The sequence below is a fragment of the Eupeodes corollae genome, chromosome 1 (assembly GCF_945859685.1).
Source record: "Eupeodes corollae chromosome 1, idEupCoro1.1, whole genome shotgun sequence".
NCBI classification, from domain to species: Eukaryota; Metazoa; Arthropoda; class Insecta; order Diptera; family Syrphidae; genus Eupeodes; species Eupeodes corollae.
In genome coordinates, this window is record NC_079147.1 from 174545636 (window position 1) to 174689814 (window position 144179).

Here is a 144179-nt window from a genome sequence, read left to right on the forward strand (position 1 = left end):
GATCAAATTTTGAAAAAATTCGAATTGACAGTGTTTTTACAAAAAATAAAACTCTAAAAAAACAATTATAATATTTGGTAAAAATTTACTTTCAATTTAAATAGCTTTTCAAAAATTAAAAATATTGGCTTCAAACATATTTTATTTCACAGAAAATATTGTTTTCGATATTCAAATTTTTATATAAAAATCCAACAGTCCGTTTTTTCATTAACAAAAATCTACAAAAAATAGTACGCAAATTTGGTAAAAATTGATACGAGTACATATAGACAAACTTTTAAGCAAGACAAATCGACAGACGGGATGGGAAGTTATCAGTGTGGGTCGCATCCCAGCCTCTTTTTTTTATATATAATAAAATACATTTGTATATATATACAAAGAAAATACTAATTTTGTTTACAAAGGGAAAAGAAAGGGAACAACATTTTTTTACGAAATTTAAATGTAAAATGTTCATATATTTATAAGCTTTTTATTTAGTGCTTATACCAAAAATATTTTTAAGACAAAATTTCAAATGATTTTTGAAAAAAATAGGTTAATCTAGATTTTTGACAAACAACATGGCATTTAAATTTTTGAGAAAAACTTATTTTGGAGGTACATTTTTAAATTTTAAAATATAGGCAATATTTTTAAACAGAATTTTTGGAAGAAATTATCAAGTTCTTGCGACCCAGTAGTGCATTTCATTTCTTTCAAAATTGGTTTTCTGTTGAATACAAAAGATCTTAAAAAATTAAATAAATCTACTTTTGAAGTGAATTTGCTTTGGATGAACTGAGATTCAAACACGAATTTCAATAATACAAATGTCCCAAAAAAGAAAGCGACACTTTTGTTAAACTAATGGCTAAGTGAAAAACATAATAAACGTTTTATATCTATTGATATAAAATCTTTGAAACGTGTAATTTGTGAGTACTACTAAACTCTTTTTCCCAACTTATTTGTTTACTTACCTTACCTTACTTTGTTTTAATTTAATTTTTTTAGAGAAATTATGTGCTTAAATGCAACTATTTCCTTAAATTCAATAACCAAACCTTTATGTCTCTACAATTTTTAAGTTTTGTTGACGACTTTATAAGATCCAAATACGAGTAAGCAGCTTGGTAACGATAGTAATAAGAGACTCCCGGAGTTCGATTAACCTACGTCAAAAAAAGCCCGACATTTTTACATATCAGATCCTCTCTCATTTTCTGGATTTTTAAAGTTTTGCAGCGTTCTTCGCATAAATAGAAATGAAAACAAGAAAAGTGTGTTTTGTTTTTGGAAAAACGTGCGCGAAATGCACCAAAAACCCTCTAAGCTGTTGTATTTTAGCTCTTAAATATGGCATATTTAGACAGCTGTTCGAATCTTGGAATGCTTTCATATGAGTCATCCAAATTAAATAGTTAGACCATAACTTGCTGGACAACAGTGTTCTAAATAATTTGATAACTAAAGTTGTCATTTTAGCAATTATTAAATTTTGTTATCATCCCTTACAAAACATTAAAGAACATTTTTAAGCGGTGACTAAAAACTCATCTAAGTGTGTGAAAAACCCCCCCCCCCCCCCCCTGATGAAAAGTCTTTATCCGCCCTTGGCTGATACTTCCTCAACCTGAGCAATGTGTTGGCTGTTTGTGGAGTTACATGATGCATTTTTATTTTCTAATAATCCTATTATACACTTATTACTATTTAAATCTAATAAATCGGTTTGTTTACAAAAAGTAATATCTTCGATTTGTTTACAATTATTAACTTCCCACAGGAAGTTATTGTAATGGGTCCGATTTGTCAAATTGAAAATTTTGACATTACTCGACGTTTCAAGGACCCTAGAGTCGAAATAAAAGATTTTTAGAAAGATGTCTGTGGGTGCGTGTGTACGTACGTTCGTACGTCCGTAATTTTTTTCGTCGTCCATAGCTCAAGAACCAGAAGAGACATCGACTTCAAATAAATTTTGTTATTTAGATAATAAGGCATAAAGATGCAGAAAGGGCTCTCAAGAAAATTGCGTGGATGGTTTTTTTACCATAGCAGTTTAAAAAAAAGGTGAAAATTTTGGTTAACCCTAAATATCTTACGAACCAAAAACGCTAGAGACTTGAATTAAATTTAATATAATAAACTGTAACGTGATCTCAAAGAAGTATATTTTTTGAAAAAAATCTATCTAACGTTTTTTTTATAAATCAAAAAAACTGATAAAAAAATTTGTCACCTCCTAAATTTAACGACTAACATATGATTTCATCTCCAAAACAATTTTGAGCAACGGAGAATAATGTTTTTGAAATCTGATAAAATTTTGAGAAAAATCGAATTGACAGTTTTTTTACAAAAAATAAAAACCTAAAAAAAAATTAATAAAAGTTGGTAAAAATTGATTTTCGACTCAAATATCTTTTCAAAACTTTGAGATATTGACTTTAATTTACTTTTATCTTTCAAAAAATATTATTATATTATTTAACATTCAGTAAAATTTTTAACACAATCGAGTCGACAATTTTTTTTATAAAAAAATAAAAACCGAACAAAAATTAACAAAAGTTGGTAAAAATTGAATATGGATTCAAATATCTTTTCAAAAACTTGAAAGTTAGACTTCAAACTTATTTTATCTTATAAGAAATATTGTTTTAAGCATTCTGAAAGATGTTGAGAAAAATCGAATTAACAGTTTTCTTACAAAAAATAAAAACCTTAAAAAAAAATTTATGAAAGTTGGTAAAAATTGATTTTCGACTTAAATATCTTTTCAAAAATTGTAGATATTGGCTCTTAACTACTTTTATCTTTCAAAAAATATTGTTGTTAACATTTAGTACAATTTTGAAAAAATCGAATTGATAGTTTTTGTACAAAAAATTAAATATTAAAAAAAAAATTTAACAAAAGTTGGTAAAAATTGATTTTCGACTCAAATATCTTTTCAAAACTATAAAATATTGGCTTCAAACTAATTTTATCTTATAGAAAATATTGTTTTCAACATTCGATAGAATTTTGAAGAAAATCGAATTGACGGTTTTTTACAAAAAATAAAACTCTAAAAAAAACAATACTAAAACTTGGTAAAAATTTACTTTGACTCAAATGGCTTTTCAAAAATTAAAAATATTGGCTTCAAACTTATTTTATTTCACAGAAAATATTGTTTTTGATATTCAGTAATTTTTATATAAAAATCCAACAGTCCGTTTTTTCATAAAAAATAAAATCTATAAAATAAAATAGTACGCAAATTTGGTAAAATTGATACTAGTACATATAGACAAAATTTTAAACAAGACAAATCGACAGACGGGATGGGAAGTTATCAGTGTGGGTCGCAACCCAGCCACTTTTTTATTATACCATACACCTTATTATGATTTCTTAACATATTTCTATGAGATATTTTATTTATTAGACCGTTTTCTTTTTCATTGGAATTACAACTAATTTTTCATTTATTTCTTTTTTTGTTTTTGGGATACTTATGATATAGAGTAAATTTTCTGAATTGGATGCAATTTTGACATCGGCAAATTTAATTGCTTGTTCTATATTTATAAATGGTATTGTTTATTTATCCATTTTATCTAATATAACATTTAATTCATTTCTTGACATAATGTTAGAATTCACAATATTTTGCTTAGCAAGTTCGATTGTATAAATAATGTTCGTTAATTCTTCTTTAATGAGTTTTATCTTAAATAGTAATATTACATTATTTTGATATTAAATGGCACTGCCTTTCTTTATAGTGTTAATAATTTCACTCGTTACATTAGTAAGTAAATTTATTCTTTTCTTGTACTCTTCATTTATTATTATCTGTTCGTTGTTGTTATGTATTACATTATTAACTTCCCATAGGAAGTTATTGTAATGGGTCCGATTTGTCAAATTGAAAATTTTGACATTTCTCGACGTTTCAAGGTCCCTAGAGTCGAAATAAAAGATTTTAAGAAAGATGTCTGTGCGTGCGTGTGTACGTACGTTTGTACATCCGTACGTCCGTACGTTCGCGACGTTTTTTTCGTCGTCCATAGCTCAAGAACCAGAAGAGATATCGACTTCAAATAAATTTTGTTATACAGATAATAAGGCAGAAAGATGCAGAAAGGGCTCTCAGGAAAATTGCGTGGGTGGTTTTTTTACCATAGCAGTTTGAAAAAAAGGTAAAAATTTTGGTTAACCCTAAATATCTTACGAACCAAAAACGCTAGAGACTTGAATTAAATTGTATATAATATATTGTAACATGATACCAAACAGGTATATTTTTTGAAAAAAAAAATCAATATAACGATTTTTTTTAAAAATCAATAAAACTAAAAAAAAAATTTGTCACCTCCAAAATTTTACGACTGAAATATGATTTCATCTCTAAAATAATTTTGTGCAACGAAGAATAATGTTTTTAACATCTGATAAAATTTTGAGAAAAATCTAATTGACAGTTTTTTTTATAAAAAATAAAAATCTAAAAAAAACATTACTCAAAGTTCGTAAAAATTGAATATCAATTCAAATATCTTTTCAAAAAATTGAAATTTAGGCTTCAAGCTTATTTTATCTTATAAGAAATATTGTTTTCAACATTTTAAAAAATGTTGAGAAAAATCGAATGGACAGATTTTTTACAAAAAATAAAAACCTAAAAAAAAAATTATAAAAGTTGGTAAAAATTGATTTTCGACTCGAATATCTTTTCAAAACTTTAAGATATTGGCTTTAATTTACCTTTATCTTTTAAAAAATCTTGTTGTCAACATTCAGATAAAGTTTGAAAAAAATCGAATTGACAGTATTTTTACAAAAAATAAAAACCTAAAAAAAATTTATAAAAGTTGGTAAAAATTGATTTTCGACTCAAATATCTTTTCAAAAATTTTAAATATTGGCTTCAAAGTAATTTTATCTCATAAGAAATACTGTTTTCAACATTTGGTAAAATTTTTAAAAAATCGAATTGACAGTTTTTTTTACAAAAAATTAAAAACCGAAAAAAAATTAACAAAAGTTGGTAAAAAATGATTTTCAACTCAAATATCTTTTAAAGACTTTGAGATAATAGCTTCTGACTAATTTTTTCTTATAAAAAAATATTGTTTTCAACATTAGGACAAATTTTGAGAAAAATTGAATTGACAGTTTTTTTACAAAAAATAAAACTCTAAAAAAAGAATACTACAACTTGCTAAAAATTTACTTTCGGCTCAAATAGCTTTTCAGAAATTAAAAATATTGGCTTCAAACTTATTTTATTTCACAAAAAATATTGTTTTTAATATTCAGTAATTTTTATATAAAAATCCAACAGTCTGTTTTTTCATAAAAAATAAAATCTACAACAAAATAGTACGCAAATTTGGCAAAAATTGATACGAATACATATAGACAAACTTTTAAGCAAGACAAATCGACATACGGGATGGGAAGTTATCAGTGTGGGTCGCATCCCAGCCTCTTTTTTATTTTATTTTTAAGAATGGTAAAATCATTGGGGTCGGGCTATCCCGCAATCCATTTCCATCCCTTTCCGATGAAGTCTAATTATCGTTTTGTTCTACTTACTTTAAGATTTTGGATGATATTTTGAATTTGTCCTATTTCGTAGTGGATAATTTGAAAATAAGGGTTAGTTTTTGGAATTTGTTTGAGAAAAACATTTTGTGCTTTCGAAACGAAGTTTTCGTATGGTGTCAGTTCGACTGTGTGGATAAACTTAAAGTTTCCTTCAGAGATTTTGGCCTTTCCGTTATTTAGGATAATGATGGGTGAGTTGGAATAGTCTAGGATGTTACGGTTCCTTGGATTGGTTTTATTAGGTATCTGTAGGATAAAGGAAAATTAATAGGGTTTGGATTCTGGCGAAAAGTTTGATTCTCAAGTTTCATACAAAGATGAAGGGCTTGAGGTAGATCAGAGGGCTCTCGAATGCCCAGGAGTCTAGGTAGGTCTACTTTAAGGCCTCGAATAAAGGTATCGAGTGCCTTTTCTCTGTTTGAATGCATTAAAAGCTTAAGTGCTTCTCCACTGACTTCCATAGCAGATATTTTATTTAAAATCAGTGAAAGGTGTTCATATACACTGAATGATAGAATTCTTGTACAGATTTATTGTCTTGTACCAATGATGTCATTCGGTACTCAAGCGTTCCTAGATTTCTCTTGTCTGCATAGTGCAGGGTCAAGCATCTTGAGATATTGTTCCAATTCAATGGAGTATTGTATGATTCTAGTATATGGTCGTCATGACCAACGATTTTGTTTCGAATGACATTAATAATGCCGAAGTATTTGGGAGATCCTCTAAGGGGTTCGTAAATTTTGAGGACCCTTTCTACGCTTTTTCGATATGAACTGAATTCTCCAGGTTGCCCTGAGAACCAGCGTAGACTTTGTACTATATCGGGAAGCTTGTTCATTTCACCAATGTTTGCTATCTGATCTTGGTTTATACCTTGATCGATGTCTGCAAACTGATCTGCATTGGGATTCATAATCGAGTAGATTAATTGTCTACCTTGGCTTGGCTTGAGTTATCATTGCTGATGTTAAGTTTTGTAAAGCAGGTGTAGCAACACCTGGTTGTTGTGGTTGATCATTCGGAGGAGCCATGATTAGGATTATTTAAAAATGTTCACTTCATATTAGTTTCACCAGAACAGCTTAGGATTAATTCAAATTTTTAATTTTTTTTTATGTTAACTGCTTCTTAATTAATTTGTTTTTTGGATTCACTTAATTTCTTATAATAATTTGCTTTTGGATTCACTTAATTTTTTTACAATAATTTGCTTTTGGATTTGCTTAATTTTTTATAAGAATAGTAGTATAAAAATTAAAATAGTTTCTTAAATACTAAGTCTTACTCTTATAGAACCAGGAACGTTATAACTTCCGCTGGTGCGAAAAACATTCGTCCTGTTTCGAGCCGCAGTGTTTCTATATGATCCTGATATGATCTGGTTCTTGTTGGCTATAGATGGCTAAGTTCTTGTTGGCTATAGATGGCTAAGTTCTTGACGTCAACTTATGTATTGACTTAACACACGCAGCGAGGTACTTAACGTCGTCTTACGCGAGCACTTAATGTCATCTTATGCGAGCCCCACGTTGGGCGAAAATTATATTTTCCTTAATTATTTTCTTTAAAAAAAATATGTTTATTCTTTAAGATTCAAACTTAAACTAAACTACAATTAAATTCTTAATTCTAAAATCGCCTATTGCCTCGATTGAGTATGCGGTGCATATCCGCTGTTGGCGACGCTAGGTCAGCAGAATTCATGACGCTCGTGTAAAACGTTGATCTAGTTGGTTTCCCACGCGAAGCTCTGCTTTCCAACTTATTTAGCGTTAACTTGCATACTCGTCAGTCGCCATGGCAGTCAGATTCTAAATTTTTTAAATATCTTATAATGTACTCAAAAAAGTTACTGGAACAATATACAAATAGAAGTTCGATTTAATAACTATCGTAAAAAAATATCGTCAAAAGTTACCCAACTTTTTTATAATCACCCATACATACCTATAATTTATAAAAAGGAACTTTTATTCAGTCAAATCTTATTCAATAGATCTTACATACCTATAAACTTATTTAATTAAAAAAAATAACAAAAGTTATAAAGTAGTTACCTGGTAATAAGTAGGTAGGTGTAACGAGTAAAAAAAAAAAACAAACTTAAACGTTACAAAAAAACATACAAATTCAAAAAATGTATGATTTACATACTAATTAATAAAGCGACAAATACATAAGTATTTAAAATGTTCTTAAATATAGTTTAAAAAAAAAAAACAAACATAAACGTTTAAAAAAAAACATAACAATTAGAAAATTTATTATTAACATACTAATTAAAAAGCAGACAAATACATAGGTATTTAAAATGTTCTTAAATATAGTTTTAAAAAATTTAAGTCTTTAATTAAGGTACCAATTATTTGAAAAATGGACATTAAAATTGAAGGTATCAATTATATTGCAATTTTAATTTGCACAACTATCACATACAAATTGTTCACTTTCAACTTCTTCAAAAATCTTCCCGGAAAATTGTGTGCATTTAAGATGAAACCATCTAATGCATGAATCACAGCCTAAGTTTTTTTCATCGTTGTCTTCCGTGTCAGAAATCAGTTCTATTTCACATTTGGAACATAGTATTTTACTGTTTTTTTATTTCTTTTTTCCATTTTGCTTTTTTAACCTGAAAAGGCTTTTGACGGATTGAATTAGTCGATTTTTCAATTTTTTCGGGGTAGTTAAAATGTCGACTAAATGCAGGACTTACTGACGTGGAAATTGACGGTTGGCACAGAGCTATAAGACAATTTCGAAGATTCAAACATTATCATTTTAATCAATGAATCATTTTTACAAGAATTATTTACCAGGTTGTTTTTCTTCGGCAACATTTGCCAAAAGCTAATTCAATAAAATTGATGATGCCGAGGAATGCCTTGATGAATGATCTAAAAAAAAAGATGTAAAATATAAAAATTTTAGATAATGCCTCTTAATATAATACCAATGGTTGCAGCTAAGACTTCTTCCTCGCTTTCATAGTTATTTGGCTTATTCTTTGATGGAGATTGTACGGAGTCTATCACTTTGGAACTTTTCTTTTGGAGTTCATTTGTTTCGGCAATGTTTGGAGCTAAAAATTCTTCTGCCTGCTGCAAAAGCTCCTCTACAGTCTTCTCTACAGTCTCCTCACTTTCTTCGATGTTCGGTGGTGGACAATCAGTTTCTTCAGAAACCAGCTTTTGCAATTCACCTGACGTATGTGCCAACTAGTGTTTCATTTGGCCCAGCTTGACTCAGGTGAGTTTGCTCCAGCTGTTCGATAATTTGAAGAAGGGCATCGAAATCAATATTTTTTTTTGCGATTTTTCGCCAAGGATAACACCTTTCTGGTTTCCGAAAAACTTAAATTGGTTAAGTTCACAATTTCTCTTTCAGTGGAGAGCATACCAATTTGGTTTTGAACACATTTCGAATAGTCGACTGCGTCCGGGTTGAAAGGATACAACCCACATTTCCGGAACGAATTTTGGATTATTTCAGTCCTATCTGACTTACTCAAAACCATTTCGAGAACTCAGCAAAAGTTCACTTTGGTTATAGCTTTATTCCTATTTTCAGGAATATTTTGCCACTCATGAACCGTCCGTTTATATTCGGTTTTTAAACCTTTAAACGCTCCAACATCAGCGGGCTGAATTATGTCGTTATTGCGACAGAATTCACTCAGTTGCATCGAAAGGTGTGACATGCACACAATTTTCCGGGAAGATTTTTGAAGAAGTTGAAAGTGAACAATTTGTATGTGATAGTTGTGCAAATTAAAATTGCAATATAATTGATACCTTCAATTTTAATGTCCATTTTTCAAATAATTGGTACCTTAATTAAAGACTTAAATTTTTTAAAACTATATTTAAGAACATTTTAAATACCTATGTATTTGTCTGCTTTTTAATTAGTATGTTAATAATAAATTTTCTAATTGTTATGTTTTTTTTTAAACGTTTATGTTTGTTTTTTTTTTTAAACTATATTTAAGAACATTTTAAATACTTATGTATTTGTCGCTTTATTAATTAGTATGTAAATCATACATTTTTTGAATTTGTATGTTTTTTTGTAACGTTTAAGTTTGTTTTTTTTTTTTACTCGTTACACCTACCTACTTATTACCAGGTAACTACTTTATAACTTTTGTTATTTTTTTTAATTAAATAAGTTTATAGGTATGTAAGATCTATTGAATAAGATTTGACTGAATAAAAGTTCCTTTTTAAAAATTATAGGTATGTATGGGTGATTATAAAAAAGTTGGGTAACTTTTGACGATATTTTTTTACGATAGTTATTAAATCGAACTTCTATTTGTATATTGTTCCAGTAACTTTTTTGAGTACATTATAAGATATTTAAAAAATTTAGAATCTGACTGCCATGGCGACTGACGAGTATGCAAGTTAACGCTAAATAAGTTGGAAAGCAGAGCTTCGCGTGGGAAACCAACTAGATCAACGTTTTACACGAGCGTCATGAATTCTGCTGACCTAGCGTCGCCAACAGCGGATATGCACCGCATACTCAATCGAGGCAATAGGCGATTTTAGAATTAAGAATTTAATTGTAGTTTAGTTTAAGTTTGAATCTTAAAGAATAAACATATTTTTTTTAAAGAAAATAATTAAGGAAAATATAATTTTCGCCCAACGTGGGGCTCGCATAAGATGACATTAAGTGCTCGCGTAAGACGACGTTAAGTACCCTCGCTGCGTGTGTTAAGTCAATACATAAGTTGACGTCAAGAACTTAGCCATCTATAGCCAACAAGAACTTAGCCATCTATAGCCAACAAGAACCAGATCATATCAGGATCATATAGAAACACTGCGGCTCGAAACAGGACGAATGTTTTTCGCACCAGCGGAAGTTATAACGTTCCTGGTTCTATAAGAGTAAGACTTAGTATTTAAGAAACTATTTTAATTTTTATACTACTATTCTTATAAAAAATTAAGCAAATCCAAAAGCAAATTATTGTAAAAAAATTAAGTGAATCCAAAAGCAAATTATTATAAGAAATTAAGTGAATCCAAAAAACAAATTAATTAAGAAGCAGTTAACATAAAAAAAAATTAAAAATTTGAATTAATCCTAAGCTGTTCTGGTGAAACTAATATGAAGTGAACATTTTTAAATAATCCTAATCATGGCTCCTCCGAATGATCAACCACAACAACCAGGTGTTGCTACACCTGCTTTACAAAACTTAACATCAGCAATGATAACTCAAGCCAAGCCAAGGTAGACAATTAATCTACTCGATTATGAATCCCAATGCAGATCAGTTTGCAGACATCGATCAAGGTATAAACCAAGATCAGATAGCAAACATTGGTGAAATGAACAAGCTTCCCGATATAGTACAAAGTCTACGCTGGTTCTCAGGGCAACCTGGAGAATTCAGTTCATATCGAAAAAGCGTAGAAAGGGTCCTCAAAATTTACGAACCCCTTAGAGGATCTCCCAAATACTTCGGCATTATTAATGTCATTCGAAACAAAATCGTTGGTCATGACGACCATATACTAGAATCATACAATACTCCATTGAATTGGAACAATATCTCAAGATGCTTGACCCTGCACTATGCAGACAAGAGAAATCTAGGAACGCTTGAGTACCGAATGACATCATTGGTACAAGACAATAAATCTGTACAAGAATTCTATCATTCAGTGTATATGAACACCTTTCACTGATTTTAAATAAAATATCTGCTATGGAAGTCAGTGGAGAAGCACTTAAGCTTTTAATGCATTCAAACAGAGAAAAGGCACTCGATACCTTTATTCGAGGCCTTAAAGTAGACCTACCTAGACTCCTGGGCATTCGAGAGCCCTCTGATCTACCTCAAGCCCTTCATCTTTGTATGAAACTTGAGAATCAAACTTTTCGCCAGAATCCAAACCCTATTAATTTTCCTTTATCCTACAGATACCTAATAAAACCAATCCAAGGAACCGTAACATCCTAGACTATTCCAACTCACCCATCAATTGGTTAAGTTCACAATTTCTCTTTCAGTGGAGAGCATACCAATTTGGTTTTGAACACATTTCGAATAGTCGACTGCGTCCGGGTTGAAAGGATACAACCCACATTTCCGGAACGAATTTTGGATTATTTCAGTCCTATCTGACTTACTCAAAACCATTTCGAGAACTCAGCAAAAGTTCACTTTGGTTATAGCTTTATTCCTATTTTCAGGAATATTTTGCCACTCATGAACCGTCCGTTTATATTCGCTTTTTAAACCTTTAAACGCTCCAACATCAGCGGGCTGAATTATGTCGTTATTGCGACAGAATTCACTCAGTTCCATCGAAAGGTGTGACTTGTATCCATCGACTAATAGCAAAACTGGGTGTTTAATAATGTTCTCAGTAAGCCACTCGTTAAAGCTATTGGCCACATATTCAAAAAAAGTTTCGGATCGCATCCACCCACTTTCCGATCTGCCTAAGACCCATTTATCGGGCATACTTCTCACAACCGCTTGAGGAGGGCGCACATATTTAAATACAACCAACGGTGGTAGCATTTGTCAGAAAAAGTACTGTTATTGTTTCTTTTTCATTTCCTGCTTTCACGGTGTAGAGATTTTTCCAACCTTTTGGTGCCAAAACATTTCCTGTCTTTGGAGATAAGCTAAAAGATGTTTCATCCCCATTAAAAATTCTGGAAGGATCTTCTAAAATATCGGCCCGTCTTTTTGAGAGTCCCTCTGGTGTTCTGAGGGACAGTTCAGGATGACGCTTTAGGAAGGCGTAGTACCACGTTTTACCGGGTAGGCAATCTTTAAATGGAGTCTTTCTTTTATCCTCACGGAGAATCTTTTGGACCATATTCAAGAGGTCCGAGGGCTTTTGTGGAAAGCCACACTTAGCAAGGTCTACGAGCCACTTTACTAATTCATTCTCTTCGGCTAAACTAAGGACAGTGTCCGGTCCCATTTTTCTTGGCTTTTCTACAACTCGGCCATGGATGCGGTCTTGTAAAGTTCCTCTAGGAACCCCGTATTCCCTACTTGCTTTTCTAATTGGCCCATTGTGCTCTCTAATTTTTATTAAGGCGTTACTAAGCGCATCTTCGGTGTAATTATGAAATTGGCGTTTCGTTATTTTGTCTGAGCTGTCCATTTTCGATGCTGGAAGTCTACATACAAAAACCTATAACAAACAAATAGGTACATATTATAATATTTTGAAACCTCTGAATTAAAACTGGATGAGAATTCTAATACATATTTCCCACTCTCCGAACTTATAAAACACAATAGTAATATGTTTTAAACTTACTGATCTTAAAGGGCTGACATAAGAGTACATGTCTTCTATAGTCAGCCGCCCCATATACCTAAACGTTTATAGGCGGTTGACTACTGAAAGCACATTTAATTTTTTGATTTTTATTGCGCCAATCGAAAGAGAACAAAATTTCCATTCATACTGCATACTCAGTGAATAAAAAAAAAAAAGTTGGTTTCAGTAGTCAGCCGGGGGGGGGCTGACCTTAGGAGAATTGACAAAACTTTGTCTTCTAAGGTCAGCCCCCCTTGTAATTATTTAACAGCTATTTTTTTTTACAAATTTTAATTGAAAACGACTAAAATGAACAATAAAAAACATACAAAATTTCATATATGTAATCTACTTACCTTCAATATATTAAAAGTTACAACTTGTTACGCAGCACTCGTTTACTATTTTTTTTTAACTTAAAACCGCACATCCACCACTCACAAAATCTTAAAGCAAACTGGAATTTTTACAAGGAAAACCTGCACGTGCACGTGCACAGATTTTTGCACACAGACAGAAGAACAACTAAGCTTTTAGAAAAAAAAAATATTTGGAGGGTAAACCGAAACCGTTACTATTACGGTCAATTTTATAACGAAGTGGCTGACTACTAGAGAGGGCTGACTTCACACGACATCACGGGTGATGGCACTAGTAGTCAGCCCTTGATGGTAAGGTTGGTAATCAAGCTCTTGTTGCTACTACTGAAGGTGCTTATGCTGATGAAACTAATTCAATAAACAACAATTGGCAAATCAACAAAGCGCGCACAACTAAGCGTATTAACCAAATCGTTGGAACAAACGTCCAATCTTCTTGTATGTTAAGCGTCATACGTAAATGGAAATGGCTTCATTTATCGTCTTTTAAACCAGAAACAACTTGCGATGAGATATTGGACTATGTATCTTCAGCATTTAACGTTGATATATCACAATTATGCTGCTATAAGCTGATAAAATTAAATGTTGATATAAAAGAGCTTAAGTACATCAATTTTAAACTTGGAGTACCTGCTAATTTGTTGTTAAATTTTCTCGACTCAAATGTTTGGAAGGCAGGTGTTCGTGTCAGAGTTTTTATTTCCATCCAAAAAACGACCAAACTGCGGAAATAAAAACGACCGATTAGCTAATATATTTCCTGTTCCTGTTGCTCAAACTCATCCTATGCATTATTCGTCCTGTTCTCTCTTCTATCATAATGCGGGGGGTATGAGATCAAAAGTAAGTGATTTTTGTGTTGCTGCTGTTGATTGCCCTTATTCCATTATTGCATTAACTGAAACTTGGCTGAGTGAAAATATAAACTCATCTGAATTGCTAAACACTGACTACGAAGTCTTTAGAAAAGATCGGTGCGAAACTGAAACTGGATTAAGCAGAGGGGGAGGAGTTTTACTAGCTGTTCGCTCTTGTTTAAAAAGCAAACAAATTCAATTAAATTTTTCTTCTGGTTTGATAGAACAATTATGTGTTTGTGTTGAATTTTCTAAAACTGATTGTTTAAATAATAATAATAACAAAATTAATGTATATTTTTTTGTCTCATATATTCCACCAAATTCAGATACTCAAATGTATGAAAATCATGTCAATAATGTACAATTTCTTGCTAATAACTTAGATACAAATTCTTTTATTGTAGTTTTAGGTGACTTTAATTTAACAAATATCAAATGGATGTATTCTGAAGAACATAAATGTATTTTTCCCTTCAATGTTAGTAAGGATTTCGAATATAACGTAACTGATTCTATGTATGCTTTGAATCTTCAGCAAACAAATTGTATTTATAATTCCATTGGAAGAATGTTAGATCTAGTTTTTGTCCATCATGATATTGAATGTTCCGTTGCTGAAGCTGAATTTTCACTCTTGAATAATAGTGTTCATCACAAAGCTTTACATATATCTTTTAATTTTGCCATTTTAAATCAAATTTCTGTTTCAAATTGTAATAAGTACGTATATGACTCTTCTAAAGCCGATTACGTGTCGTTAAATAACTATATTTACTCAGTTCCATGGGAAAATATTCTTTCAGCTCCTAGTCTTGAAATTACCTATAATGTTTTCTGTGAGGTGATAGAAACCGCTTTTTCTAAGTTTGTACCGGCCAAATTAATAAAAAAGCAAAATCGACCTATTTAGTATTTGGTTTAATAAACATCTTTTAAATTTAAAACGTGCAATGACAAACAGAAACAGAAACAAAAAGAGCAGAAAAGATGTCTCACTTCGAAGTAAATTTTGTCAATTAAGAAAAGAATATGAGTATTTGAAGAAATTTCTTCACAATCAATATCTTTGGTCGCTTGAGTCAAAAATCAAGCACAATTCTAAAGCATTCTGGACTATTATTAATACAAAGAGAAAATCACTTGGCATTCCATCTGAAATGGAGCTAAATGGTGTTTTAGATGATAACTTAAATGTTATAAGCAACATGTTTGCTTCTTTTTTCCAGTCAAATTTTGTAAATCTTGATATTGAATGTACAAGTGTACCGTTATGTGATGCTATAACTGATATTGGTCATCTTACTATAACGGAAGAGAATATTTTAAAGGAATTATCTTCTCTGGAATCGAGTTATTCTCTTGTACCTGATAATACTCCACCAATTTTCTTAAAAGTTTGTAAGCTTGGACTTCTCAAGCCACTTCGTATTCTATTTAATAAATCTTTATGTTATGGTGAGTTCCTTGAAACTTGGAAGTGGCTTTTATTACTCCGATTCATAAATCCGGCTCGAAAAAAGTAATTACAAATTATAGCCCCATTGCAAAGCTTCAGATAGTTCCAAAAATCTTTGAAGCTATTGTCAAAAATAAGTTGTATGCTGCGGTTTGTAATAATATATATGATTTTCAGCATGGTTTTGTGAGCGATAAATCCACAACTACGAACTTGGTAATTTTTTCTAATGCCTGCCTGTCTGCCTTAGAGAATAGATATCAAGTTGACTCAATTTTTACTGATTTTTCCAAAGCTTTTGACAGCGTCCAACATAACATTCTGATTAAGAAACTAGAATTTCTGAGTTTTCACTCGAAATTATTATTTTTTTTTTTTTTTTTTTTTTATAATAAGCGCACACTCAAGGGGATATATTACCCTTATTATGTAGACACAGTGTGAGCACTAGGAAAGGGAGAGAGGGGTTGAAAGGAGATGTCGGTGTACATTGGTTTTGAATTCCTGAATATTGCAATAGCTGGGAAAGACAGAGTGTGGCAAGGCATTCCACATTCGCATAGTACGGCTAAAGAACGAATCTCTATACTTGACAGTACGACCGAAGATGGGCTCGAGGGTATATTGATGAGCATTCCTAGAAGCGCGAGTATTACGGTTGAACTGTTTAAGGGGAGGAATGCAGCTGGCTATTTCTCTAGAGCATAAACCATTAAAATAACGGTAAAACAGGGTGAGACAAGAAACATTTCGACGATGTTCAAGTGACGTAAATGATCTTATGATGGTAATATCACCAATCAATCTAAATGCTCTACGTTCAATACTATCCAAGAGGCTTATGTAAGTTGCAGGAGCACCAGCCCAAATATGGGAGTTATACTCAAGCTTTGGACGTATATAAGACTTGTAAATAACAGCCAGATCAGAGGGAGAGAAAAACTTCTTGCATCGCCTTAGAAAACCCAAACATCTTGCGGCATTTTTGGCGACATCGCGTATGTGATCGTTCCACAAAAGGTGGTTGGTGATACACATACCAAGAATATCCAGATGTTCAGTTTCCTCGATGCAAGTGCCATTTATGGATAATGGCAGCGGGGGTATATTTCGCTTTAACGATACAAGACAGCATTGGGTTTTCGAAGCATTAAATTCCACGCGGTTTCTTATTCCCCATTGTACAATGCTGTTTAGGTCGGAATTTAATGAGCTTATCATATTTTGTCGTTGCAGTTCCACATCCGAAGAAGAGGGGTGTGAATCTGAAAACGAATATGAAAAGCTAAGAGTACTATCGTCAGCGAAACAATGTATTGGATTAGATGTTGCAGACAGGAGATCATTAATAAAAATGAGAAAGAGTGTTGGAGATAGAACAGAACCCTGGGGCACACCAGCATTTATTTTTTGGTTTTCAGACTTGAATCCATCCAATACAACTTGTATTGAACGATTCGAAAGGTAATTACTAATCCAATGAAGGAGGGATTCATGCAAACCGAAAGCACGCATTTTCGATAAGAGAGCCTGATGCCAAACCCTATCAAATGCTTTTGAAATATCAAGTGCAATAATCTTACTTTCTCCAAAGCTATGTAAAGATTTGTTCCACTGTTCGGTGAGATGAACCATGAGATCACCAGTGGACCTATTGCTACGAAAGCCATACTGTCGGTCATTAAGAAGCTTCCGTTCTTCAAGATATTTCTTGAGCTGATAATTAATCAGGGTTTCCATGACCTTGGAAAGAAGGGACGTAAGTGCAATCGGTCGATAATTAGACGGTGAGGAAGATTCGCCTTTTTTGGGAATAGGCTGGACAAATGCGGTTTTCCATCCGCTCGGAACGAGACCTGAGGAGTAGGACAGATGAAAAAGCTTACGCAGTGGTTTTGCCAGCGATGAAGAACACCTCTTCAGAACAATAGCGGGGATACCATCCGGACCAGCAGATTTGTGTATGTTAAGATCTTTTAGGACCCTCGCTACGGTACGAGTGCGAAAAAAGATTTGCCCCATAGAATCACTAAGTCGCTCAAGTACAGGCGGAGTCATAACACTCACTGGCAGAGTTGAATTGGCGACGAACTGCCTAGCAAAGAGATTTGCTTTCTCTAAGGAGCTAACAAATGGAGTGTCATTCACAACGAGCGTAGGGACCGAGGAAGAGGAAGAATTCCTCATATTTTTTACAAATGACCAAAAATTTTTACTGCCTTTGGGACATTGCAGTATTTTTTGCCGTAATTTTTGGTCATGTAAAAATTTGGTCCGTCGAATATGGGCGTTGCAGGCCTTCCTGGCTTGCTTGAACTTATTCCGGTTTTCCTCAGTTGGATTGGCTTTAAAACAACGGAAACTTACCTTCTTAACCCTAATAACCTCTTTACAGCTCGCATCGAACCATGCGTTTTCCTTAGGTCTGATGCTTTTAACCCTATTCGGGATAAAAGTTCTCATTCCTAAGAGAATCAAACTTGTGATCATATCAGCGCTGGCGTCAACGTCACTTTCGAGGAAGCATAGTGACCAGTTAAAGATCCTAAAGTAATTATTGAGACCGTCCCAGTTGGCTTTCTCGTATTGCCAAACGGTTCTCTTAGGAGCTCTTTCTTTAACTGGAGAGTTTTTACACGAGAAATTTGCTGATATGACACAATGGTCAGATGTGCCTAGAGGAGATAGGACACTAATAGTGTACTTACCAGGGTCAGAGGTAAGAAACAAGTCAAGAGTGTTTTCTGCTCGACCTACCACGTCCGATATTCGAGTGGGCTCGTTGACCAGCTGAGTTAGGTGGTTTAACTCAGCGAAGATCTCAGCACACACTCCTTCTGGTGTTGACTGGCCCGAATGTTGAAGCCATGAAGAATTGTGTACATTGAAATCGCCCGTAACAACGATTTCAGTGCGAGGATAGGACGAAACAATTCTTTGGATGGAATCAGACAAAGCATCAAATTCACGAGAAGTTGATACTCTGTCTAGATTTGGGCTTCGATAAAGGAAGCAATAGTGAATGATTTGCTTATTCACGGAAAATTTAAACCACATAAAATTGAAAAAAGAATTTGTGCAGGGACCATATTGTGGCAAAAACTGATAAGCAACATCATTCCTAATGTAAATGGCGAGACCATGGTGGGAAAAGAATAATGGCACCAAGTTATACCCTTGAATAAAGAATTCAGTGGGATCGGAATCCTCACCCACTTGGGTTTCACTTAGTGCCAATACAGCTGGCCTGTTTAAAGCAGTATGGGAGTACACAGAAAGAAAATTCGATCTAAGCCCACGAATATTACAATAATCTACCCTGAAATTTCCAGCCATTGCAAATAAAAGAAACACAAAAAAACCAAAACAGACGAAGACTATAAGAAAAATATTACTGAGTTGAACCAAACATTGCTATTCGATATATTGCTATTATGATATTATTGTGGTTGAGAAGCTACTTGATTGGAAGAAAACAATTTGTAAAACTTGGATCTGAAATTTCTTCAGAGATCACAAATTCTTCAGGTGTTCCACAAGGCAGCCATCTTGGTCCACTTTTATTTTTATTGTTCATTAATGATTTTCCAACACATGTTATTCACTCAAATTGCTTATTGTATGCTGATGACCTTAAAATATTCAAAGAAGTTAGGACCGAATCCGATGTTTTTGAACTACAGTATGACTTAAATAATATTTCTGTTTGGTGTGATCGCAATGGATTATTTTTTAATATTAGTAAGTGTTCTGTATCTATTAACTATATTCAAAAATTTTAACCCCATATTATTTGACTATAAAATTGCCAATATAAGCCTAAAGAGAGTATCCAAACAAAAAGATCTAGGCGTGATTTTTGACGAACAATTTAAATTCTCCTGGCATTACGACTATATGATATCAAAGGCAAACGCAATGTTAGGTTTCTTATTTCGTAATGCTAAAGATTTTCAAGATACTTATACTCTCAAGTCAATTTACATTGCATTGATACGTTCATCTCTAGAGTACTGTTCTGTTGTGTGGAATCCGTATTATGCTAATACCCGGCTACGCATTGAGAAAATTCAAAGAAGATTCACTAAATTTGCTATAAGAAAATTAAATTGGTCCTATAGTCCATCATATGATGCCAGATGTGCTTTGATTAATCTTAAGCCACTTAGTATAAGACGTGAATATTTTTCTGTTCTTTTTGCACGAGATGTTTTATGTGGGCATATTCAATGTTCACAATTGCTCTCTAAGTTTAGTTTGTATGTCCCGGATCGACGTATTAGACCTAGAGGAGGTGATTTACTTTTTATACCCTCACATAGGACTAACTACGGTTTTAATGACCCAATAACTATGGCTTCTATTAATTATAATAAATATGACCACGTAATCGATTTTAATATGAGTCGGAATATTTGTAAAAGTATCATATTAAATAACATGTAAAATTATTATTATATACACATTTTTTATTAACTAACTTAATTTACCTTCTTGTCTTAATTTATTGTAAGTATCTTGTATGTATGTATATCTATATCAAGCCCATCATTCTATACTCACATATGCTAAATCTAAGAAAGTTAATGTACTTGATAGATAAACTAAATAAATAAATAAATTTAACTTTGTTTTATGTTTAAATGGTTCTGAAAAATCAGTTATTTATTTGCTGAACATGAAACTCAGTTTTACTGATCAGTTGACATTTGCAGAATAAGAAATAAGAAAGGTATTTGTTTAAATCACTCCCCATTAACAAATTATTAAACATAATTCAGAGTTAAGTCGGATTCTTGTATAGTCGGCCCCCTATATTCCAGTAGTCAGCCACTAGAGTTGCCAGTAGTCAGCCCCCTTTAGTAAATCCATTTTATATAATTCAAAAGCCATTGCAAATTTGTCTACAAACCGTTTTTTTTTACAATAGTTTATAATAAATAAATAAAAAAAAAGAAGACACAATATAGGTATATCACATTATACTTAAATTTTTGTTTACAAAATTAGGGCAGCTTTACTAACTAAAGTGATTACCTCGAAAAAGAAAAAAATATAATATAAAGAAGAGAACCTAGTCACAGAAAATCCCTTGATTGTGAGTGGGAATAATCCACAAATGCTTCCAAAAGGATTTTCTTTGAGCCATTCATATTTGTGACCCACATCTTTTGTTGAATTGACACAAGGAGAGTACAGTCACGACACAAAAACTTTATTATTTTCGATAACGTGGTGCCCAACTAAACCTGACCACTGGGTTTGAGCAGACCCAGCTACAAGCTTAGGCAGCGTGGCGCAGCGCCAGCGCGCGGTCCAAAAAGCTCAAACAAAATAACAAAAAAAAAACCTGTCAATTACTATCGGAGAAAATTCTCCCTAAATAATCATCACATCATCATCAACTAATCATATGTACATCCTATCATCATAGATTTATCATCATCATAATTAAGGTTATTATCGATATAAAAATTCGTCACTCCACGATCATTAAGTAAATGGCAAAAAAATAGAGCACAATTCCTCAGATTTTTTAGCCGAAAGAAACCAAAAGAACTACAAAGATGCTGTGCAAATTATCGCTGGAAGTATGGTAAGTCAATGTTTCGCTTATTATATAGTATCATGTTAATAAAAGAAGTGTGTCTTTTGTGCCCTATTGAAAGCTAATCTATAAGATACCATTTTTATTATTACGATTGTGGTTGAGAGTAGAGTGTATGAAAGCATCCACAACAAGAAGAATTGAAAGAACAAACCACGTACCTATTTGAAATAAATTCTCTTAAATTTTTTTTCTACTTGAAACAAGTGCTTGGCCTTGAAGGCATTCTTTTTGTGTTTTTTTTTTATAACATTTGTTGTAATTGTTCTGGTTGCTTCCGCGCAGCTTGATGCAGTCAAGTGATAAATGATATAATTTAATTTATATTTTGCGAAGTTTTTTTTTCTTACATTCTCATATGTATTAAGAATAAAATAAAACAACTTCTTAGACCGGTAAGGAGATGAAGTTTCCGTTTTGAATTTTTATTTTTATTTTTATTTGTTTTTGAGTATATTTAAATAAAAGCTTATGTATATATTATAATAATACGAGAATATCTAGTAAAAAGTTGTTATGACATGTAAATTGTTTTGGAAGCTTATTGTGGGGATGAAGATAACAGTGATGGTGCAACTTAGTAAGTTTTAGATAATTGTCTTAGGCTAAAATAGGGGCCGTTGTGAAAAGGCAATAAGTGGAGCAATAGTCAAGGTTTGTCCTATGGTTAAGGCAATCGAGGTAATTAAATGTTCTAGAACAAAATAATTTGTATTACTTTAGTTTTTAAGATACAAAAATAATTACAATTAAAATTACTTACTTACATTAGTTAAACCACTTTCACCCTGCAGTCGTCGCGCGGATTACTATTGTAATCCACTCATACAAAATGAAGTGCATATTCCTAAGAAACAAGTGGTGGAGATTTTTCATGTCTTTAAGTACTTACAGTTAAATAGTTAGAACAGTTAGTTAACTTTACTTAATATAACATGTAATTACATTTTAAAGCCAAAATAAGTTTGAAAAAATTAAAGCATTTTGGTTTTATTCTAATTTTAAAATGGATTACATATGTAATCCACGCGACGACTGGTGTAACATTTTGGTGCGCGACGACTGCAGGGTTAAATTAAATTTTCAAAAGAAACTATTATTAGCTTCAAAAGTTCTTAGTTTCTTAGATACCTACCAAACACAATAAAAATAAAATAATATAGCCATGCATGATAATTTTTAACTTCCCATAGGAAGTTATTGTAATGGGTCCGATTTGTCAAATTGAAAATTTTGACATTTCTCGACGTTTCAAGGTCCCTAGATTCGAAATAAAAGATTTTTAAAAAGATGTCTGTGCGTGCGTGTGTACGTACGTTTGTACTTCCGTACGTCCGTACGTTCGCGACGTTTTTTTCGTCGTCCATAGCTCAAGAACCAGAAGAGATATCGACTTCAAATAAATTTTGTTATACAGATAATAAAACAGAAAGATGCAGAAAGGGCTCTTAAGAAAATTGCGTGGGTGTTTTTTTTTACCATAGCAGTTTGAAAAAAGGTGAAAATTGTGGTTAACCTTAAATATCTTACGAACCAAAAATGCTAGAGACTTTAATTAAATTGTATATAATATATTGTAACGTGATACCAAACAGGTATATTTTTTGAAAAAAATCAATATAACGGTTTTTTTTATAAATCAATAAAACTGAAAAAAAAATGTGTCACCTCCAAAATTTTACGACTGAAATATGATTTCATCTCTAAAACAATTTTGTGCAACGAAGAATAATGTTTTTCACACCTGATAAAATTTTGAGAAAAATCTAATTGAAAGTTTTTTTTACAAAAAATAAAAACCTAAAAAAAAATGTATAAAAGTTGGTAAAAATTGATTTTCTACTCAAATATCTTTTCAAAACTTTGAGATATTGGCTTTAATTTACTTTTTTCTTTCAAAACATCTTGTTGTCAACATTCCGTTAAAGTTTGAAAAAAATCGATTAGACAGTTTTTGTACAAAAAATTAAAAACCGAAAAAAAAATAACAAAAGTTCGTAAAAAATGATTTTCGACTCAAATATCTTTTAAAAACTTTGAGATAATAGGTTCTAACTAATTTCTTCTTATAAGAAATATTGTTTTCAACATTAGGACAAATTTTGAGAAAAATCAAATTGACAGTTTTTTTACAAAAAATAAAAACCTAAAAAAAATGTATAAAAGTTGGTAAAAATTGATTTTCGACTCAAATATGTCTCCAAAAATTTTAATTATTGGCCTCAAACTAACTTTATCTTATAAGAAATATTGTTTTCAACATTTGGTGAAATTTTCAAAAAATTCGAATTGACAGTTTTTTAAAAAAAATAAAACTCTAAAAAAAGAATACTAAAACTTGGTAAAAATTTACTTTCGGCTCAAATAGCTTTTCAAAAATTAAAAATATTGGCTTCAAACTTATTTTATTTCAGAGAAAATATTGTTTTCAATATTCAGTAATTTTTATATAAAAATCCAACAGTCCGTTTTTTTCATAAAAAATAAAATCTACAAAAAATAGTGCGAAAATTTTTTAAAAATACATATAGACAAACTTTTAAGCAAGACAAATCGACAAACGGGATGTTAAGTTATCAGTGTGGGTCGCATCCCAGCCTCTTTTTTTATATGGGCATGAGCCACCTGTATATGATTAATATGTGTTATAGGTCTGTAATCATGTTCCTTTTGAAAAATAAATAAATAACTGTTCTTTTAAATTTTCAAGTGTGGAATCCGATTTTTAGATCCCAAATTTTGTCTGGTAGCTTTTTTCGGCCCAAAAGGAATTAAAATTAGGAAGAAAAAGAGCTAGGAATGAATTTGTGTGGTTCTGTTCTGTTCACAAAATGATTAAAGCGTTTCACGAGAATTTAAATATTTCCTCTGACATTACAAGTGCAACAATATAAGCAAATGGGCGGTGTGAAACGTACGAAGAATTTGTATCTTTGTATTTTCGTGTTGTGTTCCTCTTCCATAATCTTTGAAGTTATAATCTTTGTCTATGAAAACAAAGGGTATACCAATCTTCTTGTCCACAAAAAGCTTCATTATAGCGTTTAAAATTAACAAAAAAGCTTTTCCAAGCTGAGATGGTTGTTGACTTCAATAAAGCGATAAGAAACTCACCACAATTAATGTTTAGATTTTGAAAGGTACTCGTATTAGCTTTTTAAATGAAAAATTTTTAAGGGCGACCAAATGCCGAGCCGTTGGCGCTAGTATCGAAAGTGGAGACATTTCGGGGAAGCGAGAGAAAACTATTATTTCCATTCCCATTAGCAGCCAGCAGAATAAGGGAGATAAATATTTTCCACCAAAAAAGTCGACACAATTTCCTTCATTCTATTCGAGTATATCCTCCTATATGTTTTCATATAAGCCTAGTACATACTTCCTCGTGAAGTGAACGTTCGCCAGTGGAGAAAGTGAACTTTTGACATTGCTCACTGGTACACACTTGTGAAAACACGTTGTGAAGCTTCACCAACAGTTCCCGTACATTTTGCACGTGAATTGCCCGTGAACGAAAACTCTCCACTTTGTTCTCCACTCAGCTTCACGAGCAAGTTCACGGGTGAACCAAAAACTGAAATTTGTATGGGTTCACGAGATGGTTCACAAGTATGTACTAGGCTTAAAGGTCGATGAATTTGTTTTTGTTTACTGAGACTCAGTCAAATGTACGCCCGAAGAAGGATGAAGGAATATCCGAAACGCGTCGCGCAATAACAAATATACTATAAGTTCGTCACCAAAAATAACATAGTACGTAAAAGCTTTGTATATGAAAACTATAGTACTCTAATGGTGGAAGTCGAATATTGGGGCATCTACATATTTTTTGTGGAACGTCTAGCGAAGACATTAATGGAGAAATCGGTTGCAGTCGGGAGACTCATAAATGTTATAATTTGCAATAGAGAAAGACTATAGTGAATTAATGAAAGTCTGAGTGCGAGAGGAATACACATTTATTTCTTTGTGTTTGTATTTTGGTTTGGTTATATTTTTACATACGCAAAACGGTAGACTTGCTATACAAAGATGACAAGACAAAAGCAGGTGAATTGCGATTTCGTGTAGAAATTTAATATTCTTGGTTCAGATTTTATATTTTTGATGATTTGAGGATTGTATTAGGGAATTATAATTTGAACTATTATAGGCAAGTAAATATGTAGGTATTGTATTGTTATGAAATAACACATAATAAATATTTTTTTTTTAATTTGATCGCCAAAACTTTTCTTACAGTTTGTTTTCAAATCGAGCATAAAAAAGTTTAAATCTTTAAAGTCTTAGAACGATGTTTTTTTTTAATAAATATTTTTGTTGATTGAAACTTAACGCAATTCAAAAGCTTACTTACTTACTAATTCAAAAGCTGGTTACACAATTATTGGCAACTTATAGTGAAATAAAATATTTTGATGCATGTTAAATTTTGTGCACATTTAAAAAGATAGTAAACATAGCTACCATTATCGCATAATTGAAGGAAATTTTAGCTTGGACGATTTTTAATGTTTGTGAATTTTTTAAATGGGATGAGGAACTTTTAAGATAATTTGTTTTAAAAATTAATACAAATAATTGAGTTTATAAAGTACCTAGGTAGTTATAACTTCCGGTCAAAAAAGCCTTTCAAGGTCAAAGTTGGAGACAGTTTTACTTAAGTTCTAATGATATTATGCTATATGTAGGTATTTATTATAATCTATCTACAATAGTAAGTTATCAAGGATGTAAGGAAATGCTTTCTTTTATTTTAGTAAACCTACCCTTGCCATTTTAAAACTTACATGAACTTTGTTTAGATCTTTATTTTTAGAGAAATATAAGACTTTGTAATTGTACATACCTACATAAATTTGATGACTTAGTCTCAGTCGTAACATATCTAAATTTTAGCAAATGCAATTTTTTTTTGGGGTGATTTGTCTATACATTTGGAATAAACATAAAAAACTACTGTTTTTAAATATAGGTACATACTAATAATAAAATTAAACTCCAAGAGAAATTTACGAAAAAAGCCAAAATTTAATGATGCTTTAGATCACCCGAGATAAGTTATGTTGAAAAACAGTTTTAAGCTTTAGGTGTCAAAGGTTGTAAACAGAATGAGAGAGTAAAATAGCTTGGTCGCCAAGATTTGGTCAAAAGCGTGCGCTTTTGACTATCGAAAGGGGTTTTTATTTCTTTTCGTGCAGTAGGTATAGGCAATTTTAGAAGTAATGATTTAAATTGAAAAAAAACCATACCTAGTCTATTTAAAAATATTTACTATATTTTGGGACTGAATAATAACCTGTTGAAAAATTTTATTTTCAAAAATGTTAATGCGATTTGATTTCTCCTAAAAAGGTTTGTTGGTTTTCGTGTTTTGTTAAAAAAGTTATTACTTGAACAATTCATACAAATTTATTTGAAGCTACTTGTTCTTTAGCTATGGACGAATAAAAAAACTTTGCAAACGTACTGACGTATACACGCACGCACAGACATCTCTCTAAGAACCTTTTATTTCGATTCTGAAGACCTTGAAACGTCGAGAAATGTCAATATTTTTAATTCGAGAAATCGGATTACAATAACTTCCCAAGGAAAATACCTTCTTCTACGCTACATTTACGAAACTATATCTACTTACTAATAGTAAATAAGTTTAAAAAAAAACTTGTTATTAGATTTTTCCTAAATTCACACATTACAAAATAGACGAGCTGACAAAATTGTGTTAACGGTACCTACTTACAACAGTAAACAACATAATATAGGTACTAGGGATGTTGCGAATATTCGCATCCGCATCCAGAGTAATTCCATAATTTTGCTATTTTTCGAATTTGAAAAAAGCGTTAAAAAACATTTGAGAGCGCCAACAATGAAAATATTAAAAAAAAAGAAAGAAGATGCAGGTATGATATTTTTTTATAAACATAAAACAAAGGCTTGCTTCGAAAGCGATATGGAAATGATGTTAGATTCATCAACTGAAGACGAAGATGAAGGAGAATCTGATAACGCTGGTCACGAAGCACTTCTCCGAAGGGAGTTAGCATGTTACTGAAATAAAAAAGACTAGAATTTTATAATAATCCACTTGATTGGTGGAAAGTCCATCAAACACACTTTAAAAGGCTCTCCAAAGTTGCACTGAGGTATTTATCATTCCCACCACACTGTGTTCCCATCGAACAACTATTTAGCGGAGCTGAATTAATATACGATCCACTAAGAAACAGATTACAGTCTGAGAAGGCTGCAATCTTGTTTTTTATAGCTTCTTCAAAAGGTTTGAGTAGTTCAAGGCAGCTTTCAATTATTTTCCAATCTTCTGGCAAAATTGGTTCAATATTGTTGTCATTGGCATAAAGACTTAATGCATATTTTATCTTGAAAAAACGCTTAAAAATGTAGAATATGCTATTTCAAGGTGCCACACAGTCCTGTAGTACTTTGTTGCTTTTTTTTATTCGAATTTGAAAAAAAGCGTTAAAAACATCTGCATCCGCAACAATCGCCGCATCAGTTTATGCGGATACGGATGCGGATGTTGGAATCATTGCGGATACCGATGCGAATATCCGCAATATCCCTAGTACCTATATGTTGTTTACTGTTAGAGGGCAATCAACATCTGTGCATGCTTCAGAGGAGCGACAGAGCCAGAAGGCCGTTTGGCTGGATGGAGACTGTCTGCTTCTTATTTCACTTTACATTGAATTGTACCCTAAACTTGACAAAAAGGAAGCTTTGGAAACAAAGTGCGGAGTAAATGAACGAGCAGGTAACAACTAACTTCAGCTCTTGCCAAGCGGAAGAGTTTGGAGAGAGCCTTTAAAAATAAAGTTGTGCACAACAAAAAAAACTGGGAATAATCGATTGACATGTCCATATGAAAAGTAAGTAAATTAAATAAAAGTTTGTGTGGCAAAAGTTGTAACAAAATATTCAAATATTTCAGAGAACTAGCAGATGTGTTGCTGAACCGCCCATCGATCGCTCGAGCATATTTGTTGGGGTGCACCATCGACATATATAGATAGGAATATACTTCGTCACATAAAGTATTGCGGCGGGTTGCTCCTTGCGCCTGCTCATTTGCATTGTGTTCCTGCTGGTTTTCTTCTACAGGTTCCTGCTCAATTTGAATTGTAAACTCATCGTCATTACGCATGTTGTGAAAAACAATGCAGGCTCTTACAAAATGGCACAGTTTTTTCATCCCTCTCAATTTGCAGTAATAGAGCTGCTGAAATCTTTGTTTCAAAATGCCGAAAGAATGCTCTATTACAATTCGGCCAGAGCTAAGCTTTCGATTGAAAAATGTTTGCCACGGCGTTAAATGGCCATTGTCACGATACCAGAGAGAGAGTTTTTTTCTCTCTGACAATACGGTGTGATCATCATGTACTGCGAACATGCATACGCCGAGTCGCCTAAGAGATAAAAGGTTCCACATCGATTTGGTAGCTGATTGTAGATGGTTGAATATTCATAGACTCTGTTGTCATGGAAGGAACCTGGATGGCCAACAAAAATGACAATGAACTTTTACCTTTCGTCACATATAGCTTGTAGGCAAACACTAGTTATGTTCTTTCTGTCAATGTAATCATTTTTCCCATGCTTAGGAGGGTCAATTCGAATGCGTGTACCATACAACAAACTGTTAGACAGTAGATACAATAGTAAAAAAAAGTTTATTTCATACCAATAACTCCATACATTCCTGTCGTATTTTGCATCCACTGACCAGTTAAGCATTTCCTTTCATCGTTTGGCCTTTTTATAGATGATTCGCAAAGGTTACTAAGAAAGTAAATTACTCTCTGTATGATAGTCGAGACAGTTCCCAAGGCATGATTGGATCTATCCCCAATGTCTCGAAATGAGCAAGCCTCATCCCTACAGAATGGTTTAATGAAATGAGATTTAGTGAGAAGTTAAGAAGGAACAATTTTTTGCTTTGGAGAACAATAAGCATACCTGCAAACCACAGGAATAGAGCTAAGTGTACTTCTGACGAAAACGTTTTCCGCTGAGAAGTTGAACATTTGTCGACCAATATTTTGAAGAGTTCACTTTCTAGCTGGAAGTGAGTGACGAACTCTTTCTCGGAGTAGGTTTTAACAACTTCTTGCAAATAACTTTCAATGCAATTTTGTTTACATTTCTTCAAAGAAAAGGTAATAACATTCGTCACACTTTCATTCCAAGCATCTGAAGAGGAATCCGACGAAAAATCACTATCGGTGTCTGTACCACTAACATTTTGATTTAGTATTATCTTAGCAATCACTTGATTTCCTTTCAATAATTTTTAATAATATTTTTAGCAGTAAAAACACAAAAAATGAAAAACAAATTTACACAATTTCTAATTTGTTTTTTTTTTTTTTTTTTTGACAACTGACGTTTAACTGACTGTTCTAACTTGACCTGACGTTTATCACGAAACTGTGCTGGCCTGTGCTGTTCCGATCTAGACAAAATCTCGGTTGATGTATAAGTATAATGTCCCATCTCTAAGCATACTTGTCTAAACAACAATTATCTCAAAATGAACATTAAAATGAATGACTAAGCATAACATAATCGGCTAGCGCGGTGGCCTCGCTTTTTGATAGTTTTTCTTGGTCTTCTAGTTCACTTTGTAAGATCAAATAAAGAACACTGAAATCTTAAAAAAGTCTTTCAATAATGTAACATGGCGCAGTCGCTTTAAAGAACTTTAAAAAAAAAAAAAGGAAAAACCTTTGAACAAAAAAAAATAATAATAATAATCTAGTAAAAACGGTATAAAACTTACTAGAGCTAAGTGTACTTCTGACGAAAACGTTTTCCGCTGAGAAGTTGAACATTTGTCGACCAATATTTTGAAGAGTTCACTTTCTAGCTGGAAGTGAGTGACGAACTCTTTCTCGGAGTAGGTTTTAACAACTTCTTGCAAATAACTTTCAATGCAATTTTGTTTACATTTCTTCAAAGAAAAGGTAATAACATTCGTCACACTTTCATTCCAAGCATCTGAAGAGGAATCCGACGAAAAATCACTATCGGTGTCTGTACCACTAACATTTTGATTTAGTATTATCTTAGCAATCACTTGATTTCCTTTCAATAATTTTTAATAATATTTTTAGCAGTAAAAACACAAAAAATGAAAAACAAATTTACACAATTTCTAATTTGTTTTTTTTTTTTTTTTTTTGACAACTGACGTTTAACTGACTGTTCTAACTTGACCTGACGTTTATCACGAAACTGTGCTGGCCTGTGCTGTTCTGATCTAGACAAAATCTCGGTTGATGTATAAGTATAATGTCCCATCTCTAAGCATACTTGTCTAAACAACAATTATCTCAAAATGAACATTAAAATGAATGACTAAGCATAACATAATCGGCTAGCGTGGTGGCCTCGCTTTTTGATAGTTTTTCTTGGTCTTCTAGTCCACTTTGTAAGATCAAATAAAGAACACTGAAATCTTAAAAAAGTCTTTCAATAATGTAACATGGCGCAGTCGCTTTAAAGAACTTTAAAAAAAAGAAAGGAAAAACCTTTGAACAAAAAAAAATAATAATAATAATCTAGTAAAAACGGTATAAAACTTACTATACCTACTAAATATTAATTTAAAATACAATGGCAAATTGTGACTTTCAAAAGCCCGGCCCCTTACTTTTGGATGGAAATGTCTAAGAGAATTGGCGCAAATTTAATAACATGTGGAAAATATATACGTTGGCTACAAAAACGAACACAGAAAGTGAGGCTATCCAGACAGCTAGATTTTTATCATGTGCTGGAGAAAAGGCCATTGAAATATTTCAAACACTTCCTTTAGCTGAATCTAATAAAACTAAAATTAATGAAATAATAGAAGCGTTTGAAGCGTATTGCATGCCAAGGAGCAACGTGGTCTACGAGCGATATATATTTTTCTCACAAAACCAAAAAGAAGGAGAGCCATTCGAACAGTTTTTATCTGATATCATTAAATTGGCAAAAAACTGTGATTTTGATTGCCAAAAGGAGGACATGATCAGAGATCGAATCGTCATGGGTATTGCACAGCAAAACATTCGATTGTAACTTTTGAAGACAGACAACCTGAACTTGATTAAAGCCAAGGAGCTTTGTCGCGTGGCTGAGCAAGCAAGTATGCAAGCTCAACAGATGCAAGGAGAACGAGGATCAATTGCAGTAATAGCAAATAAAAATCGTCAACAAAAAAAATACAATAATAGTTCTAATCTTAATTTCAATAGCAATGTTTCTTAATCTCCATCTTATTCTAATTATAGATTTCCAAATAATGTGACGAAGAGGAGAGTCCACCTAACTAGCGAAGAACAAAGAACTTCGAGTTCGGGAAAAAATATTTTGACTTAGCATGTAGATTTAAGAGTGTATATGACATTAACAGTACCGAAATTACTCATGAAGATGATGAGGATGACTCATATATTGATTCGGTTGAGGTGGTCGGTTTTAGTTTAGTTGGTGACATTTATTCGATAAATCAGGTTGACAAAGTTGCAAGAGTTGGTATTAAAATATCGCGGTAGAAAATAGTTTGATTAAATTTAAATTGGACAGTGGGGCTGATGTTAACGTTATACCACTAAAAGAAGTTCAAAATTTGAATTAAGAACATAAAATAAGACCGGTAAGAACTAATTTAGAGGCATATGGTGGTTCTCATATTCCTACAAAGGGTTTAGTTAGTCTTCAAGTTCAGTATAAAAATAAAATTGTTGATGCAGATTTCATGATAGTTGGTTGTGATTCAAAACCATTGTTAGGGCCTAGTTCATGTGTGGACTTAGGGTTGATTCAAAGAGTAAATGAGGTTAGCAACATTGGTGAATTTATTCATAAAAATAATGACGTTTTTTAGGGCGATGGATGATTCCCTGATAAATGCTCATTAGAATTGAAACCAGATAGTTATTCTGTGAGTAAGCCACCGAGGCGAATACCAATAGGCATAAGCCAAAAAGTTAGAGAAGCACTAGAGACCATGGAACGTCGTGGAATAATCGGTAAGCGTGATCAACCTTCAGCATGGTCACACCAGCTAGTAGTTGTTGAGAAGGCTAATGGGTCCTTCAGATTATGTCTTGACCCAAGTCGTTCTTTTATACCTAATTTTTCAAATTTAAATTCACCTCCTAGGGAATTGTTGAGAAAAAATGTTGAATTTCAGTGGTCTTCAAACTCTTGCCAAACATTCAATCCTTCACGTTTTTGATCCAAAGAAACAAATTTTGATTCAGACTGATGCTTCCAAAAATTGGTTAGGATGTTGTCTTTTTCAAGAAGGTAAGCCGGTAGCATACGCTTCTAAAAACTTGACTGACACTAAAACAAGGTACGCAAAAATAGAAAAAAAAATATTGGCTGTTGTCTACGCCTGTGAGAAATTCAAAAATTACATTTATGGTTATTATTTCACCATAAATTCTGATCATTAACCATTGGTTTCTTTGGTTAAAAAAGATGTTGGTGAAATTCATTCGAGTCGTTTACAACGTATGAAATTGAAACTCTCAAATTTTTTTTTGATATTAAGTTTGTTCCGGGAAAGTTCTTATACGTGGCAGATTTGTTATCACGTAATTTTATAAATGATCCTATAGTTGAAATAGAATCATCATTAAAGGACCTCACAGCATCAATATGAGTGATCCTAAAAGAAAAATGTTCGAAGAAAAAACCCGAAAAGATGTTGTGTTACAGACTTTTGTACATCTGTACGAAGATGGTTGGCCAGCAGATAAGCAACGGGTTCCAGAAAATGCTAGGTTCTTTTGGCAGTTTAAAGACAAAATCTTTGTAGAAGACGGCCTAGTTTTGTATGAAAATCGAGTTCTGGTCCCAAACAATTTAATCAAAGGTATGCTATAGATGTACTTCATAAGAACAAAGGGAAGAACAAAGACATTGAATAAAGCTAAGAACATTCTTTTTTGGCCTTACATGAATAGGGACATTGAAAACATGATTTTCAAGTGTAAAAAATGCGAAAAATTTAGATCCGAAAACAAGAAGCATTCGTTAATTCCCCACCCTATTCCGAAAAGGCCTTTCCAAAAACTTGGGATGGATTGTCTTGATTACGGGGGAAGATCATATTTGGTTGGAATGGATTACTATTCCAAGTGGATTGAACTTCACGAAATCGCAGGCAAAACTGCATCAAGCATAATTAAAATTTTAAACAAAATTTTTTTGATTCATGTTATTCCACAGAGCATTGTCTCCGACAATCAACCCTTCAATTCATATGAACTCCGAAAATTTTGCGAACAATTCAAATTTTGATTTTATATACAGTAGTCCAAGATATCCAAGATCTAATGGTCTTGCTGAGAAAGCAGTCCATATCGCAAAATCAATACTTAAAAAAATCAGCCAATCCGAAGGTAGTTTAGAAGAAGCTCTTTTAGAGTATAGGAGTACGCCAATTTCAGGAATTGGGTATTCACAAGCAGAAATGCTCATGAATCGTAAATTAAGAACGTGGATACCAATAAAAGATGAAGACCTTGAACAGAAAATTTCAAATAGCTTGAAGGCGGTATTAGAAAGACGCCAAGAAAGAATTTTAAAACATAATAATCAAATTAAACCGCGTCGTGAAACACATTTTGAGAAAGGAGAAAAGGTATTATATAGAAATAATGGAAAGTAGGAACCAGGTAGAATAGTATCCAAACATGACAGTCCGAGGTCATACTTACTCCAAAATGAAAATAATAGAGTCATTCGTAGAAATACATTACACTTACGTAGGTCAATGCATTCTCCACAAATAAGACTACCCGAGGCGGAAGAGAGGACGCCTGTTGTCTCTGGAAATAATGATAATCCTTCTCCTGAATTGTCAGACACTTATCACACTACTCGTAACTCATCTCCATTACCTGATAGCAACAATGTCGAACAAGATTTCGAGTCAGTGCGGCAACCGGACCGAGTGTATACCACTAGATCGGAAACCAAACTTTTATATACCTCAATAAAATTGAATTTTAATACATGAAATTTTGAATTGTTCTATAATACATCATAAATTATAATATATTGAAATTATTATAACTAATGTATTATTTGTACCCTTACATCTAAATGCTACTATTTGAATTCCATTGTAAATTAAAAGAAGGAAGATGATGTATAATGTCCCATCTCTAAAAATACTTGTCTAAACAACAATTATCTCAAAATGAACATTAAAATGAATGACTAAGCATAACATAATCGGCTAGCGTGGTGGTCTAGCTTTTTGATAGTTTTTCTTGGTCTTCTAGTTCACTTTGTAAGCTCAAATAAAGAACACTGAAATCTTAATAAAAGTCATTCAATAATATAACATCGGTGAACACATATCTTCTCTAGTTCAGCTCTTAGAAATATAATCTATTGGTTGTGGAGTGTATGGTGGAGTTATAGATGGAGTTTGTTTGTCGGAGTTATCTTTATTTTGCGCTTTTCTTTTTTAGTTCAGAGCAGGAACTAAACTGTCAAAAAAATAATTGTGTTCCTTTTTGAGCTCTGATTGTTCAGAGCTTCCATGTTATTTCCATGGGTAATCTGTAGAGGGTGTCGATCAAGGTTTACGATATGCAGATTTCGCAATTATTAACAAATTCTTGAAATTCAATCTGCAGATTTGGATGCTTTCAACTCCAAAAACATTATTTTGGACTAGGTTTCGCATTTTTGTATGCAATATTTTGGTTGAATTTCTTTCTTAGGTCCATTAAAAACGTGGATTTGATTTTTAAATAAGTTAACGGTGATATAAATATGATAAGTTTTGTATTCTGAAGCAACCACTATAGGTTGTTTTAACAGTTGGTATAACTTCATCGTTATTATCCCCAGTCATTGTACGATTCACTTTATAGAAAATACCCAACAAACTTATTACTTCGTGATCGTAAGACTTTGACATATTTTCGGGTTCGTTTTTATCAATCAACTTGGACCATCTGCAACGCTGTTTTATTTCCCTTTTAGGTACTCGACATCAAAATCATATTCGTTAAGTCTGACATCTTTCGCCGTTGGAGTTGCATATTTGGCTCTTTAATACCACAACTTATTTTTTGTTAAATCTGGGCTTTTAAATATAGGTTCAGATGTAAGTAAAGTTTTCAGTGTTTTGAGTGATAAACAGGATCAGAAAGTCGTATCTTAGAAGATTTGTTTAGATATTTAATTATAGCATAAGCCGCATTGGCATAAACATTAATAAATGTGCGGTAATATCCAGTAATACCGAGAGATTGTTTAGTTGGTTCTTTTTTAGTTCAGATGTAAAGAGAGTAAAACTTTTTATATCTTGCATTTTATTGTATACATATTCTGTATTATTTTTTATTTATAATAATTTTTTTGCTTATATCTTTATTAAATTATGTATGTATGTATATTTTATTAGCTCCGCAAATATTTAATGGATAACATCTTTATAATTTGTTTATGATACTGATATGTTTCAAGTTTATTTTTTTCTCCAACACTTCTTAAGTTCTAATTTTATATTTCAATTTCTACAGCTAACTTAAATAACAACTTGCATGCATATTTGTATTATTTTTAACTTTTTTATATTATTTTTGTATGTTAAGTATATAGCTCTATAATATTTTCCTATAAATATATATATATTATTTATTTCATACTTTATTTGATCATTGTTGTTGTTTTGTATATTTTGGTTGTTTTGTATTAATATTTTACAGTCTTTTATTAGATTAGATTCTTTGTCATTATATAAACTTTAAGCCAATCTACTAAAGTAAAAAGCTTTAAAATAAAAAATTAAACTTAAAAAAAATAACCTTATTTCTTTTCTTGATTTGTGTAAAGTCTTGAACTCAAAACTTTGTTATTAATAAAATAATCTGTTATTGTAAACCTATATAAAGAAGGTTAATATTAAAACTTTTTCACTGTAAAGGTGTACAAAAATGCTGCGCTGGATGTACCGACAAAAAGTTTAACTTTGCAATTTAAAATATCAATTAAGTGCTGTCTCAAAATTAAACAGTACTTTTAAGAAAGACATTACAGTTTTTCCCCTCCCGTACAATTTAAGTGTTTATTTTTCTCCCCATAAGCGTGTTTATTTTTATATGTACGTGGATGCTTAATTAAACACTTTCACTACAAAATGACAGTATACCGCAGTGTATTTACAGATTATTTTTTTAATTTTTGTGGCTTATGGTTTTGTGGGTTTTGGTCAGTCAACAATCTATATAAAGTAGGTAAGTATATATGCTATTAAATATATAAATATGTGTATGTATAGATAATCCTGAATTAATTTATTGCCTTTGACGGGGCATATCATTTCATGCGAGATTTGTGTTTTATTTGCTTTTTTTAACGAAAGAGCATGACACGTCTTTCAGCATCCCTTTGCATTGGCTCCAGAAGTATATCCTGATTTGTAGCTTCAGCACAGCACACTCGTTGCCATCAGCTATTAACGTTTGAATTGACATTGATTTACACGAACTCCTTGATGTCTGGATTTTTGTGTTGATTTCGCATTGGTTGACATTTTTATTTTTATTTATATTTTTATTTTATTTTTTAAGTTACCCATGGTTTGCCGAGGACCTTACGAATATGAGAATTTTTATATGAATGACGAAGCAAGTCCTTGCTGTCAAAGTGTGATGAACGATGCCGTTGACATGAGTATCCATATTAGTTGCTTACTAAATTGATAAAATATCCGGGAGTGTATTGACAGTGCTGATGAGGCGTCATGTACAGCGTCATCGTTATCCCCAAGAATAACATCTATAAATATGAAGGTATGTTATAAAAACTTATTCGTGAAAAAATTTACAAAATATTTTGATAAAAAAAACCATTTAAATGTAACTATTTTGAAAACCATAGTATTGAAAAGCAGAGTCTACAGTCTAATCTTACTATTTTAAACATTAAAATCTCTTTTCTTCGTAATACAATTGAATGTGGGCTCAAGAGTAAACTGATGGCCATTCCTAGAAGAGCGAGTTTTACGGTTAAATTGTCTAATGGGAACAATAACCATATAGTATTTCAAAAATGTTGGGGCAAGAACCATTATTACGACGTTCGAGTGACGTACATAAGTGAGTCACTGTCACCACTCATCTTAAAAGCTCTTCTTTGAATACATTTAAGGTAAGATAATGGAGATCCAGTGCAAAGACAAAAATTATTTTCAAACTTAGGACGTAATTTAACAATAAAAATAAATAAAACATAGAGAATTACGATATTTTTTTTTCTTTTCGTTGGTGATAGCAAAATTGCCAATAAATAAAATTATATGCAATAAATATTTTGAAACTACAATTCTAAAACATTCAAACAAGATTATTATTAATTAACGAATCGCGGATTCGTATATGAAAAAAAAGCGAACGCCAACCCCTGAGGGGCTGGCCCAACGGTTCGACTTACGGAATAAATAAACGGTTATTAAATTTGACAATATATTTATTTAACGACTAATCAGGTCCGGGCTCACAATTGAACTGATTAACTTAAAACTAATTCCCTAAAATAACACCTAACGGCGTGCATCGATGATTGCTGCGTCAGCGACCTTGATACTCGTAGTGTCGGTGCATTCACCTCAATGCACCGTTGTCCAGAATATGATACCCACCAATCGTGGGAACTTATGAGAATATGCTGTTATGCTGAATTGGCAAATCATAGTCGCGCGTGTTGGCGCGAGGTGTTAACTCCTCCCCCTTTGAAAATCTACGTCCCGTAGATCAGTATTTTAAGATGAGATGTTAGGGGTAGGTAGCACCGGTGGTGGTAGGATTTGGATCTTTGGTAAGTCAATCTTCCTGTGCAGCTTGCGCCATATCATCCATACAACTATTGCCAATATCAGGAGGATCGTCACATCCGTAGCAGTATAGGTGTTTAGCCGATATGATAGGCCATTCAGGATCTTGATGTTCTTGATGCTCATGTCATGAAGGTATTCGATGTCCACTTTGTTCACTTTCAAGGATGTGTTGGTTAAAACTGGTGGAAGCGCTTGAAGCGATGTTGCCGTCAGGCTAACAAATGTTCTGTTATTTAGTCGAATTGATTCATTGTAGAGCTGGATCAAATATGTACCGGAGAGATCCTTTGATATGTTCTTGCTATATAATTTTCCTTGGAAGTTTGTGACAAATATCGTGTCTTCCTTGATCAGTTCCGTAATACTGGCTGTATTGGTACGAATTGCACAATTAGCGTGCCCTCCTTTAAGCAACCGAACTACGCATCCCTCTTCTTCCAATTTTTCTAAAGAGCTTTCATCACAAGTCGTCATGTTGCCCATACTAAGGCAGTTGGATATTATGCCATAGGTATCTTCATGGTTTGCTAGAATCTTAGAATAAGGTAGGTCGACTTGCTTTCCTCCCAGGATTGACGCTCTGGTCAATAACAAGTTGTACTCAGTCCTGCTGACTTTAGGCATAGATAGTACGTACAGTAGGATGGAATCGTTGGTATAGACTGATGGTTTACCAAATTGCAAAGCCTCCACAACGTTAGCATATGGTAAAGTTTCAACTTCGCTGATAAGCCTGTTGATCTCTTCATGGTCCAAGAGATTTGTATTTACGATTCCGCTTCTCGCCATCTGGCAGGCGCGAACAATTTCGTTTACATCTTCTTTCACCACTAATAATTCGTCCATAACGTTTTGCTCGTGGATAGCCCTATTAGACGATGACGTTTGGATTACGGTGCTGTTAATGACCTGGTTGATCCTTTGGGTGATATCCTTTGTTATCCTAAGGATCCTCTCGTTTATTTTGTATTGATGATTATTATTCTCGATTATGTTGTTCTCGTTTTTGAGCACTTCATCCCAATCTGCTGCGTCAGGGTTACCGGCCAACCATTTCCACGCAGAACCAATCCAATTAATCGACCTTTGCCTTCTATGCATTTTTCCTTTGAGCATATCGATTCGTTCGTGAAGCTGGGTAAGGTGATGGCGTGCCACGATTTTCTTTTCAGGTTGCTTGATTACAGCTTGGACAGCTAAAGTCATCTTGTTGAGCAGATCTTCAAATTCATCTAACCGGATCAAATGCACCAATTTGAAGTGTCCATCGATAATCCACCCTGGTCCTTCCTTTATTGTTACCATTGGGGACTGGTACTCGAAGATAGTGAAGCCTTGCACGGCCGTTAGGAATAATAAGCTATATTGTGTTTTAAATTTGTTACATTGGTTAAATATAAATAAATCAGTTAAATATAAACTTAATAAGGAAAAAAATAGGTCATGAAAAGTTTAAAAATATTAATAATGTAATATCGTTATTAAAATATCTAGAAAAAATGGAAAAATTAAAATTAATATTCTGAAAAAGAAATGGTTATTAATTATGTAATAATATAGATAATATAGTTTGGTTTTTGTTTAGGCATGGTGCCATTGACCTTTTTTTTTTTTTTTTTTTTTTTTTTATACATATATATTATAAAAAATTAAATTTTTATATATAAATAATTTTTTGCAATTTTTATGCAATTTTATGTATGCATGTATTTCATTAGTATGATGATTTTTGCCATACATTTAATAAATATACAATTTTTCTGCATTTTATTCATTTCATTATTCTATGCTTTGGCTTTGACATTAAGGTTTCGTTACCTATGTCATTTTATTAAATGTACTATTTTATACATTTTATGTATTTATTTCATTACATTTTATCATTTTATGTCTTTTTACATTACATTGCAAGGGTACATTTTTTTTTTTTTTTTTTTTTCGATGTGTGCTTTCTTTGTGCGGGTGTGTGTTCTGTAGTTAAATATTCTTTAATTGGGATTTGTGAATTTTTCTACCTGTGTCTGTTATAATGGTTACCTTGTTATCTTTTGCTACCACCTCCTTCCGATACAGCGGCTTATGTTTGCCCTGAATCCTCTTGAAGGATGTGTAGACTACGTCACCTTTTTTGTATTTCTTCGGGATAGATTTCTTTTTATTATGCCATTGGTTTTTGGCCTTTTGATTTTTTTCTATCTTTTCCCTAAGTTCCTGATTTACTTTTATCCGATAATTTGACATCTTTTGATAATTTACTCTGGAACTTCTGTTAAAAAACATGTCAGATGGTTTTCTGCCAGTGACCGAGTGAATTGTATTGTTATATCGATCGACCGATATGTGTATCAGCTCCCTTAGCTTAAGTTCTTTATACTCGGCTCTCAAACATCGAAAAATTTCGAGAACTGTTGAATGAAATCTTTCAACTTGGCCGTTAACCTCGCTACGATTAACGGGTGTTTGGTACATCTTTATGTCGAGCATTTTGATAAAGTTAATTATTATGGGGCTGAGAAAACTTTTTTCATTGTCTGTAACTAATATCCTGGGGACTGTAAAATAGTGAAGTACTTTCATCACTTTGTCCCTTAGATATAGAGAGGACTTGTTCCTAATGTGGAATAATTTAGCAAACTTTGAAAACTTGTCGATACATGATATAAACTTTTCACCCTGGATTTCCATAATATCCATGTGCAATATCTCACAAGGATAAGAGGGAATAGGAGTAGGCTGAAACATAGGGGTCGCCGGATGTCGATCATACTTGTTTGTAAGGCAAATGTCACAGGACTTTACATAGCGTGTTATTAAGCTATTCATTTTCGGGAAGTAATATCTTTCAAGGAGTTGTTCCTTGTTCTCTCGAGCATTTCTATGAGCTCGCTTGTGTTCCTTACTAATGAGTTCCCACACTCGATTCTCGTCTGTGACATCTTCAACAATTCTTTGTGTCAGCCTAATCTTATAGCTGGAAAACGTTTCCAAATATACCTTTTGCAGAAGTTCCATACAAAGTTCAGGAATTTTAATGCCATTAACTATATTGGGCCTAAGTTTGGCTTTAAGGACAGCTGTTAGGGCAACGTTATCTAGATACGGAGTTGAGAAGTAGTGTCTTATGTAACCGGGATGTGGTTCCTCCATCGAATCAAGTTTATTATCTGAAACCCTGATAATAATCTGGTTTCGGAAAACATTCAATGGAGCTTCCACATGAGGAATCAGATCCGTTGAATCCTGCTCTGCACTGTGCATTGTTCCACTGGCCGACACAGTTGAAGCCGATTCGACATCTTGTGATCCTAAGGAGGAAACCTGTTCGAAAGCTGTATCAGTATCGGATCTACCATCAGCGAAATTTTGTTCGGAAGCTGTGTCTGTTGAAGATGTGTTCTGTAACGCATTCACTTCACATTCTGTTTCAGCTTTAGCTGAGACAGTCGAGTGGTCGTTTACAATATTAAGTCTCGATAGTGCATCTGCTACCACATTTGATTTTCCAGGCTTGTAAATTAATTCACAATTATATTCTTCTATCCTAGCTTTCCATCGCTTCAACTTTGCGTTGTAATTGCGATTACCCAAAGCATAGGTAAGAGGTTGGTGGTCAGTGAATATTTTAATTTGTTTTGCACCATATAAATAGGATCTCAGGTTATCCAGTGCCCAAACTATCGCCAACATTTCTTTCTCATTTGTGGCGTAGTTTTCTTCACTTGCGGTTAGTGATCTGGAAATAAAGGCAATTGGTCTTTCCTTACCTCCGTCTCCTTGGGACAAAACTGCTCCAATGGCTATGTTGGATGCGTCAGTAGTAAGAGAAAATGGTTTACTAAAATCTGGGAATGCAAGTACTTCAGCAGATGTGAGGAGCTCTTTTAGGTCATTAAACGCTTGTGTGGCTTTTTCATCAAGTTCTATTGATATTTTCCTTGATTGGTTGGCCTTGACTTGAGCGTTTTCGCCTCTTGTTAAATTGGTAAGGGGTTTAGCGACTTTGGCATAATCTCTAATAAATTTTCTGTAATATGAGGTTAATCCGAGAAACGATTTAAGCTCCTTCAAATTACTTGGAGGTTGTATGTTTCGGATAGCCTCAATTTTCTTTTTATCAGGTAATACACCATTGGCCGTTATAACATAGCCAAGAAACTCTACGGAAGTGTCCATGAAATGGGTTTTTTCAAGGTTCACTTTTAAGTGAGCTTCGTTAAGCCTTCCGAGGACCATGTCAAGGTTTTTTAAATGCTCTTCTTCATTCTTGCTAAAGACTATTATGTCATCGATATAGACATAACATATCTTTCCTATGAATGGTTTAAGGACATCATCAATTGTCCGTTGGAAAATAGCTGGCGCGTTCTTGAGTCCGAATGGCAATCTCAAGAACTCATACTTACCATTCATGGAGGAAAAGGCTGTTTTTTGAATGTCTGAGGGTTTCATTGGAATTTGGTGAAATCCTGACGTTAAGTCTAAAGTCGTGAAGTATTTAGCATTTCCTAGACTGGCGAGAGTGGCGTTTATATCCGGTATGGGATACGCGTCCGAAATAGTCACGCTATTAAGTCTTTTATAGTCGATGACCATTCGATATTGTTTTTCACCATTAGGTTTTGGTTTCTTAGGAACTACCCAGATTGGAGAATTGTAGGGACTTTTAGAGGGTCTTATAATCCCTTCCTCTAATAGGTTTTTAATTTCCTCCTCTACGACTTCCCTTAGGCATGTCGGATAAGGATAGCACTTCGTGTATATTGGTTCGTCCGTTCTTGTCCTAATTTCTGCTTGCACCGAAGTATCTATAACTTCATCAATGCTAATTGGTCCAAAGAGCGATTGGTGTTTGTCAATTAATTTGTGTAGTTCCTGCCTAACGTCGTCAGAAAGATCCTCATTAAAGACAGCGTTGATTTGTCTTGATAACTTTGCCTTGAGTGGAATCTTCAAGTTAGGTTTGATGGTAAGAATGTTGTTTTTCCTATCAATGACAGCTTCCAATTGCTTCAAAGAATCATCCCCAATGATACCATCGAAGGAATCAAGTCCAGGAAGAACAAAGAATTGGAGGACAGTATCATTCCCAATGTTAGAAAAAAATCTTCCCTCGACATATTTCGATACTTTGATACTGCCACCCGCGGATTTAACAGAAAAAGGTTTTTGTAATGATATAGAGGGCTGATCGATTTTGGAACTAATGAAGTTCTTGTTGGCCCCCGTATCAACAAGAAACTTCAACACTACTCCATCCTTTGTCACATACTCTAAGTATGGTACGCTAGATGGCCCTTTGTCATAAAATTTATTTCGTCAGAGGTAGCCTCCTCTGCGGAAGCAGAGTATTCTTCTAGGTCCTCACCATCTTCTACCTCAATATTATAGAGACGTTGCTGCTTGTTGGGGAAGTTGTCAGAGGCTGATCTACGCTTGAATGGGTTGCCTTGGAGCTTTTGGCGGTTGGCATAGTTGACCTGTTTGCTTTGAACGCTCCTATCGACTTCCATCTTTTCTGCAGGCTTTGGTCCGACTTTTGGTGGTTGGACATCTTCGTAATTCGATTGCCAAGCTAACCTGTTATTTCTCCCTATTTGGTTTTGCTGAGGCCTTTTGGGGGGAATATGGGGTCTGAATTCAAGACTCCTGAAATTTTGATTTATTGGAGACGTAATGCTATTCTGAAAGGTAGAGGAATGCACTGAATTGTTTCTATAATTGAGATTCTGTATTTCCAGGCAAGCAGAATATGCCTCTGGAAGAGTTCTCGGTCGTTGAATCATCAACATCCTCGAGATATCGCCGTTAAGGCCACGCACGAAAACATCCAGTGCCCTATTCCTATACGTTTCCACCAAGGCCCGTATAGTTTCTTCGCTATACGATTCAGTTTTTATTTTGTTAACCATCAAAGATAATTGGTGGTTAACAGCAGCATAAAAGTCGTCCAGCTTACTGCCCTTCTGAGCAAGTTGGTTCAACTGATGTTCGAGAGTCCTTAAGTCTCGCTTATCAGCATAATGCAATGATAGGCAGGATTTCATCTCGAGCCAGTCAGCGTCAAAAATATTATAACTTACTAAAGCGGCATCAGCAGGACCTCTGATTTTACCCCGAATGTGTTGTAAAATCGCACGGTAAAGCGGTTTTGATTTAACTATTTCATAGTCTTTAAGGATTCCCTCTACAGTATGTATCCATGATACATATTGAGTAGGATTTCCATTAAAGACCTGAAGTTCTTTAACGCAGTCAGGTAGCTTACTTATTTCCCTGAGATCAGCCTCTGTTTGAGGAGGACTAAGCTCAAAATGGCTAACAGCCGAAGAAGGTGCAGCTGAGGAGGCTGACGAATTTGTTTTTCCTTCGACAGCTTCGATTCTCCTCTCAAAGCTTTTCAATTGGGAAATCAAGCTACTGACTGCCCCAGTCAATTCAACAATTTGTTGGGCGACTTGATCCATAGTTTATGTTTTTATTTTAAAAATCTCTCTCAAAAAATAAAATAAGAATAAAAAAAAATGTAAAATGTAGGCTTACCTTAACAGACACTAGGCACAGATTATGAAAGATTATTTTTCACCTTATTAAACTTCTTTTTTCTTTTATATCAAATAACTGCACACACTCACACTTGCACAATTAATAACAATTAATAAATTAAATATGATTATTCTTTTCAAATTAGGAATAATATATATATATCTTTTCTTTGAATAGCTTAATGCTTCAAGGATCACTTTTTCTATAGAATATAGATAAATTATGGGCTCTTTTTTCCCACTCACACAATTATCATAACTTCCTCGCTTTAGTCTTTAGTCTTTTAAAAGATATATATTTTTTGTTGAAATATTTTTTCCTGAAAAAAAAGGGTTTAGATTTAGTACTCCCCTTAACCGACGGAATAGGGTTTCCAAGGAACCGTGTTGAGTGGGAGGTGTCGTTTGAATCCCGTTTAGCCGCAAGCAGCCTACTAATGGAACGATCACCATCACCGTCGTATCCTTTAGCCTTAACAGATATTCGCATGTTCCCATGTTTATGCGAAAAGTTTAGTTATTATCCAAAATGGTCAACTGTGTTCCCATGTTAACAGTGACGTTCACTCAAATAGAGCGTATTGGTAATGAACTAGGATCTACAGGCGAAAAGGATACAGTTTTGCAACGCGGTCCCTGCTCGGGCGCCAATTAACGAATCGCGGATTCGTATATGAAAAAAAAGCGAACGCCAACCCCTGAGGGGCTGGCCCAACGGTTCGACTTACGGAATAAATAAACGGTTATTAAATTTGACAATATATTTATTTAACGACTAATCAGGTCCGGGCTCACAATTGAACTGATTAACTTAAAACTAATTCCCTAAAATAACACCTAACGGCGTGCATCGATGATTGCTGCGTCAGCGACCTTGATACTCGTAGTGTCGGTGCATTCACCTCAATGCACCGTTGTCCAGAATATGATACCCACCAATCGTGGGAACTTATGAGAATATGCTGTTATGCTGAATTGGCAAATCATAGTCGCGCGTGTTGGCGCGAGGTGTTAACTTTATTAAAAAAGCTCAAAATTCTTAATGTGTACACATTTTGAGATACCGTTTTTAAACTAAGAATAAGCTCAAGAATTATGATAAATTCCTTTGATACGAAATAGATTCATATTCTTGCGCAACGAATGTAAAAGATAAATGAAGCATCTTCAATTGATGTCATAAATACAATTTTTTAATTTTCTATTGTTTTTGTTACTATTATACTACACAGTTAAGATCTTAATTTTCGAATTTATTTTAAGGGTTTTTCTCAAGCGAACCTTTTGATGGAATTCAAAAAATAACGCTTCAAAGATGTTTAACAATTAAAACTATTAATTCGCCTCATTCAATATTGTTTTTCCTTAAAAGTGACTCATCAACTAAGTTGTATCCCAATATTCTATGTCATGAAAATCAAATTAAATTTTTTGTCGAGCAAAAACTGTGCGTCCCCTTTAAATGTTCAATAAACCTTAACGCCTCTTTAATGTCCAATTCAATCATTATTTCTCTACAACATAATACTGTACTGTTTTTGTCCTCCCTTCATTTATTGACAAACCATTAGATAATTTTTAGGTTTATTGGAACTTCTTTACACAAATGCAATGTCAAGTGAATAGGTACAAACAAGCCACAGAAAAAAAGAACTTGTTTATATAATACCCTATTACAGGCGGAGAGCTTTTTTGATGGCCTATAGGTTATTCTACGATTCAATTGTCCTTTATCTTCCTGAAACCATTCTTTGCTTCTTTTCATTCTGCATTTCAACTATGATGAAAAGTATATTTATTCTAGGCTAACTGCTTTACATACCTTTCCTTTTAACCGGATTCTCTGGATCATCACCTGCGTCCACGCTCTTTGCCTGATGATACAATTCCGAGCTTTTTATTCGTTTTTTACCTAAAAATTGTGAAAAGTGTAAAAAGGAGGAATAAGCACAAGAAAACGAATTTGGATTTAAATTATAAAATCTACTGAAAGATGAGTGAGTAATGCAAATCGCATAACTGCCATTCACTTCTATCTGTCAACCGACCATGGTTTCTTGAACTAGAATGACCAAAGCTCAGATACGACACAGTTAAGGATTTGAATAAATTATTATACCTAGTACCTAGTTTTTATTTTCTTCCTTTTTTTTATTTGCGGAAAATGGGAATACAGGATTAAAATTTTGTGGGCAAAAGCAAAACGAAAAAGAATTTATTATTTTTAAATTTACTTGCGGACTCGGCTTTGGATTTTATGTATATAACAATCGGTTTAGTTTCCCATCATAATTTTTAATTCGTATTGCTTTACTCACCTTTATGTCTTCCTTCGAAGTTATCTAAGTAGTTGACTGCATTTGGAGGTATTCCTGAGGGACGAAAATGGAGTTATTGAAAGTCGAGAAAGTAAAAGAAATTAAGGATTTGAATAAAATGTACTTATTATTTCTAGAAATAAATTTGACCTGAGGCCCTTGTAGCTTCGAATGTAGTTAAAATTAATCTCTTAATTTATATTTTCTGTTGTTTTTCAATCTTAAACTCAGAACTCCTGCTAAGAAGAAGCTTTTTTCTTGTCTACAGCTGGTGTGTACAAAGTAAGTGGAATTTTTCAATAAACGAAGTTAATTAAAATTATATCAAATGTATGACAATTAAGTTGATTTCTAACATTTTAACAGTTGTTTCAAAAAATATAATTTTGTATTTTAAATGTTGCATACATGAAACAAAGAGATGAGGTGATTTTCGCAGTTCTCTTGTTTTTTTCGCATATTCAAATTTACCGTAGATTGCTGGGTTGAATTTTAAAATTATCAAACACGTTTTTCTTAAACTCGCCACGAAAATACTAGAAATAATGATTTTAAATGCGTTCCGAATATTTAGACCAAAGTCATAGGGTCATGTTCATAGTTCCGTGATAAGTTTATGTTATTCATAGACAATTTAAACCCATTTTAAAAACGATAATCTGTAAGCTGTTTTTAAATCTATTGAACGTCAAAAATAAACAAACTGATTGAGTAAATTAAGTTACAAGACATTTTATTTGAAAATTTAAAATCAAAAATTAAAATGTCAAAAGATAATTCGCTGGATGTTGAAATGCTACCAACTAACAAAAAACGAAAACTCTACTTAACACGATTGGACCCCCTTTGAAATAGATGAAGACTATTTGTATGAAAGGTATCGATTCGAGGTAAAACAAACATTCAAGTTTATGGTTGACCCTCTAAATATTATAGATCAAAATTCAATGAAATGTTTGCTGATTTTTGCGTGCTTCAAAATCTTAAAACCACCAGACTTTATAAAATTTCTTAACTAACAGCAAACAAAATAGTTTGAAGGGTTTCAAAGATTTTGGCTATCCAGCTTACGCAATTTATTTTGTTACCCTCTACAAGCCATTTTGTGTAGGTTTAAGTGAAATTTTTCGAAATTGTAGTAAAATATGCCTACAACTAAACAGAGCTGGTTGATGTTTTCGTTTTAAAATATTCCTGTGTCACAATTCAAGAAGTGAAAAAAGTTAAGTTAAAAGATTTTTTTTATTAACAGTTGAAACTAACATAAATAAACCGATCCATTTTTCGGTGTTTTGATATTTAAATGTGTCATAAGTGGCCGTGAGATCGTTTCAAAAACGAGTACAACAAGGTCATTTTCTTCTTTAATTTTTTTATTTTTAGCCATAAGAAAAATGACGAAAGAGAGTATCTCTGTGGTAATAATAATACTAAGCTTCATTAAACAAAAAGTTAAAAACCCTTCATCTTCTATCTCAGTGTTATAGAATAAAAATATTAAACTGAATGAAAACAAGACAAATATTTTTTTCTTTACCAAAAAATACAGACATTTATTGTTCTGATTTAGGCTGTTTGTGTTTTATGCACAATTTTTATCACCGTAGCAAATTTATTAAAATTTTTTGTAATTTGAGAATTTGAGTTGGAAACTAATTTACCATTTATGTTTTTTTCTTTTGATCAATAATGGATATTTGATGACTACATATATTCTGGTATTCTGCGTTCGCCCCTGATCCCTGGCAACGTTACTCGCAAACAAGGATTGTTGAGAGTTGTAAGTCACCCAATTTATTGTTTTTTTGTTATTAACTTTCAATTAATGAAATATTGATTTTTTTAAAATCTCCTTCCGGTATTGAATTAAGACACGCATGAACTTAATCAATTAACAAAACGGTTTATTTTTTATCTATACAAACTTGCAGAAGAAAAATTTTATAATAATATTAAAATTAATTTCAAGTGCAACCTAAATTACACAGCACCGATTAGAATGTTTGACCAAAATTCTGCTGTCATCACATAAATCAATTTTGAAAATACTTACGATACAATTTAATTGTTCCATCCGTATCACCCAGCGAATTCTTCGCAACACATCGATATGAACCAAACTCAGATTGTGTCAGTGGATAAATTTGGAGTTTCATTGAAACCTTATAGTCGCCCATTTCTGTCGAATTTGATTGAAATTTCCCACCTGCAATAGAAAGGATGTATTAAATTAAAACAAGACAAAAGTATAATTATGACAAGAGGATACCTGACTTGTACTAGTTTCATAAATAATTATATTTAAATGTCACCACCTTGAAGTGTGATATGGTAATATAATCAGAACCCACCCAAAAGCAAAATTGTATAAATGCAAATATGAATACAAAAAGAGAAGAACAAAAAGTTTTAATTTTGTTCCTCAGTGAATTCAAGCGTCCCACATTTTCTTTTATTTTTTTTTAGAAGTTATATAAAGGAGCATTATATGCACATATATATTTTTTATATGTACATATATGAATGATACATGTAAGAAAACTCCATATGGTGAGTCTATTACTATCAACACAAATGAAGCTGTATGCTAATTGGCCAACAACTAATTCGCTTTGGCAGTGAGACAGTGCGAATGGACAGCACACACAACCCAACTCGTATGCCTGGCTTTTATTTTATAACAAAGGAGTTTATATACGGAAATTTAAAAAAATATGAAAAACTATTAACTTTACCGGGACGAAAATGGTATAACATTTTAAAGTTTACCCTTTTATACATTTTTGAGCAAAATTTTGTATCTCACGAGGATAACCCTAAATGAATGTGCAGTGATACCTACTTCGTAATGCTCTGTCCCCACCGCCATCGTCACCGGGTTTGAAATTGGAAAAGTGTTATATACATATTTACATATGTAGAAAAAGTAAGTTTTAATTAGGAATTACTAATCACATAAGCAAGACAAAGTTAATAATTCAAAAGGTTTCATAGAAGGATTTTTTTCTTTAAAAACTTTGATTGCATAAAATAATGCTTAAAAATTAAATTTTAATTGTACTTTTTTGATATGGATTTTTTGTTACTCAAAAAGTAGAAGGTTAAGACAGATTACCAAAAAAAAGTGATGTTATGTCAACTCGAATCATTCTGTTATACGATTAATGTAGATACACATGTCTGCATGTATGATCAATAATAATGCGGAACTACAAATACATATAAGAGCCATATTGTTTGGGTTAATAAGCCACGAAAAAGGTCTAAAAACATTTCTTGTTAAAATTATACCTGGGTCATAACTATAATAGGTTTGAAAAAAATACAATTATAAAAAAACTTTGAAGCTCGGGCAATCTGGTAGGTGAAGCTAGATTCAAAATAAAGACATTTGGACCTGTAAGAATGATGTAGAAAGTGGTATTATGAATAGTTTTGAGTTTATTTGCCAATATTTTTTAAACCCTTAGGTTTTTTGGAAAAACTCAAATGTGGAATAAATTAGGTATATTTTAAGTTTATATTGTTGCAAGCAAACATTTTTGGAAAATTTCATACAAAAACCTCCTTAAAATTGTAAAAATTTAAAAAATCTTGACCCGTGTCAACTCTTTCGCCCCATCTCCCTCCTCATACGAATCCAATCGAAATCGTTGGCTTATGAAAAAGAGAGGAGATAATAGAAAGAAACTGAATAAAACAACAACAATTACTTGTGTGTGCTTAGAAAAATGCTAATCGGTTCAGTATAGTACGATAGAACGAAAAAACCTGTAATTGGCTTACAACTTTCATGTGGGTGCGGTGGCGTAGTGCGTAGTGCACTAGCTCCTCACACGCTAGATCGCTTGTTCAAGCCCAGCTCGGGCAAAAGTTCTTCAAAAATTAAATTGAACAAAAAGCGATTAAGCACCACTAAAGGAGTCTGATGATCGGGTTGGCCCCCGTGAAATAGCTATAACTCCAGCCTATGAACTTGGTGGTAGCACACACAAGTTGTTGTTGTTTCATTCTTATATTCAATAATTATAAATTCGGCAAGCAGCTGCCTTAAAACTGTGAGTATAAAATTTCATACAAAAACCTCCTTAATTTTTGGATTAAGTTAGTCAAGGTTTTCCAAAGAAGGTCATAAAAAGAACCAGTTTTTTTTGATGCCACATGGATAGGATATTTGGAACATTTTTGAATCTGGTGTTGGCCAGATGTTTTTCGTGACCTGACACGTGGTTGATATCGCGTTTTCTTTAAGCGAGAACAAGAGTTCTTTTATCGCCAATAGTTCATTATGGAACACGCTACAATAATTGGGAAGGCGGAATGAGAGACTTAAACTTCAGAGTAAACACACCTCCACCAAGATCTTCTTTTGTTTTCGAACTATCTGTATAAAAATGGATTGATTCGTCTTCTAGGAATGCCCTATCCTCCCAGAAAGATAGAAATCCGGAAGTTTCTGTAGAATTGCAGTTGGGGGATGGTGTAGTCTGTGTGTTTTGGAATTGATTCGTAATACCTAAGAACTATGGAGCGGCCAATGTTGTTGTTAGTCCACTGCGACGAAGCTTTGAGTCGAATAGCAGAGCTTGCAGCTATTTGTTTGCTTAATATGTCAAGAGGTGTTCGTGTTAGGTAGAGTAAGGTATCCAGTGCTGCAGATGGGGCCGTGCGAAGCGATCCGCTTATACATAGGCAATCCACCATACTGCCACACCGTACAGAAGAGAATTTTAGTTGGATTCTTTTAATATAGGGAGGGCTGACAAACAGAATTTTATATCTCCTCGAAAATAAGACTAAATCGGTTTTGTGTGGGTTGGCACTCAGTCCACACTGATCAGCCCAAAGTCTGATCTAAGGCATTTTGTATGTCTTCTGGGGTTTAATACAATTGATTCGGCTATAATAGTTTTCGCCATCCTTTTAATTATTTCTTTACCATTATACTACCCTAATGGTTAATTTTCAAGACAAGAATTACTCTTTGAGGATTTGTAAATTCCCCGCAAAAAGGCAATACCCGTGACAAATAAAACTTTAGGTGACATAGTCAGCGATTGAACCCAAGACTTCTGACATGACAGTCCAACGCACTAACCATTACACCACGGGTACTACGGTGGTGCAACGTATGCAGGCCAATATGAACACCCTTGTTAACTAAGTCGCAGTAAAAAATTTAATGGAAGTGCATCGACTAGTTGTAGTAAGTTCGTATTCGGAGTAGTTTTACGGTATAGAGTTATGTTTTTTAATCTTTACTCATGAAAGTTGGGAAAATAACCATTAATTAATCTGGTTAGATATGGTTCACATTAAGTTTTTGTCACACAACTTATGTAAGATAAACCGTACATGAACAAAAGTTTTGTATTAACAAGGTTTTCTCATTCGTTATCGGATGAGTCCGAGTGAGAATACCAGGATACTGATCTATTATATCTGGGTGGTCTCCATTTGATACAATTCAGGACAAGTTGGCCTCATATCTCAAAATAATTTTGACTTATTTCACTTTTTTAAAATGCTGAAACTTAGCTTAATTTTTTTCTTTCATAAATAAAGGTTACATTAATTGTAATATAAGAGAGGAAATTACATTGACTTAGAATCACTCTTTTGGAAAACATATTATTTAAGCAAGCTCATCGGTGTAAGCTAGAAATAAATGACTTATTGCAAATGTGTTATAATGTATTATATAAGTGGGGGAGATATAGAACATTGTAAACAGTAACAAAATATTAACATAACAAATCACCAAACAAATGTTTTTAAGTTATTAAAATTAATTCTTTAAAATTATAAACATATCACTAATTATGACAATACCACAATAATCCCAGCTTTCCCCAATATAAACAAACTGGATTGTTTGATTACTCGAGAGCACGCCACGTGCGTCGTATCGTTGACCCTATGAAAAATATGAAGTGCTCAAATCTTAGCCTAAGACAGAAATTGTATGGCCTTGAGGCTTATTGATAGTCATTGCAAATGCCAATCTTATTGGAAATTAAAGGATTTTGAATTGAATTGGTACACCTGTGGGTATAACATTGATTCGCGGTAATAATATATGTTCACCTCAGAATTTTCCATTTAGAATTATGGCTTCCATTACATTTGTCATTAACTTTTTAATTGGTAATCGCGTGCAGTTGCACAAAGGAAAATAACTGGAGATCCAACATTCATTTGTAAAATATGCTGTGGCATGCCTGGTAAATGCAATAAGTTCAAAACCTCAGTTGCATAATTTACAGCTTTGGTAGCATCACAAACTGTATCAATAGATTTGTATGGCACCAATTCTCCTGGTTACAAATGTTGTAGCTTGAGATTTAATTCGTTGACTTCTACATTTTTAACTTCCCATAGGAAGTTATTGTAATGGGTCCGATTTGTCAAATTGAAAATTTTGACATTTCTCGACGTTTCAAGGTCCCTAGAGTCGAAATAAAAGATTTTTAGAAAGATGTCTGTGCGTGCGTGTGTACGTACGTTTGTACGTCCGTACGTCCGTACGTCCGTACGTTCGCGACGTTTTTTTCGTTGTCCATAGCTCAAGAACCAGAAGAGATATCGACTTCAAATAAATTTTGTTATACAGATAATAAGGCAGAAAGATGCAGAAAGGGCTCTCAAGAAAATTGCGTGGGTGGTTTTTTTACTATATCAGTTTGAAAAAATGGTGAATATTTTGGTTAACCCTAAATATCTTACGAACCAAAAACGCTAGAGACTTGAATTAAATTTTATATAATAGATTGTAACGTGATACCAAACAAGTATATTTTTTGAAAAAAATCAATATAACGGTGTTTTTTTTAAATCAATAAAACTGAAAAAAAAAATTTGTCACCTCCAAAATTTTACGACTGAAATATGATTTTATCTCTAAAACAATTTTTTGCAACGAAGAATAATGTTTTTGACATCTGATAAAATTTTGAGAAAAATCTAATTGACAGTTTTTTTATAAAAAATAAAAATCTAAAAAAAAACATTACTCAAAGTTCGTAAAAATTGAATATCGATTCAAATATCTTTTCAAAGACTTAAAATTAAGGCTTCAATTTTATTTTATCTTATAAGAAATATTGTTTTCAACATTCTGAAAAATTTTGAGAAAAATCGAATTGACAGTTTTTTTACAAAAAATAAAAACCTAAAAAAAAAATGTATAAAAGTTGGTAAAAATTGATTTTCGACTCGAATATCTTTTCAAAACTTTGAGATATTGGCTTTAATTTACTTTTATCTTTCAAAAAATTTTGTTGTCAACATACAATTAAAGTTTGAAAAAAATCGAATTGACAATTTTTTTTACAAAAAATAAAAACCTAAACAAAAAATTTATAAAAGTTGGTAAAAATTGATTTTCGACTCAAATATCTTTTCAAAACTTTGAGATATTGGCTTTAATTTACTTTTATCTTTCAAAAAATCTTGCTGTCAACATTCAATTAAAGTTTGAAAAAAATCGAATTGACAGTTTTTTTACAAAAAATAAAAACCTAAAAAAAATGTATAAAAGTTGGTAAAAATTGATTTTCGACTCAAACATCTCTTTAAAAATTTTAAGTATTGGCTTTAAAGTAATTTTATCTCATAAGAAATATTGTTGGTAAAATTTTTAAAAAATCGAATTGACAGTTTTTTTTTTACAAAAAATAAAACTCTAAAATAAAAACAATACTAAAACTTGGTAAAAATTTACTTTCGGCTAAAATAGCTTTTCAAAACTTAAAAATATTGGCTTGAAACTTATTTTATTTCACAGAAAATATTGTTTTCGATATTCAGTAATTTTAATATGAAAATCCAACAGTCCGTTTTTTCATATAAAAAATAAAATCTACAAAAAGAGTACGCAAATTTGGTAAAAATTGATACGAGTACATAAAGACAAACTTTTAAGCAAGACAAATCGACAGACGGGATGGGAAGTTATCAGTGTGGGTCGCATCCCAGCCTCTTTTTTGCTGTTAAAATTGCTCTAGGAGCTTATGATTTTTATATTTTCTGTGTGCATCGGGAAATATCTGGTCAATGAGAGCATCTTGTCGCCTATATCTAACAGCTGTTTTGAGAATGTTTCAGCGGATGGATCTCAAAGCATTTAAACACTCATATTTACTTTATGTTGTACTTTACGCAACAGTGGCAATGATTTTAAGCACGCGTTGATCTTATCAGCTTGCGTTGAATGCGCAATAAAGAGTAGTGTGTGCCGGTTGTTTCCTTTATTTTTCAATGTCCTGCTCAACGACTCAAGTGAATGTTTGTGTGACATAAAGCATTCATCCGAGATGATAATTTTACACCTTTTCAGCACTGTGGCTGATTGTTTTTTTACATTGCACACCATGTATGACTTACTTTGAATATTTAGTGGCAATTTAAATACTGAATGAGCTGTTCTACCTCCATCCAATAAAGTTGCATTATGTAATCGTATTTTAGCAAGAATTAGCGATGTCCTGCCGAAACTCCGAGCATGATGTGGTCATAAATGTTTTTTTGTTCTTCACTCATTAGTAGGACATTGAGAGCAACAATCGCTGCGATTTCTGCAGTATTCTATTGTAGTTCACGGTTCAATTCAGTGTCTATGAAATCAGATGCACTTCGACTTGGTGAATGCCTACCGAAATGACTGAGTGGTAAGTTGGCAATGGTAATCCAAAGAACCTCAATAGCATTTAAAGCTTCATTGTACGTAGCGTCACTGAATACTATCGTAAGATCGTTGCACAGTGCATGATGTTGATGCAATTGATCAATAACCCTCAGGAATATAAAAATTAGATAAAAACCTATTCTCAGACATACCGAATGCATATGCGAAATTTTATTAAAATTGTTTAAGAAGTTTCGGGGGAGTATGGCAACTAACACTGTGACACGAGAATTTTATATACTAGATATTATATTAGAATAAAATATTATTGTAATACCACTTTGGAAATAGTTTAGTAAAAAGAAGTAGAAACAAAAGTCACACATTTGCCAATAGTACCTACATATGTACATATATAATATGTAAACGATTTTAATTTTAAATATAACGAAAAGTTTCCAAAGAATTATCTTAATTTTGAATTACAATAGAAAGAGTTATGACAATTGCGTGTGAAACAATTTTCGTCTAAATATTCGCCAATGGAATGCACCAAAAAGTCACTCTTTGTTGATACCTCGGCTTTTTGACAATCACTCTTAGATTGCAATTTGCCGGATGCGGCTATTCTGTTTTTTTTTCCTCAAACCCAATGAAATGAAAGTGTGTCTCATCATATAAGAGATTGAAATAAAGAAATTTTAAGTAAAGTAAAAAACTAACGTAAAGTAAAAAACGTTAATGCATGGCTTAAAATAAGAATCGTTCCAAAGCTGTATGGTTTAACTATCCTTTAGTTAGAACTTACAGAATTTCGAAAAAGGAATCTGTAAAAAAAAAAGAAGAATAATTTATCTCTACGAAAATTCAAACTCGAAAAGCCAAGAGTAAAGAAAATCAATAAAATCACAAATATATTTTATTTCCCATTATACAAAAAAGATAACGGCATACGTCAATCCGCAATTTTTTTTTTTTATAATTTGCAGACACTCAAGGGGTTATTAGTACCCTTTATATGTTTATATTTAAACACAGTGCGAGCATTAGCAAAAATAGGGAAGGATTAAAAAGGAGATACCGGTGCACATTGGTCTTACAGTTCTGAACATCAAAATGGGAGGGAAAAACAGAGTTGGCGAAAGCATTCCACATTCTCGATGTGCGATTTAAGAAAAAATCTCTATACTTGCCAGTACACCCGAAATTGAGCTCAAGGGTAAACTGATGAGCATTCCTGTAAGTGCGAGTATTACGGCTGAATCGTTTAAGGGGTGGAATGCAACTGGCTAGTTCAACAGAACATTTTTTGTAAAAATATCGATAAAACAACGAAAGTCATGAAACATTGCGGCGATGTTCTAGCGATGTAAATGTTTCGATTATAGTTCCATCGCCTATAATTTTTTAAGCCCTTTTTTGTATTCTATCCAAGAGATTTAAACTTGTTTTAGGGGCACCTGCCCAGATATGCGAATTATATTCAAGCTTTGGACGGATGAAGGCTTTGTAAATTACAGCCAGATCAGAAGGGGTGAAATATTTCTTGCACCGTCGGAGAAATCCTAAGAACCTGGCAGCATTTTTGGCAATATCAAATATATGATCGTTCCTTAAAAGGTGATCTGTGATACACATACGAAGTACTGACAGTTGATTAGTTTCTTGGATGCAAGTGCCACTCATAGATTGTGGGGGTGTGTTACGCTTTAACGACAGGAGACAGCATTGAGTTTTCGAAGCATTAAATTCTACACAGTTTTTGATTCCTCATTGGACAATGCTGTCAAGATCAGAATTTAATGAGCTTATCATACGCTTACGCTGCCGTTGAAGTCCGAGGGACAGGGATGTGAATCTATAAACGAGTATGAGAAGCTGAAGTAACTGTCGTCGACGAAACAGGTTAATGGATTAGAAGTGGTAGACATAATATTATTAATAATTATAAGAAAGAGTGTGCAACTTGTATTAAACGGTTAGAAAGGTAATTTCTAATCCAACGAAGAAGAGATTCATTAATACCAAAAGCACGCATTTTCGATAAGAGAGCTCGGTGCCAAACTCTATCAAATGCTTTTGAAATATCAAGTGCAATCTTACTTTCTCCAAAACGATGTAAAGATTTGTTCCACTGTTCGGTGAGATGAACCGTCAGCAGTGGACCTATTGCTACGAAAACCATACTGTCGGTCATTAAGAAGCTTCCGGTCTTCGAGATATTTCTTGAGCTGATAATTAATCAGCGTTTCAATGACCTTGGAAAGAAGGGACGTGGGTTTTTAAGGACAGGCTGGACAAATGCTATTTTCCATCCGCTCGTAAAGAGACCTGTAGAGTAGGAAAGATGGAAAAGTTTGCGCAGTGGTTTTACCAGCGATGAAGAACACCTCTTCAGAATAATTGGGGATATACTATCCATGCCAGCGGATTTGTGTATGTCAAGGTCTTTCAGTACTCTTGTAGTATTTTTTGCCTTAATTTATGATAAATCAAAAATTTGTTTCGACGAATATTACCATTACATGTCTTTCTAGCTTGTTGGAACTTATTCCGGTTTTCCTCAGTCGGGTTGGCTTTGTAACAACGGAAACTTACATCTCTGATCCTAATAACCTCTTTACAGCTCGAATCAAACCATGAGTTCTCTTTGGGTTTGATAGATTTTACCCTGTTCGAGATAAAATTTCTCATTCCACAAAGAATTAAATTTGTTACCATTTCTGCGCTATAATCCACGTCACTATCGAGGAAGGATAGTGACCAGTTAAACTTCCTGAAGAATTCATTGAGACAGTCCCAGTTGGCTTTATCATATTGCCAAACGGTTCTCATAGGAGTTTTTTCTTTAACTGGGTTTTTTCGACATGAGAATTTTGCAGATACGATACAATGGTCTGATGTGCCTAGAGGCGGTAATATACTAATTGTGTATTTATTAGGGTCAAAGGTAAGAAACAAGTCTAGGGTGTTGGCGGATTGACCTGCAACGTCAGGGATTCGAGTTGGCTCATCGACAAGCTGAGTTAATTGATTTAACTCAGCAAAGATCTCAACATATTGGTCAAGATCAATTTAATTACATACTTTTAATGCATAAAGGCTACCTATATGCGTTTAAGCAGCCATCTATGTATATATTTATGAACATTCTACATAAAGTAATTATTTGCGTTAAATTTCAAAAAATATATATAAAATTTGAATTTTATTTTTGTCACTTAAAAAACTAAATTATTCACCCAAGTAAATTTTTTGTTAATGAAAGACGGTATTGCTTATACCATGAATAATTAGAAAAGGAAGTGAAGACCGAAATACACCAAAACTAAATGATGAACTCAAAAAATCTTATATTAAAATTTGTTTCTAAAAGCAGTTTTAAATAAAGTAGCTTCGTCTTGATTAAGTTTCAACCTTAGTTTCATAATAAACTTAACCCGATCGAGGTTAAATTTTAAATGTAGTGTTTTTTTCATCACTAAATAAATGTATAAGCTTACTACTTTCTATAATTCTAATGTGAACAAAAAGAGTTTTTTTAATATAATGATAGAGCTTACATTATTTTTTGTTAAATGACTTAATTCTTAGAATCATGGCAGATCCTTAAATTTGTTAAAAAAAAAAAAATGTTTACAAATAAAGCAGAGCGTAATCGCTTGAACACATATCCCAACAACAGCAGATAAAATCACTTGATAACAATGATTCAGTTATCATATTAAATCAACCCCTATAAGTCAAGCGTGTGATTTTAATTCAACCCTTAACCGGTTGCTCACATTTGCTTCAACCTAACATGTATAGAGAATGTTTGTATGCCTGCATGTGGGAGGGTGAATTGAGTAATATGTATATATTATATCTCTGAGATTGTTTCCATTTCATGGATGAAGAGGTGCGAATGGAATGGATATGTTCATTGGTTTCGGCTCAAAATCAGGAGCGGGTAGCCATAAAAGGACTGGTGTTTATATGCTCGTGGGTTTGAGTTTGGTTGCTGTGTCGACTCGACCAAATTGTGAGGACGGCATGCCCATATTTTTTTGTATAATTTTTTTGTTCGTTCGGAGATGATCAATTCAGAGTGTGAAGTAATTTGCCATAACGAATTCTGGTGGCCGGGGTAAGGCCACACACAAAAACAACCGAATTACAATGTGTTTTTGCTGGTTGAGTACATGTACTACTGGGTTTCCAATGAGAGTTTTTAAAAAAGTTTACAATCACCACAGAAGACAACTAGCAATTTTAAATAACTTCAAAACATACTGCAAATCGAAAACACAGTTATCAGTTATTAAGCATTTTGAGCGCATTAAATCTAGAATAGACCAGATATTTTGTGTGGCCTAACAGGTGGTGTTGTTATTCCACCTGAAATTTGTTCTTTTTATAACTTCTTCATATAGCAAAAGATTAAAGGTAGCGATTGGTATGCCAGCGTTAGCCAACCGTTGTACAATACTTAGTATTGTACTAATTTTGGCAAGTTCATCGCTGTAGTTTAGTAGGTTTTATTTATTTAGATCAACTTGCAGGTCGTGAAGTGTATGTTAAAAAAAAAATATTTTACTACACTACTCGATCTTAAAAAATTCAATTGTAGTCACCAGGCAACCCTAATGCTTATCCAAATATAGTCCTTGTTTTTGTCAGGAAAAGTGGATATGAATCCTCTCTCGCTGGAGATTTATTTTTCAGTTTTTTTTTTATTGAAATTGGCATGATGTGAGATATATATTTTCCCTTGTTGTTTGCGCATCGTAAACAGGAGATTGATTTTATTATGGGAAATATTGTTTCATCAACCAAAGAGGTAACGGTTTATTGTTTGCAGGACGATGTTGTTTCATGTATCCAATTGGAAGGGAATTGTTGAAAGTTTTCATCGGGGTAAAAGGAAAATAGAGAGAATATTGGTTGATGATATGGGAAACGACAGACAGAGCTGTCGCGTCATACTGGTCCGCCAAAACGAAAGTGGGATACATTTATTTTAATGTTTATTTGTTTATTAAAGTGTGAAAACAAGTATTTGTGGATCATATAAAAAATGCATCCATGATTCATCACAACACGACGTGTGGAGGTTATTTAAATTCGTCTACAGAGGATTATGATTTAATTTTTATATTTATTGCTTCAAAGTAATGTATGGGATATCGATTCATAAAATGCATTTTTAGTAAAATGTACAACTGTTGAATCTTTGTGCATTCCAAGTTAAGTCGCTTAGTAAAGAACTAACATGCTTTCACATTAATATTAAGTAAACAAAAATAATTTATTTTCCATTTTTTCTTTTGGAACCAAAACATTATTTTTTTAGACAATGTTAATCATTTTATTATTAATATGAAAAGTAGAAAAGAAAATATGAAATTTTTGAAAACATTCAATTAATTTCTGAACTGACTCTTTGAAAAATGTCACCTTAAATGTTCGAAAAATGCATTATTTATTAATTTTAGATAAAAATGTATTATTGAAAAAAGTTCTGAGATCATGAATGATTATTGATTTATAGGGAGTATCATAACGCATTTTTGTCAAGTTCTTGCATAAAATTACTGTAATGCAGTTTTAAATAATTTTTTAAAGAAAATACATAACTAAGAAAAAAAACTCATCAGCATGTCAATAAAACAAAAGCTGATGCAGACCTTTAATCAGGGAGGGTCACTCACTCAGATGAGTTTTGACCACCGCTTAAAAATGTTTTCAAAAGGAGGATGACAAAATTTAAATAACATAATGCGTATCTTAACCTCAAATTTGAATATTTCAAGAGCTTAAGTGACTACTTAAGTATTTAGATTATTTTAGTACACTGTGGTTTGCAATTTTAAATGCGAAGAACACAAATATTAATACAGAAACCCAGAAAATGAGAAAGTTCACCAAAAAAATAGGAAAATAAAACAGATATGAAAAATTTTCGAAAAGCTTTTGTAATTTTCGTAAGCAGTCTAAAAAAATTCTGTTCTGAAGGCTCATTTTTCTCGTGAAAGGAAACCAATTGATTTTAGGGTTGTAGGAAAGGACGCCTATGACTTACAGATTTCAAATATGGTTTCGACAGACATGTAGGCCACATTCGTCTTTTAGAGGTTGCCGGAAATGCGTGTTTTTTTTTGTTTTCGGACTTTTGGGATAGCATTAAAGATTGGATCCATCCTGGCACACGCGATTAAATCGCCCGTTTTTTAAGCAAATTTTTGGATAAAAGACGTACATACATTTATATAAAATATGTCAGAGTACAATTATGTTAAGAAAATATTGAAATCAAGTGAACAGCTGGTGAACGCGATAAAAATCCCAATTTTTTTCAAATTATTTTAATTGTAATTGTAATTGTAATTGTAATTGTAATTGTAATTGTAATTGTAATTGTAATTGTAATTGTAATTGTAATTGTAATTGTAATTGTAATTGTAATTGTAATTGTAATTGTAATTGTAATTGTAATTGTAATTGTAATTGTAATTGTAATTGTAATTGTAATTGTAATTGTAATTGTAATTGTAATTGTAATTGTAATTGTAATTGTAATTGTAATTGTAATTGTAATTGTAATTGTAATTGTAATTGTAATTGTAATTGTAATTGTAATTGTAATTGTAATTGTAATTGTAATTGTAATTGTAATTGTAATTGTAATTGTAATTGTAATTGTAATTGTAATTGTAATTGTAATTGTAATTGTAATTGTAATTGTAATTGTAATTGTAATTGTAATTGTAATTGTAATTGTAATTGTAATTGTAATTGTAATTGTAATTGTAATTGTAATTGTAATTGTAATTGTAATTGTAATTGTAATTGTAATTGTAATTGTAATTGTAATTGTAATTGTAATTGTAATTGTAATTGTAATTGTAATTGTAATTGTAATTGTAATTGTAATTGTAATTGTAATTGTAATTGTAATTGTAATTGTAATTGTAATTGTAATTGTAATTGTAATTGTAATTGTAATTGTAATTGTAATTGTAATTGTAATTGTAATTGTAATTGTAATTGTAATTGTAATTGTAATTGTAATTGTAATTGTAATTGTAATTGTAATTGTAATTGTAATTGTAATTGTAATTGTAATTGTAATTGTAATTGTAATTGTAATTGTAATTGTAATTGTAATTGTAATTGTAATTGTAATTGTAATTGTAATTGTAATTGTAATTGTAATTGTAATTGTAATTGTAATTGTAATTGTAATTGTAATTGTAATTGTAATTGTAATTGTAATTGTAATTGTAATTGTAATTGTAATTGTAATTGTAATTGTAATTGTAATTGTAATTGTAATTGTAATTGTAATTGTAATTGTAATTGTAATTGTAGTTGTAATTGTAATTGTAATTGTAATTGTAATTGTAATTGTAATTGTAATTGTAATTGTAATTGTAATTGTAATTGTAATTGTAATTGTAATTGTAATTGTAATTGTAATTGTAATTGTGATTGCAACAGATAATAATGTCAGAAAATAATGAATTAACTCAGGCAAACTACTATGGTGAAGACCAATTCAAAGGTGATAATGAAAACTCAGGACACAAAAACCGCTTACAATTTATTTTCTTTTATAAATTTCGTAATCTTTTAATATTGTTGAATATTATTTAACCAAGTCTTATCTGGAATCTATAATATTGATAAAATATAGAAAATTTGTGTCAAGTGAGAATTGCTATTTAATATTTATTGGATTGCAGGCATGTTCTTTGCTCGGTATTCTTCCTCAAGTAGGCACTGAGCAAACTGTTATTTATCAAAAAGTATGAATACAGAAAAATATCTTAAAAACCACTAAATTCATGTATTTTAAATCAAATTGAGGACAATCCCAGGAAGTAAATTCACCTTTTTGACGTAACAGTAACTGACACTAAACAGTGAATTGACTTTGCAACCGATAATGTGGGAACAAAATTAAAAGCCTGATATTTCAAATGTAGAATTGAATGGATTGAATGCCTTGTCGAAAATTTCCTTGACAACTGCTAAAAAAGATATGTCAGTAAATACACAAACGTGTGGACTAGTGGACTTGAGGATTCATGTAGGATGAAATGAGGACAATAAAAATCGTTAATTATGACATGAGATTCATAAAAGATCCTTAAGGTCAGAATAGGGCCAAAAGTTCGACTCGGGTTAGTAGTAAATTGCTAAAACAATTTACCATATCGTTTAAACTTGTGCCCCAATATATTTAAGTACAAAACTAAATTCAAAGTGAAATACATCCTTTTGCCAATACATACGTATATGGACTTATTTACAAAAAACCAGCTTCACATTAGACAAATTTTGAAGAAAAAAAAACTGTCTCGTCAACAGCTTAACGTTCTTCGTTTGCTTTTCCGGTTTTTCGCCATATCCCGGCAAATAGCTTCTTCATGGATGCGCCTTGATTACTTATACCCAAACGGGCTAGTGCCGGAATTCAACTACAATTTACCACTTGAATAAATCACACGTATCTATGTACGTAGTGTGTTGTTCTTATAGAAGGTGTTCGATTTGCATTTAAGAGTCTCTGATATACCTAACCTTGAGTTGGCGTACCTATAGTAGGTATATGTGTGTCGGAGTACGATTATAGTTGAAGGGTGAGTTCGTGTGAAATAAATAATAACACTTCTCATATATCAACATGTGTTCAAAGTCTCTTTGCCATCTTCGAAAACCCATCCTGAAGGTGGTTGGATATTTCCTTCTTATTTTGGAAATAGTTTGTTGCATCTTTACTTTTATTTGAACGTCGCGGCGCGGACGGCAGCGTGCAGCTCGTGGTGGTTTAAAGTTATGTGAATTGACTATTTCATGGTGGAATATGAGAATATACTTTTCACTTCGGTCGTAGACAAATTTTTATATTGAAAAATCTTGAAAGTTTAAGAATTATTAAGACACATATCCAACTGTACTTTTGCATCGAAGAAAGAATATTGGAAGTATAAGATTAAGCTGTACCATTAAGGTACACACGCCATTAAATATCGGAGGAAAGTTGAAATTTAAATAAAAATAAATCAAAAATACAAAAAACCTCCAAAAAGCTCACTTTTGGCCGCTCCCTCACTTGTTGGTTTGCTATGTTTAATCGGTAAAAGCAATAAAATGTGTTTCAGGGTATCATAGTATGTACATATGTACATGAAAATGTAAATTTCCATCTTTTTGCTTCAAAATCTGTAATCAAAAACTAGTCAAAGTATCAAATTAAAATACTTAAGGTAAATGTGGAAATACCATTGTACACTTTTTTGTACTAAGATTCGGTTACACATTTTCATATCGTAAACTGATTCCACCAATTTCTTCATTAATAATAAACAATTCACAACTCAGCTCACTTTTAAGATAGCTCACATTTTACATTTCAGTTCAGTTGAGCTTTTCAGTGAGCCTAGATGAGGTTCCAAAAAAATGGTTTGGTTCATGCGACAAATCAATTTAATGAAGGGGCCTGTGGCATGGCCTCCAAGATCGTGCGATTGAACAAAGCTGTTCTATTTTTCGTGAGGTTATGTTAATTCACATGTCTAAGCAGATAAGCTAGAGACAGGAACATATTTTGTTTTTCAATTACAAGCTCAAGTCGGTTTATGAAAAAAATCAAATTTTCATTTTGAATATCTTAGATTGAATTTATCAAAAAAAGCTTAATAAATAAAATGTTTACCTGGTGGTACAATTTCTCCGCGCTCTCTTGTCCAGTAGTTAATTGACTTAGGGAAAGCTTCTGATTGACATTCCAGCGTAACACCCTTCCCCTCAACAGCTCCAATTAATTGATTTTGAACTGTAATCATTGGTGGAACTAAAAAATTAAATAAAACATTCACTACAGGTAAAATACGTTTTGAAAAATCGATGGAGGTCGTCAAAACCCCATCCCAAGGATATCGAATTGAAACAAAGGAATGACCACTTACAATGCACAATGAGGGTTATTCTTTTGCTCACTGATGGCGGAACACCGTTCGATGCAATACAAAGATATGCGCCCATGTGCTGCCTCTTCACATGCGGTAGAACTAGGTTAAGGCCTTCAATACTGGAAACTGTAAAAGAATAAAATAAGTATAAGGGAAGCAAACAAAAGTAGAAAAAATACAAGGTCATAACTGTAAAGTTTGCAACATGGAGGATAATGTTCATTGGGGATATTCAATACCCGCGGAATCCTACCCTTTCCTTACCTCTAATCACAAATACATAAACTCCCGCATTTTTTTAAGTCATGCACTGTAATCCTACCTTCCTCTTCTACTTCTGTCGCATAACAATTTTTATTTTTCATATCGACTTTATATAATCGTACGAATACAGTTATACATACATATGTACTGTACATTGTGTATGTGGTAGGTATAACGTTTTTAATCGATTCATAGTAATGTCTAACATTAAGGCCTATTTATGACATATTCAAAGTGGACTTGTTCTAACATTTTTTGAAATGAATTTTTAAATTGCTTCAAAGGACGTTGGCTGATGTCGATATCCACTGCCGCTGCTATTGCGACGCCCGATGCTTCCTCTTTTTGAGGTCGATGGCTGTATTTTCGATGTTAGTTCATTTCGCGGTGAATGTGAGTATTAATGGTAATCGCCAATGAGAGTTGAAAGTTTTTTTTAATAATATAGGTACCACGGTTAAATTGATAGTTCAAACCCTTATTTCAAGAAGTTAATGATATAAATTAAAGTGTGTTTTTTGGTGGTGTATACTCAGATAGGTACGTTCCTATGTATTTGTTGATAGTAAAACATATACATAGGTACGAGAATATACAACGTGTCTTACAGTCCCCGTCACTGAAAGGAGCATGGGTTTTTCGGGTAACTTTGAGATGAAAAATAATAAAAAAGTACATTTTTACGTTTCCACATCCTTATGACATACAAGTTTGTGTTTATCTTGGAATCTTTGGCTCTAACCTTGCCAAACTTAAACTGAATTTAGATATTTTTTATTTTGTCTAAACAAGAATAATTACTTGTTCTTATACTGTCACTAAAACTTATTAAAATGTGGATACGGATTTTTTCATAGTTTATTGTCATGACCAAATTTTTTGTTGTAACTCGATGTCATCAACGAATATATACAAAGTCTTATTATATTTTATTGAGATTACAATTTATTTTAAAACAATGGAGAGATCTTTATTTAGTCACCCAACTTTATTTCTTCATTTTAAATGCAAGCTATTAAAAAAACACAATTAGTTCTTAAATAGTCAGTCCTTTGGCATGTCACAGCCCCGAAAAGCAACAATAAAGTGGTTGGCCGAATGCGAACAATCTATTAATTATATTAGCTATCATATGCATCCGAATTCGTAGAAGTTTGATTTAATAACTATCAAGAATCTGTTGGGTATTTAATGTGAAAAAGTGTAAAATCGCCAGTAAAATACTAAATTTGAGATAGTGTTTAAAAAAAAAACAAACACATTCTCACAAACAACCTTTTTTAAAAAAAAGAATAAAATTTTAAGGTTTGTTTCGATGTTGAGATGTAAGTTTTTCTAACAAATTATTAATTTCATCTCGATAAAACTGCAATTCAAATATTCTTCAAACAATTTTCTTTGTTTCGACACATCATTTATTAACTGCCCATAGGAAGTTATTGTAATGGGTCCGATTTGTCAAATTGAAAATTTTGACATTTCTCGACGTTTCAAGGTCCCTAGAGTCGAAATAAAGATTTTTAGAAAGATGTCTGTGCGTGCGTGTGTACGTACGTTCGCGACGTTTTTTTCGTCGTGCATAGCGCAAAAACCAGAAGAGATATCGCCTTCAAATACATTTTTTTATACAGATAATAAGGCAAAAAGATGCAAAGGGCTCTCAAGAAAAATGCGTATGTGTTTTTTTTACCATAGCAGTTTAAAAAAAAGGTGAACATTTTTAGTAATCCTTAATATCTCATGAACCAATGAAGCTAGAGACTTGAATTTAATTCTATATTATATATTGTAACGTAATACAAGCCTAGAAAAACATTACTCAAAGTTGGGACAAAACGAATTTCGACTCAAATATCTTTTCAAACATTTTAAATTATGGCTCTAAACTAATTTATGGCTCAGTCAAATTTTGAGGAAATTATTACCAGTATTTTTTGCAAAAAATAAAAACCTAACAAAAAAAAACAATACTAAAACTTGGTAAAAATGTACTTTCGACTCAAATAGCTTTACACAAATTAAAAATATTGTCTTTAAAATCTTTTTATTTCACAGAAAATATTGTTTTCGATATTAAGTAGTTTTTTTTTATAACAATACAACAGTCCGTTTTTTCATACAAACATAAAATGTACAAGAATAGTACGCAAATTTGGTAAAAATTTCATTCATGCAATTTGTAAAAATTTAAGAACTGCTACTGAAATTGATAAAAACTTGTTTTTGACTAAAAATCTATGTAACAAATCTAGATTTTCAAACTAAACTATTTCTTCATATGAAAAATATTGTTGGTAATTTTAAAATTTGTAAGAATAATTCAACTAACAACTTTTAAGCAAGACAAATCGACAGACGGGATGCGAAGTTATCAGTGTGGGACGCATCCTAGCCTCTTTTTAAAATTGGTTCAGAGAGCCTACAAATTTTGCAAACAATTCCACACCAGCAGTGGAAGCACTCTAGCCCTCTCCTCGCTCTTTACTTAAACTTTTGTCTGCCGATCTTTTATATTTAAATAGGGAAATTTTGACTAATTGCTCATTTTTCCAAAATTAGTTTGTTTAAAAATTGGTGTACAACTATGTATACCAATCTAAGTTGCTTGCATTAAAACTATATATACTAAGACTGTGTATAGCATATTTTACAAGAAACCAATCTATACGAAATGGACTAAGACTTCATACAAAAATGTTTGCAGACGAAACACATTTATTTGAGAGTCCTCAAGTAATTGGAGAGGCCATACATTACATTCACAAAAATGTTTGATGCGCTCTTTGGTCGGGTCCGGAAGTTGATGTTTTCTCAAGGAGACGGTGCCACTTGCCACAGGCTCTATTGCAAGAGACATTTACTGGCCGCTTAATTTTTTGCCGTGGCGATATCAACTGGCCGTGCTTATGCAGATAAACTTTTAACTCTTGAGCACTTAAAAATCAACATTCTTCAATTTATGGCTGAGATACAGTCCAATATGTGGCAAAAAGTGGTCGAACATTACCTCAAAAGAATCGATGCTTGTAACAATTCGCGTGGTGGTCATTTAAATGATTAAATGATGTAATGTTTTAAACATAATGTCAACGTTCAAACTTGATAAAAAAGAAATACCATGAAAAAATATATTATATGTATAGGTATCATAAATAATACTTAATTTTATAACGCTTAAAGTCTTTACTAATACCTACATATATTTTTGTATGATTTGAATTATTGCGCGCTCAAAGAAATTATTTTTTATATTAACAACTGAAAATCTATTATCTATATTCTCCATAGAAAATGTTGTGCTGTTCTGGTGCATGTGCACATTAAATCTAATACCCTACTTTTACAAAAGAACATAAAGGTCTTTGACCAAAAGCGGTGTTGTCTATTGTGGCCTATTTGAGGCTCTATCTTCGAAACATTCTGCATATAGTATAGTGGTCCAACACACAATATATCAAATACTCTCCTAAGTCCCAACATGATGTTGCCCTTTATTTAGATCATTTTTATTTATGTGGATATTTTTGTTGGTATTTTGTATAGGATAGTAGGTAAGAACACATATACCCACCTTTACAACAAACTTACCCTCTGAACCGTTGGACAATCCAATGGGTACTCCGTTTTCACGTCTCCACGTAATAGTTGGCTCTGGTGATCCGGTAGCAGCACATTTAAGCGTCACGTTACTGCCCTCTCGTACAACCATATCCGTACTTGTGGGATAATCCAGGATATCCGGCGGTACTACACCAGACGCCACCACCGCCAACCATCACCATCATCATCGCAGTCGTTCCAAAACATAGCATAAAGTCCGAAGTCCAATGTTCCATCAAAAGGACGAGAGAGTGAAATTTTCAAAAACCAGCATTCGTCGATGCAGCCGCCATGAAGGGATAATAGCGTCAGCAGCGGCAGTAGGAGTAGGTGGTGCACATTGAGAAGTACAAATAACAGGAACAGAGCAGCATCGAAAAGAACACAAAACACCATCACGATGTGTGGATGTGCATATTTCAGGCGATTTCATGAAATTCGACAGGAAGACGATCCACATAGAGAAAAAAGGATGACAAAAAATAAAAGAGAAGCAACACAAACAAATTATTTTATTTTCAATGTTTTTTCTTCTATCGACAACGATAGTTGTTCAGCTTGAAGGGGATGTACATTTTTTATAGGGATTTAAAAGTGTTAAAGGTTTGCAGACGAGGCAGGGTCGATGGAATTGCTGTTGTTTTCTTTTTATGGGCCGCTAACCTCGGCAGACCACATTGGGAGTTGCGGCAGGATCTGTGGCTGCCATGAGTCACTGCACTAAACTGCAAACATTTTACCGGCTCGCGCTCTTTTCAAAAAATAGTGTGTACTTGGGGGCGCATTGAAGGGAATTTGCTTTGCCAAAATATGGTCATCTGACCATGTTGACAAGTGATGAATATTGGATCATCCTGTGCATTGGCCGTGAAATTTTATTGCAATTGAGGTTAGTTCCGGAGGTTTTATTTTTGTCATATTATGCGGTACTTTGTTAAAGGTCTCTTTTTTCAATATTTTCTATTTTTGTTGTTTGCCTTTATTAGGAAACGAGAGATATTTCTATTTTATCATCCTTTATTGATAGCGAGAGATATATAATTTTATATAGGTCGTTAGAGTTTCATTAGAATGATGCGCACGTTATAAAGTTAAAGGGGAATTTGTGGTTTAATAATGGTAAAAGGCCCTGGAAATATTATAAATATTATTGACAGATACAAATTGATTCGAGGGAATATGTTTTGTGTGAAATTGTGTCCTAACAGAGCGTATTCCTATTTTGGTTTCTAAAAAGTAAACGACACTTATCAAATTTAATTGAGCTTTAAAGAAATAGATACATATGTACATAAATAAAATGAAAAAGATGAATCAACAAAAAATTAGTTTAATCTAGTTTGTGCTTAGTGAGAGAAAAGTATAATACAAATAAGTGTATACTAACTTTTTAATTATGTTAGCTAGTGTATTGCTTTCTTCTAAAAAATGTATTTGAAGCAAAATAATGACGATAGAGATATATTGTCCGTTGGAAATTTTGTGTATTTGACTACAGATTCTTAACATAACAGGGCCTAAACGGATAAAGTAATTATTTTATTCGTTACTACAAATAAACTAATGTAATGACTTCATGCACAAAAATGTTTTGTTTTAGAAGCTGAAGCTCCCATTATTTAAGGAGGTAAATGTCTATTCTGCGAAGGTATATTCCATTAAACAGTTGACAATGACACGAGACCTATACAAGCTTTAAGGAATCTATAAGATCTGTTTAAATTATCTGCTTAAATTAAAACGTTTGGTTTTTGAATCGAGTTACCGAAAAAATATAGCTATTAGCTTTACATGAAGGATGGCTACAATTTGTGTGTTAAGGAACTTCTAATAATTTGAATTTAAAATTCCTGCTTTTAAAAAGGGTGATTCTAGTACTTATTGGTTACAGAATACAATAAATGGTTTATAACTTCCCAAAGGAAATTATGGTAAACCTTCCAATTTGTTGAATTGAAAATTTTAATAATCCTCAACGTTTCAAGGTCTTTAGAATGTCCGTTCGTACGTGCGTGCGTTCGGGAAGCTTTTTTCGTCATATCTAAAAAACCAGTAGAGATATCGACTGCAAACAAATTTTGTTTTGCAGATAATGACACAAAAAGATGCAGAAAGGGGGTTTAAACTGAGTGGGTAAGTTTTAAAAATAATTGATAACCCAAAATATACCACGAATCAATAAAGCTATCTTCTTGAATTAAATTGTAGGTACATTATATTCTGTGACGTGATACCAGGCTGATATAATTTTGAATAAAATTCTATTAACGGTTTTTTATAATAGACAGTTTTTTTATAAAATCCTAAAAAAACCTTACTAATATTTTTTAAATTGGATTTTCGACATAAATATCGTTTTAAAAAGTTAAGATATTGGCTTCAGACTAATTTCATCTTGAGAAAAAATGTAATTTTTACGATTTTGGGAAATATCGTAATTTTTTAATTTCAGATATTGGCTTTAAACTTATTTCATCATAAAAAATACTCGAATCGAATTGACAGGTCTTTTACAAAAATAAACCCTAAAAACCAGTACTAAAACTTGGTTTAATTGATTATCGACTCAGATATCTTTTCAAAAATTAAAAATATTGACTTTAAACTAACTTTATCTCATGTAAAATATTGCTTTCGACATTTATTAAATTTTTTTAAGAAATCCACACTAAATATTACGCACAATTGGTAAAAATTGATGTTCGGTTCTTGATACCATTCGATCCATTCTGTACTTAATTTTCTTGGAGAAATCCGTTTATTTTTTGTTTACATAAGAAATGGTATTAAAATTCTTAAAAATTGGTTTTAGGCCAACAATCTAGTGAGCAAAAATAGATTTTGAAATCAAACTATTGTCATATGCAAAATATCGTTGTTTATTTTAATTCCTTTTTTGGAAAAATCTTACTGACAACTTTTTTAACAGACCTATATTAAAAAACAAGAGACTAATAATAAATGGTTTTCGACTCAAGTATTAGGAGAAGAAGGAAAGATATTGACTTCAAATTATTTATCTCACACGAAATATTGTTATGAATATTTGTTAAGACTTTATGCAAGACAAATCCACAGAAGGGATGGGAATTTGAAATTTGAATGCCCCTATTACCGCTAAAAGTACCTACCATCCGGTGGGACCTTTTGCTTAAGGAATGTGGATATTAGATTATTTTGTTTGCGAAAGCCGAATCAAATCATTTAAATCATTTACAAAAAATAGAAGAAAAGAGACTAGACGATACTACCGATGAAACAACTGAAGAGAAAAAAGCAGCATCTCAGAGATTGAAATTTTTCTATATTGACGAGACTAGCAAAAGTGTTTTCGGATCTAGTCAAAAGACTAGGCACTTTTTTGAAAAAGATATAAATTCAACTGCAACTACTTTTGATACTATTTCTCGTTTAAGTTCATAAAAATGTTAATTTCATATCATATTCAATACTTTCGGATAAAAATAAACTAATTAATGATATTGTCTCTTATGCACAACCCTACCATCGGTTATAATTTCAATGAAATTAATTTAATTCATCATTACGGTATTTGTTTTCAGTACAGTAAAGCGATAATAAATCATCAGCGAACTGCCCAATATAAATACCTTTATTAAATTTTATTAGTAGTATACTCTATAAAAACAAGCAATAAAGAGTAACTTATTCACATCGATGAGTATGCAGTTTCCTTTGACTTTAGTTTAAATTTCAAGGCATTGTGGTGTAATAACAACTGTACCCCACAGCACTCATAATTAGCACATTAACTCTATGAAGCATTTAGCAAAATCAACGCAGCGGAATAGGAAACGGAAAGTGGTCCCCAAACCAAAGCAACAAAAAAATAAAAAATCACTAAAATATATATTATATAATGTCCACAAATTTACACTCGTTACTTTGGCACCACATAAAACTCTCTTCACCATCAGCAGAACAAAAAAGGACATCATCAAGAACAACACACCAACAAGCGTGGTTTCCAGTGCCTACCCAACCATTTCGCTTTCACATTTTGCCGGCCCTATTTTTGGACCGTGATTTTTACTGTTTTATTAGCCCACCTTTGTATAGTCCATCCGGAATAGCCACCCTTTCCTCCTTCTTCACCATCATACGAGCCATTCACCTTCTGTCTAAAGGAGGTTAATCCAGTCATCGGTGGAAAATGCCCCGGCATTTTCGATTTTCGTATTGAATAGCCCGACCACTTAATGCTCTCAGTCACGATATTGTTGAGAACACAAAGTACTTAATGTGAAAACAACAACCAACGACGTCGACGACGAGCGACGTGGCATGTTGTAATAGACCAGTCATTCAGTTAGAGCAGCAGAGGAACAGCCAGTAAGCTCTGTACCTTTGGATGGGGTATGCAATGGTGGAGCAAACCAGACCCATGGTCAGAAAGGGTACGTTCGCTGACGCAAGCGGATTCTTAAAGCTCCTTTATATTTTGGCCCTGTATGGTTGCCATAACCAGGGCCGCATTTAATATTTCCATTGATGGACTTCATTTGAGGTACGTAAGGTACATTTTGTAGGATCTTACAAACTCTCTGTCGATTTTGGATTTCAATTTTAGAATTAATTGAAATTTGAATCCATCTATGATTTGCGGATTTTCTATACTTTTTGAATTATTTATTATTATTATTGTTTATTACTATAAGTTTAAGTTTTCTACTCTATGATACAAACATTAACCTTATGTGTTGAGATGTAAGAAGAGACGCAACTAATCTCTTAATAGTTTAGATTATTTAAAGACATTTGACCATTAATTTCTATTTTGCCTGCAAAATACAACTCTGGAATAAGTGGTATTATGAGATTAGTCCAAACCTTAAGGTTTTTTGATCAAAATCTGAAGACAGTTTTTTCTTAGATACCTGACCGATAACCACAATGCCGCTCTACCGTTAAACTTGTTCTTTAAAGATAATTTTCATTATTTATGTATCTATGTATGTAAGTATGTTGCTTTGTTCCTTTTTTTTTATAACATTATATTATTATATGATATTTTGATATTATTTCATCGGCCTTCTTTTGTTTCGACACAATTTGTACCTGTCCATGATCGCACCACGGTCATTAGTGTGTGGACTTGCCTCAAATCGCATAATTTCTACGGCCCATGCGATACTCGCGTCCATTTCTTTTCAAACGAATGTTTGTATGTTCTTGCAACAAATACCTATGTATAATGTATATATAAAGATGTACTTTGGTCTTTTACACAAAGTACTACAACTTCACCAAATAACATCCACTTACCAAAGGATGAATAAGTTCTTCTATATTAAATTCATTCGCAGTTCTTGACGTGGTTTGGTCGCTGTTATGGTTAACCTGTGATGGTGTGTTTTCAGGAACTTTTGATATTCGCTCGCGTTTTTCGAGTTTTCATTAAATTCAGTTTTTTTGTGTATTTTAACTCCTCTGCATTATTTTTAGGAAGCTCTAAGAGTGTGTTTTTTTTTAAATCATTATATACCTACTACACCCTACGATACGATTGTATTGTTCCTACTTTGAGTTTTTTTTATTTATTTTGTTAATAGAGCATGACTCGTTGTTTGTTCATTTTTGTTTTACTCATTTCAATTTGGGGAAGTAATCAGAAAAAGTTTGGTTTTATGGTTATCACAATGAATACGAAAACGCCGATTCTGAAAGTGGTTTTCAAAAGGACTTACGGTGAATATTTGGTTAAAAAACAATGGCAGCGATAAACCTTGAAACTTTTGAAGTAAATTTTTGATTGAGAGATTAGGGTGTTCTGAGAGGATATCCAATTTTGATTTTTTTTCATACATTAATTTCTCAGTGTGTAAGTAGATACAATTATTACAACAAAAAAAGGTTGTTGCATGTTGTGCAAAAAAGGTTTAATATTTTAAATGTCTTCAAAATAAAATAAATATCTACTTTATTGGTCAGTATAGAATAAAATTTGTTTTTTTGGTTTCTAAGGTTTTTAAATTGAATAATATACTAATGCGTTTAGGTTTTGAAATGTTTTTAATTCGCATTATTCTCAAATGATAAAAGAAAATACTTGATAGTGGGGCAGACATAATCATTTTTTTAATTACACTTCAGAATTTTCAGAAAGTAGTTAGCTTATAGCAAGCGTCAAACTACGTTCAAAGGCTCATCAAAAGTACATAAGTTAGTTTTTAGGAAGAAAATAATACAATTATTGCCTAACACAAGAACAAAATACAAAACATAATAAACGTTTACGATAGTGGAGCACTTGTTCTAAACCATGATTTTAATCGCACCTTATTTCGCACTCGTTCTGTAACGAGATTCCTAAAAGATCTTTACATACATCAATCTGCTGGTCGGGATGGTATCCCCGCTATTGTTCTGAGGAGGTGTTCTTCAACGCTGGCAAAACCACTTCGTAAGCTTTTTCATCTGTCCTACTCCTCAGATCCCGTTCCGAGAGGATGGAAAACCGCATTTGTCCAGCCTATTCCCAAAAAAGCCGAATCTTCCTCACCGTCTAATTACCGACCGATTGCACTTACATCCCTTCTTTCCAAGGTTATGGAAACGCTGAACAATTATCAGCTCAAGAAATATCTTGAAGATCGAAAGCTTCTTAATGACCGACAATACGGCTTTCGTAGCAATAGGTTCACTGGTGATTTCATGGTTCATCTCACCGAACAGTGGAACAAATTTTAACATCGTTTTGGAGAAAGTAAGATTATTGCACTTGATATTTCAAAAGCATTAGATAGGGTTTGGCATCAGGCTCTCTTATCGAAAATGCGTGCTTTCGGTTTTCATGAATCAATACTTCTTTGGATTCGTAATTACCTTTCGAATCGTTCAATAAAAGTTGTATTATATGGATTCAAGTTTGAAAACTACGCAATAAATGCTTGTGTGCCCCAGGGCTCTGTTCTATGTCCAACACTCTTTCCCATTTTTATCAATGATCTCCTGTCTGCAACTTCTAATCCAATACATTGTTTCGCTGACGATAGTACTCTAAGCTTTTCATATTCGTTTTCAGACTCACATCCCTCTTCTTCAAATGTGGAACTGCCACGACAAAATATGCACAATGGGGAATAAGAAATCGCGTGGAATTTAATGCTTCGAAAATCCAATGCTGTCTTGCATCGTTAAAGCGAGATATACCCCCCTTGCCATTATCCATATATGGCACTTGCATCGAGTTGACTGAACATTTCAATATTCTCGGTATATGTAGAACCAACCACATCTTGTGGAAGATGTTGCCAAAAATGCCGCAAGACAAGATGTTGAGGTTTTTTAAGGCGATGCAAGAAGTTTTTCTTCCCCTCTGATCGGGCTGTTATCTACAACATTTATATACGTCCAAAGCTTGAGTATAACTCCCATATCTGGGCTGGTGCTCCTGCAACTTACTTAAGTCTCTTGGATTGTATTGATCGTAGAGCATTTAGATTGATTGGTGATATAACCATCATAAGATCATTTAAGTCGCTTGAACATCATCGAAATGTTTCTTGTCTCACCCTCTTTTACCGTTATGTTAATGATTTAGAGAAATAGCCAGTTGCATTCATCACCTTAAACAGTGCAACAGTAATCTCGCGCTTCTAGGAATCAATATACCCTCGAGCCCAACTTCGGTCGTACTGTCAAGTCTTTCCCATACATTGCAATATTCAGGCATTCAAAACCAATGTGTACCGACACCTCCTTTCAACACCTCTCTCCCTTCCCTTGTGCTCACACTGTGTCTACATAATAAAGGTAGTATTATCTCTTTGAGTGTGCTTATTCGACTTATAGCTTCATTATTCCTTTAGTTAGTTCTATGGAAGTCAATATGTATACAATCAAATCTAAGCTGGTGGTGAGTTCCGGCTCGGTATTTCAAATGTACACAAGATTTCAAAAAGGTGTACAATTTCACCATTAATGAGTTGATAAAGAAATATTTAATCATTATTAACACGCCTTTGATGGAAAGATTGCATTTGAAGAAACAGAACACGGTGTTCATAGGGAGGAATATCACAAGGATCATCCCAAGGATGATGAGCAATGCGAATGAAATTATGTTAAATTGATTCAATACGTTTTCTATGAATTTCGTAATAGGGAATGAAATGCAAAGCATATTCAAAATGAGGACGAACATGGCAATTGAAGAAAGAAATAGTAACATAGGAATCAATGACCTCTTTTGCCCAGCGTTTTATAAAACCAACCATAGAACTTGCTCTATTAACAATAAAATTAATGTTGTGTGTAAATTCTAAGTTGGGACAGAAATAAATACCAAAATCTTTAATTGTGGACACCCTAAAGAGTTTTTGCTGTGATATACAATAATCAAATACATTATCGATTAGTTGTTTTAGTAAAAGTTATCTTCTGGCATTTTAAAGGGTTAAGTAAAAGGCTATTTTTCGCACACTAAAATGTGAAACTATCAATGTTGTGAAGGAATACGATCAGATCTTGTGTGGACTTAATTATTTTAAAAATCTTCATGTCTTCGGCAAAAATGAGAACGTCACTTGAGCGTAGACATGACGATACATCGTCGATGTATCTGGACGAACAGAAAAGGCCCAAGATGGCTTCCCTGGGAACACCAGTTGCATAAAAAAATAAAAAAACAAAGGTCTTGAAAGAAAATGCTAAAGAAAGATTAATTTAACTGAAATAAAAACACACAAGGAACAGCATGACATAATCCACTTTCCATTTTCATTACGTCTTCGAGACCATTTTAAAATAAAATCAAAATATTTAAGATAAACAAATCAACTGTTTTGAATATTATTGGTTATAAAATCTGATCGAAGGTAATATTGATGTTTAAATTGATATTGTAATTATTATTTAAGACTCTTAAATTGTTTAATATTATTGTAAATTGAATTTTCAAATTTAAAATTTAGGTTACATTTCTAAATATTAATTTGTTCTTCAACGCTTTTCGCATTCAAATAACAAGAAAAAGCAACAGCAATTGCGGGTCAGTTTTTTTTGTAATAATAATTATTAATTATTTTTACCTACAACATCCAGATAGCCCATTTGGCTTTTCATCGGGTCTGTATTGATTTGACACATATACCAGCCCTTGTCTGTTTCCTTAATGTCCTTTATCTTTAGCTGCCACGTCTTATGCTCCGAATAGGTAATCCCTATGCGTTGATTCTTTGTTATAACATGGTTTTGAATTGTGAGTATGGTTTGAGTATCAACACGCAACCAGGCCACCTGTAATTGAACAAAAAGAAATAAAAATCCAAATTAGAAGCTGAAGACGAGGAAGTCTGTGAATTTTCAAACCATAAAAGTTTATGTGCTATTATTATCATAATTACTAAGGGTAAATAATTTTCTTATATACCTAGAGAAGTAAGGTACAACAACAACAAGCATGTTAGCAGCAGTGCTGCGTGCCCTTAGCTAACCGTTGACAAAAAAAAAAACCTTTGAAGAATAAAATGCAAATGATGTTGAGGTTTTGTTTGAAAAAATGATTGCGGAGACTTTTTACTCTCATTTAAATTTGTGAAATTTATCGATTGGATTTTTGGAAAGCCGCGCTGCCCACAATCATTCGAATTCAAAGCCTCACAGAATGCGTAAATTACGGTCAAAATTCTGCTTGCTAGATATAAAGTTTTCCCACTAAATGCTCGATTTAATTAAGTGGCAGAGTTTTGCGAAGCCTAAGTAACGTTGTGTTCGTGCGTGTGTATACGTGTAGTATACATTTGTATGTAGGTATAGGATTAATGTGTGTCTCATAAATGGAAGTGTAATTAATTTTGTATAATAGGCGATAAATCAGCCATGATTTTCTAAATACGGAAATGGAGTATTAGAAATTGGAGTTGTATACAAATATGTAAAATCGTATAAATGGAAAATTAAGTATTCACAATGTTAAATAGAGACATCATAAACCGATAAAACCAACATTACTTTGAATAGAAAGAAGGAAAGACTCAATTATAAACCTTCCGTAAAGGGGAAAATGTCTTGAAGTCACTCTTACTAGTAATTCGTACATAGCCCCATTAAAATCTGTATTGCAATGCCAAAAATAGTATAAATGTATCTCCAAAATAGATGATACAATATTTGAAAAGTGTCTTGTGCGAGGGAGAGAATCATTCTCTATGAGTATGTATAAGCAACTAAACTTAAAAAGAGTTAAAAACAATTATTTTAAAAAAGAGGTTAAAGAATCGCAAATTAGTATAATTTTGAAAGCCAGGACCGAAATATTATAAACATAAAATGCAAACCGGTGAATTAAAAAATCTAAATTCAGTTTTCTCATTCTGCATACTTAACTAAATGTCCGCCTTTTCTAGCATATTCTCCAATATTACAGGAAATCAGCAGACTTACTTTTGCTTATCTTGTATTTCTTAAAACAGAACGGGGTTTAAAAAATCATACATGGTTCACATGCGCCATATATCCGAAATTGCTACTTGAATATGTTTTGAGTCTCTATAATGTAGTTTGTATTTAAAACAAAACGAACAAAAATAGAGCAAGCCGATCAACAACAAAAATTCACACTTTTGTCCGAATTTTCATCATCAATCACCAACAGATACCATATTGGATAAATTGTATGGTTACAATTGCTAGAATACGAAAGTGTCTAAAGTGAAATTTTATACCACGTTTAGGGACTTTTGATTTGAAAGCATTGAGATTTACGATACCACATGACATCGAATGGAAGTTTAGTTTGTTTTTTCTTTAATTGCAAATGGAATTGTAATGAAAAATACAATTACTAGATGTTACACACATCTGTGAATTGGTTGACTTCTGGATGAAATTTCGAAAGAATTTAAGGAAGACCGGAACCGCTTCCCTTTTCATTGAAGCCAAGTGTAATTGTTATCATTTCTTCGGAGAACGATGCATCCACACAAAATGAAGCAAAATGTATTTAAATTGGTTAGATTCATTCTGATCTCTTTTCAATTTAAAATTGATGAAATGAAAACTTTTACTAAATTAAACTATGTGATGCAACAGTTCGTTTTGATTTTCATCTTGGAAAGCTCAGTAAGATCGTTGCGAAATTCCTTTTGCAAAAATAACAACCTAAAACTGATCAAAACACTGCATTTACATTTCGTATTAGCCCTACAATTATGGAAGTTGGTATTGTGATTTGTGAGGAATGCTCAACGTTACATACAATGTCGGCCACGACAAAAAGAAATCTTCTTGCAAAATCTCAAAAAAATAATATTTATCGCGGACATATTATTTGATCCAGTGAAAGTTTCACCACATGTTATTTAAAAAAAATAGAAATTTCGGGAAAAAGTACGTAATTCATTTTATATAGTCTCCAAAAGCCTTATATATTAGTTTTCTTCCAACATTTTAATGTAATTAAAACTGACATGATAGTATGATTATAATTTGGCAATGAAAACGATTGCGTTTAAATTTTTGTTAATGTACAGGAGCGGATTAGTGTTATTAATATTAAGGCATAACACTAATGGATAATTGCAACTGTGAAGTTTTAGTAATCAAAATAAATTTTCTGCTAGATAACTGTCTTGCTTTGGTTTTTTTTGTGTTTTTTGTGTATTGTGATGGCTGGTAAATTTTGTGTCGAATATAGCAACATTCGGGGGCTACGAAAAAATTTGTGTTCTGTATACGTCCATACTGTTTTAAACAAGCCAGCTCTTCTGGCACGAAGTGAAACCCAGGTTGGCGAAAATACCGATCATACGGAGTTTAACCTTCATGGCTTAGTGCCATTATTCTTTTCTCACCATGATCTAGCCGTTTACGTCCGTAATGATGTTGCCTACCAGCTTCTACCACAGTATGGTCAATGTATTAATACAAATTTTAATTATATATGGTTCAATTTTACTGTTCAAAGGTGCATCATTCGTACTTGTTTTATTTATCGCAGCCTAAGTTTGGATAGTAATTCGACTTCAAACGAATTCGATGCGCTGTCCGACTCTATCCAGAGAATTGTATCCCATTTTCCGCGCAGTGAGATCGTTGTTACGGGCGATTTCAATGTACACAATTCTTTGTGGCTGCGTTGTTCGGATCAGACAACATCCAAAGGAAGGTATGTCGAGATTTTTGCTGTGTTAAAAGACCTGACTCAGTTAGTTGACGAGCCAACTCGGATTTCTGACGTTGCAGGTCAATCCGCTAACACTCTAGACTTGTTTCTTACTTCTGATCCTAATAAATATACTGTCAGTGTACTATCGCCTCAAGGTACACCATACCATTGTGTCATATCTGCAAATTTCTCATGCCAAAAAACGCCAGTTAAAGTTAAAACCCCTACGAGAACCATTTGGCAATATTAAAACGCCAACTGGGACGGTCTCAATGAATTCTTCAGGAACTTTAACTGGTCACTATGCTTCCTCGATAGTGACGTGGATCCCAGTGCAAATATGATTAGAAACTTAATTCTTTTTCTATCAAATCCAAAGAAAACTCATGGTTTGATTCGAGCTTTAAAGAGGTTATTAGGATCAAAAATGTAAGTTTCCGGAGTTACAAAGCCAACCCAACTGAGGAAAACCGGAATAAGTTCAAACAAGCTAGAAAGGCCTTTAATGGACATATACGACGCATTAAATTTTTGCATGACCAGAAATTAAGGCAAAAAATACTACAATGTCCAAATGGTAGTAAAAATTACTGGTCATTTGTAAAAAATGTGCGTAACACTACGTCTTCGTCGGTTCCGACGCTTGTTTCCAATGGCATTTCCTATGTCAGCTCGATTGATAAAGCCAATTTGCTTGCAGCACAGTTTGCTGTTAATTCGATGCTGCCAGTGAGTGACATGACTCCGCCTGTACTTGAAAGCGTTAACGATTCTATTCGTTCAGTTACTAGAGTACTTAAAAATCTTGACATTCACAAATCCGCTGGCCCGGATAGTATCCCCGCTATTGTTCTGAAGAGGTGTTCTTCAACGCTTTTCCATCTGTCCTATTCTACAGGCCTCTTTCCGAGTGGATGGAAAACTGCATTTGTCCAGCCTGTCCCTAAAAAAGGCGAATCCTCCCCACCATCCAACTATCGTTATTGCACTTACATCCCTTCTTTCCAAGGTCATGGAAACGCTGATCAATTTTCAGCTTAGAAATATCTTGAAGAATGAAAGCTTCTTAATGACCGGCAGTATGGCTTTCGTTGCAATAGGTCCACTGGTGATCTCATGGTTTATCTCACCGAACAGTGGAACAAATTTTTACATCGTTTTGGAGAAAGTAAGATTATTGCACTTGATATTTCAAAAGCTTTGATAGAGTTTGGCATCAAGTTCTCTTATCGAAAATGCGTGCATTTGGTATTGATGAATCCCTTCTTCGTTGGGTTAGAAATTACCTTTCGGACCGTTCAATTCAAGTTGTATTAGACGGGTTCAAATCTGATATTCACAAAATAAACGCTGGTGTGCCCCAGGGCTCCGTTTTGTCTCCGACGCTCTTCCTCATTTTTGTCTGAAACTTCTAACCCACTAAATTGATTCGCGGATGACAGTACCCTCAGCTTTTCATATTTGTTTTTAGATTCTCATCCTTGTTCTTCGGATGTGGACTACCAACGGCAGCGTATGATAAGCTCTGGGGAATCAAAAACCGTGTAGAATTTAATGCTTCGAAAACTCAATGCTGTCTACTGTCGCAAAGGCGTAACCCTCCCCCAATGCCACTATCCATGAGTGGTACTTGCATCGAGGAGACTGAACAGCTGTCAGTCCTTGTTGTGAAGTGATCACATATTTGACATCGCCAAAAATGCTGTTAAGTGTTTAGGTTTTCTAAGACGATAATCTGACTATAATTTATAAAGCCTATATACGTCCAAAACTTGAGTACAATTCCCATGTTTGGGCAGGTGCTCCTATAACCCACTTGAGTCTCTTGGACAGAATTCAAAAAAGAGCTCTAAAAATCATAGGTGACCATTGTCTAACTGAAACTTTTGCATCTCTCAAGCACCGTCGGTCGTAAGGTTTCATGTCTCTCATTATTCTATCGCTACTTCCATAAGCAATGCTCGAATGAAATAGCCAGTTGCATTCCTCCCTTTAAACAATACAACCGTAATAATCGTTCTTTTCGGAATGCCAATCAGTTTACCTTTGAGCAAAATTTCGGTCGTACTGTTAAGTTCAGGGATTCTTTTTTTAGTCGCACTACACGAATGTGGAATGCTTTACATTCAAAACCAATTAGCATCGGTATCTCCTTTCAAATCCTATCCTCCCTTACTAATTACTCGCACTGTGTATAATCATTATAAGGGTATTCATATCCCCTTGAGTGCGTACAATATATAAAAAAAATTACTTATAGATTTATTCCATAGAGATAGCTAATGGTAAGTTGGACTACACCTTCTGGTGATTTTGTCCGATAGTGATTTACATGTAATCCTAGACATGTTTTTCTCGAATCTGCATAGAAGAACGGGAGTTTCTTTTGCTATGTTAAAGAGTTTCTATTAAATGCCTTAGCCAAAATATTTTTTTTTATTTGTTTGATGTGCTTAGTTCTGCCTTATACATCAGACTCAAGTACTATCAATATTTTAAAGGACTTTTAAAACAATGTTTAAATTCTTTCAACCCGCATCTGTCCCGAAAACAAGATTATATACAATATTATTTCAGTGTTCGTAAATTGACTAATTCTAACAATTTACAAAAAATATTAACTATATAAACTTAAATTTGTCTTTTCCATTTAAGACCTTTTCAAAATGGCAAAAAATGTTCGTGCCGATACTTTATTCTTCGAACTTTCGTCCGAACTCTTGAGAAGCAACTACATTGAAAACTATGGCTATTAATAATTTCCATCATAACATTATCATATCGCCATCTAATGTTAACGAATTTATACTTTCAAATACTTGCGACCATACTGCTTTTTTCCGTTCGACCGTTTGTCGTCCGTTGTTAGCGTTTATAAGCAAAGGTATACGTGTCCTTGAAACGAAGAATAATTAAACCGTCATTATGTCGACAATAACAGGTTCAACCACTTGAAATTACTCAAGAAATCAAATGTAAAGTAATTTCACTACAAGTAACAATTAAGCCCGGATCCCCTTAATGCTTTCGTTAATTGCCAAAAAATAAATAAAACAGAGAACAAATCCTTTCACTTCAGACCGGAATAGGCATAGCTGGTTGAAGACTTTTCCCATTCGCAGGTATATTAATATTCAAACTATTTTTAGGAGAGCCAAGTGCGTTCTTTGGACTGTTGGTATCGTTCGATAATTGTTGCTCTATAATAATAAAAGAGCTAAGTATATAGCTCTAGCAAGATTTTCTTGCCATTTCACCTACTTAGAATGAGGGCAGTGGGTGGAGGCAAAAAGGTTATCCTGCATTAGTAAAACCCAGCTCATAGGAGAATTCGATGGCTGGGATAGTTCACCTGGTGATATTGCTTAGTCAGTAATGACAACAATAACTTAACAACTCCAGCAATTATTACCTCGTTTAAAGAAAGAGGCCTCCCGATGGTGAAAACTCATGGCAGTTCATTGTACTGTACAGTACATCCCCTAAAATTTGTTAAATTACTTCTGCTTACGAGTTCTAATTAATTGTTTTCAATTTTAACATTTGGAAATGATTATGGGGTGAAAAATACAAATAACAAGCTCATTCTAAGGACGTTTGGATTTTAGGGTTTAATTTAATATTCGAATTTGATATGGACATAGCTTAACTATCCATTATATTATTTAAGAAAGTCTTTCAAAACAATATGAGGAGCCAGTAAATAGTAAATAAAATAATACATTAAAAACAGTGAATATATGAGGTAGAGCCAATAGATAATTTCTCTAAATCTCGTCACACAAGAGTTCACACAAAATACAATTTAAACATAAAAACTACGTAGTTTGAAACTTCCGTTATAAACAAAAACGAATCGCCAAACAGACGCACATAACTCCCGAATGACTGCACTGCACTGTAAAGTCGATTATTCTTGTTTTTGTCAAGCTCGATAACATAGTCATACATAGTTTATCAAAAAATCCAACAGAAATATTTTTGGCGGAGCAAAATCGCATCGTCACCTCCAAGTGGTTACCGCTGGATAACCGTAAGGTGAACTAACGACGAGCGTTGGATCTATTGAATCCAAGAGCTGAGACACCTGAGCTACCTTCTCAGGAATTAGGAGCAAAAGATAAGATAATCGCTCTGAAGAACCAGTTCTGCAAGAAACCTAAATAGAAGAGGTAACTGAGTTATTTATGGGACTAAACAAAAGTTACAAAAACAAAAACAAATATGGCAATGAGTAAAACAAATAGATATAATACCCCAGGTGGCAATCCAGATAAACTGGTAAATCCACTCTCTTCGGAGATCGGTCCTATGGATTCTGGGGAGGACCAATTATTGCTTCTAGGAAATAGACGGAGTTCAAAAACACTAAGAACTCCACCAAAAATATCACCAAGGGTTACTCCATCGAAACCCCCAACGCAAAAATCAAATGACATAGAAGTCATTAACGAAAAAGGAACCATCCATGAAAAGATCGAAACAAAAGATCAGCAGTGTTTCACAAAAAACAACGAGATCCACCAAGTTGAATCCGAAAATTATTTCGATAAATGGCAAATAGAAATCTTAGCCAGAAAACAACTTGAAGCCCTTGTTGAAAGTCTTCAGCAACAAGTGAAGAGACTCGAAGAAAAAGTCAGCTTGCTCGATAAAAAGTCCGTGAAAGACAACATATCAAGTCAAAAGTCACCAGTAGTGAAAAGCCCACAAAAAACTGCTAATGAGTTTCATACTGATGAGGAAGAGCTCCTCCTTGAAACTGAAGGAAACCGAAATAAACGTAAGTCAAAGAAACGAAAAGCAGAGAGTAGCCCAGAGGCTGTTATAAAATGTCAGCAAACAGGTTCAAAATCAGATACTGCTACAAAAATGAGAGCATCCAATAAAGAAATAAGAGATTTACCCCAAAATAAGTCTCACGTTAAAGGTACCAGGCAAACTGCCCCACCCCCAATTATGATCTCCAGATTGGCAATGTTTGGCGAGCTAAAGAGCATAGTAGAAAAATGCACGAATAAGGCATGTAAATATACATCATACAATAAAGACAATTGGAAAGTCATTGTTGAAGACGCCGATGCGTATAGATCTGTCACTGAAGAATTGAACAAAAAGAAAATTCAGTGGCACTCGTACGAAAATAAAGCTACAAGATCGATAAAAGTAGTAGCAAGAGGCCTTCAATCTTCATGTGTTGCCAAAGAAGACCTTATACAAAAAGGCTTTCAAGCTCTCGATTCCAATAATCTTATTAAAAATGAGATAGTAAAAGACTCCACTGGGGTATCAACGACAAAAAAGAGATCTCTACCTTTATTTATGCTCACGTTTTAAAATAAAGAAAGTCTCGATAAGATTTACAGTATTAAATCAATTATGGGCATAGTTGTCAAAATTGAACCACTGCGAAAGTCGAAAAGTGTTCCACAATGTAAGCGCTGTCAAGCCTTTGGGCATACACAAAAATACTGCAATCGCGAGTTCGCTTGTGTTAAATGTGAAGGCAGACATGCAACCAAAAACTGTCCCATGGGCAGAGAACAGAAAGCGAAATGTGTTAATTGTCAAGGCAATCATCCTGCAAGTTACAGAGGATGTCCAGTTGCAAAAAAGTTCCAAGACACAAAAAGAAAAAACAAAAGTGGGAACAAGTTTAGAAACTCAACCAACACAAAACCAGTAGTTGAAAGCAAAAAAGTAACGGTCGATAACATTACTAAAAATCAACCGGGAAAAGCAATTGCACTAAACAAAAGTGATGAAAATAAACCCTATTCCCAGATTGTAAAAAATGTGCGGAAGAATGAGGAAACTTCTATAAAAGAAATGCTGGAACTCATCCTGAAAAGGATTGACCAACAAGATTTAAACATAAAACAGCTAAGCGAAGAAGACGCTCTTAAAAAACAATGATGGACAGAACACTCAAAATCGCAACATGGAATGCAAACGGTCTCTTACAGCATGTATCAGAACTAAACATCTTTTTAGACATAGAGCATATAGACATTTGTTTGGTGTCCGAAACCCACCTCGCTATTCAACAAAATCTTGCTAATAAATTACCAAACTATACATGTTATCACGCTCCGCACCCAGCTGACAAAGCTAGGGGAGGATCAGCAATACTTATAAAAAAGTGCTTAACACACTTTGAAGAACCAAAGTTTACTAAAGAAAACATGCAAGTAACAATAAATAGTATTGGTATAAAAAAGAAAGAATTCAAAATAGCAGCTATATACTGCCCTCCGAGGCGCTCTCCAACTGAAGAAGACTATGCAGAACTCCTACATTTGTTAGGACATAACTTCCTTGTTGGTGGCGACTTCAATGCTAAACACACCCAATGGGGATCTAGGCTCATAACAACAAAAGGTAAACGGCTATACCAAGCAGGCCGAAAATACAACTGCGAATTTTATTCTTCTGGTTCGCCAACATATTGGCCATCTGATACTAACAAAATACCAGACCTTATTGACTTTTTCGTAGTTAAAGGTATTAAACGAAATCATATAAGTGTCGAAGGTAATTACGATTTATCATCAGATCATACTCCAGTAATTTTATCACTGCGCAAAACAGAAATAATAGAAAAAAGTAATCCCAAGCTCGTGAATAACAGAACAAACTGGAACGAATTCAGAGACAAACTTGAAAATTTTATAAACCTAAGATCCCCTATGCAAACAATTGAACAAATTGATCATGAAGTAGAACAATTTATTGCTGATGTGCAGCAGGCTGCAGAAGAAAGTACTCAAACTATTTCGAATGCGAGAGAAAAAGAAATAAAATATCCTATCGTAATAAAGGAGTTGATATTGGAAAAAAGAAGAGCTAGAAGAAAATGGCAATCCACGAGATTCCCAGATGATAAGGTAGTTTTTAACCGTCTTAACAACGAATTAAAAAAAAGAATCTGTGAGTTTAAAAATGATTCACTAAGTAGATTCCTGAAAAGTCTGACGACGGATGCTTCTACAGAATACTCCTTATGGAAAGCAACTAAGCGCCTAAAAAGACCTCAGACACAAAACCCGCCGATAAAATCTCAAGATGGTAAATGGATCGGAAACCCGAAACAAAAGACTGATCTCTTTGCTGAACATCTCGCGAATGTTTTCAAGCCATTCCCAGCAAGCACATCTACAGATCCCTTACAGTTTGTTGACAGAAACGACGAATGTGAAATACCTTTTGTCAAACTCAAAGAAGTAAGAAGCATGTGTCAACATAAGTTGTCAAACAAAAAATCACCAGGGTACGATCTTATAACTGCTCAGGTTCTGAAAGAAATGCCTCTTATAGCCTTCAAGAAACTCCAATTTTTAATAAACGCATGCCTTAAACTAAGATATGTGCAACATCATTGGAAAATTGCGGAAGTCATTGTTATACCTAAACAAGGTAAGCCACCAACAGAAGTTACATCTTACAGACCAATATCGCTTATACCAATCATGGCAAAAGTTTTTGAAAAACTGCTACTTAAAAGGCTTAACAAAATAATTGAAGAAAGAAGACTAATTCCGAGCCATCAGTTTGGATTTAGAAATAAACATTCCACGATAGACCAAGTGCATCGAATTACGGATGTTGTGGAAAAGGCACTTGAAGAAAAACAAGTATGCTCGTCTGTATTCTTAGATGTTGCTCAAGCTTTTGACAAGGTTTGGCACTTGGGACTTGAGTACAAACTGCATAGGGACTTCCCCAGGCAGTACTACGAAATACTGAAATCCTACGTTACGAACCCACTCTTTAGAGTACGGTATAAAATTACTCGGAACTTAAGAAAATTGAAGCCGGTGTACCATAAGGAAGTGTCCTAGGACCAACCCTGTATCTGTTATATACAAGGGATATTCCAGTGGACATCAACGCTATCATGGCCACCTTTGCTGATGATACTGCAATATTGGTGCCAGATAAATCCGTCACGAAGGCTACACAAAAATTGCAAAATGCAGTCGATAAAGTTAGTGATTGGACGCACAAATGGCGTATCAAATTAAACGAAACAAAATCGACGCATATAAACTTTACAAACAAAAACATAAACAATGTTCCAATTTTTATAAACGGTACAGAAGTACCTTACTCCAATACCGCCACATACCTTGGAATGAATTTGGATGCAAAGCTTAAATGGAAAGAACACATCAAAAAGAAAAGAGAAGAACTAAACTTGAAGTACAGAAAAATGTACTGGTTAATAGGAAAGAACTCTGACCTATCTATCCAGAACAAACTAATGTTATATAAGCAAGTATTGAAACCCGTTTGGACATATGGCATCCAACTATGGGGCTGTACAAAGAAAACAAATGCTGAACCCATCCAAAAATTCCAAAGCAAGGTCCTTCGTGGAATAATAAATGCCCCTTGGTATATAAGAAATAGCGATCTACATCGTGACCTTCAAATTGAAATGGTTACAGAAGTGGTTAAGAAACACGCTGTATCACACAATCAGCGACTGCAAAGTCATACTAACTCTGAAATGGAGACCGTATTAAATGTACGAGATAAAGTTCGGAGATTAAGAAGAACCAAGCCTCATGAGCTGATGGGCTAAAAGCTACGGGAAAGTGTTATAACCTTAAACTTCCCCCAATGCGACTTTAAAAATTAAGAAATAAAAATCATTTGTCGATCTTTCATAGATTGGTCCTGATTCACCGGTGGTTTTAGTGCGGTAAGAGTCCCACACTACTCGGTACCGATTCTTACCGAGTCTCTTCCATCGGATATAAAAAAAAAAAAAAAAATTTCATAAGAAAATGGAAAATGTAAGCTTTTAGGATATTCTAAAATATCTTTTTTATTGGCACACTAATTTGAACAATCTATTGTTAAGTGGTTTCGCATTTTCCTAATTAGCATTTTCCAAATATTTTGCTCTATAACGAGAGCATAAGCTGAGTATTAATTTCAAAAACAATTTCACACTTGCTTCATCCGAACGCTCTAGAGTCCAATTCGCCCGAAGGCTGTACCAATAATAGTTTAATTTGTTACTTTTGTCTAGTTAAGTCAAGTTAAGTCGTAGATGTTCTCTAAGAAAACAATATGAAATCGGAGAGCAATTCTTAAAGTACTTTGTAGGAAACTGTTTCAACTAATTTTGTTTTGAACGTTGTTATACTTAAAGCCAATGCATCATAACAAAAGAGTTAATACCCTCTTTGTGTAGAAATTATGCAGATTTTATGCTTTTGAATATTTGAATATCATCCGCATAGATAAAAATGTTACTGTATTGCACAAAAAAGAATATATATTTCATACGCAAGATAAGTCCTTGGGGAACTCCTGATTTGGCAATGGAAGGGTTGCGTGACAAATCTATGATCAATATTAAAAGTTTGTATTAAGTATAATAGTGCCTTCTACCGAGAAAACCAACAGTGCTTATTGGGATGCAGTTTTGTCATTCGAGCCAGACTAAGGCTACAAGTCTTGAGCTATAGCTTCATCAACGAGCGCATCATGACCATCCGCATCAAGGCTAGATTCGGCGACATTAGTGAACACGCCCCCACAGAAGAGGAGGATGACAACATCAAATATATGTTCTTCGAGCTCTTAGACAAAACATATGAACAGTGTCCTAGCTACGATATTAAAACTGTCCTAGGCGATTTTAATGCCAAGCCAGGAAGGGGAGACATCTTTGGTGGAATAATCGGGAAAAACAGACTGCACGACAACACTTCCGACAATGGATTCAGGCTCATGGATTTTGCTGCGAGTCGAAACGTCATGGTAACCAGTACGCGTTTTCCACACCTTAACATCAACTGGAGTTTTCCAGATCAATCTACCGTCAACCAGATTAACCATATTGCGATCGACGTCAGACACGCTTCTAGCATAATGGATGTTCGGACATTCCTAGGAGTTAACATCGACTCGGGCCACTACCTCGTTGTAGCAAAGGTAGCACTTCGGGTTTCCAGACCCAAGGCAAAACAGGGAGATGCTAGGGAGATGCTGGGAGAAGGTACAACTTCGAACGGCTACAATCGCAAGAGATCGTCAAATCCATTTCGACCGAGTTACAATTAACCTCTCTCGAAGTTCTCTGCCGCCAACACAATTTTTCGAAAACCAGTGGCAATATTGAAAAGCCGCCTCTGATGTGCTGGGTTTCAAGAAGCCATCAACAAGGAACCCCTGGTTTGATGAGGAATGTCAGCAGGCAAATGCAGCCAAAAAAGAGGCACGCAAAGCGGCGCTGCATAAAAGGACGAGAGCTGCTCATTAGCTCTATGACCAGAAGAAGCGAGAGTAACAACGGCTTTGCAGGAGGCCGATGGAGCAGATGGCTTGAATGCTGAGCTCTTTAAAGCAGCTGGAGATAAGTTGGTTAGGAGCATGCACCAACTTATCCGTGAGATATGGTCGAAAAGAAAGAATGCCCGAATCTAAAAAAGAAGAAACTGTACCAACTATGGAGGCATCAATTTGCTTAACACCGTTTACAAAATCTTCTTAGGCGTAATATGTGAACGTTTTAAACCCATCGTCATAAATCTGATAGGTCCTTATCAGTGTGGTCTTAGACTAGGAAAGTCCACCAAATATTCATATTGTGGGAGATCCTTGAAAAAACCCAAGAAACAGCAAATCGATATGCAACATCTTTTCATCGATTTCATTGCTGTGACAGCATCTACGGGATGAGCTGTATAGAGCCATGTCTAGTTTTGGTATCTCTGCCAAACTCGTCCGTTTGTGCAGAATGGCCGTGGAGAATTCCCGCTGATCCATAAAGGCTGGAAACAACTAAACAGAACCTTTCGATATCAAAAAAGGTTGTAGACAAGGTGATGCGCTGTTATGCGATTTTTTTAACATCATACTTGAAAGAATACTGCAGAGCTCACACGTCAACACTAGAGGCACTATCTTTCAAAAGTCTTTCCAATTACTAGCATATGCTGATGACATTGACATAATTGGAAGACTTCAGCGTGATGCGTGATGGAGCTTTTGTGAGTATTGAGGTATAGGCGGTAAAAATGGGCTTTACGGTTATTGAGAGCAAAACAAAGTACATGCTGTCGTCAAGAAAACATCTATACAACACCGACGTCTTGGTCAAAACGTAACCATCGGCAGACGTAACTTTGAGGTAGTCAAGGACTACCTAGAACAACACAGCGCTGAGATCAAACGAATAATAACTCTTGCTAACCGCTGTTTCTTTCAGCTAAGAAAGCAATTGAGTGGAAAAGTGCTCTCTCGAAGGACCAAAGTGTCACTATATAAGACTCTTATCATCCCCGTTCTGCTATACGGTGCAGAAGCATGGACTATGACAAAAGCGGATGAAAGCACCTTGGATCGTTTCGAAAGAAAAGTTCTTCGTGTGATCTACTGCATCGTATGCATCGAAGGGGAGTGGAGAAAAAGATGGGACGACGATATGTACGGGCTGTACAGCGACGTAGACTTAGCCAAAAGTCCAACAACTAAGATGGCTGGGTCACGTAGAGCGCATGGAAACCAAAGCTCCGGCCCGGAAAGTCTTCAAATCCACACCCACAGGACAGCGCAGTAAAGGAAGACCGCGAATCAGGTGGCGTGCACAAGTGGAAAGAAACTTGGAGCGTAAAACTGAAGACATTTATCTAGGACCAAGCTAGATGGAGGAGTTTGTTGGGTGACCTGAATCTATCGCCACCTTAAGTAAGTAAGTAAGTAAGTAAGTATTAAGATTTCTTACGCAAAGATCTGATAGTGTGAACAAATAGAGTGCCCGACTGGGTCAAAATAATTTGCTACTCTAACCAAAGACACTGCAATATATTGTGACATATTACAATACAAACACAAACTTAAACAAACAATTAACGGTTTTTTTAATAAATCAAAAAGACTGACAAAAAAATATTTGTCATACCGAAAACAAAAATGATTTTATCTCCTAAATAATTCTGTCAAACAAAGAATAACGTTTTTAACATCTGGTAAAATTTTTGAAAAATCGAAGTGGCAGTTTTTTTATAAAAAATAAAAACCCAAAAAAACATTACTCAAAGTTGGTAAAAATTGATTTTCCACTCAAAACACCTTTTCAAAATTTGAGATTACGGGTTCCAACTAATTTAATCTTATCAAAAATATTGTTTTCAACATTCGAAAAATAATTTGAGCAAAATCGAATTAACAGTTTTTTTTACAAAAAACAAAAACCTTAAAAAAGCTTAACTAAATGTTGGTAAACATTGATTTTCAACTCTGGCTCCAAATTTATTTTATCTCACAGAAAATATTGTTTTCGACATTCAGTAAATTTTTTTTATAAAAATCAGTCATTCAGTGTTTTCATAAAAAAATAAAATCTGCAAAAAATTGACGTGCGGTTCTGGATATCTCGTGAACAATAGAAGATATTGACTTCAAACTATTATCATTCATCAAATTTGTATTTATTTATATTAGAAATAAAAATTTTAAGGAAATGCTATTAAAATTGGTTTAAAAAAACAAGATTTCAAAATCAAACTATTTCATTATTTACAAAATATTGTTGGTAATTCAGAATAATTCCAACGACATGAAAACCTACTAACTTATAAGCAAAACAAAAAGAAAGACGGGGAATTTATCAGTGTGGGTCGCATCCCAGCCTCTTTTATAAATTACTTTTGTGTGTACATTGAATAAAATCTTTCAATTTTAGTTTAAGATGATGTTTAGTATGCAGATATTTCGCTATTTAATGTTTTTGTATTTACTTGCCATATATTTATTTTAGACAAACAAATACAATTTTGAACTAAGTAAAATACTGAACAAATTGAAACAATTTTTTTTCTAAGTCTGAGGGAAAACTATTTACTGGGCGGGATGAAAGCAATATTACTTAATATTAATAAATAATAACGAAATGTTCAGGGAATTATATGTTTGAATTTTTCAACAAAATTTAATGAGAACGAAAAAAGTGTTTGCAAAATAAAAAGCTTCCTGACACTTACCTTGTATGATCCAAGATCCTGCACTACGCAAGTCAGAAGTGCTTCCCTTCCTACTGATGCAGTGACGTTTGATATTGGATAACTGAATTTTGGATCAGCTAAAATGTAAATAGAAAAGAAATTTGAATGTTTTCATGGTTAAATAATAAAAAAACGAACAACAAATAATGAAATATAATATTATAAATTATAAGAAATTAGGTTTGAGGTAAGTCTACTGTGACTTATATCATAAATTGCACCAAACTAATTGATCTGTCAAAACTTCCAGTATTGTACAGTATGTATTATGAGATACAGTAGTTTGACAAAAAAAGCATTTTAAATGTAGAGTATTTCGAAATACAGAATATTAAACATACAGTATTATGACCATACAGTATTGTACAGTGTAATACAGAATTTTGACCATACAGTATTTCGACCAGCTCAAATGAGTACCCAACCCTCTTCATATTTTCTGATTTCTTGGGTGTTACAAAACCTACAACTGGTACGGTCCGTAATGAAAGTTATGCTTACTGAAATTAATTTTCTGTTAATATACATATAACCAACAAAATTATTCAAATTTTTTAATGCATTCGAATTTATTCTTGTTCAATAAATATTTTTAAAATTCTTTAGAGAAGTGCGAAAGCTAAAAAATAAAACCTTAAATTGGTATCAATTTGTAAGGATTTGATTTGAAAAGGTTTCGTTTGAGAAATCTTTCTAAATGGATTAATTTTAAATAGTGTTTTATTCCGTAAAATATTTGGTAGCTACGGAACACGTATATATGAACAGAACATATCCAGTCATAATAATAAAAAGCTTATTTATATAGTGATTGATATAATTTGATATTGTTGAGAGACACTGGAAATATTATATTACTGAACTGCAGTGCTGTGCGAATGTATTTTGAAATGAAATTGAAAGGAATCAATTAACAGGACCACGTTCAACACGTATGTCGCATATCCATAAGAACAAAAGGAAATAAAAACCAATGTGTTTAATTAGGAAGACAAGTTTAATTAAATTCAATGCAGTTTTCCAAAAAAAAAATAGTGTTTTCTTTTTCAATGTTCAGAAAATGTGCAACAATACTGGATAAATAAAATAAAAAATAGCAATCATAAATGGACATCAAAAACCTCGGCGGCTTAAAAACTGTTATCATCTGCTCCATAAATGTTCTAAAACTATTCTTTTCAGTTTAGAAAATTATATTATATAATTATAAAATAATAAAAACAAATTACAGAAATAATAAAATGATGTTACTATTTGGAGTTTAACTGAATTGTTTCCACATAAAAAAATAATTTAACATTATAAACTTACCCACAACTTCCGCTGCTGTTTCCATTTGGGAATAATTATTACTATTATGGCACAAAACTATGAATACTATCAGTAACCAGGACTGGATATGGATATTTGTGTAGTTTTTAAATGCATTAACCATGTTCGCCAGTTTGTTAAAAATAAACATTTTCTAATTACACTCATTCAAGCCACACCACCGATTCCACTTAGTTTATTTTGCCTTATTTTATTTTCCTAAATTTGTTGTCAACGGAAAGTTTATACATCTTTAAACAACGTTTCTAGCTGAAGCTGCAACAGGATATACATAAAACAATTCTATTTTAATATTAATTTCTCTTTGAATTATTGAAGTTTAAAGTTTTTTGAGAACTTGAAACAACCAACAGCTCACATTAAACTTGTGATGGTTCATGGTAGCCACATAAAATTTCACTTGCATAAGCAAGACATGCAGTTAAAAAGGTATTCAACAAGGATACAGAAATATTGGAGGGTTTTTTGTATATACATATGTATGCATTTAGACGATGTTCACCAAATGTTATGTGGGTATCATATTTTTGTTGTCTTACGGGAATTTTATATTAAAATAGAACAAAGCCTTACCGTAAAAAAAAAAATATATGTTTATCGTTTAACTCTCATTTAATTTACAAAACTTTTATTGTTCTCTAGCACGCAACACTTAACTAGATCACAGTTAGTAGCATGAAGGTTTTAGTTCGTTTTTATAGTTCTAGCGAAAGCTTTTGAGTTCAGAGATTTATTGTGCCCTCCCGTTTCTTACAAAAAGGTAAGTATATTTAACAACGTTAACGCTCATTTAGCCGACAGGCACTCTCCCAAGTCCCAAACATTGTAGTTTTTATATAAAACGGATACAACTCTAATTCTTTAGGTCAGACTGGACTGAGCTACAATATATGTATGATTTAACTTCAACATTATAAATAACATTGTGAAATAAATGCTTATGTTTCAACCGATAACTTTATTTATATTGCCATATTCTTGCAACCAAGAAAGAGCAACATAAAACTGTGATGATATTTCAGAAATTAAGAAAGTTTGTTTCAATCATAATAGATTGTGTCAATCAAACGTGATCTTTTGTTAAAATAATGTAACAAATAATTATCCCCTTCTAAGTGATACTAAGTGTGGTATTATGTTTAGTTGACTTTAAGACTGATTTTGTAAGTACTGATCATACATACTGTTAATTGTAAAATAACTACTTCATTGAGATTATATTTATTTAATAATTTACCTATTCCCCTTCTCTCGTCTCTTCCAAGACTATAAGTTATTGTTTTATAATAATAAGTAATTGTTGTTATTATTTTGAGTAAGGTTTTGTTGTAGTTTTTTTTCGGATCTATATAAATTTCAACAAAAACCTGTTTTAGAAAAAAATTTTAATTGTTAATAATTACATATGAACATTGTGCAATTTAGCAATATTTATGAATTATCTATATTTTTCTAAAATAAATAACAAAGAAGAATTAAATAATATTCATTGCGTTCAGCTTATTACATCAATCTATTCCCTGTGCTAAATCTACAAATAAAAAAAGAGCCTGGGATGCGACCCAAATCCCGTCTGCAGATTTGCCTTGCTTAAGAGTTTGTAGGTTGTGGCATTTTGTTAAAAAACGTTACCAGTTGAATTATTGTTAAACATTTAAGAACTACCAACAATATTTTGTGTATAAAAAAATAGTTTAATTTCGAAATCTATTTTTTTAAGTTGAAACATAATTTTTACCAATTTTAGTAACATTTCTTAAACATTTTTAATTCTTTTATAAACAAATACAAATTAGATTAACAAAATTAATTTGAAGTCAATATCTTTCATTGTTGAGCTATCGAGAACCGAACATCCGAACATCTTTTTTTACCAAATTGGCGTACTATTTATTGTAGGTTTTATTTTCTTATGACAAAACGGAATGTTGGATTTAATAAAAAAATTACTTCAATTCGAAAACAATATTTTCAGTTAGATAAAATAAGTAAAAAGTCAATATTTTTAATTTTTGAAAAGATATTTGAGTCGAAAATCAATGTTTACAAACTTTAAGCAATGCTTTTTTATGTTTTTATTTTTTGTTAAAAACTGTGAATTCGATTTTTCTCAAAATGTTACTGTTAATGTTGACCGCAATATTCAAACAAAAAAATTAGTTTAAAGCCAATATATCAGAGTTTTGAAAAGATATTTGACTAGAAAATCAATTTTTACCAACTTTGAGTATTTTAGTTTAGGTTTTTATTTTTTATTAAAAAAACTGTCAATTCCATTTTTCTCAACATTTTACCAAATGTCAAAAACGTTATTCCTTGTTGCGCAAAATTGTTTTGAATATAAAATCATTTTCTGTTCGTACAGTTTTCAAGGTTGTATTATTAAATATTTGTTTAGTTTGTTTGATTTATAAGAAAATCCGTTGATTGGATTGTTTTTTCCAAAAATACACCTAATTGGTATCACATTACAATATATAATATACAATTTAATTTAAGTCGCTAGCGTTATTGGTTCGTGAGATATTTACAGGGTTAACCAATATGTTTACTTTTTTTTTAAATTGCTAGGTTAAAAAACCCACCTCCTCAATTTTTTTGAGAGTCCTTTCTACATCTTTCTGTTTTATTATCTGTATTATTTATTTGAAGTCGTTATATATAATTGTAGGTACGGACGTACGAACGTATGTACACACGCACGCATGGACATCTCTCCAAAAATCTTTTATTTCAACCTTGAAACGTCGAAAAAATGTCACAATTTGTATTTCGACAAACAAACGGGCCGATTTCAATTACTTCCTAAGGGAAGTTAAAAAGTTACATGCTTAGATAGATAGAAAGATATTTTATTGGCAAAGAAAAAGTTACATTGTTTACAATATTTTTAAGTCATTGCACAGCACAGAGATATGATATCAATTTGTATCTTACTACTGAAAAAAATAATTATGTTTTAAACAGCATGTCTATGTCTTAATATTTATAAGTTTGAAGGAAAACATTGCAAAGAAAAAACCTTCATTCGAATTTTGTTTATAATTATATCAAAGATATGTTATGCTTAAATTTAATAGGAACTAATTTCCGAATAAATATATAAATAAATAAATAAATAGTCAAACAAATAAGTTAATAAATACACGAATGAATTAATAAATAAGTAAATAAGTAAATAAATAAATAAATAAATAAATAAATAAATAAATAAATAAATAAATAAATTAATAAATAAATAAATAAATACAAAAATAAAGAAGTAAATAATCAAACAAATAAATAAACAAATAAAGACACAAATAAATAAATATATATACATACATATATACATTAGTAAAGGAGAAAAAATGTATAAATAAATAAGTAGACAGTAGAATGAATACATAATAAGATATATTAATTAATAAATAAACAAAAAAATGCTTATAATGATGCATAAATTAACAGTATAAAAATATAATTAATAAACAAGATAATAAATAATACATAAATAACAATTAATACAAGAATAAAAAAAATATGTTTAACAATTTATTAAATCAGGTTTCTAATCAGAGAGTTTTCACTTAATACACATTTTCTGGAAAATTTTTGATTGAGAATTTCAATTTTCTTGTCTATTTTTAACACGTTCGTTGTCTCTATGTGTAAGGCTTGGGTTGAATAATGCCAGGGGAGCTTCAGCATCATTTTTAAAATTTTGTTTTGGAGAATTTGCAATTTCTTAATATGCGTTAGAGCACAATTACCACATACGGGCGATCCATATAACAGTATTGCTTGAAAAACGACTTTAAAAATAATAAGTTTATTGTGTTTGCTAAGTAATGACCTTCGGTTAATAAGCGGATATAACATTTTTATTCCGACATTTATTTTATTTGCTATCATTTCTGTGTGTTTCTTGAAGGTCAACTTCTTATCTAAGTAAATACCTAAATACTTGACAAAGCTGACCTACGGTATATCACAGTTATTTAAGTTTATATTACGACTGGGTAAAAAACAATCCTTTCTTTTTCTGGTGAAAAAGATAGCTTGGCTTTTCCCAGCATTGATTTTAATTTTCCAGTGTTTGTAATACTCGAAAATATTTGCTAAATCAGTTTGAATATTGTTAATTATATTATCAGGATGTTCATCGGATGAGAATATCGTAATTTCATCTGCATACATACCGAATTCACAATTTTGCAAAACTGGAAAATCAGAGATAAAAATATTGAACAACGTAGGAGATAACACTGATCCTTGAGGAACGCCAGAAGGAATAGTTTTTGAGACTGAATTTTGTCCATTAAGTGAAACTATGAATGTTCTTTCACTTAAAAAACTTTGTATAAGTTTTATTAAAAAAGTTGGACATTCATTTATAATAAGTTTATAAATAAGTGCATTGTGCCAAACAGTGTCAAACGCTTTTTCAACATCTAGCAAAACTAATCCTGTTGATTTGTTTTCACTAAATTTTTCTTTTACGTGTCTACAGATTCTTAAGACCTGGTGTGATGTGTTATGCTCTTTCCGGAATCCAAATTGTTGTATTGGTATGATATTCTTTTTATTTAAAAACAATTCTAATTTGCAGCGAATTAATTTTTCGAAAATCTTACTAATGCTACTTAGTAGGCTTATTGGCCTATAACTTAGTGGATCACTTCGAGGTTTTCCAGATTTTAATATTGGAACAACTTTTGCCATCTTCCATTTAAGTGGAAAATATTGAATTTTAAATCAGGCATTTATTAAAGAAGTTAAATAAACAAAACCACTCATTGGAAGTTCTTTAAGGAATTGGTTTACATGCTTACATACAAATAAAAGAGGTTGGGATACAACCCTCACTGCCGATTTGTCATAAACTTTAACAAAATGTTAATAACATTTTATTGTATCGAATACAAAATTTTAAATCAATATATCTCTTTTTTTTCCTATTCTTGATTCGAAAACTATTTTCTATAAGTTGTTTGTTGGTTTTTGTAACTTTTGTATTTTGTAAAAAAGTTGTCAATTGAATTTTACTAAAATACTTACTTAAAGTAAGCATCATTAATAAAAATATGATAGAATACTTTGAGATTTAATATGTATTTTTGTTGCAGACATTTTTAGTGGAAAACCAATTTTTACCAATTTTAGTAGGATTTCTTGGAATCTTGTATTTCTTATGCAAACAAAAAAATAAAATAAAATTACTTTTAATAATTTTATCGTATAGGCTTTTATTTTATTTAAAAAAAACCGTTACTTAACATTTTATCAAAATTTTACCAGAAGCCAAAAACGTTATTCTTCATTACTTAAAATTATTTTGGAGGTAAGATTATGTTTTGTTTTTGAAGTAGTCCAGATGACAAATATTTGTTTCAGTTTTTTGATTTGTTAAAAATACCGTTAATTGATATTTTTTTAAATTATTCTACTTTGGTATCACGTCAAATCATATCTTATAAAATGTAATTGAATTCGCTAGCGTTGTTTGGATACTGGGGACACCCAACATTTGCACATTTTTTTAAATTTCTATAGAAGAAAAAAACACAGAAAGATGCAGCTTTCAGACCGATTACAATAACTTCGTATGGGAAGTTAAAATGTAGATATAATGCTAAATTTCTCAACAAAATTGTTAAAATTACTCCAATGTCTCTTTTTTTTTTTTTAATTCTGAAAAAGTGTATTAAAAACTTAATTTTGTTTGAACTATTTTAGAATCCTTCTAAGCAATTAATACATAATATTAAAGCTAAATATTTTTCTAAGGACATGTAGTAGCGTACATTCAGTATGTGTATGTTTTTCTTTAATCTTAACTTCCGCTGAGCACTAAATTTTTTTTCGGTCGCATTTTTTAGCTGTCCTCTAACTACAGCTCACATAGAATACTGAATGACTGGTAATATCTTCTTTTGCTCCAATTTAGACGTTGTTTTTTTTTTTAATTTCTATTGAACTGCCATTGAGAAGCACCAGTTTTAAGTGTCACATGTGCCTTGGTAAAAGTTTAACGACGTAGGACATACCTATAACCAGGCATTTAGCTATAATTTATGTAAATTTTAATTAAAAACAGAAATTCAAACCCTAACTAAATTCTACATAAACATAATCGAAATCATAAACAACATCGAATGATTAGATATTTAGATATTTTAGTTTTTAAACTAACCATTAGTAAAACATGATATTTATTAAAATATATGTACATATAAAATGGTCATTAATCATTCTGTTAGAAACTTAAGTGTTGTTCCACAAACAAAATTTTGTGTTGATACATCAAAGCAGAATCTAATCCTTCAATGTATTATACAATCTCTACATTAATTTTATTCTTTCGAAATAAAACCATCATCCAACATTAGTGAGTCCACCTAACAAATTGCAACTTTGCCTTTAATTTTCCTAATTGACTTGTTTGTAAATAAACCTACATCTCCTGTTCAAATAATCACCATTAATGCATCCATTTACTATACAGTGTATACCGTTTTATCCTTTTTTTCCTTTAACTTTCCCATCCACCCAAATGGACTATATTTGTAGAATGCATTCCGGGCTTGCGATGTTGATGATGATTCTTTTTAAAAGTTACACGAAGGATAAGAGTTGGGAAAATATTTTCATGCTTTTTATGTGCGGATATTTCTCTATTTTGCGGTCCCTTTGAGAGGCAAAAACCTTTAAAAACCTTATACCTATTCTCGGTCTCGGTCAGACAGTTTTTTGAACTTCTAGAGCCATAGCCATAATGATAACCGAATGAGAGTGTATAATTTCTTTATTTATTATGCTTGGAGAAGGACAAATATTAATGCTTCAGAATTCGTCTGCATTTTACTTTTAGTAACGTCTAATGACACACAAAAATATGAAAACATTAGCTGAAGGTTTAAAAATAATATATGTATGTGCCTTGTCCATGTACATAATTTCAGACAACTAGTTACTAGTTCGATAGTTCTTTTATGCTATTTGTTTGGTTGGGTGCGGTTTCATATTTTTGATTAGTTTTAATAACTAGAGGCGTAAACATTAGAAAAGCTTAACACTTTTGTGTTAAAATCCTAAAATACATATACAACTTTTTTTTATCGACAAAGACTTAAATCACTGCTGAGACTAAAAACCTATACGTCTATGCAATTAACTTTTTAAGGCAGGAAATCCTAGTAAATACAATCTGTACTTAAGTTGACGGTAACTTATTTATCTTGTTTAGTTTCTTACTGGCAGGCATCATTTCCTGTGGAGTGATCAAGTTGAGGCCGACGCACGTCAACTTTGAGTAACAAAAAATTATACTATCGTAAGAATAATTTTTGTTTATAAAATATAAAACCCCTACGAAAACTGTTAAAATTGTTGAACATTAATTTTTGGTTAAAATATTTTGACAACAAATCAAAGAATTGAATTTAAACATGTACAAAATATTTTTGGCATTTTTTAACTTTTTTATAAAACTCACAATTTTTGTACATAAAAAGTTAAAATTTAAATATACTATATCCTACAAATTGGTAATAACTGATTTCCGACTTGAATGTTGTGGAAAAAAATATACATATCAGCTTTCGGTTAAATATGAGCTAAAATTAATACACAGTTTTTTTTTAAAAAACATAAATTCGTACCATATAAATAACTACACTTCTTAAATGTACGTCCAAAATATCTTTACAAAAAAAAAAACTTAATCGTTTGTTATTGATTACAAAATTTTCTTCAAATGACAAATTGGCTAATAGGAAATTTGATAACTTTGACTATATCCCAATTTCTTTTTCCTTTATGAAAAATGGAAAAAATCTCATTACAAAAAAGCCCATAGTAGTAAAAACTATTACAAATACAAAATGTATGCATATATTGAAATAAAAAAAATAGTTTGAAGAAGATCGAAGGGCGGGGTTTCTTTTAAAAAGTTACGTATGTGATTATTAAAAATTAAAAAAAAGACCATTAGCAAAAAGTTTAAGGCAAATAATAATTCATTGATCTTATAATTACCCTGGTGGCACATTAGAACTAAAATACTTTCAAAAATGCAAACGACAAATTTGTATTTAAAGTATACCTATTTTCTATTACTAAGAACTCCATGGTCTAGTCTTCAAAATCGAAATGGTATTCTTTATTTTTAATTTCGTTCTTGAATTTATTTAATGCGCATAATGCTTCTAACAATTTACCTAGCTCGTTTAGTTGGAAAAAAGTTCAAAAACTTTTAGAATTTATGCCGGGCATTAAAAAAGATTTTTATAATCTTGATTGAGTCTATTTTATTATTTAGAGCAATAGCAATTGCAACCATTATTTAATTTCCAATAATTGCTTAGCTTTTAGAGCAAGTCAAAATTGATATAAAGTTAAAACCGTATAAATGTGTCTCGTTTATGTTTTTCCTTAGAACCAAAATTCTAGAATTTTTTCATACAAAACTCAGCTTATGAGTAGCTTGATTATTACCTTCACCGCTTCATTGTTTTTTAATGAATTTGACTCAATAATAAATTATTAAAAGTACACATTTGAAATCAACTGTAAAAGACTTTTTTTAATTAATTGTTTTCTAGTACTCAAACTATTTAATCTAATATTCATCGTGCGACAGTCCATTTTGAACTGCGCTCTATTGACATACAACTCTCAACCATTCCTGTGTGCGAGTCATGTCAGAGATGGAGGGGACCTACAGTTTTATGCCGAATACGAACGGCTTATTTGAGAAAGCACTTTTCATAACGAGAATTATTCTTTGAAGATTTCTCAATTACTTACAAGATGAAGTACCCGTGAAAAAACTGGCAGAGGCAGGGATTGAACCCAAGAACTTTAGCATGACAGCCGTACGAACTAACCATCACGCCAATTGTACTACTTCTTCTTTGTATAGCATTATCTTAAAAAAAATTAGCAAATAATGGAAAACAAATCAATTTTTTAAATAAGTACCTAAGGTGAAAATTATTTAAACTAAAAAATTTCATAAATGTAGTTCGATGCTCTTAAATAAATGGCGAAATTTGAAAAACCGGTCGTTTGCTGAACGATAACATTTTACTGTGACAACAATGTGTTTTAAAGTCAGAATTTTATAGACAAAAACAAGCTAAACATCGCTGAATATTTCTTCTGAGCGTGAATTTCACATATTTTAAGAGTTTACAAATGTCGCATTTGAGAAAATAAATGAAACACATTTTGGACTAACGTTTTTAAATGATGTTTCTTAGCGATAAAAGTAGAAGGATACGGTTTGGGAGCAAAGTTAAGCAGAAATCCATATTAAACAAAAAAGTTTCGTAGATATTTAATCGAAAATACATTTTCACTAGCGAACAAACAATTTTTTAAATTAAATTAAAATAAGAAACTGTTCTGTAAAGCTATTTGAAATATTAGGCATATGCATTTTGTAAGTAAAAAATATGGTTAGTATCAGTTAGTTGTCCTTTTGTTTTTGAAATTAAATTTTATTAAGCTTTTATGAAATTTCTAAAATTTATTTTTCCAATGAAAGTAAAGTTATTTTAAATTTTCAAAATCTACTTTCAGAATGGTAGTTAGATTATTTTAAGTGGATGCTTGATTTTTTCGTAATATTTTCATAATGGGCTCTTACAAATTTCATAAGTATCCCCAAATTATTTCACAAGAGTATGTGCTTTTTGTTCATAAGCCTACATAGAAATAATGGCTTTTCAAAAACCATTTATTCAATTCAGTTCTCAGTTAAAGAAAATATCCCTAAAGCATCCAGTATATAATTGAAACACATTTAAAAATTCCATTGGAGATTTTTTATGGATAAAGCCAATTTTGTAATGTATAGACAATTATATTAAAATGTAAGATAATTTGAATTATCTCCTAATCGATTATTTGTTGTTGTTTAAAAACAACTAAATTTAGAAGAAAAATAATTGTTATGTTATACGAATCATACATTGCGAGCTTTATTAAATATATGAAATATACAAAAGTATCATTGTCCTTTCATATTTTCATTTTTTATTTCATTATAAAATCTCTATCAAAAAATTAGCCCAAGACCTATTTTGAAACAAAAAAATAATAAAATACAAAAACGAATTTGAATAAATTAAATGAAATTGGTATCGAAGCTCCTTGTCAATCATGTAATAATTCCATCAGGCCATGGTGTGCTACATTCAAATGTCATTTGGTTCTGAATAAAATTATCATCATAATAATTTGTATGTCCTTTCATGTCTGCTGCAAGAACATTTTCCAAATACCATGCACCACATTAAACTATTTTGAACGATATGCTAAAACAAGGACCATGTATATGATTTCAATGACCCACTATATGCATACATGTATTACCATGTCAAATAACCTTTTTAGTCCTTGTACCCGTCTAGCTACATATGTAAAATTTTAAGTAACTACCGAAGGAGGTTCGTATTCCTTAAAAAATAAAGAAATATCCTTTAAGGTCAGAATGCAGGTGTTTATGGATTCTTTTGATTCTATTCACTCGGTTAACACTCTATTGTTTCACTTTTGTATTCGTACTTTTTGCCTCCGATTTTCTTTTCACTTTTCGTATGGTGTCGTCGTGCATTGGGTCCAACAAAACATCCCGCACTCCTTTTGGTCAAAATTACGACTTTTGTGAAGCGTATTATAGCAATACAATGGTATGATGATGTAGCATGGCTACCACCGCGCCGGCCGCTGCTTTACCGGTATTCGCTTTCCAATAAACCAACGTTAGACAGGAAAACGATCCTTATCAATAATTAAGATATGCAAACTCTAAGCAAGCCACTCAGCTCTGACCAAGCACTTTATTCAATTTACGTTTCTTTCTCTTTTGTCAGTTTAACCACGCACGTATCACGTAAGTAAAGGTTTACAGCGTTAAGGGTCACTCTGGCGTAAGTGGAATATTTGTATACATTTACGAGTAGTCGGTGCATGTAAAATAAATAAATTGTATTAAATAGCCGATACAAAAAGAACGTATTAAAACATATTTTTATTTGAACTTTACAGCTTGAATGAACTACCATGACCGAACGCAACAGCCATCGTCGGTGAACTGAATCGGATAGCGTGGTTTGTTCACACCGCCGCGCCACAACTCCATGTCGTTTGCTGTGATTTCGAAAATCTGTTAAGCAGTATTACGACAAGGAGCCAAAGGAATTCATTGCTTGAGTGTAAGGATATCCAAACAACACAATTGGGGGGTATGTGGTTTCAGACATTGGGGTGAGTTTACTGTTTGCAGAGCTCACAAAGAGAGATACAGAGAGAGACAGAGTTGAGAACATTCATTTTGGTGAATTTGCAGAAATGTTAAAGATGATATTAACATTTTCGAATACATGCTATTTAATATAATAAATGATATAAGGATATTACAAAAATTATAATTGTACGAGAAAACGTTTGAAGTAATCTCGTAAATTCTTTTTTATTCTGCCATTTGTTGTCAGAAGATTATTATGAAAGAAAACATTAAGAAATTTAAACGGAATACTTTGATTTATTGCCTTAAATGTTTACCAATTTTCGGATAACGACCCTTGAGGAGAACTTTTCTTCAGCTCTATTTGAATCAAATAGACAAAGACTTCTGTTTAGAATTAGTTAAAGGTTGATCATTTTTTTATACACATTGTTAACCATCTGGCTCTGTACTTGGTTCACTATTTTATATTTTTAGGGTTTCATATTTGAGAATGTAAAATTGTGTTTTGCATGCTTGTTCAGTATAGTTTGAAAATTCAGAAAAATAAGTTAAAATCCTTAAAAAAAAGTGGGAAAAATTGAAAACTGATTAAAATTTTTTGAGCTTTCGTTTTGTAATGGATTTTTTAGTAAACCACTGGGAAAATTCTTAAAAAACACAACACTTTATTTGTTGATTTTATAATGGGTTATTCATTTTGAGGTTTCAAGAGTATAGGGCTGGAATTCGACGTCTGTCGAACTTAGTTGTTGAACCAATTTTTTTTGTCAGTTGAAAGTCTGACATTTACTAAAATGGATCGCTTAAATATCGCAGAATATAATAAATATAATAAAATAATAAAAATTTTTAAACCTACTACAAAAATGGTGATTCTGCCACAGCCACAGATTATGGTTTACTTAATCGTCCAACTACGCAATCAATTGGCAAAATTGTGAATAGACTAAATTACAGATATTGTAAGGCCTGTTCTTTATCGTTTCGCTCGTACCACTGAAAATGTCGCTGCTGTGAGTGTTGCCGAAGACACGAATTTGTCGATTCATTGTTGTAACCAGGATTAAGACAGTCTAACGGCACATTATGGCGTATTTTGCATTTAGATCAACACCTATATTCGTATAAAGTCCAGCTCACATAACAATTGAAGCCAGCTGACCATCACAACGTCGTAGATACACATTTCTCACGCAGTGGGTATGTTAATAAACAATATTGTTGTATTTGGGGATCTGAGAATCCTCAAATAATTGAAGAGAGGCCATTGCCTCAACAAAAAGTTACTGTTTGGGGCGCTCTTTGTTCCAGAGGAGTGATTGGAACTTACTTCTACGAAAACAACTATATCAACTGGCCATTAAGATCATACGATTTGACACCGCTGCACAGTGGTTCCACTCCCGAACAAAGGCGGCCATAATTACTAACTTACTTGATAAAATCTAAAAACGATTGGTCCTAAAATGTTTTGAGCTCCCTGATTTCAAATCTGCAATCAGTTTTAAACTATCTCGTCATGACTTTGAGATATGTTCGGTAAAGGGTTGACGATTGGTTTAATATAGTTTTATTTAAATATATTTTTTTTTCTTTATTACGTGTACTTTATAGGATGCATGAGTTCTTTTGTACATGAATGGCATTAAGTATTCCTTAACCTGTTAGTTAAACGCAGAAACAACTCTAGGTACCAGTATTTAAATTAGATTTTTCTTTTTATTAAATTAGTTTGAATTCGAAAAGTTTTTTGTATACATAATAATACTTAAAGTAAATATTTTTCAAAAATTATTTATAAAATTACGGCCATTTCAATATTTTAACTTTTAAGTTAGGAAGTTTTCATAAACAGGATGTGTCTTAAATCTTAAGCAAAGAAATCACTTGGTGTGAAAAAGCATAATTTTGTTGTTTTGGTAATTTCCTCAAACTTGTAATTAAAGGATCAGAATTTAAAAGAAGCTGATGAAAAAGATCTGTATTGCAAACTTTTCTTGACATTTTTCTTGTATGAGCTCGACGAAACAGTTTGAAGTTTTTATTTGTAGCCTCTGCAGCCTCTTCAGATAGTTCTCCTATTGGTAAAAGAGCATGATTGATTATGTCTGATCCATGAATCAAGACTTTGTGAACTGAACTAGGGAGATTGTACCATCCATATTCTTGAATAATGAGTCTGGCTGTTTCCAGTGCGAATATTTTAAATTTTTCGCACTTAATATCAAATCCAGAAGATAAGGTGATCAGTATTGTGTGACATCGCTCAAGAATATTTTTATCGATTCCTGTAATTTCAGCAGAGATTGAAGCATTTGCGAAGAATTTTCGTGCCGTGTTTCCATCATTAGATGTTCCACTCCCTCCACTTCGCGGTCTATCGATAATAAGCCCCAGTTTCTGGCGAAACGTATCCTGAATGTATTTTTTTCTATCTGCAAAACTGGCTTTGTCTTCATCGGATCTCATTTGCCATTTTTGTATATCTAATCTGTACGATAAATGAATACAAAATTCAAAGAAACGAATCCATGAGTGAAGAGGGGAAATACCGAATTCATACTTGCATTCATTAACTGGCTTCCCTAAACATTTTTCAATGTTATTCATTTCTTTTGGTGAAGCACCACATATATAGCATTTGCTTGTTGCAGTTTCACTTAAAGCACAACACACTTTTCCATCTACCATAGTGAGTTGTAAGGAATATGTTATTCTAACCTGAATGTTCTCTTTTTCAAAAATTAATGGATTCAAATTCGAAATTTGATTTTTAATATAGGATTCTTCTTGCAAAGAAAGCTCTTTAGTTTGATTTGCAAATCTGAAACGAATCGGCCTACAATATCGAGTGGATGAAGGGCGTGGATTTTTCCAGAAAACTTGATTAGATTTTTCACATATCAGCCGCAAAGGAACAAAGGATGTTACGAATAAGCTACTGTCATCATCGGCATTTGATTCTAAAAAGCTCTGCTTATACTCACTTTGTCCAGTGCTGCCATCAAACCCCCATTTTCCGAATAAAATCATATTAGAAAAATCAGGTGAAAAATTTTGCAAAATAGTTTCTTGCGACTCCAGTATACAAATTAATAAAATCTCTCAATAGCAAATACTGATTTTTTGATAATTTGGTTTCAGTTATCAGTGAAAGAACTTCTTCGTTACCTGGTCGTTTTATAGGTGTTTTTGAATTATTTAATAAATAATCAACAGCAGAGGAATCCACTTCCGATAAAGTAGCCAATCTTCTTCGTTTTGATCTTTTACTACTCTCTGCAAAATCTTTGAAAGGTCGCCCTGAAGTTGAAGGTTTCCCCGCAGAAGTTGAAGGTCGCCCCGCAGAAGTTGAAGGTCGCCCCGCAGAAGTTGAAGGTCGCCCCGCAGAATTTGAATAGGGAAAATAATTATTATTTTCAGAAATGAGGCATACTCCCTTTGTATTAAGCCATCCTGAATAATTTTTAACAAGAAGACATCTTTTCCGGCAAGATTTTTTCCAGAAATACGTAAGTTTTTTACAAACATATACGATTCTAGTTTCCAATACTTTATAATCTGCATTTGGAATGTCTTGTAAGGACTTGGAAATTATATCTAATATTGAATGGGACTTATTTTTTTCGGTTCCATTAGCATTTAACCAATGCTGAAGCACAAACATTCTTGTAAATGAGACTTTTGTTAAATGCCCTGAAATACAAAAAATGAGACTTAAGGTGGCTCAAAAACTAATTAAAAGTGAATTCGCAAGTAATCGCAGCTAAGTCAACGTGTATTAAAAAGTACATGAAATTACCTTTCTAGTAATATACAACTTTGTGGGGGCGTAACGAGGCGTAACAGTTAAAAGTTTAAAACGAACAATATTAAGCTATTTTATTTTTATTTCTATTTTATTTAGACCCAATTTATTAACTCCTATGCTCAGTCGAAAAATGAATCATAAAAAATAAATAACAAATATCTTACCTTCCACCAATATATCCATTACAAAAAAGAATAACGCATAGATAAAAAAAAATGATTTAAACAAATGCAGTCGCAATTACTCTTAGAGCACTAAAACTCAAATGCCATGTGTTTGCAATGTGATTACTCTGAAGATAAAAATGTAACGGTTTTTCCTATTCTATTTTTATTTAGTTTGGAATGTTCTCAGCTCATTTTAACCGTTTAATAAAATAATCGCTACAGCAGTTTTCTTATAGTTTTGGCCTTCGGTGGAACCACAGTGCGCTGGACTTTTGTTTGTGGGACTACGCGAAAGACCGTGCAGTCACAGATAGACCTTTAACTATTTAGCACTTAAAAAACAACATTCGTTTAGTTATAGCTGAGATACAGCACACTACGTGTCAAAAAGAGGTCGAAAGAAAATTATCTTAAAATATCAACGTTCAAACTTTATATATCATAGAAAAATATTTGTAAATATATGTGTTTTATTTACAGTTACTTTTGAAACTGCACAATTATAGCCGTTTACAATGTAAAGGTGGAAAACTCGTTATTCAACTAAGGCTGTCTCTAACTACAGGTGTCCTGTACGAAAGGACAAATCGAAAGGAGATAAATTGCGGTTATTTCAATTGAACTTCAATACAAATTCAAGCGGCTTTGGTTTACGTTCCAGTGGCGTTTGCGATGAGAGTCAATAAATCGCAGGATCAATCGTGTGAAGTGTATAACATATATCTCACACACTCTTACTTTTTGGCACACCGTCTCTGATGATCGTTTTAACGACTGAACAAATGAAGAAAATGGTTTATTACTTTCGATGTGTGCTGATTTTGATTTCCTTGAAATTTAAATTCCCTGTGTTTTATTATTACTCTGGAGTTTATCTGATGGTTTTAAATGAGAGCAACTTTTATTTATACTTCTTATACATCGTTCTTCTTTCGTCATATTTTGTTTTTCTTATTTATTTTCGAAATTATCGCAATAATCGTTAACAATATGATTCCCATTTACATTTATTGTTTTCTGAAACTTTAATGAGTAGTTTGTCTTATAATAAGTAGAGAACAATATACTTTAGTTAAATGGATTAAAATTTAATTAAGAAACCTAATCTCAGAGTGGAAATAGTTACCTGAAACTAATACAACACTTTTATAATTTGTTCTACTTCGTGAAAAAAAAGAAAAATCTATTTTAAATACGATATCCCGACATAATTCTCAAAACCTAAACCTCTTTTTTTCAGTTTTTGAGTTACATCAAGATTATCACTGTGGTTTAGATCCATACAATCCAGAACGGAGTTGAAATCAAAGGCGGTAATTAATCTGCTCGTGATTGAGATTCATTAGCCAATCAAAAATTTAATTTTTATTTAAAAGTGTTATCTGCGTGTTTTGAATTTTTGTAGAGTTCAATAGGACTTAAATTCATCAATTGGCAATTCAATCTGTGTTTCTTACATTCCGAGTAGAATTATGCAATGCATCTATTTGGTATTGATCAATCTTTCGGACACAGATCGTTTACTTTTTTTGTTATCGATTCAATTATATTGTTTTGTGTAAAACTAACGACCAAAAACACATTCAGGGACACGTTACCGATTGAAAGATTTTCTTTTGGAGAAATACTGTTAAACTCAAATAACTTTCAACGAAGTGCAAAATTTTTATTTTGAAGTCGATTATCGGAAATATGTATAAACTTAAAATCAACTTTTTGTTAATCAATCAATTTATGATCAATGATAGGAAAATTATTAACAGTAGCCTCATGTACCCGATTTAATTTTTTCTCTGAAAGCAAAACGTGTACTTGTCTTTACATATTCCAATTTTACTTTCATCTTTTGATCAATTTTAAACAAAGAAAGACAAAAACAACTTCAAAAACGGAAAATTTAGCTATAAAGAAAAACATTTTTCTCTAGCATTGATACATTACATTTGTATTTGTAGTTATTCAATGACGCGGATGCTTTTTGTAATAAATTTATTTAAATTTATCAAAACATTGATCGCACTTCTTCCATGTTTACATTGATTAATTTGTTTTTGTATTCCTTCTCTTGTCAAGTAAATTCAAATCCCAAAAATAAATAGCTTTAACTTATTAACATATTATTTCAACCATGAATTAGTCAATTGCAATTCCAATTAAGGTGGCGATCACTCTAGGCTCTCGGCATACTTTAATTGGATGAATTTTAATTTTGACCTCAATATGAATTTTTAATGGACAAACATGTGTATCTATGCATAACCAAACAACCTACATATATTCTATAAAACAAACCTAAAACGAATATCTTCCTACCATATACCTAACTATGCATATAGAGCTGTACTTATGTGCTTGCATAACAATCAAAGCTACTTGATATAACCTGACAATTTGTCGTTGCTTTCCTTTTCTCCAATTTGTTATTGCATTCAAAATTCAAAATTAGTATTCAATTGTATGACAATAAATTGCCATGAGAACACGATGATGGATAGATTCCTTAGCAGAAGTTTCCAATTTGTTCAGTATTAAGAATCTTCCCTGGTAAGGTAAGAGCAAGTGATGAGTGGTGGTGTTCGGGGTTATGGTTGAGTTGAACGGTCTTAAGCGAAAAAAGAAATTTGATCAAACAAAGCCTTTCCTTTATATATTTTTGTTTACAATTTGAGTCGCTGGGTGCAGTGATTCAGTTTGAATTGATACTTTTAATTAATATTCCCATTTTTCGCACTTCAGCTTTATATAGTCAACCTTGTTCTTAGTTCTTCTTGAAAATAATTTGAATAATGGAAGTCTGTAGAACCAAGTAAAATTAAAAACAAATGATTGTGAATATTAAAATAGATTTTAATGAAACTCTTCTAACAAGATTATTGCAGTTGATTGCAGGTAACTAACTCAAAAAATGGAGAGAAGCAAACCTTTAATATACAAATATTAAGCTAGGCAAAATAAAAATATTAATGAAATATCAGACTCTTCGTTAAATTTATTTATGTGCTTTCTCAAAAAAAACCGAAGTTGTTTCAACATTTAATAGCATTTATTCGTTTAATTTTTGTCTGTTCTACAAAATACAGACATTTTTGTATAGAATATATACTGTACAATTTACGCAGACATGCTTATTAATTGCCTTATTGTTATTATTCTTATTATTTCTATTATTATTATTATTCCTCGGTTGTTTTATAGTTTTTCCCCTAGAGGACGCGTCCACAGGTGGCGGATAGTGGAACGCTCAGCATTTCCTTGAAATGCAGGGTATGGGTAAATCAAAAACCACACGCGGACCAACAAAAACTACTATGTGAAGGAACACAGAACAAGAAACCAAATATGGAAAGAGAAGATAAGGAGAACAATTTGACGGCGCAGGGACTTGGATCCCCAGTACCGGCGTCTGTCGGGAATGAGTAAGCGGGCCCCGAGACGTCGATACACAGCGGCCGGCCAAAAACAAAAACAATGAGAACTGATTCGATGGGAGTGGAGAGCTTGGCTCCTACGCATCAAAATGCTTGAAGAAAGAACAGCGGTTACCCTTTTAAAAAAGTATCAAAAATACTTCGGACTGCCCCTCCGAAGAAGGGTACTCCTACAGGTCCTAAATCGCCTGAAGGGCCGAAGTCAGTAAGACGTTGGATTTTCCCGATTTCCCGAGCTGAAGCGGAAAAAGCAGAAGAGGAAGCCAACACTGGTGCGCTGCGAACAGGAGTAATTAATGCTTCTGCCTCCAAAGAAACGGACGAAGAAAATCCAAACGACGTTTTTCTCATGGAGATGCAGAAATGCCTTAATACACTTAAGAAAATGAAGGCAGCGTCTCTGAGACAAAAAAGTATCAGCATAGATATTAAAGATGGCATAGTGTCATTGGAAGAGTCTCTTGACAAAATAAAATGGTCAAAAAGGGAAAAGAAGAAGGCCGATGTTTGCTGCTCAAAACCGTCCAACACGAGCCAAGAACCCCCACAACAAAGAGTGGAAGCCGGTCAGAAGAAAGTCCCTAAAAACTTTTCAGAATCGGGAACCACCAAAAGACCTGCATCGAGACCACTCCAAAAGGATTCCGAAAAGAAAATGTGTAGGGACCTACGCCCAAGCAACCCTCAGAGGAAAGGTCACAGACGCTGCCAAGGGAACTCTACCTGCTAAGACGAAAAAGAATATAACAACCCTCCAAGGAAAAGACACAGACGATGTCAAAGGAACTACCAAAGCAAGCAGAAAACAGAAAAAGAAGAGAAAGAAAAAGCCTATGCGGATACAAAACCTGGGAGCTATTCTTATCAAGCCGATGGGCGAGGAAACCTACTCCGGCATCTTGAGAGAAATCCGGAATAGGGCAAATCCAGACGTGACAAAAACAGTTGTCAAAAAGATTCGTGAAACCAAAAAGGGAGAGGTCTTGGTAGAGCTCGGGGCGAAAACAAAAAACAAGACAGCCTTTGGAAACTGCCTAAAGGAAATTCTGGGAGAAAAAGCCATCGTAAAAATTCACCAACATATGATTTCACTCGTAATTAAATACCTTGACGAACTAACCACGGTAGAAGAGGTCCAGGAAGCAATCTGCAAAAAAATTTACCGACCTCATAACAGAGCTGGAAATAGGGATCACTAGTAAAAACAACAGATCTCTGAAGATGGCCATTATCAGAAATGCTGAAGGCCAGCACAGTTAAAATTGGCTGGACACACTGCCGAATTAGATAGAGAGCCGAAGTTCTACAACATTATCCATAAACCACGTACCTGGCACTGGAAGCTGTCAAGTGTTCAGGAAAGCACTTGAAGAGGCGAAGTCTAACGGCAGACAGCCTTCTGACAAAACTTATCTCGGAACTTCGAGCTAACATTGTTATCGTAAGCGAACAATACCCCGATAAGGACGGACAAAATTATTTTTTAGATCTACTTAACACTGCTGCTATGCGGATCACAGACACAACAAAATTCCAAATTGATAGAAAAGGGGCAGAAACAGGCTTTGTCTGGGTCAAAACGGGAAAACTTACAATAGTAAGCATATATTTTAGCCCAAACGACAGGATCGAAGAATTTCGCAAAAAACTGGAGGATTTAGAGAATTTTCCGAACGAGACTGGTGGAGATTTTCTAGTCGCAGGAGATTTCAACGCCAGAGGTCAACAGTGGGGAATGCCAACTACAGACTCTCGAGGAAGGCAAATACTCGAGATGGCTGCTAGACGTGGACTATACGTAGCTAACGTAGGAAACAGCCCCACTTTTAAGAGACCAGGACACAAAGGCACTTTTCCAGATGTTACCTTTGCGACGGGCACCGCATTCGCAAAAATTAAGAACTGTAAAGTAATCGAGGACTATACAGGAAGCGACCACCAGTATATCGTTTTCGACCAGGAGCAAAACCAACGAGTCCCAAACCTACGTCACCAACTACGGGCTCCAAGGTGGAACCTAAACAGACTTAACGCGGATGTTTTAACAGGAGTGATCGAGGAAGGGGCAGATGCTGCACTGCAAGTAGAAGGACCTGTTGAAACCAAGGCTGAAGCTACGATGCAACTAATTCGAGGTGCCAACAGAAATCCAGTGTACTGGTGGACAGAGGAGATAGCTGCGTTACGCCGGAGATGTTAACAACTTCGACGCAAAGTCACCAGGGGTAGGAGAAGAAACGCTGAACCTGGAGGACGCCATAGCGGAGGTCAGAACCAAGAGATCCGAGCTCAAGATGGCCATCAATTCGAGCAAGAGAGAGAAATGGGAGGATCTCCGCCGTGATGTCAATAGTGACCCCTGGGGACTAGGCTACAAGATTGTTACGCCTAAACTAGGAGCTCAGATGACACCCCAGTCCTAAGCTTAGAAAAAATGGAGCTCATTGTTGTAACACTATTCCCAACTCATCCTGTCAGACCACCTGACAACACACCGGTCCAAAGACAGAATATCCCACTTTTTAGCGGGAAGGAGTTGAGCATAGCTGCGCAGCCTTTGCAAAAACGAAGAGCTCCTGGCCCCGATGGAATCCTAGCAGAAGTCCTGAAGGTGACCGCCAAAGCATGTCCCTAATTACTTCTAAACATGTTCAACAACTTCCTCATAGAAGGTGTCTTAACGAAGAGCTGAAAGAAACAACGGCTGGTGCTCATCATCAAAGGCAAAGGAGACCTAGATTCCCCATCGGCATACAGACCTCTGTGCATGCTAGACACAGCAGGAAAACTCATGGAGTAGCTCTTAAAACCATCGGGCGATCTATCAGAGAGACAGTACGGTTTCCGGAGAGGCCGCTCTACTATAGGAGCAATACAAGAAGTAGTGCACGCCACCCAAATTGCCCAACTAAAAAACCACTACTCGAAGGAGATCGTCTTGCTGGCAACGTTAGATGTACGAAATGCCTTCAACTCGGCCAGGTGGAGTGATACCCTGCGTGCACTGGAACGGAGATTGCACGTACCTGCCTATCTTCTACGGATGACGAAGGACTATCTCAGGGATCGCGAGCTGATCTAGGAGACCGCAGAAGATCCGCGAATTAAGAAAGTTACATCTGGTGCAGCGCAAGGATCAATCTTAGGACCAGACCTGTGGAGCATCTCCTATGATGATATCCTTCGCATGGAGATGCCTGACGATGCCTTCCTGGTTGGCTATGATGACGACATCGCCGCGGTGATTACGGCACGAGATACCGATAGCGCGCAAAGAAAGCTAAACCAGGTCATGCGACGAACAAATTCATGGATGGAAGAGCATGGGTTCAGCCTAGCCAAGGAAAAAACAGAGATTGTTCTTCTGGCGAGGAAGAGGATTTCTACACAAATTGACTTCCAAATCGGGGCCGAAGTGATAAGAAGAAGCGCGACAGTGAAGTACATGGGATTGAGGCTCGACACAAAGCTAACCTACTGGCAACAAATAAAGGCAGCATTGGAAAGAGCATTAAAAACTACTACATCACTCAGCAGACTGATGGCGAATGTCGGAGGACCAACAGCCAGTAAGCGAAGGCTACTGATGGCGACAACCATCCATCTGTATGGCAGCGAAATATGGGCGGACGCACTTAAGCAAGAGAAGTACCGTAAACAGATGGCGGTAGTGCAAAGACGCGGAGCTCTCCGTGTGGCAAGCTCTTATCGAACGGTATCAGAACCAGCTGCCCTTGTACGTCTACGACAAAATGGGGGTGGAAGCGGCAGCCGAGGAGGCTAAGCAGCTGACCATACAGAAGTGGCAAGAGTGCTGGTGCGCAGAAAACAGAGGACGATGGACGGCAAGGCTAATCAGAAATGTGGCAGAGTGGAAGGATCGGAAACACGGTGAGGTTAATTTTTACGTCACCAGTTACTCACCACACACGGTCACTTCAACGCATTTCTCCACAAGATCGGTAAAACGAATAGCCAACCCAGTACGGGGACTCCCAAGAAGATGATGCACAACATACCTTCTTCATCTGCAGCAGATGGACAGCACAAAGAGAAGACCTGGAAAGAAACATTGGCACCATCACTCCAGAGAACATAGTCGAGAAGATGCTTACTAGCCAACATAACTGGAACTTGATTAGCACATACACGCATCAGCTTCTCAGAAACAAGAAACGAGAAGAAGAACAGTTCCGCGTTCCTAACCTTTCCTAACCTATTAATCTACTAACGTAACCAATTCCAACCAAACCACCTTGAACTAAAGTAACCTAATTTCACCGAATAAAAGACTAAGACTAAACTAACGAAACCCAACTTATTTAACCTAATCCTTACATAACCTTCCTAACCTTACCCTTCCTAACCTAGGAACGAAGTAAGCAGAGGAAGAAAAGATCCCCCTACAAGACGTGAGCCCAGAATGGGCCGCACAACAGGACCCCTTCTTGAAGAAGTGCAACCCCGTGGTCCCGAGGGGGGATCTTCGAGACACTTATGGAGGTTAAGCCAGTATGCCATTATAAGGTTTTCAAAAATTTGTATTTTTCCTTGGTGAGCCCGGCACACCTCCTTATGGTGCGTAACGCATTCCTCCACAAATAAAGTAAAAAAAAATATTATTATTATTATTATTATTATTATTATTATTATTATTATAATTATTATTATTATTATTATTATTATTATTATTATTATTATTATTATTATTATTATTATTATTATTATTATTATTATTATTATTATTATTATTATTATTATTATTATTATTATTATTATTATTATTATTATTATTATTATTATTATTATTTGTATTATTTGGCGAATTCAAAATGCTTGACGTTTCAAGGTCCCTAAAATCTTAATTAAACATTTTTAGAGAGATTTGCATGTGTGCGTACATTCTTACGTCCTTACGTTTGTGGAGCTGTTTTTGGCGTCCATATCTCAAACCGAGTTGAGATATTTTCAAATAATTTTTGTTTTACAGATAGTAACATAGAAAAATGTAAGAAAGACTTAAGAAAAAAACTGTGCGTGTTTTTACTATAGCAATTTTTAACTCTTTTCATTTCATAAAAAAAACTTTGTTATTATTATTTTGTTAAGTTACTACCGATTAATAGAAAAATACAAACCTAAATAAAACAAATTTTAAAAGCACTTAAAGTTAAATTTTACTGACACAAAGTTGTTTCCCACCATAGAAATATTAATTTTGTTATAATATTAGTTAATTCAATCCTAAAATTACAAAAAAAAAATGAGGAGTCAAAGCATGACACTGGCCAAAAAGATATGAAATAGCCTTCGAAATGAAACTAAGCATAGCTAATGGTTATATGAGGAACGTGCATGTTTTTAGAGCAGTGTAGCTTAAGTAACATCTTGTGTTAAATCAAACTTAGCAGACATGTGCACTGTGCATTTTATATACCATAAAACATTAAACCAGCACAGTTTTTGCTTTTAATTTAGGTATCTATTAAAGAAAGCATGATTTGATAATCATCATTCAGACAATCCATATACCACATTATCATCTTTATTCAAATTTATACAATATTACAACTCAACTTTAGATGCGCCTGAGTCGGAAATCAATAGTGGGCACTCGACCAGGGACAGAGATCTGTGGACATAATACATAAGCTAATTATATTGACCTTTGAAATCAAATTATAATAGTTAGTCCGATTAGTTCCCGTTAGGGATAAATTAACTGACAGGGTTATAATGTAGAAACCATCATCAAAACAAAACGATGCACATCTATGTAGAACATGAATTCGATTATGCACGCCATTAACTGCATTGCAGCATCACATTAACCACACATCATTGAAACTTACGCGAAGGGCATTTTAATTATTGGGAATATATCAATTACAGGTAAATACCGTTGACAAGATAAACTGATTGATTTGATTTGTTGAATACGAGAAGCTTAAATTATAGGCATTATGATGATTTGATTCATCTGTGGACAGTAATGAAACAATAAGGAGTGAATTTTATGTTACTTGTCAAAATTGTGTGGAAACTGAAAGCGTAGACACGTGTTTTAAAGCGAACAAATGCTTTTCATTGTTATCACACCTCCTTCCCTCCACACCGCTTAGAATTTCATTGAAACGGTGAGGGTATCGTTCGTATCGGAGGCAGCAAACTGAGAAAGGAATTTCAGTTTTCTCTTAGAATGAAATCAAACTTTACCAACGTTTTGAATAATGCCAAAGTAGAGCAGGTATTTGCAATAAGGTTTCAGGGGAGCTCAAAAGTAAGAACAAGTGTAATACATTTTTAGATAGTTTTTCTTTTGATCGAAGCGTAGTACATAGGTGCGGACGACGGCGTGGTGGCTGTTTAAAAATTGAAGTACTACCAAACTTAAAAAAAAAAAACAATAATCGAACATATCTTTCAAAACCCATGTGAAATGTCTTACGAATTGTATTTCAATTTTATTTTGTTGGGCTGACGGATGATATATTAATTAGTGCAATTATAAAAAAACCTAAAAATATTTGCTATTTTTAGGTAACAAAAAATCGTCATATAAGTTTTGATAACCTATAACGGGCGAAAAATATTAGCAATATAATGCAATTTTCGTTTTAAAATGTTAATTTATGGTCTAATGAAGTCTCGGAAAAGTTGGTATGTACCCAATTGAAACATGATTTCAAAAACAAAAATCGTTTTATAGAGATATGTATATGTGTGTACGTACGTTTGTACGTTCGGACAGGGATAGCTACAATAAATAAATTTTGTTTAGCAGACATTAAGATCGAGATTTGCAAAATAAGTAAGATTTTTAAATAAATTCAGTGGTTCAGTTTTTTTGAGACAGCTATTAAAAACGTGAACAATTTGGTTAACTCCAGCAATTATGTTCTTACAAACCAATAATGTATCGGAATTAATTACATTTTATTTTGCTTTTTGTCACTGCTATGGTATAAACTTGAAACGGCTTCAACAAACAGTCATTTTATAAGTACAAACAAAAAACCCAAATAAAATATTTTTCACAAGTAATATTCTACGAATAAAAAAATTATATTACCTCCAACATTATTTTGTAAGTCGAGGAGTATTAACTTCCCATAGGAAGTTTTTGTAATGGGTCCGATTTGCCAAATTAAATTTTGATATTTCTCAAAGTTTTAAGGTAGATAGGTAGATATCGACTTCAAATACATTTTTGTATACAGAAAATATGTCAGAAAGATGCAGAATGGTCTCTCAAGAAAATTGCCTTGGTGGTTTTTTTTTACCATAACAGATTAAAAAGAAGATCAACATTTTGGTTAGCCATAAATAACTTACGAACCAAAAAAGCTAGAGACTTGAATAAAATTTTATACGTGATACCAAACAAATCAGAAAAAACTGAACCAAAATTTGTCACCTCGAAAATTTTACGAATACAAAATGATTTTATCAACAAAACAATTTTGTGCATCTGGTAAAATCTAGAGAAAAATCGAATTGACATTTTTTTTATAAAAATTAAAAAAACCTAAACAAAAAAAAGTTGATAAAAATTGATTTAAGACTCAAACATCTTTTTAAATAGCTTTATCTTTAAAAAATATCGTTGTCAAAATCCTGTAAAATTTTCAAAAAACTCGAATTGACACTTTTCTTACAAAAAATAAAAAAAACTTAAAAGAAAATTTAACAAAAGTTGGTAAAAATTGATTTTTTGACTTAAATATCTTTTCAAAAATTTTAGATTTTGGCTTCCAACTAATTTTCACTTTTAAAAAATACTGTTTTCAACATTTGGTAAAATTAAATTATTAAATTACAAAAAATAAAAACCTAAAAAAAAAAACAATACTAAAACTTAGTAAAAATTAACTTTCGACTCAAATAACTTTTCATAAATTTAAAATATTGTCTTCAAACTTTTTATTTCGAAGAAAATATTGCTTTCAATGTTCAATAGTTTTTTTTTATTAAAATCCAACAGTCCGTTGTTTCATAAAAATATAGTTCAACTGATAACTTTTTTAACTAAACACGAAAACGTACAAACCTTTTAAGCAAGACAAATAGACAGACTGGATGGAAATTAATCAGTGTGGGTCGCATCCCAGCCTCTTTTTTGTTTTGGTATCAGTTAAAATTGTAACAAAAATTCAATTTCTACAATTAAACCTATACAAATAATTAAAAACACATTTTCGACTCAAAAGAAATTAGAATTTTGTTGAGGAAAATCCAAATGAATATTGTTTCAATAAAATCAAACTAAATATAAAATATAAATATAAAACTAAATACTTATTAGTTTGACTTAAAACCATCTCGAAGGGATTTGTATTTTGTATTGAAGTATTAAAAACAGTCACCATAAATTTAAAGTTAACCAATCCGATTAAAAAGAAAACATTGTAAAATCAATGGTGGTTATATGCCAACGAAAATCACGAGAACCAATATTATCTTGTGTTGACAATGATTGGCATTCATTTATTGGAAAAACAATCCCTTCCTATTGAACTTAAGGGTCATGAAAACAATTACTTTAAAGGAATCGAAAAATGAACACACACACGCACAAAAAGAGGATAACATCACACAGACATTTAATGTGAATGAGCGCATTTAATGGGCAGCGCAAGATATTAACGATAGCAACCCTAAAATCTGTGTTTTAATCAAAGAAGTTGGATTCACTTAAACGTACGTTTGTCGTCCATCGCCCACAAAATACACTTTATTTCCTTTCATAGTTCTTACGCACATTTTCAATAGTGGTGTTATTGAGACTACAATCTAATTAATTGATGGATTTTTTTTTGTCGTCCAATGACAGATTAGATATTGGTATGAGAGGTGGAAAAAGATTAATATTAACCAGATGTGAAAAAAGAGGGCCTTGTGGGTTGAATTAGTGTGAAAGAAGAAAATGATCTCATCTTCTTTAACCAACTTTACGAAATAAAGTAACAGAATTCGGAAGTAAGATCCAGTTTGTGGGTTGTATTTAGTCCTACAGGTTGTCACTAAACAAAGGAACTAAGATAATTCTTTAAGGATTTTCTCATCTGGCTAAAAACAAAATCATATTTTTGGAGTAACTGCGTTCTCAAAACTCCAAATGTTTCGTTTCGTGTTCACTGTCAAAAATCTTCAGTTTGGTCTAAAATTTAAATATGAATCGTCTTACAAACGAACAATGCTTGCAAATTATTGAATTTTAGAAAACTACTCAACGAGTTCCAAGCAGGCTTCAGGAAAGAATACTCTACTGTTGATCATATTTTCACCCTAACCTGCATTGCTAGATCCTATCTAGACAAGAGAAAGAAGTTGTACGCATTTTTCGTTGATTTGAAAGCGGCTTTTGATTCAATCGATAGAGACGCCCTTTTTTACAAGCTAAGCTGCCTTGGAATCTCCATTAAAATGTTGACAGTACTAAGACGGCTCTATCAAAATGCGTGTTCTGTTAAAAAAGTTCATCACGCTCTTCTTCAATTTATGCTCAGTTTGATCGACCCACGGAAGCGGCTATTCGGGCTATTGTGACTAAATTTCGCACCAAATTTACATTGTTGGACATTAAACCACCAACACGCTTACGTAGAGTGCGAACTGAAGAAAATGTTGCAGCTGATTCGTCGCCGTTCGCAGCAATTTTTTTTTATATAATTAGCAAACACTAAAAGGGTTTTTATACCTTTAATATGCCAAAGACACAGTGTGAGCATTAGGAAAAGAGGGAAGGGTTGGATAGGAGGTGTCGGTGTACATTGGTTTTAAATTTCTGAACATTACAATGACAGGGAAAGATAGAGCGTGGCAAGGCGTTCTACATTCGCGTAGTACGGCTAAAAAAAGAATCTCTGTACTTCATAGTACGTCCGAAGTTGGGCTCAAGGGTAAACTGATGGCCATTCCTAGAAGAGCGGGTATTACGGTTAAATTGTTTAAGGGGAGGAATGCAACTGGCTATTTTACTAGAGCATAGTCCGTTAAAATAACGGTAAAAAGGGTGAGGCAAGAAACCTTGCGTCGATGTTCGAGTGATGTAAACGAGTTGATGATGTTAATGTCACCAATCATTTTAAAAGCTGTTTTTTGAATACTGTCCAAGAGGCTTAAATAAGTTACTGGAGCACCAGCCCAGAGATGAGAGTTATATTCAAGTTTCGAACGTGTATAGGTTTTGTTACTCAACTACGTGAAAAATGTTGTAGAGTAATTTAGGCGTAATACCTTTTAAAATACAGCTGGTGCAAGAATTGAAGCCAAACGACCTACTGCGACGTAAAATTTTTGGTGAATGTGTTCTTGAAAAGTTGGCTGAAAATCCACTTTTTTACCGAAACATTATGTTCAGCGACGAAGCTTATTTTTGGGTCAATGGGTTCGTAAATAAGCAGGATTGTCGATTTTGGAGTGAATATCAGCCAGAAGCATTGCAAGAGCTACCGATGCGTTCACAAAAAGTCACATTTTGGTACGGTTTATGTGCTAGTGGCATTACTGGACCGTACTTGTTCAAAGATGATGCGAATCGTAACGTAAGTGGGAATGGTGAGCGCTACCTGGAGATGATATCCGAGCTTGACTTGCATGACATGTGGTTTCAATAAGACGGTGCCACATGCCCCACTGTACGCACAACAATTGACCCATTGAGAGTCGAGTTCAGTTTACATTTTATTTCACGTTCGGGAACGGTCAATTGGCCGCCTAGATCGTGCGATTGAACGCTTTTAGACTATTTTTTGTGGGGGTATTCTAAAGCTCATGTCTATACATACAAGACCGCTTCAATTGACGCATTGGAAGACAACATTGAAGCATTTATTCGTGCGATACCGGCCGAAGTGTTATAAAGAGTATGCCAATATTGGACTAAGCCGATCGACCATTTGAGGAGCAGTCAAGGTCAACATTTGCATGAAATAATCTTCAAAATATTAAATTATATGTACCGTACCATCGATTCACATACAAATTGTATTCATTTTTTTGAATTTTTTGAAGGAAATAAAAACGTGAAGCGATTAAAACATTTTTTTTATATTTCTCATATTAACTATGGTTGCACAAAATGAAAACAAATCAAACACTCTCTAGACAATAGATGATAGCTGACACTTTAAGTATATGTGTCTTCAAGCGAGCGATTAATTTAAGATATTTATTTATTTGTTTCATATATATAACCAAAAAATATGTAAATAATAAAATGTTAATTAACATGTACCTAGAACGTTTTTTGTCCCGAAATCTTTGTAAGCGTTCGCCGCTGACATTAACTAATGATAATACTCGTGTGAAGTAAGATTTTCATACGGAGAAAAGAACACAATGAAAACGATTAAATGATTAAAAGTATATGCGTTTCTAGTTTATTAATACTTTTACGTGTCTAATTTTCTGAAAAGACATAACATACCTATTTTTACAACGAAAACAACACAGACATACCCCACAATAAGACAATAATCCCACTTAGGACATACATAACAAGAGCAGGAGCAAGAAGCGAGTATCTAATTGAAGTACATATATACCAGTACTTTGTGTGTCTCACAGTCGGTGTGATGCATCCGTAACCACTCAACCCATTGAGTGGTGCTGGTCTCCCTTAAGCGCTTTTTCTTAGAAAGGAACCCCACGCAAACCAAAATAACAATATACAAGCGTTGAGTCAATTGTTTTGCCTACCCTGAAAGTCTTCATTGTTCATATATGAAAATAACAATTTTTATCTCGAATAGAAACATTTCAATGTGTGTTGACGGAAGTATATTTTTATTTGTTTTCTTATTCCTAAGTCCAACACATACTCCTATATATACATAAAGGTTTCTGTATAGATGAGTTTGATGAAGCAAAAGAATTCGAGTTATTAATGAAGAAAAGTGGTTACATAGAAATAAGTGCAGACAATTTGCCTTCAAACGAAAATTCACCACATTATTAAGTCGATTGATTCTGATTTTGGTGTCTGTAATTTGAAGCGTATATTCAGAGTAATTTTTTAAAAGATATTAAATATTAAATAGAATGAAACTTTATTCGGAAGGTAATCTTGTGGCATTATAATTTAAGTATGATTTCTAGCATAGGACGCCACGACTACTGGACGTAATAAGTCTAATCTGGAAGTCCAATTTTGGATGAATTATTCCAACCTTTGTATTCGTATATCAGCAATAACGCGGTGAAAGTTAGTATATCGAAGAAAACCCATGGCTTTCAAAATAAATATGCACAAGAGAATGCGTTCTTCAGGTGCCTCTATTCGTGGTGAAATGCCAAAAAAATATGAAATAAATTACTTCACAGTTGACAAAGTGTCCGCCAATTTAAATAGTTTTGCCAACTTAAAGAAAAAAGGGTTTATGTTTATGCTTAAATGATTTCTTTTACGGTTAATTTAAGTATAATTACCAAAAACTCATTATCTTGTGCTTATTGCAGTAATTTTAATTCGATTTTCACTCCAATTCCTTTTTTTTTAATTTTAAAGTAATATTATGTAATTTTAATAATCTCAAAATCAATCAGATATCAGCAATTTGTCTAAAAGCAATTGGTATAATTTGAAATCAATGAAACAGATCTTTAAAATTTCATTAAAATAGACCAATGCCTAATCGATTACAAGAACTATTTTATTTTTGTAAAAAAACTTTACTGATCCTACCGGATGACTTACCTATTATTAAACGATTTTAACATCTTACTTGAAACAAAAAAAATGCATTTGTATTGTCTGTACATAAAAACAGTTTAAAAATCACTCGATCTATCATTGAGTGCAAGTTTTATGCATAAAATAGTTTATGTTTGGAACGAAACATATGTTTAGATAAATATAATAGGAGTATTTTTGTAATCTTAGTTTTGTCTACATGGTTTATTTTTATCAAAGATCTTTTTTAAGCTCTTAAAATATAGCTTTTTGAGATTCAGGTCAAACTTCCCATAGGCGTGAGACATATATATATGACTTTTTGTGGAAAAAGTCGAAAAATCGAAATAAGCATGAATGTTTTAGCTGATCAGTTCGAAAATCTTCTAAGCTCAAGGACAAATCCAAACGCCATGTCACCCCTTACATAGAAAACGAAAGTCTGGTCCAAAATTTGTCCACGCAAGAAGTCATCGAGGTAATACATAGATGCAAATACAAAAAGGCACCAGATGAGGACCGAGTCCCATATGAATTTTTCATAAACGCCACCGAATTTTTTTTGAAAAACTAACGACTGGTTTGAACTAAATATTTAACGACGGTGTCATTCCTGGAAGCTTCCGCAAAACCATGATTTTCCCTTTATTCAAAAAAGGTGACGTAAATGACCCTAGTAACTATCGAGGTATATCGTTTATCAACACCATAACGAAAATCTTCACCGGAGTTATTCTTGACCGACTTCTGAACTGGACACAACAAAACAAACTACTCAACGAGTTCCAAGCAGGCTTCAGGAAAGAATACTCTACTGTTGATCATATTTTCACCCTAACCTGCATTGCTAGATCCTATCTAGACAAGAGAAAGAAGCTGTACGCATTTTTCGTTGATTTCAAAGCGGCTTTTGATTCAATCGATAGAGACGCCCTTTTTTACAAGCTAAGCTGCCTTGGAATCTCCCTTAAAATGTTGACAGTACTAAGACGGCTCTATGGAAACAATATGACAGGGATATGGAACGGTAACGAAGAATCCAATTGGTTTAAAACATCGACTGGAGTCAAGCAAGGATGCCTCCTAAGCCCTGGAGTCAAGCAAGGATGCCTCCTAAGCCCACTCCTGTTTTCTCTTTTTTTTAGATGACATCAGATCCGCTCTTCCTGCAGGAATAATGTTTGCTGGTATCAACATCAAAGCGCTTATGTATGCGGACAATATTGTAATTTTACTGGAATCACCTCATCTGCGTATCAGAGTAATTGGATGGATCTTTGGAAGATTGTGCCTCTAGTGTTGACGGTTGAGTTTTGCACAATTCTTTCCAGAACGATGTTGAAGAAGTCGCATGACAGTGCATCGCCTTGTCTAAAACCTTTTTTAACATCAAATGCATCGGTAAGATCTTTTCCGACCTTGATAGAGCAGCGTGCATTCTCCATCGTCATTCTGCACAAACGGATAAGTTTGACAGGGATGCCAAAACTAGACATTGCTCGGTAGAGCTCTTCCCTATAGATGCTGTCATACGCGGCTTTAAAATCGATAAAGAGATGGTGGGTATCGATTTGAAGCTCCTGGGTTTTTTCCAAGATCTGCCGTAGTGTGAATATTTGGTCGATAGTGGACTTTCCTGGTGTGAAGCCACACTGATAAGGACCTAGCAGATTGCTGACGAACGGCTTCAGACGTTCACATAATACGACAGAGATGATCTTATACGCAATGTTAAGGAGACTGATGCCTCTGTAGTTGGCGCAGTTTAGAGGGTCTCCTTTCTTATGTATCGGGCACACTATGCTGAGATTCCACTCATCGGGCATGCTTTCTTCCGACCATATTTTGCAGATGAGTTGGTGCATGCTCCCTACCAAGTCATCGCCTGCTGCTTTGAATAGTTCGGCGGTGATACCGTCAGCTCCAGCAGCTTTGTTTGACTTAAGTTTAGATATAGCTATTTTCACTTCGTCAAGGTCGGGTAGGCGGAATTGTTGATCTGCGTCGCCGAGGTTGAGTGGTTCTATCTCGTTCGTCATCGCCGTTATATAATTTGGAGAAGTGATCTTTGCATATTCTCAGCATCGACTGTGGTTCTACTACGATGTTCCCTTGATCGTCTTTACAGGCTTCGGTTCGTGGCTGGTACCCTTGGGAGGTTTTGTTTACCTTTTGGTAAAATTTACGAACCTCATTCCTGTTGTGACATCCCTCTATCTCCTCGATCGCGCGCTTCTCATGCTCTCTTTTTTTCCGTCTAAGAAGCCGGTGTTCCTCTCTTCTCTTCTGCTCGTAGAGCTCGCGAGCAGCTCTAGTCCTTTTGTGCAGCGCCGTTTTGTATGCCTCTTGTTTCGCTGCAAGCGCTTGCCAGCATTCGTCGATCAAACCAGGGGTTTCGCTGTGGTGGCCGTGTGAAACCTAGCACTTCAGAGGCGGCATCTCTGATGGCTGCAAGGCAATGTTGCCACTGGTTTTCAATGCTTAATGCAGGAAGCATAGGACTCCTTAGGAGGTTACTAGAGACTCGATCGATGGCAGTCTCTTGCGATTGTAGCCGTCTAACGTCGAATCTTCTCACAGTACTTCCTTGTTTTGGCTTGGATCGGGATATCCGTAGCCGTACCTTGGCTACAACGAGGTAGTGGTCCGAGTCAATGTTGGCCTCTCGGAATGTTCGGATATCCTGGATATTGGGGAAGTGTTGTGCGTCGATCGCAATGTGGTCAATCTGGTTGACGGTTGATTGATCAGGAGATTTCCATGTCCCCTAGTGGATATTAAGATGCGTGAACTGCGTACTAGCTACCAGAACGTCTAGCCCCGTAGCGAAATCGACCAGCCTGAATCCGTTGTCGGAGGTAGTGTCGTGCAGGCTGTATCTACCGATTATGCCACCAAAGATGTCTTCCCTTCCCAGCTTGGCATTAAAATCTCCTTAGAGAATTTTAATGTCATAGCCAGGGCACTGCTCATATGTCTTGTCCAAGAGCTCGAAAAATATGTCTTTGGTGTCTTCATCTTTCTCCTCTGTTGGGGCATGTGCGCATATTAGGCTTATGTTGGCGAATTTAGCCTTGATGCGGATTGTCGTGATGCGCTCGCTCACACTGTTGAAACTCAAGACTTTTTGGCTGAGCCTAGTTCCAACAACAAATCCACACCCAAATAGACGCTGTGTTTGTTCTCGCAGTCGCCGTAGTAGATATCGCAGTCTTTTAGTTTGCGTTTGCCCGGTCCATCCCATCGCACTTATTGGATGGCTGTAATATCTGCCTTGCAGCAATTTAGGGCTTCCGCTAATTGTTCGGCTGCACGTGGTCTGTTAAGGGACCTAACATTCCACGTACATATATGAAGTTCGTTGTCCTTATTTCGTTTGCGTGGGTTGTCAACAGTGAATCCGTCCGTATAAGAGGCTTGTTGTTGCTTCGAAACTATGATGTTTTTACGTGGCCAGGAAGTCACCCCGACGGCAGAACCCCCAACCTGGGGGGCCTGGTATTGTTGTTAAATAAAATCACTCACCTCTCTTTTATATATCAGAGCTACTTTTCGATTGCGCGTCCACAATTGCCTTACTCAAGGTGTCTCCTGGAATAGGGCTGTAGTGGCCAAGATAAGCTTATATGAGCCAGTAGGTGGCTTTATCCGACAGCGATGATAATGTCCTTGTCGCTGTAATTGGGGAGTGGAAATACGTTTAAGTCATTTCTTACTAACATGCAGGACCTTGGTTCACCTTTCTCCGATGCATACAATACTTTATAGCCAAGAGTTCTGAGTCCTATGATGATGGAGTTTGAGACCCACGGCTCCTGTTTTAAGACAATGTCTTCCTTGTTCCTATTCAATCGGAGTACCAGGTTGTTTGCGGCCATGATGGCGTGATGGAGATTAATCTGTACTAATCGCAGCATTGCTACTTTTAGTCAGATCAACCTCCACCACTGTTTTGTCGGTGTTTTCATCGTCTGAGGAGGACTGAAGTAGGTCTTCCTCACTCAGAGTGATGCCTAAGGTGGCGTCTTCAGTATCCATGTCGGAGTTGCTGTCGACTATAGTTTTAGCCTCCACGTCGGATGGCTGTGGAGGTCGAGGTGGAGGTTCCACTTGTGGTGTTGTATCGACTTTCATTATTGATGGTAGTGAAGCTTTTCCTTTCGCTAAAGGGGCTTCTGTAGGGGCGTGTTGAGCGAATCTTCGTCTTTTTTATAGATACGGATCACGATTTCATCGAAACCATACCTAATCACGCCTTTGGTCCCGACCAGTGGAGCCAGTGATTCCCAATTGGTCAACACGAGAGCTGATCTATAGTGACCCACTGTCTCCTTCTCAACCTTTGGGACTTTCCAGTCGTGCGTATGCAGGTTTGATCAATTTCACGACTGGGCAGTTATGTAGAGCCAGGACCATTATACGTGCTCTTGGCTGGCAAGGAATAGTCTCCCTTGCAACAATCTCGAGCTTGGCACCCGGCCAGACTTCTGGCAAGCCATTGACAGCAGCCCTGTATAGATCGAAAGATCTCTGATCACCACAGGCGATGAGTTTAATACGATTTTGGTACCACCCTGCATCGGCTGTATCTGGGAGAGGCCTCGGATTCCCATCGATGACAGAAATCTGAAACCGAGGTGAGCCTTGACGTCTTCTCAATAATCATGAGAGATGTTGCCATCCACATGACTTCTGTCAATGACCGCGGCTATGATCTTACCTTTGAGCGCGTCGCTGAAGTAAAGGTCTTTATTGAAAGCTGTTGTGCTGTTGGAATGCACCTTCTGCATTTTTGGATCAGGTTTGTAGCCCTCGAAAGACCTATTGCGCTTTGACATTGAGTCGCCGCAGGTCGGTTTTGTATTTTTGCTAAGAAAGCCACTATCAGGAGATGTGACCGCATTGGCAGCCATGGCCCGATTTTTTTTGTTTAATTATTTTCCTGTCGAAATAAAAGATTTTTAGAGAGATTTCTGTGCGTACGTGTGTACGTACGTTCGCGACGTTTTTTTTCGTCGTCAATAGCTCAAGAACCAGTAGAGAAATCGCTTCAAATAAATGTTGTTATCCAGATAATACAGAAAGAGACCTCAAGAAACTTTCGTCCGTGGTTTTTCTACCATAGCAGTTTAAAAAATGGTTGAAAATGTTGGTTAAAGATAAATATCTTACCAATAACTCTAGAGACTTGATTTAAATTTTATATTATATATTGTAATGTGAAACCAGTCCAATATATTTTTGGAAAAATATCCAACTAACGGTTTGTTTTATAAATACAAAAAATGAACCTCGACAATTTTACGAAAAAGAAATTATTTCATCTCCAAAACAATTTCCTGCAATGAAAACAACTTTTTTTTATATCTGGTAAAATCAAATTGACAGTTTTGATTACAAAAATGTAAACCTAAAAATAAACATTACTCAAAGATAGTAAAGATTGATTTTCGACTCAAATATCTTTTTCAAAATTTTGAGATACTGGCTTTTAACTACTTTTTTCTTTTAAAAATATTACTGTCAACATTCTGCAAAATTTTGAGAAAAATGTTATTGACTGCTTTTTTACAAAAAATAAAAACCTTAACAAAAATAACAATACTAAAACTTTTTAATAATTTACCCTCGACTCAAATCAAAATCAAATGGGGTGGCGCAACAGTCCGTTGTGAACCAGGGCCTAGTGACTTACAACTCTCAACCATTCCTGTGTGCGAGTACTGTTGTCAGAAATGAAAGGGACCTACAATTTTGGGCCGAATCCGAACGGCTAGTTTTGAGAAAGCACTTTTTCATGACAAGAATTACTCTTGAAGGATTTGTCAATTCCTCGCAAGAGGCAGTACCCGCGAAAATTATTTTTTTAAATTAAGGTGGCACAGGCAGGGTTCCAACCCAGACCCCTTGCATGACAGTCCAACGCACTTTTTTTTTTTTTTTTTTTTTTTTTAATTCATTTTTATTAATTCATTCTTAAACCTATCTTAAAGCTAGACAAAAATTCATAAAACTAGCCTAATTATCCATAACTTACAACTAACTTAATGGTCCCATACGGACACTCTAAGTTAAACTATAACACTTAAAACTAATGCCTTTCGGCCCTAAGATCTATTTTACTTCATTTAAATTTCATTTCATTTATTTTTGTATTTATTAGAAAATTTTAACAAAAAACTAATATCAATATCCTTTTTTATTTATTTTTACTTACAAACTACTTAAAGTTAGGTCCTTAAATAAAACTTAAAACTAACTTAAACTACCTATTCTACCTATAAACTACTTAAACGCACTAACCATCATGCTACGGGTACTACTACCCCTCGACTCAAATAGCTTTTCAAAAATGGAAAATAATGTCTTCAAACTTTTTTATTTCACAGAAAATACTTTTTTCGATATTCATTATTTTTTTTATAAAAATCCAACAGTCCGTTTTTTCATACAAAAATAAAATCTACAAAAAATAGTAAGCAAATTTGGTAAAAATTGATGTTCAGTTTAATTTCATCGATCCAATTTGTAAAAAGTTAAGAAATGCTACTAAAATTGTTAAAAACTTGTTTTCAAATAAAAATCTATTTAACAAAACTTGATTTTCATATTCATTTTTTATATGAAAATTATTGTTGTCAATTTAAAAAAATTTAAGAATAATTTAATAATAACTAGGCAAAACAAATCGACAAACGGGATGGAAAGTTATCCGTTCGGGTCACATCTCAGCCTCTTTTTTATTTTCATTCTTGATGACCCTTCTACAATGCAATTTTGCAAAGCAAAACATTCTATACACAATTTTTAAAGTAAGTGCGTTTGTAAATTTCTTTGTTGTGTTAGAATATTTATCGTATTTCAATCTATTTCAGAACAAAGTCAACTTAAGATTCAAAAGTTCAAACAAATACCAGATCAAATATTGAGATAAATTAAAATAAATATTTGTATTTTTAAAAATTATTATGAACCAATTTTCTAGCAAAGTATATAGAATGTATTATTTTTTCAAATATTAACAACCACAAAATAATTATTGGCCAATTCAACTTTCCAAACCCCTTTAACAAAACAAATTATAAGTAATTCTGACTGCACAAACTATGCAAATCCTCCTTAGATCCCGAACCTATATCTTAAATAAAAAAAAAAAAAAACAATACAATAATCCTTCGAGAACACTCCAAGCAAAATATCCCGGTGTCAGTCATTCACTTAAATATCTACATCCGGATTCTCAGCAAAACGTTTATGACAAAATCAATAAAGACAATCCCATAAAATGAACAACCAGCATGAAGACCGCTTTACTTATTTTCCTTTTCGTACCTACTTTGTACTATAAAAAAAAATCAAAGTCCTTTTTGCAAATCCTTGCAAATCCTTTTTAAATCCCCAGGGTGAGATTATGATTTTATTGACTGTGGTTTGCTTCTGGGGTTCAAAAAAGGTAGGTTAATGTCTTTTTGGTTGTTAACAATCAATTGTGGTATTATGCGGACTCTTGATTCTGGTCAAAAGTGGGTATATTCAAATGTGGACATTCACATTTATTGAAATCTTTTTCAGAGGATATCAAAATATTGATCGCCCATGACTAAGATTTAGATTGTTGGTGAATCTATAAATTTGAATGATTTTTTAAAGCTTTTCATGCAAGTATTCCACCTAACATCATAACAATAATTAAAATATCCTCAAAGGGCGTTTACTCTGAAATTTTGTCCATCAGGTTGAAATATTTTTTATGGGAATGGATGCAGATGTTTATCCTTGGGGTACCTTTTCATTGCAGAGGTTGTTATTAATAAGTTTCATGAAGAAATTTTAACCTACGTGGGTCATATGCATATGTATTTAGTTCATGGTCATCGCACTGGTAATTAAAATTATACGAGTAGATTACAAGGGTATGAATGTACGAACAATACATTTATGATTTCGTCATAATGTAAGTACGTAGGTAAATACAGTGTGATAACTGTACTTTAAATACCTTTAGAGGAAGTTTGGGCTATTTTTATTCTCTGAGGTTAAATAATACGAAAAAAAGGAGGATGGTATGCGACACACACTGAGAACTTTCCATTCGCTTTTATTATTTTTGTTCGTATTTTTCGAATTAAAAAAAATTCAATTGGATTTTCCAAAATATTAACATAATGTTTTGCATACAATAAAATTAATTTGATTTCAATATGTGCTCTCGTGACATTTCAGTTGACCAACAATGTTTGAGTTTAACAAATTAGATTAAAATCAGTGTCTTTAATTCAAGATTTTTTATAGGGAAACACATATTTACTAACAGGTTTTTATTATTTGTAAAACAATTGTCTTAAATTTGACTGCGATGGACGTACGAAATCTATGATTTAGATTCTATTGAACTTGAAATGCTAAAAAATGACAAAATTTTCAATTGGACAAATCGGACCGATTACATTTACTTCCAATGGGAGGATAAAAATGTGCTTATAACGGCGAAACTTTGGTATCTAGATAATCTGTGGTTAATCAAAAGAAATAAGTTTGAATATACCTGCACAAACCTCACAAAACGTTAGTGAAAGGTTAAGCACCAAACAAACATTTCCTATGCAATCAACACCTTATTATACTTTTAAATGTATCCACTTCGAGACGCTTTAGAAGCAGTCTCTTGGTTGTCCGAAACAAAAGAGGCACCGACATGGGACTTGCCCGTTATCACCACTTAACGATAGCTACCCTAAGACTGCGTTCAGCTACAGTTCGAAAATCTAACGGAATAACCCAAGCCCCCAAATACAACATCGCTAGACTAAAGGATTCCACGACCCGCCAACAATTTAGGGACCACTTGTCTCACGAAATTAAAACAATGAGCAGCACAATACATAACAAAATCGAAAAAGAGGTTCACTGCAGTAGCAGAAGATGCTGCAAATAGGTGGGACAGCAGAACCGTATACACAGAATAACCAAATAGCTGACCTGTGCACACAACTCAAGGCAACACCTGGTGAATGAAGTAGACCTAACTTATAGCTAAGTTCGGTAGTTGAACAAGTCAAAGGTCTGAAGAACATTTTTCCTCAGTTTTAAACCGAGTGTTTGCAAACAACGTTAGTTTACTCTCTCATAGGATTATGAATCTCAAAATAAAATACAACAAGTGTTGTTTCGTGGGGCTGAAAGTTAATTCCTCATCAAATAAAGATTTCCTTAATACCGATGAAGAAATTGCAAAGCTTTCATAACCTTGGAAGTAACGTCTCCATCGAAGGAGGAACCGAACAAGACGTTATCTGCCGCATCGGCAAAGCAAAAGCGGCGTTCGGTATTGTGTCGAAAATTTAAAGGAATAACTCTATCAGCTTAAGAACAAAGCTACGACTGTTTGGTACAAATGTCGAATCTGTACTTCTTTATGGGTGCAGCCACTGGAAGATTAATTCAGTCAATACAAGAAAGCTGCAAACCTTCGTGAACAGATGTCTTTGCAACATCATAAGGACTTTCTTGCCGGGAACTTATAGACTCTATTGATTGGACATACGGTTTATCATTATTTCAGTTTTTGTTTAGTGTACGTATGTAGTTGTATGCTTTTAAAAATGAGAGGTAAGATCAAATCCTTGATTATGAAGCAAGATTTTTCTTTTGCTCATTCTTCAGATTGTTCAAAAACCATGTACAACAAGTTTTCGGTTCGTGCAAAACAAAATATTTTGCATATCAATGTCCTACGGACTATTTTTTTTTTTTGTTTATAATTAGCAAACACTAAAAGGGTTTTTTATACCTTTAATATGCCAAAGACACAGTGTGAGCATTAGGAAAAGAGGGAAGGGTTGGATAGGAGGTGTCGGTGTACATTGGTTTTAAATTTCTGAACATTGCAATGACAGGGAAAGATAGAGCGTGGCAAGGCGTTCCACATTCGCGTAGTACGGCTAAAAAAAGAATCTCTGTACTTCATAGTACGTCCGAAGTTGGGCTCAAGGGTAAACTGATGGGCATTCCTAGAAGCGCGGGTATTACGGTTAAATTGTTTAAGGGGAGGAATGCAACTGGCTATTTCAATAGAGCATAGTCCGTTAAAATAACGGTAAAAAAGGGTGAGGCAAGAAACCTTGCGTCGATGTTCGAGTGATGTAAACGAGTTGATGGTGTTTATGTCACCAATCATTTTAAAAGCTCTTTTTTGAATACTGTCCAAGAGGCTGGGCACCAGCCCAGAGATGAGAGTTATATTCAAGTTTCGGACGTATATAGGTTTTGTAGATTGTAGCCAGATCAGACGGAGAAAAAAATTTCTTGCAACGTCTCAGAAAACCTAGACATCTTGCGGCATTTTTGGCAACATCGCGTATGTCATCGCTCCACAAAAGGTGGTTGCTGATGCACATTCCGAGGATGTCAAGATTTTCTGTTTCGTTGATGCAAGTGCCACTCATAGATAGTGGCAAAGACGGTTTATCTCGCTTTAACGAAGCAAGACAGCATTGCGTTTTCGAAGCATTAAATTCCACACGATTTTTTATTCCCCATTGTACAATGCTGTGTAGGTCGGAATTTAATGAGCTAATCATATTTTGCCGTTGCAGTTCCACATCCGAAGAGGAGGGTTGTGAGTCTGGAAACGAGTATGAAAAGCTAAGAGTGCTATCGTCAGCGAAACAATGTATTGGATTAGAAGTAGCAGACAGGAGATCATTAATAAAAATGAGGAAGAGGGTCGGAGACAAAACGGAGCCCTGGGGCACACCAGCGTTTATTTTATGAGTTTCAAACTTGAATCCGTCCAAAACAACTTGTATTGAACGGTTCGAAAGAAAATTTCTAATCCAAAGAAGAAGAGATTCGTCGATACCGAAAGCACGCATTTTCGATAAGAGAGCAAGATGCCAAACTTTATCAAATGCCTTTGAAATATCAAGTGCAATAATCTTACTTTCTCCAAAACGATGTAAAGATCTGTTCCACTGTTCGGTGAGATGAACCATGAGATCACCAGTGGACCTATTGCTACGAAAGCCGTATTGCCGGTCATTAAGAAGCTTCCGTTCCTCAAGATATTTCTTAAGCTGATAATTAATCAGCGTTTCCATGACCTTAGAAAGAAGGGACGTTAGTGCTATCGGTCGGTAATTTGTGGGAGAAGAAGATTCGCCTTTTTTTGGAATTGGCTGAACAAATGCAGTTTTCCAACTACTCGGAACGAGCCCAGAAGAATAGGATAGATGGAAAAGCTTACGCAGTGGTTTTGCTAGCGTGGAAGAACACCTCTTCAGAATAATAGCGGGGATACCATCTGGGCCAGCGGATTTATGAATGTTGAGATCTTTAAGAACTCTCGCCACAGTTCGAGTACGAAAAAAGATTGGTCCCATAGAATCATTTACGCGTTCAAGAACTGGAGGAGTCATGACACTATCTGGTAAGGTGGAATTCAAATAAGTTAGCTTTATCAATAGAGCTAACTAAAGGAGTGTCATTGACAACAAGCGTAGGAACCGAGGAAGAGGAAGAATTCCTCATGTTTTTTACAAATGACCAAAAATTCTTACTGCCTTTGGGACATTGCAGTATTTTTCGCCGTAATTTTTGGTCATGTAAAAATTTGGTCCTTCGAATATAGGCGTTGCAGGCCTTCCTGGCTTGCTTAAACTTTTTCCGGTTTTCCTCAGTTGGGTTGGCTTTAAAACACCGGAAGCTCACCTCTTTCTCCTTGATAACCTCTTTGCAGCTCGAATCGAACCATGATTTATCCTTGGGTTTAATACTTTTAACCCTATTCGGGATAAACGTTTCCATTCCCAAATGAATCATATCTGCACTGGAGTCTACGTCGCTATCGAGGAAGCATAGCGACCAGTTAAAGATCCTGAAAAAATTATTGAGACCGTCCCAGTTGGCTTTCTCGTACTGCCAAACGGTTCTCTTTGGAGCTCTTTCTTTAACTGGATTTGTTTGACACGAGAAATTAGCAGATATAACACTATGGTCCGATGTGCCTAGAGGCGTCAATACACTGATTGTGTACTTATCAGGATCAGAAGTGAGAAACAAGTCAAGGGTATTTTCTGCTCGGCCGTTAACGTCTGATATTCGAGTAGGCTCATTGACAAGCTGAGTAAGATGGTTAAACTCAGCAAAAATCTCAGCACACATTCCTTCGGGCGTTGTCTGGCCCGAATGGCGAAGCCACGAAGAATTGTGAACATTGAAATCGCCCGTAATAACGATTTCAGTGTGAGGATACAGGGAGACAATTCTTTGTATGGAGTCAGACAGAGCATCAAATTCCTGAGAAGTTGAAACTCTGTCCAGGTTTGGGCTCCGATAAAGAAAACAATAGTGAATGATGTGTTTATTCACGGAAAGTTTTAACCACTTGAAATTAAAAAGGGAGTTGGTACAATGACCGTATTGTGGTAAAAGTTGATATGCAACATCATTCCTAATATATATGGCGAGACCATGGTGTGAGAAGAATAATGGCACTAAGCAATACCCATGAATAACAAATTCAGCAGGATCGGAATCTTCACCTACTTGGGTTTCACTCAATGCCAAAACAGCTGGTCTGTTAGAATTTATGTGGATGTATACAGACAGAAAATTCGATCTTAGCCCACGAACATTACTATAATCTACTCTAAAATAACCAGTCATTGCAATATAAAAAAAAAATCTAAAAAAAAAAATCTTAAAATCAAAACAAACGAACTTCTAAGTATATTACTGTATAAGATTATTTAAAGATCTTTACAATACAACCTCACTACTAGTGTTATGCCTTTAGTAGTGACGTTGAATTGGTCCGGACCCTGACAATCAAAACAGTAATCTACAATCCATTTGTTGTTGAATGAACCAACACATACACATCATTGAGCGAGCTTTCAAAAAGCTTAGCCCAATGCATGCACCTGCTGAGCCACTCAACTGTACAGAAAAATGAAAGAAAGAGTGAAGGGAATGCACTTACTGTGTTCTGGTAGATTTTTTTTTATTATTTATTTCTTTTTCCCTTTGTGTTGCTTTTTTTTTTTAATATGTAATGCTGTTGTTTTTCACTGTTTTTTTTTGTATCATTATTATTTCTGTTGTTTTAGTTTAATTTATTATATTTTTTTTATCACTATTTTGTTTGTTTTGTTTTGGTTCTATTTCAGTTTTTTTTGTTTCGTTTTGTTTTGTTTTAAATAAATTAACATTACATAGAAATGATAATACATAACCATATGAACTACAACAATATTTCTCTCATGTACAGGGTGTCCAGAGAAGAATGGATAATCCTGAAATTATTATTTAACAACTTGTACTTCGGTTCGTTTTAAGAAGAGTAGTATCATATTAAAATATTCAATTCAATACTTTGTCACATCGATAAATTTTATCAATATACAAGTTTTCTACATACGTTATTAAATTAGGTGTCGCAACAGTCCATGAAGAACCAAGGCCTAGTCACTTACAACTCTCAACCATTTTTGTGTGGGAGTAATGTTGTCAGAGATGGAAGGGACCTACAGTTTTTATGAAGAATCCGAACGGCTAATTTGAGCAAGCACTTTTTCATTACAAGAATTACTCTTGGAGGATATGTCATTTCCTCGCAAGAGGCAGTACTCGTGAAAAAAGTTAGGTGGCACATGCAGGGATTGAACCCAATATCTAACATCTTTATTATTAAGTCCAAATCTTTGTTTTAGATTTGTTTGAAGATCTAAGAGCATGAATATCATATACAGAAAATTGAAGATATTGCTGTGCACTTAAAGTTGTTGAAATCTATCTTTAGTTAAAACCAGTATTATAAAAACAACAAGAATTGAATTGGTATTTTGAATCTGTTAAGCGTTCATCTCGTGCTTCGTAACTTTGAAATTATGCTTCATGTGTCAAACTCGGGCCGCGTAGTTAAAGGAATATATAGAATCTACCTCTACCTTAAATTGTACAGAATCTTTTTCTTCAATCCGTATTAGTGAAAAGTTTTCAACATATTGCAGACATTTGAAATTACTTTGAAGAAAAACTTACTCTGTTTAGAATATGGAACCAAAAGAACCCCGCCTGACCTCCAGTATGTCGTAGATTCGCCCAAGCTACCAGCTACCAGCACATCCAATCCAATCTCAAAACTAGAAAAAGAAAAACAAGAAGCTTTTGAACTAAATTGAAAATAAACAGTATCAGAAGTATGTAAAATCGCCATGCAAGATGATTAAGTTTTTGAGCAGAGCAAGAGGTACGAAGAAAGCAAGAGGGTTCATTTGCAGGATTTTATGTTGAACCCCATGGTATACAAATTCGCATATACTTTTGATATTTGTCCTATTGTAAAAAGATTGACGCATATAAAAAACAAATACATACCGATCTTCTGTAGCTCATTAATGTTAACATGTGTAAGCCCCTTAAGCGTCAGAAATAGGATGAAATCCAAGAAAATTGTCTCGTAGTTATATTTCGTTGGGAGTTTGCCGATCCAGTTGGCGCAGTAATTTTAATGATATGGCATTGCTTAGCAACGCGCGCTAACTGTCCCACCAATCGCCCCCTAAAAAGAGTCAGGATCCGCTCAAGCAGTAAAGTAAAAATAAAATGCTGAATATAATATTACATTAAATAATACTCCTGGACAAAATGTTGTTTTAAATATTTCGGAAAATGATATTTTTTTAACCTGATATCCTACACTCTTCTAATCCTTAAAAGAAAAAATTCTAATAATTTGCACATTTGCAACTTATTCTTAATATTCACCCGAAAATGCTCCATAAAATTATTTGAATTGAATTCAAACCAAATTACTCATGCCATTTGCAATACATGCTATGCTATATAATATTTATTAAATTCGTAAGCCAAATTGTGAACTGATAGGAAATTTACCGGCTTACTATTCAAAATCCGTGTCTACGAAGGTAAGTATTTAGGGAAGGTTCAGGTACATTAAAATTAACATGCAAATTCTCCGAAGCATCTATTTCAATAGCATCATATGGGTATGTAAGTATGATTGTATAGATATTTTTTATAATTCATATACATTCCATCAATCATCTATTCTGTTAAACATCTGTAGAGCACGACACACAAAGCATTTAATGTGCTTCGTCACCACTCCGATTCGACCCTAATTTACATTGAAGCACCTCTATAAATCACCACTCAATGCATGGCTAATTACAGTTCTCTAGACATCCTTCCTGGACGCTATTCTATATTGTATACGACGTGCATATAGTTTTAAATGGTGTTTGGTATGTCTTCAAGTGCTGTTGTTATCGCATCTATTCTATACCTTAGATTGCTGAAAGCTGAATCTCTGGAGCATCATCATCCATATTAATTTGATAATTAAATATATGCGTACATGGATAGATATAGGTACATACATAATCTAAATAAACAATGTGTAGTGAAGTATATGTGTCTTACAGATTAACCAACATTGCTTAGGCAAAAAGCTACATTTCACGAATATAGTTTTGAAATAACAGCATTTGCATTATGTATAATTCAAATTACCAATCAAAAAATTGTATTATTGAAACTACCTAGAACTATTATATTACGAAAAACTGATTGTTTAATTTTCTACTCTAAATTTATTGAGTTCAAACACCTAGAAATTCACTGTTTAAGTGTTTTTTTACCTAAGTCTCGCCTTTGAAGTAGGTGGTGGAAACAGAAACAAAAGAATATTATTCATTTATTTCTTACGAAAAGTTCAATTAGTTATCAACTAAAACGGGTATCTGGAGAAACCAAAATACAAAATGCAATTAATGTACATGCAATCCACAACAAATATAATCATTTTCTTTTGTTTATACGTCTTTAAAAAGGTATAAGAAAATAAAGATTTTTTTTCTCAATTACAAAACTCAAAATTATTATTATAGAAAACAATTTAATCACTGCGCTAGATTCCTTAGTTTAAGACTACCCGCTTTGATTTATTATTTTATCACTTTTTTAATACGGCAATAAAGGAATAATTCACTATCCTTGAACATGTTTTCGAAAAACTGAAAATTCCCTGACGATTTTTTTAACTGATACTGCGTCTGACGTACTTGTACCTTCCATTAAAAATTTCATTAAAAAAATTATCCTTTTGCATTAACTATACAATTATGTAAATGCAATACAATTATGAAATACACTGAAGAGTTATACCTTAAAAGTTATATATTTAAAGAAAATCAATTTTGTGAATCTGAATATGTGTAGTGTACAATATATATTATACAAATAGCTTTGAGAGCTGTTCTAGTTCTGAAGGAAAAGCCGTTTCATTTATTTGAATATAAGTCTGACACGCACTAGGTGCTCTTATGATGCTATTAGCTCATCTATCCTCCTCTTATACCTAATTCATGATACACAATGAAGAAATATATAAAAGCATATACACGCATATGAGCCTTCAATATAACCCTCAAAAAAACACCCTTAAACAAATTCATAACGAATTGAGAAGAACTAATCTTTTATTAAAAGGAATTCCTATTGTCATTCCTTTGTGTAATGAAAAGTCGTTAAATTAAACGATGCGATACTTTGGAATAGAATATTTTCATTTAAATAGGAAAGATATCATCAAACTGGCCCCTTTTGCAATTACGGTCACGTACAATATTACATATGTATATGCTGTGAAGAAAATATGAAAAAGATTGCTTTCACTTTATTTTTCTTTCTTTTTTGTGTTGAGAGGAATAAACAGATTATTTAATTTTATGTGGTCACAGGCATGTAGGTACCTATAAGAAAATTGGATGACACTGTTATCCTTTTTTATGATAAACATTTTGAATACCTATTTAATTTAAAAATATATTTTATGAAGATTATGAAATGTGATTTTAAACGCTCTTTTTTATAGATACTTTTGTGAATCCTCCGTTATTGAGATGTTAAACACCTTATTCTACTTACATGATAGGTGGTTGT

At 33.5% G+C, this 144179-nt stretch overlaps 1 protein-coding gene and 1 long non-coding RNA gene across 8 annotated transcripts; both read right to left on the reverse strand.

The window, feature by feature from the left end:
* Positions 1 to 7638: 7638 nt before the first annotated feature.
* LOC129943169 (uncharacterized) lies at positions 7639 to 8766 on the reverse strand. The gene is made up of 3 exons (XR_008781176.1): positions 8549 to 8766; positions 8412 to 8492; positions 7639 to 8340 (listed from the first exon to the last, which is right to left on the reverse strand). It is a non-coding gene; the product is annotated as an uncharacterized LOC129943169 (long non-coding RNA).
* Positions 8767 to 35552: 26786 nt separating this feature from the next.
* Positions 35553 to 107009, reverse strand: LOC129943463 (neurotrimin-like). 7 transcript variants are annotated; one of them, XR_008781251.1, is made up of 12 exons: positions 106445 to 107003; positions 95870 to 96145; positions 94538 to 94635; positions 78460 to 78667; positions 69395 to 69553; positions 65540 to 65668; positions 65287 to 65424; positions 49011 to 49163; positions 46958 to 47011; positions 46462 to 46551; positions 36837 to 37040; positions 35553 to 36760 (listed from the first exon to the last, which is right to left on the reverse strand). XR_008781251.1 is itself a non-coding variant. In XM_056052934.1 (11 exons), exons 2-11 carry the CDS (start codon positions 96018 to 96020, stop codon positions 36904 to 36906), a joined length of 1317 nt encoding a protein of 438 aa, XP_055908909.1. In that variant the 5' UTR covers positions 96021 to 96145; positions 106831 to 107003; the 3' UTR covers positions 35553 to 36903. The 7 variants fall into 7 exon arrangements, 6 of the variants coding, with proteins under 6 accessions (XP_055908909.1, XP_055908905.1, XP_055908907.1 ...); XM_056052934.1 differs by having other exon boundaries at positions 35553 to 37040; positions 106831 to 107003; XM_056052930.1 differs by having other exon boundaries at positions 35553 to 37040.
* Between the last annotated feature and the right edge of the window lie 37170 nt (positions 107010 to 144179).

What these genes read in the sequence shown, in the direction of transcription:
- LOC129943463 (XM_056052934.1), bottom strand. Translation starts at nt 96,020, where the DNA reads ATGTTTATTTTTAACAAACTGGCGAACATGGTTAATGCATTTAAAAAC. An exon ending in AACAGCAGCGGAAGTTGTGG is followed by an intron (nt 94,636 to 95,869) that starts GTAAGTTTATAA and finishes TTTACATTTTAG; the next exon opens with CTGATCCAAAATTCAGTTAT. An exon ending in CGGAGAAATTGTACCACCAG is followed by an intron (nt 49,164 to 65,286) that starts GTAAACATTTTA and finishes TTTCTATTGCAG; the next exon opens with GTGGGAAATTTCAATCAAAT.